The sequence below is a fragment of the Malaclemys terrapin genome, chromosome 6, assembly GCF_027887155.1.
Source record: "Malaclemys terrapin pileata isolate rMalTer1 chromosome 6, rMalTer1.hap1, whole genome shotgun sequence".
NCBI classification, from domain to species: Eukaryota; Metazoa; Chordata; order Testudines; family Emydidae; genus Malaclemys; species Malaclemys terrapin.
This window is the reverse complement of record NC_071510.1, coordinates 49362183-49484078: the sequence shown is the minus strand read 5'-3', so window position 1 is coordinate 49484078 and position 121896 is coordinate 49362183. Positions and strand designations below refer to the sequence as shown.

The window sequence follows — 121896 nt, the reverse complement described above, 5'->3', positions numbered from 1 at the left end:
AGTTTTGGGCTTCCTATCTAGGATGTACCTTTCTATTTCCTCAGGAACACCCTCTAAAAACTGCTCCATTTTTACTAGGGAAAGCAGATCTTCCAGAGATTGAACATTTGCTCCTGATACCCAGGCATCACAATTTTTGTCAATGTGGTAGGCATGACGGGTAAATGACACATCGGGTTTCCACTTTAGGGCTCTGAACCGCCGACGGGCATGCTCGGGTGTTAGCCCCATTCTGAGTCTGGCCTTGTTTTTAAAAAGTTCATAACTGTTCATGTGTTCCTTAGGCATTTCAGCCGCCACCTCTGCTAAGGGTCCACTGAGCTGCGGCCTCAGCTCTACCATGTACTGGTCTGCAGCGATGCTGTATCCAAGGCAGGCCCTTTCAAAATTTTCTAAGAAGGCCTCAGTATCATCGCCTGCCTTGTAGGTGGGGAATTTTCTGGGATGGGATGTGGTACCTGGAGGGGGGTTGTTAGCATTGGCTGGTGCATCCTGCTTAGCCTTTGCTACTTCCAGTTCATGCTTCCTTTCTTTTTCTCTCTCCTCCATCTCTTTTTCTTTCAGCTCCATCTCTTTTTCTTTCAGCTCCATCTCTCTCTTGTGGGCCTCCTCTTTGGCTTTTTCTTCTCTTTCTCTCTGCTCTGTCTCGAGTTTTGTTAATTGAAGCAGTCTCTGATGTTTTCTTTCATTTTCTTCTGCTTCTAGTTTGGCCAGTTCAATATTTTTAGCTACTTCTCAGTCATTTTCCTGTTTTCTTGTGCTGGGTCACCCCCTCTGCAGTTGGCTGAAACTGGGAGGTTCTCAGCTCTGGCTGCTGCTGAGTTAACAGAGACTTTCTAACTAGCTACTCCCGAGGATGTAAAAAGAAAAAAAAACAATTCAGCTTGTAAATTCCTTTTACCAGTCGTTTGCTAATTGAACCCTTCTCTTAACAAAGGACCTGTTAAAAAAACTTAACACCTCTGCCTTCAGGCAAGGAGAGATAAGATATGCATCTATCTACTTCCAGCTCGGCTTTCCAAGCAGCTAGAAGGAAAAAAAAAATCTCACTGGCTTTTGGGTTTAAAATGATCCCACCGCTCTACCACCATGTCAAGGCTGGATCCCCACTTTGAACTTTAGGGTACAAATGTAGGGGCCTGCATGAAAACTTCTAAGCTTAACTACCAGCTTAGCTCTGGTTCTGCTGCCACCATTTCAATGGATTCCATTCCTGGGAAACCTTGAAAAAAACTTCACCAAGTCCCTGGTGAAAACAGATCCAAACCCCTTGGATCTTAAAACAAGGGGAAATTAACCATTCCCCTCCTTCCTCCCACCAACTCCTGGTGAATCAGTTCCAACCCCCCTGGGATCTACAACAGGGAGAAATTAACCATCCCCCCTCCTTCCTCCCACCAACTCCTGGTGAATCAAGATCCAAACCCCTTGGATCTTAAAACAAGGAAAAATCAATCAGGTTCTTAAAAAGAAGGCTTTTAATTAAAGAAAAAGGTAAAAATCATCTCTATAAAATCAGTATGGAAATTAACCTTACAGGGTAATCAAACTTAAAGAGCTCAGAGGACTCCCCTCTAGTCTCAGGTTCAAAGTACAGCAAACAAAGATAAACACTCTAGTAAAAGGTACATTTACAAGTTGAGAAAAACAAAGGAAAACTAACACACCTTGCCTGGCTATTTACTTACAAGTTTGAAATAGGAGAGACTTGTTTAGAAAGATGTGGAGAACCTGGATTGATGTCTGGTCCCTCTCTAAATAAATGTCTTAAGTTTCAAAAGTGATGACTGGCCTGAAGTTTTTGTGGTAATAAACATAAGGGGTGAAATACTGGCACCACTGAAATCAATAGCAAACATACAGTTGACTTCAAGTGGGTCAGGAGATTGCTAAAATTGCATTTATGATTAAAAGAGAAGAAGTTAGTAGAGATGAGCTGGATCTGTAATTGCTGATGTTGTTATTAAAGTCTGATCCCATTACTTAGAACACAACAAAATGAACACACACAAAAGGAGGCAGGAGCGATGGAAGCCTTCCAAAAGTGGGGGGCCACTGGCTCCCACCCCATGGCCCTGCCCACCGCATGCTCTCCCTTGTCCCCGAGGCCCTGTCCCCATGCCGCCCCTTCCCCGAGGCCCCGCCCTCGCACCGCCTCTTCCCCTCCAAGACCCAGCCAGTAAAAAGTGGGCATAGCCATGGCAGTAGTAAGAACTTCTTAGAATGCATTTAATGCTTTCCTAATTACTCAACTTACATTCTTAGCCTATAAAACAAACATTCACTAGTTTCTTGGCAGTAATTTATTTCTTCCTTTTTTAATATGTTGGTTTTTTAAAGTTGCTCAGCAAAATAGCTAAGAGTAAGAGAAGCAATCAGATAAACATGATCAGGTTCATGGCCCTCACCTTCTCTTGAAGAAACAGGGTGGTCCTGAAACAGGACAGAAGGGTGGTAGGAAAAATTTGTGAGAAAAGGCCCATTTCTCTCTCTCACCCACCTCAGGACACACTCTCTTACAGGTTCAGGAAAGGAAAGGAAGAGATGCTGTAGATTCTAAGGGAAGAGAGAGAGCTGAAACACAAGTGGACAGAGAAAGCCATTAGGGGACCCAGAAGGCATGGTGCAGAAAGTCTGTTCAGTATTTTCTTAGGAGACCAGTAATAGAAAGTTACAACATCAAAGCATCATTAACTTGATTGCCCTACAGGTCTGACACAACCTGGGGAGTCCGGATGGATATGTGGCATTGTACAGCAGCTCTCACACTGTCACTTGTTCACATCATGGACCACATTTGAATTAGGGCACCATCCTGTTGACGTCACTAGGCATCACCCTAGGTAACTCGGGAGGGTGGAAGGCCACTGAGTGTCAATGAAGCCTTCCTGCACTAGGCCTAAGTGAACCAAACTCTGTCCTTCCATGTTTAAACTCTAATCAACCTCAAAAGCCAGATGCAATTGGAATATGTAAGCAACCAGTTATCTGTGTGCAACCCCCTGCTCAAGCGGTAATAATGAGGCCTGCATGTTTCTGGCTGAAGGGAAAAAGGACAAGATAACGGTTTAAAGAAGTTACTAACAAGGTAGGCTTATAGCTGCCAAGAATGACTTAACTATTACCAGGGACGGGAGGGGTAGAGGGAGGAATGGGGGGGAGAAAGGGAGGGCTAGAGGGGAAAGGGGGGGGGTGAGGCTTAACTGCAAAATGTATAAAAGAAGAAAAACTGTTCCTGTTAATGTGCTTGATCTGAGACGTGCCTGTCTCCTTGCACCGCTTTGGGATCCCAAATAAACTTTGTTTGCTTCTCCCCCTGGTGTGTTTATTGGCGCGAAGCACACCGGGCAACGGACCCGCTGTTGCTTTGCCTCGGGCACCCCTGTGCTGGCAACAGTTTTGGCGCCCAACGTAGGGCTCGAGGCTAAAATTTAGCCTTGCCCGGACCCCTCTCAGAGGTCGACAGATTGCGGTGACGACCGACGCCCAGCGCGCACCGGTGACTTTACCGGGGGCCTCGGCGAAGACGTGGTTTGGTCGACCCCAGAGGGCACAACGGTGCAACGCGCTCGAGTAGTGGAGAAGCAGCTGCGGGCGACGGTGGGGAACCGGTCCCGTGGATAGGGCGACGGTGCAGAACCGGACCCTTGGATAAAGTAGGAAAAGTCCAGTGGGGACTTTATCTGTCTTGACCTGGGGACGCCCAGTGTCTCCCTATGGGGCAGGGACAGAGTATGGCAGGCAGGGTAAGGTGTACACCCTTGGAATGCATTCTGGTGAACTGGAAAGTGTTTGGATCGGATCCGTTGGTTAAAAGTAAACTGAAAAGATTCTGTACAGTAGACTGGCCTCAATATCAGCTAGAGGACCAGGAAAGGTGGCCACCGGAAGGATCACTTAATTATAATACGATACTTCAATTACTTCTGTTTTGTCAGCAAACGGGTAAATGGAATGAACATATGTATGTACAGTTGTTTATGTTGCTAAGAGATAGGTTAGATATTTTGCAAAAGTGTAATTTGACTCCGACAGGTTCGATAGTAGCTACTGTTAGTTCCCAGAACCCCCCACAGCTGTAATGGCGGGTCCGGTGTCCCCTTCGGCTATCACACCCCCACCATATAAAGACAAGGTGTCTCAGGTCCCAGAGATTGCCCCCTCGGTGGAATTTTTTCCGTTGATCACTGAGACCATGGTGTCCAGACATGGCTCAGATAGGAATCAGGCCACTACTATGCAGGTTTACACCCATGAGCCTTTTAACCCGGTGGACCTAGCAGCCTTTAAGGCACAGGCAGGGGAATTCTCTACGAACCCAAGCAAGTTTATCTCGGTCTTTGAAGGGTGCCTGGCTAGCTGTAAGCTTGACTGGGATGATTGTAATGTCCTTATGCAGACCCTGCTGTCTGAGGTGGAGCGTAATCAGGTTGTGTCTAAAGAAAAGGAAAAGAGGCAAGCGAAAATGATGGTCGCAGCAGTACAGGCTGGTGGCAGGGGAAAATTCCAGGAAGGTGGAAGGGGCCGGGGAATGAAAGGATGTGGGCGTGGGCGCCCTGGCTCACAGGAAAGGCGTCTGGGTCGCAACCAGTGTGCCAGATGCCGGAAGGAGGGACATTGGAAAAATGAGTGCCCCGAAAGAGAAGGTACCCCTATGATGGCAGCGGAGGATCAAGAATAGGAGTGTCAGGGGAGACGGACTATCCTGCCCCTGGAACCCTGAGTAAACATGAGGGTGGGAGATTCGGACATAGACTTTTTAATAGACTCTGGAGCTGCACAAACCGCCATAAACCAACCCCTGCAGCTGCCTGTGTCAGAGTCCCTCACTGTGGTGGGTGCCACAGGGAAAGGAACCAAGTGCCCAGTATATGCCCCAGCGGAATGTGCTTTGGGAAACAGAACTCTATCTCACAAACTGGTTTACCTCCCCGATTGTCCAACACTTCTACTAGGACGGGACCTGCTTTGTTGCTTAGGAGCCACCCTGCATTTCACCCAAGATGAAATAACCCTCACCTTCCCCCAGAGAATACCTGGATAATGACCCTTGCAACTGAGCCCTCAGCCATGCAAGCCCCAGAGTGGAGCCAGTGGGAGGACAAAAGGAGGGTTAAAAAGCAGCTTTGCTGGACAGTGCTGGCCCAGGGATTTAAAAATTCCCCCACCCTTTTCGGCCAGGCCCTGGCCAGAGACTTGGAGGAGTGGGACAATGAGGACAGGGTCCTCCTCCTGCAATATGTGGATGACTTGTTAATTGCTGCTGTTGGTCTCACCCCTTGCCTTAAAGCCACTGTGAGCCTCCTGAACTTTGTTGGACTCCTCAAAAGTGGGTGTGCTCGTCCTGGTTTGTTGCTCCAAAGCTCTGTATAGAAGTTATTTTACTGGAAGAGTTCATAATGGCAATGTGTATGTGTTCATTGTTGGGAAAAGGTGTATGAGTGAAGAATGGAAGTTTCCTTTGTAAGTTAAAAGAAGCCAAGAAGGAGAGAAGGAAAAAGAACAGAACGAGTTAACTGAGGAAAAAAATACAGCTAGCAAGCTCAGTCCAAAGATAAGATGCTGGCACCATCCAAGGACACTGCCCAGAGCTAAGACTTGGCTGACAGCCAAGAAAAGGGGGGGGCCTGAATGTGCCCAAGCAACTATGAGATCTGCAAAACATTGCCAGGCATTAATGAAATGTGTTAGGTTTCTTTTCTCACAGATAAAAGAAGTGCTACCCAAAGACCCCAGCAGCCCTGCCATTCATTGAAACAAGGAGACTGAGTCTACGTAAAGTCCATCAACGAAAAACTGCTTTGGCTCCACACTGGAAAGGCCCTTTCCAAGTCCTGTTAACCACCAACACCGCTGTGAAGTACCAAGGACTGCCCACTGAACCCAGGCTTCTCACTGTAAAAAGACTCCTCCACCTCGGGAGGACTCTCCGACTGATGATAAGCCTATTTAAAGACAGGGTGATGTGCTAGTAACCTCTCCCCTGTATGATGCTGAACCACACTGTTTCAGGAAAAGAGAAGAAGGAACACTTGCTTCATTGAAACCACAAAGTCCAGGAATTCCTGACTACAAAAGACATTAAGAACTGACCCTGGTAAAGAAACAAATAATTATACGCTGGCAGGGAGGCTCTTAGACCCCTGGCCTCCCAGGTACAGGCTGAATGTCTAGTCTGCCAAAAGAACAACCCTCGACCAGGAGTGTCAGTGCCACCAGCCACTCTGGAACCTACCCCAGGCCCGGGGCTGGTTTGGCAAATAGACTTTACTGAGTTCCCCCGGACCCAAGGATTCAAATACCTTTTCGTCTTGGTGGATCGATTCAGCGGATGGCCTGATGCCTTACCCCTTGTTTTGCTCCGCATTCGCGCTCTCCCAAAGGGCAGGTTAGGGCTCAGTCCCTTCGAGATTATGTTTGGAAGGGCATGGCCTATGAACGGTACACCGGTTCTGGCAGGGAAGTGGGAAATGGGGTGTGGCTTTTTATCTCAGTACATGTGCTCTCTGTCTGCTGTTCTCTGTTCTCTCCACAGGTATACCAGAGATTTGCAGCCTCTCCTGCTGGATGCCCCTGTCCATGCCTTGCAGCCAGGCGATTCCGTTCTCGTTTGGACCTGGAAGGACAAGCCTCTCCAAGAGAAGTGGAAGGGACCCCACACCGTCCTGCTGGTCTCCCACACAGCAGCAAAGATCAAGGGACACAAGAACTGGATTCATCACTCCTGTCTGAAGGCAGTGCCCGCTCCTGAATGGTGGACCGTCCAGCCTACGGAAAAAGACTACCAGCGACGACCTGGGACTTAAACTGTTATTCAAAAGACAATAAGACCTTAGCCATAAAAAAACTCAAAGCTATACCAGCTCCGGTTGCTGTCCCTGCAAAACAGACAGGCCTTAGATTATGTTTTAGCCTCCCAGGGCGGGATGTGTGCCCTTATTGGGAATGAATGTTGTACTTATGTCCCGGAAAACTCACAGGACATTAACAAGCACGTCCTGTCGGCCAAACAGGCTTTCAAGCAGTGGAAGGCCCAGGAAAGGGAACCCACAGGTTTCGATTCCCTTTGAAGTTGGTTGCTCAACCTAGGAGGACTGGGGGGGTGGCCTTGTGCGTCTCCTCCTCACAGGTGTGGTACTGTGCCTGGTCACCCTCCTCCTAATTGCTTGTTTTAAAATGCTCCTCCGTAAGCTTTGTGCCCCCCGTTCCTCAAAAATCCCGGCATATCCTCTCATTGAAAACCCCAGCTTCATAGCACTTAATCATATCTTGTCCACAGAATATGAGAAAACTCAGCCAAAAGCTTGTTGAGTATTCTCAAAGGAGGGAGTTGTTGACGTCACTAGGCATCACCCTAGGTAACTCGGGAGGGTGGAAGGCCACTGAGTGTCAATGAAGCCTTCCTGCACTAGGCCTAAGTGAACCAAACTCTGTCCTTCCATGTTTAAACTCTAATCAACCTCAAAAGCCAGGTGCAATTGGAATATGTAAGCAACCAGTTATCTGTGTGCAACCCCCTGCTCAAGCGGTAATAATGAGGCCTGCATGTTTCTGGCTGAAGGGAAAAAGGACAAGATAACGGTTTAAAGAAGTTACTAACAAGCTAGGCTTATAGCTGCCAAGAATGACTTAACTATTACCAGGGACGGGAGGGGTAGAGGGAGGAATGGGGGGGAGAAAGGGAGGGCTAGAGGGGAAAGGGGGGGGGTGAGGTTTAACTGCAAAATGTATAAAAGAAGAAAAACTGTTCCTGTTAATGTGCTTGATCTGAGACGTGCCTGTCTCCTTGCACCGCTTTGGGATCCCAAATAAACTTTCAGAGTAACAGCCGTGTTAGTCTGTATCCGCAAAAAGAAGAACAGGAGTACTTGTGGCACCTTAGAGACTAACAAATTTATTAGAGCATAAGCTTTCGTGGACTACAGCCCAGAAGGAGGAAGGAGAACACTTTAACCTATCTGGTCATTCAGTGACAGACCTGCGGGTGGCTATATTACAACAGAAAAACTTCAAAAACAGACTCCAAAGAGAGACTGCAGAGCTAGAATTGATATGCAAACTAGACACAATCAACTCCGGTTTGAATAAGGACTGGGAATGGCTGAGCCATTACAAACGTTGACTATCTCCCCTTGTAAGTACTCTCACACTTCTTATCACACTGTCTGTACTCGGCTAGCTTGATTATCACTTCAAAAGTTTTTTTTCTCTTAATTAATTGGCCTCTCAGAGTTGGTAAGACAACTCCCACCTGTTTATGCTCTCTGTATGTGTGTATATATATCTCCTCATTATATGTTCCATTCTATATGCATCCGAAGAAGTGGGCTGTAGTCCACGAAAGCTTATGCTCTAATAAATTTGTTAGTCTCTAAGGTGCCACAAGTACTCCTGTTCTTCTTTTTGCAAATAAACTTTGTTTGCTTCTCCCCCTGGTGTGTTTATTGGCGCGAAGCACACCGGGCAACGGACCCGCTGTTGCTTTGCCTCGGGCACCCCTGTGCTGGCAACAATCCCACTAGGGTTGCCAACTCTCCTGGTTTTGCCGGGACTCTCCTGGAATCAGGCTCTATTTCCTGGAGGCTACTGAAGGCAGACCAGGAGATTTTAGGTGTTAACTGTCCGGCGACGCAGCAGGGCTAAGGCAGTCTTCCTCCCAGAAGCACCGAATCTACAGCTCCCATTGGCCCTGCTCCCCACCCCAGGCGCCACTGGGATGTGCGGCTGCTTTCGGGAGCAGTGCGGGGCCAGGGCAGGTAGAGAGCCTGCCTTACCCCCACTGTGCTGCTGACAGGGAGCTGCCTGAGGTAAGTGCTGACCGGCCGGAGTCTGCACCCCGCACTCCCCCCCCCGCCCCTCAGCCCTCTGCCCCAGCCCTGAGCCCCCTCCTGAAGCTTGCACCATGCACTCCCTCTGCACCCCAACCCCCTGCCCCAGGCTCAGCTCGGAGCCCCCTCCCACACTCGAAACACCTCGGCCCTAGCCCAGAGCCCACTCTCCTCCCTGCACCTCAACATGCTGCCCCCCAGCCCGGTGAAAGTGAGTGAAGGTGGGGGGAGCGAGCAACAGGGAGGGGGATGGAGTGGGGCGGAGCCTTGGGAAAGGGGCAGGGCATGGGGCATGGGGCGGGTGTTTGGTTTGTGCGATTTGACAGTTGGCAACTTTATGTCCCGTGAATGTTTGTCTTCTCAGTGGCCATCCCACAGGCCACCCTGCTCTGCCGAGTCACATCCTGGGGTGCAATGCAACAGTCGCCCAGAGGGGCTGGTGACGTCAGGTCTAACACTCATTAACGCAAGGGGTCCTGTGTAATGGCTGGGTGTCCACTGGGCTGGGACTGAGGAGACCTCGGTCCTATTCCTGGTGCGCTGCTGGCTGGGTGACCTTGGGCAATGGATGCTCCCCATCCCCAGGTGCCACTGCGAGCAGGCTGCCTGGCGCTGACCTGGCTGGTCGCCCAGCTCTACGGCAACGCGAGGGTTAAACACTACCCATAAGGCAGGGGTGGGGCGGGAAGAGGAAAAGGCGCGGGCATCACGTGACCGGGCGGCTCTCTCGCGTCGGGGTAGGTCGGTGCTAGGACCCACCCACACGACCCGCTCCGCTGCTCCGGCCCCGCCCTCCTCTGCCGCAGGCCGGGAGCGCTGCGGAGCGGGTCAGTGACGTTATTTCCGGTAGGGGCTTGGAGCGAAGCGGCGGCAATCACGTGGTGGTGGCGGTCACTGTGGCTGGGGAGCGTTGCCCCTCCCCCTCCGCGGCTGCAGATGAAGGTGCCGGTGGGAGCACGCCCCGAGCCTGCCCCGACCCCGCCGCTCTGCCGTCCCGGCTGCACCGGGAGGATGGGAGCGAAATGAGCCCCGAGCCGGAGCCGCCGCCAGCCCCGGCCGGGGAGGCGGAGGCGCCAGCAGCAGCAGCAGCTGGGGAAGGCGGCGAGAAGCGGGGCATCTGCGTCATGCTGGTGAAGAGGATCGGCCTGAAACCGGGCGGCGGCAGCGCGGTGAGTGCGGGGCGGGGGCGCCTGTGGTTGGGGCAGGTGGGTGAGATCCTGCCCGCCGCCTCCCCGGCGGGTGCTGCCCAGCTCGGCGGCGGGTCCGTGTCTCAAAGGCGGGTGAGGGGTGGTGCTCGCTGGCCGGGGGCTCGCACCGCATCTCCGGTGCCCGGGACCGTGAGGCTCCTTGTGCCGATCCGTTCTCCCCCTATGCGGGGCAGCCCTGTAGCGCGGAGGTTTCCAGCCTTACTTTGTTCAGAGTGTTTCCATTGTCTGCAGCCTGGGGGGAATAAATAGCCGGTTCCTACTTAGAGCCAGGGCTGTAGCCTCCTTGTTTCCTCTTCATGAGAACAGCAAATTGTCAGTCGGGGCAACTTTCTATGTCTCTTACTCTTAGAAGTTGACTTTGGGAGGGATACAAAGGCGCTAACCGGAAATAATTTGAATTTACTTCCTAGGATATAGGCACAGAAATTATCTTTGGTAGTCGAATTGGTTAATGGCTCACCGCATGCATAATTAAATAACCCCCTGACGCCCCGTGCATGGGGAAAATCCAGTTTGTATTTAGGGTGTATTGCATACACTCTTCTGAAGTTGGGAGTGTCATTAACAGCGTCCTTTATAGTAGTTTCACTTCACTGTGAATGAACTTCCACATACCAAATGTAGGTTAAAATGTTCAGTTGGTTGGAGTAAAAACTCTGCTTAACTTGCTACTAACTTGCAGTGGGTTTTGCAGCTCCTTTTGTCAAGTGGACCATAATGTTGTAAACAGTTGGTGCTGAGTGAATTTGGTTTCAAACCCAATCTGTTGTACTGGTTGAAAAGTTGTACAGAAGGCTTCTGTAGTTGTCCTGCTGCTCTCCCCTAACTAACCTCGAGTTACAAAACTTTGGTCCGAGTTTCTATTACTCTGTTTCAGATAAAGGAAGTTGCAGTTTGTGTGAGCCCTGGGTAGATGGTATATAAGGAATATTTAATCTCTTCCTGTGATTCTTTCTATCCTTGGCATTTCTAATTTATGTGACTATGTGGTAACTTCTCTCTGCCTCTTCTAGCAAGCTGAAGCCATAGAGCTATTATCTACTTTAAAGGATACTGTCAATTTGAAATCCAGTCTATTTAAAAGTAGCTTCAGGTAATAGATCTGCTCCTGAATCTCCCAGCCCATTTTTGTTTCAGCACTTTCTAGTTGTCTTTCTTTCTCTGTTTCTTTGTGAACCTGATGCAGTCTATTGGCTATGTCTAAATTAGAAACACTACAGAGGCATGTCTGTAGTGTAGACACTTATTACAGGGATGGAAATGTTCTTCTGTTGATGTAATCACTACCACCTCTTGGAGAAGTGGATTTAAGTCATAGAAGAGTACTTCCATTGATCTAGTGGTGTCTGATCTGGTGCTTAGCTCAATTTGACTACGTACATTGTGCAGGGGGTGAAATTTTTCCACAGAACTCATTTGGAATGGGAATGAGGCAGCCTCAGAAACAAAAATAAAGCAAGTACAGTACTGTGTTAAATGTAAACTACTAAAAAAAAGGGAAAGCTTTTTAAAAAAATGACAAAGTAAGGAAACAGTTTCTGTGCTTGTTTCATTTAAATTAAGGTGGTTAAAAGCAGCATTAAGTCAATGTTCATTTGTAAACTTTTGAAAGAACAACCAAAACGTTTTGTTCAGAGTTACAAACATTTCAGAGTTATGAGCAACCTCCGTTTCAGAGGCATTCATAACTCTGAGGTTCTACTGTATTTTGTTATGTCAGTTTAGGTCATCTCAGCTGAAACCCATGTGATTGTCATATTGCTAGACTTCTGTATGATGAGTATTTATTGAATGGGGTTATTCAAGCTAAAATAATAAGGGCCAAGTTTTGTCTTTATGGGTGTGTGCTTGCAAAGCTCCCTTTGAGGTTAGGAGGATTGCAGTGTTGTGATCTGAAGTCAGAAATTTGCCTTTTGGCATTTGATAAAAGAAGAAATACTATGAAATGAATTTTTGGTCAGCTATTTGATCTGGCTTTGTATTTGATCTCTACAGTAGATGCCATGTTTGGCAGGACAGAAGAATTATGACAATGGATTTTAAACTGATTTGTTTTGACAAAGTGGAAGAGTATTTGGAAGTAAGTCTGTCTTGTTGTCCAAATTTCTTCATCTTTTTCAGTTTTGGAAAATAGGTTTTTTATGTCAGGAATTAATTTCCCTATTTAAGTTTTGCTTTGTTGAAGTTTGTTTTAATTGTTCTCTTATATTGTAGAAATAAGACACACAAAACTTTTCAGTGAATGTGACCTTTTCAAAATCAGTTGTATTTTCCTTGAAACTAATATCAGAAGTCTGTAGTCATTTAAGTGAATTCTAATGGTATTAAATACATTTACGCTGGCAATATAAACTTCATAATTTTAGCTTTAATTGTCTTCTAAAATTAAATTTACACTTTGGTTGGACATTGGGTTGGTTTCTACACAAGTGCCTGCTGGCAGTACTATACATTCTGATGGTATGGAGTTAAATTAATTTACCATGGTATTGATTTTAAGTTTTGCAACCATGGAGGAGGTTCATATAATAAACTTTTTACAACTAAAGAAGTTTTTTTTAGTAACACTGATAGCAAAATAACTATTATTCAATACTAACTTATTGTGGTCTATTTTGCAACAAGGTTTTTCCTTTTACAAATTTAAGTGCAGAGGAGGGAATATGCCTGTAACTTTTTCTGAATTAGTAATAATTCAAACATTTGTTTTCTAACACTGAAATTCTACAGCTTCCACATAAACTAGTTTCTTATGACAAAACTATAAATGTATATCCATTTTCACTTACTGATTATTCTTGAGTAATTTTTTTGCTATTAAAAAGCTGAGACTTGAATAACGTTGTTACCATTTTTCATGATAACATTATCTTCAGCGTAACACAAATGGAGCAGTGTTCAAGAAATGCTTGAAGCACCTGGCCTTGAATTTATTCCTCCAGACTGGTTTACACTTGCAGATCAACTAGTAGATTCTGCAAGTGAAGTAGCAGAGGAAATTGTTTTTTAAAATTCAGGGACTTAACACCAACCAACATATTTTTGGATGTTTTTCTACATTTTCAAATATATTGATTGCTATTACAACACAGAATACAAAGTGTACAGTACTCACTTTATATTATTATTTTTGATTACAAATATTTGCACTGTAAACAAAAATATTATTTTTCAGTTCACCTCATACAAGTACTGTAGTGCAAGCTTTGTTGTGAAAGTGTAATTTACAAATGTAAATTTTTGTTTGTTAGTTACATAATTGCACCCAAAAACAAAACAGTGTAAAACTTTAGAGCCTACAAGTCCACTCAGTCCTACTTCTTGTTCAGCCAATCGCTCAGACAAACAAGTTTGGTTACAATGTGCAGGAGATCATGCTGCCCACGTCTTGTTTACAGTGTCACCTGAAAGTGAGAACAGGTGTTCACATGGCACTTTTGTAGCCGGCGTTGCAAGGTATTTACATGCCAGATATGCTAAACATTCATATGCCCCTTCATGCTTTGGCCACCATTCCAGAGGACATGCTTCCATTCTGATGATGCTTGTTTAAAAAAAATGTGTTAACTAAATTTGTGATTGAACTCTTTGGGGGAGAACTGTATGTCTCCTGTTCTGTTTTACCCACATTCTGCCATATATTTCATGTTATAGCAGTCTCAGATGATGACCCAGCACATATTCATGTTAAGAACGCTTTCACAGCAGATTTGACAAAACGCAAAGAAGATACCAATGTGAGATTTCAAAGGATAGATACAGCACTCGACCCAAGGTTTAAGAATCTGAAGTGCCTTCCAAAATCTGAGAGGGACAAGTTGTGGAGAATGCTTTAAAGCAACACTCAGATGCAGAAACTACAGAACCCGAACTACCAAAAAAGAAAATCAACCTTCTGCTGGTGGCATCTGACTCAGATGAAAATGAACATGCATCAGTCCGCTCTGCTTTGGATTGTTATCGAGCAGAACCCATCACCAGCATGGACGCATATATTCTGGAATGGTGGTTGAAGCATCAAGGGAATTATGAATCTTCAGCACATCTGGCACGTAAATATCTTGCGATGCCAGCTACAACAGTGCCTTGCGAATGCCTGTTCTCACTTTCAGATGACACTGTAAACAAGACGTGGGCAGCATTATCTCCTGCAAATTGTAATCAAACTTGTTTGTCTGAGCGATTGGCTGAACAAGAAGTAGGGCTGAGTGGACTTGTAGGTTCTAAAGTTTTACATTGTTTTATTTTTGAATGCAGTTATTTTTTGTACATAATTCTACATTTGTAAGTTCAACTTTCATGATAGAGATTGCATTACAATACTTGTATTAGGTAAATTGAAATATACCATTTCTTTTATTTTTTGCAGTGCAAATATTTGTAATAAAAATATAAAGTGAGCACTGCACACTTTGTATTGTGTTAATTGAAATCAATATATTTAAAAATGTAGAAAACCTCCAAAAATATTTAAATAAATGGTATTCTATTATTGTTTAACAGTGCGATTAATTGCTTGACAGCCCTAATAATTATAGATTGACCTCCAAAGTCCCACACCATTTAGAATTCACTATGTGGGCTCTTTGCAGTCAGTCTTAGTTTGGTTCTTGTTATGGAGATGGTCCCATGAGTATAGGCTAGTCAGTGCTCTTACTGCTTCACTTCTGCAGCTTTCAACACTCAGTCAGAAAGTGCTGTTAACTTGATTTTGTGACCGCATTTGAGTAGATGGCACATCCCTTCAAAGGCTTCAGTCAGTTCTCCCAAACAGGACCCAGAATGTGGTGATTGAGGCTGTTCCCATTCCCCTGAAGGTCCTTGTATATGCAGTCCCACAGGGATCTATTTTGTTGCCATCACCTATTGAATATTTACATGAGGCTGAGTTTGCCAGAATGTGGTGATTGAGGCTGTTCCCATTCCCCTGAAGGTCCTTGTATATGCAGTCCCACAGGGATCTATTTTGTTGCCATCGCCTATTGAATATTTACATGAGGCTGAGTTTGTAAGGCATCCCAGGCTCTTCTGTCAACCATATGCTAAGCAGGGATTTGGAGCAATCAAATTTTTGAATTGCTCCGCTCCGGCTCTGCTCCAGCTCTGGGCAAAAACCCACTGGTCTGCGCTCCAGTTCCGGGCTCCGCTCCAAAGCCCTGATGCTAAGCACACCCTGCTTATATTTTCTGTTCAATAGATGCAATCAACCCTTTTACAAAGATGTCTGCAAGGCTATTGGCAGTTTGTGATCAGACTACATTGGAAACTCTCCCTCTGTCCATTAGTCTCTGATAAAGTTGCACTATGCTAGGTCAATGCAGATGTTGCAATGATGTTTGATGTAATCCTTAGATGTATAAATGGTAGGAGTAGGAGTATGCATCTGTATGCAGCGTTGATGAGATCTTTACAGGAATACTGTGTCCACACTTCAACAAGAATGTTGAAAAATCAAGATCGGATTTAGAGAATAGCTACAAGAATGTGTGAGCCTGTTAAACCTGTCTTCCATTTTCTGCACTAGCTTTGCATAGAATGTCAAGTTCAAGGTCTCAGTCCTTATCTTCAAGGATACAGTCAGTGCTTTGATTTAAATCAGGTATTTAAATAACTGATTTTAATGATTTAAAGCAGAAAGCAGGAAACCTTGATTTAAAATGATTTTAATCTTGTTTTGCTTTTAACTTCTTGGTTGCTATCCTAAAGAGGGGAGGTGCGTTCTCATTGGTTGGTATAACCATTAAAACTTGTTTATTTGCAACCAAATATGGGTTTTAAACTAAATTTGATACTAATATTCGCTAACTAGGACTGTATATTATCTCTCTGCGCATTTATTTAAGCAGTGTTATAACTGAACATATACTTATTCACACTTGTAATTTTCTACATTATTTCTGTTAGAAAACAGTGAATGGTACGTTTCTTACTAATAACTTTTTACTTATGATTTATATCAAGTTGCATGTGGATGGAAATTGAATTCCTGTTAAAAATGCACAAAACTAACCTTTTAAGATTCTTCTTAGTTAAATAAAATTATCTTAAATGTGCTGGATGCATAAGAGTTTTAAGAAAATGTCTTTTGCATTTACAACTGATTTATTAAACAAAGGAAGTATTAAATGCAGTTAGTGAATTGAATTTCTGGTCACCATGGGCTACATTTTCAAAGGTAGTTAGGAGCGTAAAGATGCAGATATACCTAGTGGTATTTTCAAAAGTGCCTAAGCAAGTTAGATGCCTAATTCCCATTGTCATTCATGCTTTCTCATGTGTAGATCTCATCCTCTCCCACCTGTTTTTTATTCATAGACTTCAAGAGGAAAACAAACTTTCCGGCTTTTTCAACAGCTAATTGCTTTCTCAGCTTTGAATGAACTGGTCCAAATTAAGAGTACAAACTGAAAGTACTTACATTGGGAGGAAAGAAGAGAAGACTGAAAATAATATAGATACTTAATGTGTCACTGTGACATACTTGTAAAGCTTGAGTTGACCTCAAAAGTCAGATATTCCCCCCCGATTGTACGTACAGTTAAAAAAGCAGCACCCTGTATTTAAAAAAGCAGCACACATTAAAATTTGAGGGTTCCTTGGTGCAGCATGTTTTCATTCATTTAAATGATTTTAGTGAATTATAGTAAGTTTAGGCCTTAACATAAATTGTCGTAATTTCAAATTTAATTTTAAAAGGGGTTCTTTTTAAAAAGAAACTTATTTAAAGAAATTAATTTAAATAAAAATAATAAATTGACTTTTTTAAAAGTAAAGGTTTCCTCTACTCTGCACTCTAGGGCCTGACCTAGGGTAGATCCGATTGCTTGAAATGCAGGGATGACAATGAAGTTTGACAACTCCACATCTTGGGCCTTGTCTACACTTACAGCAGATCGACGCTGCGATCGATTCAGCAGGGGTCAATTTAGCGGGTCTAGTGAAGACCCACTAAATCGACTGCAGAGTGCTTTCTGGTCGACTTTGGTACTCACCTTAATTTTCTCGTTTCGGTGAAGTCGACGAGAAAGCGTCTCCCGTCAGTGTAGCACAGTGAAGACACAGCAGTGAGTCAACCTAAGCTATGTGGAGTAGCGTAACTTATGTTGACTTACCGCAGTAGTGTAGACAAGGTCTTGGGCAGAATAATACTTTCTACTTAAAAGATAAAGCTAGTCTGCTGAAGGCAGCAGTTTCTAAGGGACTGGAACCAAGTCCAGAGAAAAGAGGCTATCATAAACCTCTCCACCTTCTGCTCTGAGTGCAAGATACCCTTCTTTAAGCTTGCTGTCTCTAATAGAGACATATAGCAGCATGTACATATTTAAAAAATAAACTGACAGCAGCACAAAAAACCTACCAAAATGCTATACTGCTGCACTCACTTCTCCCCTTAGCAAGATGAGAGAACAAACCACATGTGACAGATGTTTGTGGAAGGTGCTTGAATACTATGGAAATGAAGATGGTATAAGAACCCTTCTAGAATAGAGAGCTCTGGAAACCTGCTGTATATTGAGACAATCTAGTTTTTCTTTAACCAGAGGAAAGGTTAAGAGGAGATCAGTTCACTGCATGGGGAGAAGATTTTTTTGGTGGTAGAAGACTCTTTAATGTAGCCGTCAGATATAATGAGATTCAATGGCTGGAAACAGACGTGAGCCAATTACATACAATAAGGTGCATTTCTAAAATAGTGTAATTAACTATTGGAACTCGACAAAGGATCTGGTGGATTCTCCATCACTTGAAATCAGTATTAGATGTATTTCTACAAAATGCTCTTAGTCTATTGTAAGTTTGATTCAGGAATTATGAGATGAAATTCTGTTTGTTAGGCTGGGGTTTAAACTAGATGATTGATCATAATGGTCCCTTCTGGTCTTTTCCTAAGAAAATTCTCTCCTCAGCACTTAAATACTATAGTGACAGACTTTTTAGAAAAATCTTAAATAGGAGAATACCTAAGTTACATGATTGATTGTGAAACAAATAAGTTGAGTAAGAGCTAAATACCTGGAAAAATAATTATTCATTTCAAGAATGTGCATATTTACACCCAATGTAGAAGTTGCTTCTTTAAAGTACGGCATGGTTTCCTGATTTCTTATAGATTAATGCTTAGTGTGTCTATTACACTTTCGATTTTAAATTCAGTTTGGCAAATGAAAAATTAAACTGATCAGGATTTATTATTTGCTGAAGAAATGCTTTTTTACTTAATTCCCATTCCATAAAGCTTAGTGATGACATGTACAAAACTGAAAGTGGGTTTATTTAAATAATTTTTTTATGCTACTCATTTCATTAGTAACTACTGAATTGTGGGAATCTCTACAGTTTTCACCTAGGTTGCTGTTTGTACGAGTGGAAGAACAGCCTTGCAGGTGGTGGTGTACTAAATCTGATCAGAATCATAGGCCAGTGCTGACTAATATACAAGGTGACCAGTAGTGTGTTGACTGTCCCATTATTCCCTGCACATGTAGAATTGAGGATAAAGAAGTCAGGAAGATGGGATTGGGGGAGAAATGAAATGAAGAGCAAAAGGAGATTCTGACTAATCTCTTAAAGACAAAATATATATAGCATTAAAGAGAGCTGAATGTAAGTAAATACTTTTGTAGCATTACTTCCATGTAAGCAACTGCTGTAGTTGCTACAAAAATTGATTGCAAAAGGGTGGGGAATCAGTCCATGCACATGAGGGAAGGTGATCCAAGGCTCATATTTCTGTTAAGATCTAGTTTTTGCTGTGGAAAGTTTGGGAATCTAAGTCCCTTGGAAATTCGATTAAATGTTTTAAAACAGGTGTTAACAAACTATGGAATTAAATTTTCTTTATTTCTAAAGAATGAAACTTGTTACAAAACTTCTATGTGAGTAAACCCAGAAAACTGATTTAACAGTTGTCTTTAATTCTGTCATTTTGTCATTGGTTAAAGATAAACTGTGAAACATAACCAATGTTTTTGTACTGTTTTTGTTTTCTGTATGTTGTATATGTTGTACTTCAAAAATGATCTTTAAGATCAGTCAGTATCTAATCTCTTTAACTTTTGTCTGTTGGTTATAGATTGACAGTTACTATACAGCCTGGCCACCACTTCCTGCAGCTCCCATTGGCCAGGAACGGCAAACCGTGGCCACTGGGAGCTGCGAGTGGCCGTACCTGTGGATGCTCAAGTAAACAAAGCGTCTTGCAGCCTGCCTGGGGCTCACCATGAACAAGCTGTGAACCAAGGTTGGGAACCCCTGCTATATAGTAACTGGGTGTGAATTTTATTATACAACAATCATAAAAATTAACTGAGTACTCTATTTTTTGCCATTCAGCTGTTCGGACTTGAGTTTTCTTTCTTCCCACCTCTCACTGTTCTTCAAAGGCTTTGGTGGAAAGGTAGATTTCATACTGGGCTCTGAAAATGTGCAGATAGGGTCATTTTGAGTTCTTAGTGTTCTACAGTCTAGGACCCAACATCAGAAATGCTGTTCCTCCAGTTCATGAAAGTTTTACTTTGGACACTTTTTCTGTGGCCCCACTCAGTGCAACTGTCTTAATGGGTGGCGTCTGAGGTAGTCTGGTCCAAAATCATTGATTATTAGTACCAGCACCTTGAATTGGACAACAAAGCAAATGGAGAATGTGGACTGCTGTGATGTGCGCTCTGTGGCTTGCTCCACCCTAGACAAACTGCCACATGATGTACAAGCTGGAGTTTGTTTGTGCTGGCTGACCATCCTGTGAATAGACCAAGGTCAAAAAGCAACACTAAGGGACCATCTTTGTTTTGCTCTGCAGTTCTGTCCAAGTTTCTTATGTTGTGCATATTACGATGGTACTCAAGTTACTTTAAATTGCTTTCTGTCCAGTGGGAATGGCTATATCCATATGCCATTTAATTTGCAGTAATGACTACACAGTACTTCACTACTGTTTGTGAGCATTTGATATCTGAAACTTCAGACTTCAGTTGCCACATACCCGCAGTGTTTTGAGGCATGCTGCCTAGGAACTATGTATGCTGAACAAGAGTTCCAGTATTGTATCTGAAGTCATTGGCAAAATAACTTGCGTGGAATAATTGAAACAACTCAGTGCTTGAAAAAGCACTATGGTATGATAGTGTGTAACTATCACTGAATTTGATGCTGAGTACTGTGTGTGGTTTACAAATACACATGAATCTATACCAATATAGAAAATTTACTTTCTAATGATAACACACAATAGATAAGTTCAGTGTAATTTGAAATACTGAATTAAAGGGGACTGGATGTCTTGCAGTTTCAGTAGCAGAACAGAGACTTTGATCTGAGTGGCTGGTAGACTACATGAAATCAGTGCCTCGTTGTCTCATTTGGGTTCTAAAATGCCTAAAGTGAAGAAACTGCCATCACAAGTTTTTCCCTTTCAGACAGTTTTCCAGAGATGTAGAGGATTTGAAGCATGGAAGAGGTACTGTGTGCATCCCTACAGATAGTCCCTGAAGGTTAGGGTTGACGGTTGTTAGTAGGACCACATGGGGAAGCTTGCATAGTTGTTGCCCATACTGTACCTGTTTGTCGCTACGGAGCGTCAGTTCTAGTATCTTTAATCCAGAAAAATTATCAGGATTTGCATTGTTATGATTGTGGTATTATCAGGCCATTGTAATTTATGTATTGTTGAAGACTTTTGACTGGCAGTTTATACATCAGTAAATAAGGAGACTGGAAAACAATGTAATGTCTGTTTTTAGCAGTAGAGAAAATGGCACTTGGGCACGAAAATAGATGTTACTGAAACAAAATATCATTTCATCTCATTTATTGTATTTCCTCTCTGATCATCCTACAAAATGACTTATTGTAAGGCTTAGCTTCTGAGGAAGCAAAAAGACTCAATGCAAATTATCCAATGCACATGTCACCATATATATAGCAAGACAACTTTTTTCCCATCACTCTTTAGCCTGTTCTGTTTCCTTTCTAGGTCACATGTCACTCCTTATAGTAGCTTTCTTTCTCTGTTTAGAAGAAATCTTTTCTAAGGAGAGATGTTGGAGTCATTAAAATATTGGATCTGTATGAGTGGTGCATGCTGTATAGTGTTTGAGAGCGAGGAATCTGTGTTTAATCAGTTGTGAATGTTCAGTGGCAGACCTGAGCATAGGCAATTTTTATTAAACATTTTGCATTTCAGAAGTGTCGAATGGTAGGACATGTACCTCCCTTCCTTAAGGGATATTCTCCCTTCCTTAAAAAGTTTATAGTGTTCTACAAAGAATGGGGAAGAGAAATGCAGTTAATATATATTGAAATAGTATACAGTAACTCCTCACTTAAAGTTGTTTCCGGTTAACATTGTTTCATTATTAGGTTGCTGATCTATTAGAGAACATACTTGTTTAAAGTTGCGCAATGTTCAGTTATAAGGTTGTTTGGCTTGCCCTATTCTGCCTGGGGAGTGGGGTTGGGGCACCGGGGCTTACTCACTCCACCTGCCTGACATTCCAGCCAGGGAGCGGGTAAATCCCCGACCCCTCTCCCTGGCAGGAGTGCTGGGCAGGTGGAATGGGGCAAGCCCCTGCGCCCCGACTCCACTACATCCCTGCCTCAACCAAGCTTCACAATCAGGTTGGGGAGTCCAGTATTAAATTGTTTAAAATTATTTAAAACTTATACTGTATATGTATATAATGTCTTTTGTCTGGCAAAAAAAATTTCCATGGAACCTAGTCCCCCCCCATTTACATTAATTCTTATAGGGAAATTGGATTCGCTTAATATCATTTCACTTAAAATAGCATTTTTCAGGAACCAAACTACAATGTTAAGGGAGGAGTTATTGTATATATTTTTTCTTTTAATAAGCAGATTAAATTATTACCAGCCATCCCCATCCACCCCTCTTCCTAGCTGTAGATAATTGGTTGAATCCGTATAGGTGTTTTAGTAGAAGTGCGCCTTCATCTCGATTTAAATTAGCATATGTTAGTTTCTTTGGAATACCATCCCTTTTCTGATCCACATATAAGGGCACAGTGGAATAAGATAAAATTCTATTAAGCTGAATTACTGAGCTCAGAGAGATGCATTCATTGGTAATTAACTTCACAGCTATTTGGTTAGCTGAATCTACAAGTTCATCTGTTGAAACAGGAAGAAATTGTAAACGGAAGAGACATAATAGCCATGGAGCAAGGGATGGTGGGGTTCGAAAGTGCAGCCAAACTGCTTGGTTCCAGGCTTAAGGAGCTTTTCGCAACTTTGCAGAAGCCTGGACTCCACTGGAGAAGTCTACAGAGGTTGTAAAGAGTACTGGATATTTACTTTATTAAAATAAACTAAAACTAAGGGAATTTCAAGGTGACGCTCCCCTCCCCCCTTCGTTTGTTTCTTGTTAGGGATGCAAAACTAAATATTCAAGAAGTTTTCTTCTGTAGTATACACAGACAAGCTAGAAATGCATCTTCTGTTTTGTTAAATGTAAACTAATGTTGTATATGCTACGAAACAGGAAGTGTAATATGGTAGTTAGCCTGGGAGATCTTGACTTTAGGAATTTTGGTAATAGTGCATTAATTCTAGTTTCTCTTCTGTTTAAAGCAACTGCATATACAACTGTTGGTTCTGTACCAAAATAGGTACAGGGAAGTGTTAATAAAGCTTAGTTAATTGAATAAATTGGATAAAGGCACAAAAAATTAAAATCTTTAAAATGGTAAGATTTAGGTTTAGTGACACAAGCTGGGGCATTTTGATTTGTGTTTAAAAAAAAAAAAAAAGCACCTTGAAACTAAAAATACAGAGTATCAGGGGGTAGCCGTGTTAGTCTGTATCTACAAAAACAACAAGGAGTCTGGTGGCACCTTAAAGACTAACAGATTTATTTGGGCATAAGCTTTCGTGGGTAAAAATCTCACTTCTTCAGATGCATAGAGTGAAAGTTACAGATGCAGGCATTATATACTGACACATGAAGAGCAGGGAGTTACTATGCAAGTGGAGAACCAGTATTGACAGGGCCAATTCAATCAGGGTGGATGTAGTCCACTCCCAATAATAGATGAGGAGGTGTCAATTCCAGGAGAGGAAAAGCTGCTTCTGTAATGAGCCAGCCACTCCCAGTCCCTATTCAAGCCCAGATTAATGGTGTTAAATTTGCAAATGAATTTTAGTTCTGCAGTTTCTCTTTGAAGTCTGTTTCTGAAGTTTTTTTTGTTCAATGATAGTGACTTTTAAATCTGTAATAGAATGACCAGGGAGAGTGAAGTGTTCACTTACTGGCTTATGTATGTTACCATTCCTGATGTCCGATTTGTGTCCATTTATTCTTTTGCGGAGGGACAAATACAGAGTGGGTAAAAATACAGAGTGGGTGATTAGAGTATTTGAAGCAGTGCTGTGAGTTGCTACTCTGTTGATTACAGCAGTATAGATACAGGAGAGGTGAGAGATCATCCATAAAGGTAAAAAGCTACACCTTAAAAAAATCCCTTAACTGTCAAATTCCTCACTTTATTTTCTTAACAGCTCATTATCAGTTCACTTAATATAGACAATGTGTTCTTTTGAAAGACATGACAAATAGTGCATGAATACAATGTCTACATCAGTGGAAATATATAATCACTCTTAGCTGGTACCAAATGTCACAATATGTTATATTATTGTCTGGGAAAGAATTCCCAGGAGAGGGACGAAAAAAACTAAAGTTCCTGCAAATGTCAATTAAGATTCATAGACTAAACTCATTTAATGTTTTTTGTTTGGTTTTTTTTTTGTTTTTTTTAACCATTTAGTAGATGCCCACATTTGAGCAGCCAGTGTGATGAAAATAAAATGGTTCTGGTTGAACTAAAAGCATCCAATCAAATGATGCCATACATGGGGAAGGTGTACTGAAGGGGTACAGCACCTAGTACTCTGGGGCCCTAATCCTGATGGAACCCTTTTGCACTAACATAATACAAATGAAATAACTTTGTAAAGGGACACTGAAGGCTTTTGGCATGGGAAACGTGAGAGGCAGTTCTTTTTTATGGAATAAGCACGTTAGCTAGACAATTCAATTAAGAAGTAAAATGGTTAACAATATTGATACTTAAATTTGCATTATTATATTGCAAAGTTACAATTTAATGTGTGAAAATTGGTTGGAAAAGAGTTAATGGGTAAATGGTTGCTATGAGGCTGTCTGAGGGACAAATGCTGCCAAAAAGGGAGCCTGACACCAGTCTGTAACTTTGATCAGAGGAGTTAGACAGTGAAGCAAATTATCAAACTTATCCTGCTATAGTACTTTTTTAGGGAAATACTAAAAACGTAACCCTCAAAAAGGCTAAAGGTATGGTATTTGAACCACTAATAAAATGAGCTTTCTCTCTTTGTTCTTGAAATTACAAATTATGCTCTTCCTCTTATATTGTAGAAGTCTTAACAAGCTAGATTTATCCTCTGTAAGAGTTCATTGGGAGTCTAGGGAACAAGTTTGTTCATGTTGAACAGCCATGTTCTGGTTGAAAATGTTTTTGATGGCATTCTTGGAATGCAGTACTCAGGTCACAGGCAACACATTAAAATGAATGTTTTGTGAATTTACTGTCCTCTTTCACAGAGAGAAATTTAACTTTGGGGAGGAAAGGGAAAACGGAACATAGAGAGGAAGAGAAGTGTGGTGGAATGGAGCTTTGCTTTTGTTTCTGATATTTTTAACATCTTCGATATGTTAGGATTTTTTAATTTTGCCCAACAATGCTGACTGGCTAATAACAATGAACCAATTACCAAAGTTAGGTATTAATGAGTGAGGGGGATTTTGTGTGATGTACGTGTACTTTTCTTCTTCACTGACTTTGCAGCTGTGTGTTTTGACTAATGCACTTTGTTGAAAGATGGTTTGGTTTATCTTTATCATAGCACTTACCGTAAACTTTCTCACTGCATAAATTCCAATAACTTATATAAGAAATATGAATCATGATATGGCAGGAAAATACTATACCTGAAATTTCTTCATGTCACTAGGAGCATTAAACTTTTATCAGGTTAACTCTTTATTTTCCTTGTCTCCATCACAACATTTTAATGTACTCTCTGGTTCAGGTGATTATCCAGATCACTGATTGTTCCAATGCCACACTTAAGTTCATGTATACTTCCTTATCTGTTGCTATAACACAATGTTCTGGTTTTCCTTTAAGATTTGGAGGTGAGGAGCCTGTCCTTTATCTTCCAGTTTCAAGAATCCTGAAGCTCTGTTACGTTTTGAAGCGCATAACCATTTGTCTTATATCTGTCTCAGCCTACTTCTCATTCTTTAAACTGGGTTACAGAAATTGTCTCATTCTGTTACAAGATACCAGAGCTATACGTTTCACTATTTTGAGTGCTACTATGGTGCTTCCCTTTTCTAGGGAAGTTCTCCTTTTAGAGGTCTTGTTAAACTCAATGTTCGGGGGGGGGGGGGGGGGGGGGAAGAGTTCCTCTAAAGTATTGCAATTTTGAGTCCTGATTGTGGCAAGAAAGAGATGAAAACTTTCTTCCTTTGTGTAATGGATGTGCTTTGTGATGGCATATTCATTTTACCACACTTTAAATATTTAACTTAATGCAGACAACTACTGTGTAAATTTTCAGTATGACCACTTGAAGACCCTGTCCTGCAAACACTTAGGCACATGCTTAACTGTTCTACGATGAGTAGTCCCATTGATTTAAATGGAAATGCTCATGGTGGTAAAGTTTAATCATATGCAGCATCGGTTGCAGGATTGGCATTTGAGACTCTGGCTGCGGGAAGTCTGTGAGTATGAAGTTGTGGATTATGTATATAATTTATCAGTGTACCTTATTTCAAAGCTAGATGTCTGATTTTTGCCTGCATTAACCCGTTTTGACAGATACAGAACTTAATTTGATGTGTTTGTGTGCTTTTGGGAGAAGAGGTATGCAGCAGCAAACAAAAATAATTTAATAACATCTGATGGTCAGGTTAGCAATTACTGTAGATTTATACACTTAGTGTCTACTCTAGGGAATTCTTTTAAAATCCCACCCATGACATGGTTCATCTGAATAGAATGTTTAAGTGAACTAACATGGTAATAAAAATACCTTGTTATAGGCCCTGATTAAAGCACATTTACAATCACACGGTTCCCCTGGTATATCAAAGCCATTGAGCTGAGGAGGAACAGTAAGTCCATAACTATATTATGTGTTTTCATCATAAGTGTTCTATAAACATGAATTAATGAAGCCTTAAAACACCCCCTCTGTGGTAGGTACTTGAACTGTTTTACAGATGTTGTAGTTAAGGCAGAGGGACCACAGAGGGGAAGGAGTGTGTATCAGAGCCAGTAGAGCAACGAGTTCCTGGGTCTCCAGTCCTTTGAGACTCTATTTCTCTTGACAGAGTTTAATCCTTTTTATGATCATATGATTAAAATTGGAGAAAGTCGTCTTTGGAGCTTATTTAAAGATATGAGGTAAATTGTTCCAAGCTGAAAAATATATCGAAATAGTGAGTCAGGAAAAAACTCAAATCACATGTTCAAATCTGTTGAGATTGGGAACTCAAATGCAGTTATTCAACATGGAATATAGTAATCTTTCTAATATGTAGCAAAGCACAGGTTGTAATTTAGTGCCTTTAATACCATGGAGCTAAATATATCAAAAGGAAAACTATATGAGAGAAATTTAAAGGTCTACATACAGCATGTCATGTTGCTGTTTATGATGAAATCAGCTGATTAAGATCCATGTTGCTCATTTCGATGAACATATGCAGGACTTGAAAAATCACCTACTTGGATGGACAGCTCTGCCTGTTTGTTTAGGGTGCTGAAGCCATCAACTTCTGGCAGAACTTAAGCTTGCATTTATTTTTGTCATGTTTCTATCCATTCGGAATGTGATGCTCTGCAGTATTGCCTTTCTGATTCTGAAGATAGACTACTGCCTCTGCTGCTCAAACTTTCCTAAGTAGCTTGTAAGAACGATTAGTTTCACTTGGGCAGAACAAAAACCTCTGGACAGTGGTGAAACTGAAGGGAGAAATTAATTTTGCTGCTGCTTGGTAACCTACAAGCAATAGAAGAGATGGGAGCTGGAGTTATTCACAGGGAAAGACCCTCCAAAAAAGGAGACTGGGGGTGGGATAGAGTAGTATAAACTTTTTTCCTGACACAGAGGAAGGTTAAGAGTGGGGAGATATTTCTCCTAATCCGCTGGAGGTTGGGGAAGCAGGTCTTCAGATATGCAAGAGTAACTCCTGAGGAAGGTTCATGGGCAGTACTCTTAGACCAGTGGTTCTCAAACTATTTACCGTGCGGCCCACAATGTGTTATATGGGCCGCATCCAATACTACCTGTATGGCCCTGAGGATGTCACGTGGGCTGCAGCCATGCCAACAGCAGGTTGAGAACCACTGTCTTAGACAAATTTAAGAAGCTTCCCCCTTCTCTGAGTGCGGAAGCTTGGCTTCTTCCTAGGGCATTGCCCCTGGACCTCATTGTTGGATCTGCTCACTCCCCTCCACAAATGATTCATACTATAGCTGATAGGTTTAGAAAGCTAAAGCAACATATCAAATGGGAAATGGCTGGTGGCTTTAGTGGTCCTTTAGAGTGGTTGGGAGGGAAGGTTTTTTATGTTGATGTGATCAATTTCTCTTACCCTAGTTACTTGGCTCATTCAGATCACCTTTAAAGTGCTTGGGTTTTTTAAATTGTAGGTCACCTTGAAAGCTTATTACTGTTTCAAAATGTTATGTAAATTGAGAAGTCACTTCAAAAGATATCTATTCATATTTAAATACCCCTTTATTTTTAGCAACAAGGTATTGGTCGACCAAGTGTGTACCATGCTGTCGTGGTCATATTCCTGGAATTCTTTGCCTGGGGACTATTGACAACTCCCATGCTAAAAGTAAGTATTGCCAGTACTGTTTCTCTTTCCTATGATAATGTCACAGCTCAGTTTGTTTACTTTGGAGATCCTGTTCATACTGTCTGGGGGATCTGGTTTTAAATGAGTTTTATTTTATTCCCCGGTGTCTTAATAAAGCAGTTTGAGGTCTCTGACTCTTTTTGCTTATATCAAGCCATCTCGATTTGTACAGTTGGTATTCTGCTAAATGGGACCAGAGCTGGACTGTCAGAGGAACTGCAAGTTTGATCTGAAATTCATTGGCAGAGCACTTACAGTGCTGTATCTTAAGTCAGTGTTGTCAGAGCCTCATTTTTATAAGAACAAAAAGTATTTAAAAGAAAAAATTAACTGCAGAGATTTTATATTATAAAACAAAGACTTGAGTGTATGCTTTATTTGCCAGTTATAACAATTTAATTATGGGCAGCGAAGATTATAATTTTTACTGCAATATGGGCTGTTTGTTATATCAACGTAACATTTGTAGTAAAATTTATTAAAGATCTTCATGTTAGAAATAGATTTTACAGCTGCTTAAACCCTTATAGAAGGCAGCTACTCTCCAGATGGCTAGATCATTTAAAGGATTGGCAATAGGATATGGAGTCTTTTATCTTCAGGTTAGAGGTGTAAATTCTTTCCATATCAAGACGGCTTAAGGGCTGGTCTACACTGAGGACTTACATTGGCATAACTACTATCTCTGAGGGGTCTGAAAAATCCACATGCTGAGATATGTGGTGTGGCTATTGTGACTTAACCCCTGCTGTAGACAGTGCTATGTTGATAGAATGTTTCTTCCTGTGACCTAGCTACTGCCCCTCCAGGAGGTGGATTAACTACAGTGATGGGAGAACCCTTTTGTGACTGTAGTGCAGGGGTTCTCAAACTGGGGGTTGGGACCCCTCACAGGGTCACTGGTTATTACATGAGGGGTCGCGAGCTGGCAGCCTCCACCTCAAATCTCGCTTTGCCTCCAGCATTTATAATGGTGTTAAATATATAAAAAAGTGTTCTTAATTTATAAGGGGAGGTTGCACTCAGAGGTTTTTTATGTGCAAGGGGTCACCAGTACAAAAGTTTGAGAACCCTTGCTGTAGTGAGTGTCTACACTAAAGTGCTCCAGCAGGGCAGCTGCAGCTCCGTTGCTGTAGTGTATTAAGTGTAGACATGCTCTGAGTTATCAAACACCCTCTTAGTGATAAAGATATGCTAGTATTTCAGTCTTGTTTCTCATTGAAAAGTGTCCATATAATATCTTGGTCATCTTTCAACAGATTCAGAATTCAAAGAGGCATGAAAACCAAAATTACTTTGTTCCCTAGGAGGGTTCGCCCAGAATAATGGTGGTGTATATTGTCATGACAGTGAAATGAAGCTTTTTATTTGATAACTTTTGCTACATTGGCTCTTTAGATAGAGGGCTTAGGTTTCCAGTCCTGTTACTTTCAGTGTAACTAAATTAACTTTTAACTATATTAACAACAAAAAGCTACCTATGTCTGGACGGGACATCAAGCCCAGCCCCCTGTGCTGAGCCAGGACCGTCAGCTAGACCATCCCTGACACCTATTTGTCCTGACAGTTTTTAAAAACCTCCAATGATGGGGATTCCACAGCCTCCCTTAGAAGCCTATTCCAGAGTTTAACTCGCTTTATAGTTAGTTTTTCCTAATAGCTAACCTAAAATTCCCTTGCTGTGGATAAAGCCCATTACTTCTTGTCCTACCTTCAGTGCACATGGATAGTAATTGATCACAGTCCTCTTTATAACAGCTCTTAACATATTTAAAGCCTCTTATCATTGGCCCCTCTCAGTTTTTTCTTTTCTCAAGGCTACACATGCCCCCCCCCCTTTTTTTTTAACCTCTCCTCATGTTCAGGTTTTCTAAATATTTTCTCATGTTTGTTGTTCTCCCACTGGAGACTCTCCAGTTTGTTCCCATCTTTCCTAAAGTGTGGTGCCCAGAACTGGACTCCAGCTGAGGCCTGATTGAGGCTGAGTAGAGTGGTACAGTTACCTCCTATGGTTTACAACGCTCCTATTAATACATCCCAGAATATTATCCTTTTTCCCAACTGCATTGTTGACTCTCATTGTGATCCACTATAACTCCCAGATCCTTTTTTGCAGTACTACTAACTGGCAATCCCCCATTTTGTAGCTGTGCATTTGATGTTTCTTTCCGAGTTGTAGAGCTTGCATTTGTCTGTATTGAATTTCATTTTGTTAAAGTCAGACCGATTTTTCAATTCCTCAAGGTCAGTTTGAATTCTAATCCTGTACTCCAAAGTGCTTTCAACAGTTTGGGGTCATCTGCAGATTTTATAAGAACATTGTCCACTCCATTATTCAAGTCATTTATAAAAATATTGAAAGTTGCAGACCCCTACTGGATGCCATTAGGTATCCCCTCCCTATGTTGCAGCAAACCATGATAACTGCGTGTTGAGTATGGTCTTTCAACTAGTTGTGCATCCACCTTTTAGTAATTCCATCTAGATCACATTTACTTTCTAGAATGTCATGTGGGACTGTGAGAAGCCTTACTAGAATGAAGATAAATCATGTCTACAGCCTCCCCAGTAGGCCAATAATTCTATCAGTGAAAGAGATTGGTTTGGCATGATTTCTTCCTGACAAATCTGTGCTGGCTATTCTTTATAATCTTCTTATCCTCTAGATATGAATTGATTGTTTTATAATTTGTTCCAGTATCTTTCCAGATATCGAATTTAGGCTGACTGGTTATAATTCTCTGGGTCTTCCCCCCCCCCCCTTTTTTTTTTTTAAGATAGCTACTTTGTACCTCCAGTCCTCTCAGATGTCAACCATCCTCCATGAGTTATGTTAGAAAGAATCCCATAGATTTAGTAAAATCAAAGTTTTTTTTAAACATCTAATTTACTTTCTACAGTTTTCTACCAAAACCAACTAAATATAAGAGAGAAAAGTAGTTGATACAGAAGTCTGGGACTTCATCAGAGTGGTGATGGCTTCATAGGAAAAAAGCTGAGATACTCTGTGTAAAATAATTATTTGATTTCTACTTTTGCTGGGCTTCTTCCTTTTATTTTTATGACAAGAGAGACTTGAAAGAAGTTAGGATCTTTTAAAAAGCTGATCTGCTGTCCCTCTTCTCCACCTGGAGTCCTAATTTTCTTTTTGTGATTTAAAAGATTAATTAAAAGCAGAAGCTGATGAAAAGTTGATTTAAATAGCCGTGGTAATAAAAGAGGAGACGCATGAAAAACATAATCTTATCAGCAGAATTATCTCTAGAAAGAAAGCTATTAATGTTGCATAAACTGTGGCATAATGCTGTTTTTTGGTGTGTCATGTTTCTCATCAGTGGTTTTCAATATACATATAAATAACTTCTATGGATGTTCCCAACCCTGGTATAGAAATATACAGGTGCATTTTATTTGAGATTTTGTGAAGAGCTTGGAAAATTAGGCTGGTTTAAACAAGTAACATCCAGTTCTATTCCTAACACTAATCCATAAAACTTTTATATGCGCTTGTCTCCTTCTAATAGACAAAGCTAAGTTACAGCAATTGATAAAATGCCTCATGGGTAATATTCTAGCAAGTTTCTTCACATCTAATCAGAGTTTACTGGACTAGTTCAAGAGCAGGCATGTGATTATTAATGTGCATTAATCAGGGCCTATAACAAAAATCCACTTGGTATGTAAAGAATGATTGGTTTATGCATAATTGTACTAGTAACCTTAGATTCCTCCCCTCCGCCCCCCCCCGCCCCCCGAGCAACAGCTTCTATCTGCATAACTGTTAGAGACCCAACAGGCTCTGTACTCATTGCAGTATAGTTAGTGATCTTCTTTTTTTCACTAAGTTACTAACTTTTCAACATCCTTTCAAATAGTTTGTCATCCTGCCAATAAGAATAATTATAATCAAATTAGACTGAAAATGGTGTTCACCTAATATAGCAGTGCTTGGGCCAATTATTCGGGTATAATTGCACTACAGTATTTTGGTCTAACTATACTCGTATACTAGTATGAACCCCTATTTGGACACACTTATTCCAGGATAAGAGTGGCCTTTTCCCCCCGGTGTAGTTTAAATCCCTTCCCATACAACATGAGCTAAATAGAAGAAAAACACTTTTATCCTGGAATAGGTGACTGCTCAAGGATTATATCAGTATAAATATATTGGCATAAATTCATATATTATTTTACATCAATTTACTCCTGTAGACAAGTCCTAAGAGTTCTACTGTGAGTCTGATAAACTTTTAACAAGGCTTGGTGAAGTTGTATTTGTCCCCTTCTTATTGGTGAGAGAGGATTACATTTTTGTCATCATTTTTCTTTTCCCTTTTTTTGTTTCTTAATTCAGACACAACCTAAAATTTAACATGTTCTTTCTCTTTAGGTCTTACATGAAACATTTCCTCAGCATACATTTCTAATGAATGGTCTTATTCAGGGTGTTAAGGTAAGATTCTGAAATAAACTGTTCAACATAATCTTTTTGTGCTTATGAGTTACAAAGATGTCCATGTTTCAGTCACTTTTTTCACTTCATTTTTTATTGTAATGTCTAGAATGCTGTGAATTGAAATAGATGTCTAAACCAGTTTTTTTCCTCATCCGTAAGTATTTTTTATAAGCTTATGCATCAGTTCGAAGGTGTTTGTGTTTGTTTTTAATTAACATTTGAAGCATTTTCTGGAAACTTTTAAACACCTTTATTTTGCAAACAGAGGTGGTATGTTGAACAACCTTGACAAGAACCATTTTCATAATATTTACAGTTTTAGTATTTATGCCCTTATTTTTCAAATTCTGAATTAATAAACAGTGCTAGCATGCGACAGATATTCACATTTCTCCCCCCTACTTCTTCCTCTGTCTCAGGTAAACCAGCATCATATAATATATATATATGTGTGTGTGTGTGTGTATACGTGTGTGTGTATACGTACGTGTGTGTGTGTGTGTATATATATATATATATATACGTATACGTGTGTGTATACATTTTTTTTTTTTTTTTTTTTTTTTTTAAGAAATGTACATAAGAATAGCCATACTGGGTCAGACCAATGGTCCATCTATCCCAGTATTCGGTTTTCTGACAGTGGCCAATGCCAGATGATTCAGAAGGAATGAAGAGAACAGGGCAATTACTGAGTGATCTGTCCCTTCTTATATACTCCCAGCTTCTGGTAGTCAGAGGCTTAAGGATACCCAAAGCATGGGGTTGAGTCCCTGGTCATCTTGGCTAATAGCCAGGGCACTACCAAATTCATGGTCCATTTTGGTCAATTTCACAGTCATAGGATTTTTAAAATTGTAATTTTCATGATTTCAGATATTTAAATCTGAAATGTCAGTGTTGTAACTGTAGGGGTCCTGACCCAAAAAGAGGCCATGGGGGGAGGGGGGGGTTGCAAGGTTATTGTACGGGGGGAGGGGGGTGGTACTGTCACCCTTACTTCTGCGCTGCTGCTGGCAGGGGCGCTGCTTTCAGAGCTGGGTAGCCCCCTCCCACACACACACAACCCCTTTTTGGGTTGGGACCCCCAGTTTGAGAAACTCTGGTCTCCCCGCATAAAATCTGTATAGTATAGTGTAAAAGTACACAAAAGACCAGACTTCACGGTCCATGACGTGTTTTTCATGCCCATGAATTTGGTAGGGCCCTACTAATAGCCATTGTTGGACTTGCCTACACCAAGAATTACCATGAATCTAATTCTTGGTGTAGAAGGTGGCTACAGGACTTTCTGTCTCTAGATTTGAGCATGCAATTTTTCGCTTGTTCTTTTAGAAGGCTGAAATGTTTAATTTTTCCATTTGCAAGACTGACTTCTCACATGCCCATAACTCCATTCCATGTTTTTGAATTGTAGACTTACTAAAGCATTATCAGAGTGCATTAGGCTTTCCGCCATTAAGATATAATTAATTGAATCGTGCTTGGACCTAAAAGCATTGACACTCTACCCTTTGTTTAAAAAAGACCCAGAAAAACACAAAACAATTCACAAAGAAAAAACAATACAAACACAAAACATAATTCTGTTAACATTCCACAGAAAACATCAAGTAGCAAAATACAAATTGGCCATGTTTCAAAAAGTAAACCCACCACTGTCATGTGACATCTCAAAGAAACCAAAAGAGGAAATTAGTCCTCTGTGGTTTTTATAGTGAAATTAAACTGTCTTGAATAAGAACTAAATGAAAACTGGTGTTCTTAGTTCCTGTTCTTTCTCTCTACTCCAGGATCTTTTCCCCAAATTAAATAACATTAGAAGAAGAAAATGAACCATTTTAAGTACTGTAGATTTTTTTGTATAACATATCAAGGGTTTATTGATAGTTAGAAAGGTGCTAGTCCTGTGTTTGTATATCTGAAGCCTTTGTCAAGTATTTGATGTTTTACCCAATTGTGGATAAAGTGAAGGAATCATAGCTAGAATATCAGTTAGTTTGAAATAGCTGAGGGGTTTAAGCACATAGCAAATAATAAAGGTTGGTACAAAACCAGGGAAAAGGTTGTTCCGTTGCCTAACCAGTTCCAAGCCAGAGAAAAGGAAACCTAGACCAACCTTGTTATAGTGGCACAAAGAATTGAATAATTGAGTTGGGCAGAAAGTTAGTGGAAGAATATAGTTTTATAAGTGTCTGTAGCTGCAATAAGCTTTATTTTTATGTAGGTTTTTAGTTGAAGGTTTATATCCCTGTCTTATAAATTAAATAAAACTTAAAACACTTGATCATTAGCTCTGAAGTTTCCTACAACAGCTATGAATCAAAGCACACATTAAATCAGTTCCATTTAAATTGTAGTTTTAAAGAGAACCTTTTTATGATTCAAAATGCATGTACAAATCACCTTTTCTTTTCTCTTACAGGGTTTTTTATCCTTTATGAGTGCTCCATTAATAGGTGCTCTATCTGATGTGTGGGGAAGAAAGTCTTTTCTTCTTGTTACAGTTTTCTTCACTTGTGTCCCAATTCCATTAATGAGGATAAGTCCATGGTAAGTGGTACAGCAGGGGGCTGTGGTGAACTCAATTGCAGGCAGATTGGTGTTTGGAAAATAAGGATAATTAGGCAAGAAGAAAATGGTTTACTTCTCAAGATGTGATTAAATCATCCTGGAACTTTTGTTCATGTTCTAAACATTGATTTTGTGTATAGGGGTGTTAAAGAAGCAATGTTTCCTGTAAACTGAGTTAGTGACTGTGCTTACGCACACGCACGTCTAGCAGTAATTGCTAAAAATGCTTAGAATGCATTACATAACTGCACTACACAATTTTCAACACTAAGCTCTACTACATTTTTTCTTTCTGAGACTTTTACGGGGATGCACTAATAACCAATATATTTAATATACTTTACAAGCCAAATGTCTCATGGTAGCAATTCTAAATGGGTGAATAATAGAGTGAAGTATTAAATGCAGAAAATTTTTGACGTTTGATTATAGAGCTCTGGCATTTTAACTGTATTGTCTTGTTTTCCCTTTACCTTTGCTCCCCCAAAATACAGCAAATAAAGATATTAAGAGAACTTTCTACACCTGCTGACTGTCTTAGAGCCTGTAATCATGCTCTCGACTTTGAAAGAGTCTAACTTTAGTACATGGGGATTAACTACCACTAACTCACTCCAGAATAACTTGTTTACAGAAAAACTTTTCCACTTTAAAGCAACTGTGGATTGTTAAGTTTTTACAGTTCTACTTCACAACTGAAATTCATCATAGCCTATATTGCTCTTTTCCTTGATAGTTTGATAATTTTATGGGAATCATTATCCTTCATTAGAGGTCAGTCAGAAATTGGGAGTTTCTTTTCATAATTCTCTAGAAAAAGAAAATGCTGCTGTTTTCATTAGCTCAATATATTTTGATGTTTGACAGCTTCGTTGGCACTTATTTTACAATATATATTAATCTACAGACCGATTAATGTTATGGATACCTGTATTTTAAATTATATATAAAGTTGTTCTAGACTAAATATTAACAAATATTTTCATGGCATAAACTGTGTGTTTTTTGTAGTAGAAGATAAATTGGGGGTATTTTCTAATTCTCTTTTTGACTTTTTAGGTGGTACTTTGCTATGATTTCAGTATCTGGAGTCTTTTCTGTTACCTTCTCTGTAATATTTGCGTATGTAGCTGACATAACACAAGAACATGAAAGAAGTACTGCCTATGGACTGGTAAGATGTATATAAAAATTTTAAATTCTCGTACACTAAAGCATTATTAGTAGAGCTGTTTAGGGCACTGATTTCTAACCTGTGGCCCTTGAGGCTCTAAATTCTGGCCCTTGAGGAAGATTGTATCAAGAAGAAAACTTGTGTTTAATTATATGTAGAAAATTTGTTTCTTGATCCATACCTTGTGATGTTAAAATTCAAATATTTGAATCAGCCCTTTTACTACGGGGAGAAGAGTGGTACAGTGGTTAGACTAGCGTAAACTTGGAAGATCTCTGTTCAAGTCCCTGCAACTTCCTCATTGACTTTGGGCAAGTCAATTAGCCTCTTTGCCCCTTGTGGAAAAGAAGATAATACTCATCTCAACAGGGGTGTTGTGAGGATGAATCTATTAAAGGTTGTGAGGTGCTCAGATATTACAATGTAGGGGGTATGTATGTATATGACTTATAGGTAAATAGTCGATAGGAAGCACTGCTTCTCCTAGGAGTATCTCTAAACAATTGTTGTCCCTTCTCTAATGCTCAGCAACTCACCTGCTAGCTGTCTGCTACACTGTGGGGGCAGGAGGAGTGGTAGTTCTGATTTCCATTGGTTGCTTTATCCGCCAGCAGAAATACCTTATGGAAGAGCAGGATCAGAGCTTTATTGGGTTTGCCTGAATCTTAGGGTTGCCTATAAAAGGATGGCTCCTCACATGGTCCTATTGGAACTGGCAACCCAGGAGAGGGGAGAAAGAGAAGATAACCAACAAAGCTTTGTTCTAGACCAGGTTAGATTAGCTCTCTCTAATCTTAACCTTAAACTGCACTAACTTGCAACAAATAGCTTTGGACCCAGCTCTGTGAAATACTGAGGGCGTGATTGGTCTCCTGTGATTTCAAGTGTATTTAGACATACAGACCACCTAGGTACAGCTCATGAAACCAGAACATCTGAATGGAAAGAGTTTTAAGTCTTACACAAAGTTAATGCTTTAAAAGTTAACATTGACTCTGAATTTCTTGGCAATTGTTTTTACTAAGTACAACATTCTTAGAAGGATTTTTACCCTTTAATTACTGACGTGACTGCTCAATCTTAACTTTGCCTTCATGAAGTTATGGGAACTGAACAAAAATAATATAATGCATGAACTTGCTGCGTAAAAGCTATCTAAGCCGTATGTCTGCAGTGAACTTTGCAGGCTAACATAACCATGGGGTATCTCTATTAATTCTGTAAAATAAGTTGATTTTTCTATGTAAACTTAATTCTTACTGTTTGCATCATGCAGTGACATAATTGTCTTTTCTATTTTTAACCTGGACTAACCATGTTTATCCTCTTCCCTGGTGTAAAGGGAGCTTTGGCATCCAAGTGTAGGCTTCCTCTTATGCATTTAGGCAAGTGCCTATGCCAAGAATCTTCAGCCTGATCCAGCTTTCAGTAGGCCCAATCCTAGTGGCTTGGATAGGAGCATGACCAATTTCTTCCCCTCCATTTCTTTGTGATGCTGCCAGCATCTTTCATTGAGATTCCTAATAAGTAGCTTGCTCAGGATAACATCATGTGCCACTTGAGCCAATGGGTGAGTTTTGCCTTTTTGGGAAGGAAGGAAAGGTGCTTTGATTCAGTCTCCCTTGTGAAATGAGACTGCTTATTTTGGAGTTGGACAAGAGTGTAGATTAAGAGCTTAATGACATTACACTGCTACAGCTGCAGTCAATGGATGGACTCAAGCCAAATCTCCTTTGTTTATTAAAAAAAAAAGAGAGAGAGAGAGTGCTGACCAGGTGATCTTTCTGAGGGTCCTCGAATTCTGGAACTTGCTCCTGCCTTGGTCTTAAATAGTCTGATTACTTTCTTAGAATGCTGTAAAAGCCACTTGTTTGAGGTTTTGTTGAAGGATGGGTGGCTCTTCTAGAGTTTTTCCATTTTTGTCTGCTGAGGTAAATTGTTGCTTCTGTTTGATTTAGTGTTGCTGTCTGGAAAAGCCACAGATTTATCAGGAATGTTCTAGTAATTTCAGCTATTAGCAGAACCTTAATGAGTAAATGAAGAAAATTCCCCTGCCCTCCTCTCATTTGTTCAGGGAAAAACTGTGCATGTATTTAAAAAAAAAAAAAAAATTAGGAATGGAGGTGGTGTGTAGGGTAAGTTCAGAGTCTTTTTTGACTAATTGAACGGGCATGGAATTCAAGAGTATAAGTAGCCACAGAAATGCTGCTACCATAAATTGCATAATTCCCCTCTTCCCCCCCCCCCCCCCCCATCAATTAGCTGCTTTGAGCTATTGAGTCTGTTTTTGCAGGCAACATTGGCCTTTCTCCCAGACAATGCTAGTATGATGATCAGTTAAAAAAATCCACATTCATGTGGTGCAGCAACTTGTAACATGTCTGTCTGTGTTTGTGACCTAATGGAATGGTCTGACTGGGAAACTTCCGTTGCAGCTTATTTTGGGGGATAAAATATATGTTTCCTTAATCTTATTAAATAATTTTCCTATTCTCTTTCTTTTAAAAGGGAACCTCTTCTGAGGGCACATCATCAAACAATCACTCTCTTGTCTGGCTAACAGTGTGTAACTTTCAATTTAAAAAAAAAAAGTGAACATTAGCTGCTGCTTAATTCTTTGGCAACAGTAACTCATTGGAGCAGAGATGTACAGGTGCTAATCACCTATTTCCTGTTACTTTATTAATGCATTGACATTAGGAAATCCTTTAATAATAATAATAATAATAATAATAATAATAGTATACTTCTGCTTCTGAAAAACAGTAACTTCCTTAAAAATGTCACAAGGTATCTTCTCAGTACTTTGGCATATAGTTCGAAGAAAGTAGGAATCATAGCAAAAGAAGTTCTGTTCAGTAGTTTGGACATTAGGTCAGAGTGAATGGCTTGAGCAGGAAATTCAACTGTATAGATGAATTGTGTTTGTTTACTGAATTGAATGCAAACAGTTGGAGCTTGATATATTTGGCAGGTAGACACCTCTTTTCAATTATTTGCATCTCTGCATCATGATATATGCTCTTAAAGATGGGTTTAGGTCGTGTAGCTGTTGGCCAAAAGTGTTGTCGTCATCTTTCTCAAATAACAAGAACCTCTTCTAGTACTTCATTTGCAATAGCCTTTTCTGGTCAGCTAGAATTTGAACTATTTTAGCTACTTGGAAGCAGCTACTTTGTACCAGTTGAATCTGAGTGGAGAAAATTTGTCTGATTTCCTTCAAAGCGACCAATGTAGGTAGATACTTGCATAGCTCAAGATTGGAGGTGTGTAGTAATGGGCCTTCAAACTTAATCATTTCTCCCTTCATCCCTACACTAAAATAATCTGTTTTAAGGTTAATATTAGTTCAGGACTCTAGTCCCTGGCATGTTGTACCATATTCTCTTACTTTTCAGCTGTTAAAAGATCAGCTAGAAAGACCAAACGGGAAGTCCCAGGAATAAAAATGCTCAAGTGTCCACCTGGCAGTGAAGGGAAGAGGAGACTTAGCTGTAAAGTCAGCACAGATGTAGTGAAAGAGAGAAAATAATAGATTAGAAAGTTGATGGTTCTTTCCTGATTAATAAAATGAGCCATAGTTGAAAAGGACTACTACTATTAAATTGTGCAAATATATATGATTATAGCTATAAGTCAGGGATCATTTCCCTTTCTTGGGTCTTCAAAAAAACAAAATAAAATAAAACCCTCTTAGAATTCCTCAATACAAATTTCTAGAAAGGAATAGAATCTAAGATGAGATAAATTGTTCCAGTAAGGATCATGCCTTTTTCTAATCAATCTTATTACTGTACATAAGTGTGGTAAGTTTTTTTTTTTTTTTTTTTTTTGGTTCTGTGGCCTCAGAATATGTAAAATTAAGTTTCTGGCCCTCATGGTTATAACTGTAACAATTCTAAACATAACGACTATGCATTGTCTTCCTGAGTGCCCAGCTCTCAAAACTTCCAGCTCTTCATCTTCCCCCTCCACCAGCTTCTACAGTTACGTTAAATTCAGTTATACAATGCTTCATTTTCAGTATGTTCCAGGATTTGTATTAACACAACAGAAGGTATTGGTTGTATTCATTTTCATATTTTATTGAAGGAAAACTTCAATTTTTGAGCGTTCTTGTGCCTGCCAAAGAACTACCAGTTTGCCACAGAAATAAAGGGGTTTTGCTGTGGGTTCAGCTTGCCACAGAGTAAGCAGCATGGTATTAAATACCGTAACTGGTAACTTTTAATCAGGAAAAATCCCTTAATTGGCATAAGAAAAACACTACTTTTACTGTAAACATACTGTAAGCCTAAAATCATGAACTTCGTTAATTTAGGATTTGAATCAGATATATACACTACTGTATTTATAAGTTAGGATGTGCCTGCACTAGAGAAATTGGTACCAATCTTTTAGTGCTGGTGCATCTGCACCATTAAGTGCTATCAGCCATGAACAGATTTTCATAAAACGATGAAAGTACCTGGGCCCTGTTTGTACTAGTGCTTACAGTGATGCACTTGTAGTCCTGCTGCACAAAGCGCACAAGTTTTGAGTGTAGACAAAGCCTTGCATAACACATTCTGATATCACAATTATCCCAAAATGTGGGTGCTTGATTTAAAAAAGTTTAAAGCCGCTTAAATTGTGCATATTGACTAGGGCTGGCTGAATTTTTTTCCATTGGGAAATTGGGTTTTCAATTAAATTAGAACTTTTGTGTAAAGTGTCTACCTTCCTTGAGAACTTTTGATTTGTTTTTTCCATTGGAAAACTGAATTTTTGGATGAAAATCAAAGTTTTTCAACTAGAAACTTTCCAGGTTTTGGTTGTAGAAAATGGAGATTTTCATTCTTTTTTTTTTTTTCCCTACCCATTTTCTGGCCAGCTGTATTTTTTTTTAAATGAAGTACCTGTATTTTAAAAACCATTTAAAATTCCTTTATTAATCTGAATTGTATGCTGTAGTAATGAAACCAATTTAACTTGTTTTTATGCTTAGGTTTCTGCCACCTTTGCAGCAAGTTTGGTAACTAGTCCTGCCATTGGAGCATACCTGTCTGCCAGCAAAGGAGATAACCTTGTAGTACTAGTGGCCACAGTGGTGGCTGTCCTGGATATCTGTTTCATCCTATTAGCTGTACCAGAATCTCTACCTGAAAAAATGAGACCTGCTTCATGGGGAGCCCCTATATCCTGGGAACAAGCAGATCCCTTTGCAGTAAGATATACATTTTTATAAATATTTGGCTGAGCCATTACAAACATTGAATCTATCTCCCCTTGTAAGTATTCTCACACTTGCTTCTTATCAAACTGTCTGTACTAAGCTATCTTAATTATCACTTCAAAAGTTCTTTTTTCCTCTTACTTAATTGGCCTCTCAGAGTTGGTAAGACAACTCCCACCTGTTCATGCTCTCTGTATGTCTGTATATATATCTCCTCAATATATGTTTCATTCTATATGCATCCGAAGAAGTGGGTTGTAGCCCACGAAAGCTTATGCTCTAATAAATTTGTTAGTCTCTAAGGTGCCACAAGTACTCCTGTTCTTTATTTTAAAATAGTTATTACATCTTTTTAATCAACAGAAATAATTTAATTTTATTGGTAAATTAGTCATTAAACTAATATACATTAATCTGCAAAAGAGGTGTAAACTATAATGAAAATAATCATGTTGGATATTCATGCATTTGGAAGCTGTTACATATACTGGTAGTATGGGGGAGGTCTGGAGGCAGAAAATCTTAAGGAAACACTCCACCCTCTGGACTCATTTAACACGTTGTTGTGGAAAGGAAAGTGTTTGATTTCTTATGTTGCTGTGTACTCACTTTAAAAAATAAATTGACGTAAGCTTTTTACACTACTTGTATGCTTTTTGCTTTCATAAGGGTGCTGACCTATCGGTGAATTCATACACTGATGTTTTAAAAAGTGAATTATTCTTAATGAAATCACCCTGCTGGGAGTTGCTCTAAAGAAACTGCATTATAAATGTTGGGAGATGAGTGATATGCTTGGAAAAACTGCAGCAAGGGGACTTGATTTCCACAATTTATTAATAGTTTTTCAAAATATGATACAGTATTAGAAATGAGCAAGTATAAGAAATATACAAGAAATAAGAATACTTTTGTGCTATGGCAAGCTGAACCTACAGAATAGTAAGTAGGATCTGTGCTGATCACTAGCGGTAGTCCCTTTAATAGGGTTCATGTGGTAAATGCTTAAACTTTGAGTAATTCATAAAGGCAGTAATAATGTGTATGTAGGTTTAACTAGCTTTAAGGTTTGATAGTCTCACTCTCCGTGTCGAAAATTAATGGGCAACATGGATGGATAAGACACAAAATTTATATTAGGCTATATGAAAAGCTAATAATGGAAATATTTTCATATTTTAATTTAAGGAAAATCTTTTTAGTTTACATTAACTGTTTCCTTGCCGGTCCCTTCCCCAGCCATTGCAATATTATACTAGTGCAGGAGGACAAAGTGACTCTAACTAGCCTGTTTTTGTTGTCCATGGTGAATAAAGTGTAAAGTAAGCAAACAAATAATGAGAATCAAGTTAAAATTCTTTCGTGAGATGTTAGACAAGTAAGGAAACGTGCTTTTAAATAACTTTTACTGTAATAGTGACCCTTTAACTGTTCCATATAATTTCATTCACTTGGGATTAGTAATGGAAAATTTAATGGAACTGTTGTGTTTATCCCTTTTTATAAGGAGCTTTCACGGTAGTTCAGTTTGGCTCATGTTTCCCTCTCTTCTCTTTGTAATAGTCCTTGAAGAAAGTTGGGAAAGATTCTACAGTCCTCCTGATCTGTATCACAGTATTTCTGTCCTACCTGCCTGAGGCTGGCCAGTATTCTAGCTTTTTTCTCTATTTGCGACAGGTGAGTAACTGTTGATCACTGAAGAATGCATGTCATGTTTTCAGAGTCTGTCAAGCTACACTTCAATCAGGATTGCCAGAGTTCTATTTCTAGATTTATATTCCATTTGGGGAACTATGTCTTTAAAGCACCATATGTACATAAAGTATGAAACCATTGTACTTTGTATACAACAATTACAAGGTTTCCTTGAGGGAAAGTATTCTTGCTATTATTGTAAAACTATTGCTAAAACTTTTTGTAGGTTTTAATGATCTAAAGACTTTTTTCTAAACTTCTCAAGTGCATGGCTTCATTCTGAAGTAGTGCTGGAAAGGTCTTACTGAAGTCTAGTTTTAATTTAATATTGAACCAATGCTTACTGTATTTGTTTCTAGAATAGCACTGTTTTTAATGAAAACAAGCTAAATTTGTGCTAGAATTGCTCCTTCTTTGTTGCTTTTCCCCTCCTCTTTGAGTAATAAAAGATCCTATTCTTAAAGTGCATTTATGTTCCTAGTGTTGTGCATAGCTGCTTGGGGATGGCTGAATATTCTAGCCTGCCTCTCAGTAGAAGTTTACTTTTCAGTAGAGAAACAGCAAGAACAGCGGGTTGGTGTACTCGCTTCATGAACTGTCATGGTCTCTGTCTTCGTCAGCAAACAAAGATGGCGCAAAAGCTGCCTAGAGATTTGGAAGAAAAAAATCGAATCTTTCCAAAGGTTTATTATAAAATATCAAAAGGAATATGCATTTGAACTGTCACAAATAGGAAATATGGACGAAACACCAATGATATTCGATCTCCCGAGCAACAGAATGGTAACTGGTGTTGGTGAAAAAACAGTTTTAATTAAAACCACTGGCCATGAAAAAATCCACTTTACGGTGAATTTATCATGTTTGGCAAATGGATCAAAGCTCCCTCCTGTTGTTGTTGTTTTTAAAAGAAAAACCTTGCGTAAGAACATGAAATTTCCTGCTGGTGTCATCGTACGTGCACACGAAAAGGGATGGATGGATGAAAGTGGGACTATTGAATGGCTGGAAAAAGTGTGGAATAAGAGACCAGGAGCACTTTTCAAGAAACCTGCTATGCTCGTTTGAGACCTGTTCAGGTCACACAAGATGGATGAGGTGAAAAATGTGGCCAAAAATATGAAAACTACTTTGGCTGTAATACCTGGAGGCTTAACTTCAGTTCTACAACCGCTTGGTGTCTGCCTGAACAAACCCTTTAAAGACAGGCTACGCAAAATGTGATCTGAATGGATGTGCTCAGGCATGGTGAAGTTGACAAAAGGCGGGAATCTTATGAAGCCCGCAATCAATCTGGTCGCCCAGTAGATTGAGGACGCGTGGGTGTCCATTCTCTCGGAAATGGTAGAAAAATCATTTAGGAAATGCTGTATCAGCAATGCACTCGACGAGTCAGAATATGGTGCCATATTTGATGATGACACAACAGAGGCTGATGATGAGACGGAATCTGACTCTGAAGACGACACTCCTGACCTCTACGATGACAATGCAGGTGCAGCTGTGACTGAAGCTGAGTTTAATGAACTATTTGGTGAATCAGAGACTGATTCAGACTTTGAAGGATTTTAAGACTTTTTAAAGTCTCATATTGTTCTAAGTTACTTGTTTTAAATATCCATTTACTGATTTTAAATATTGACGGTAATTTTGAAGGTGAATACATATTTGTTATAACAGGTTTTTCGTTAGATTACATAAAAGTTTTGCTAGAATTATTTTAGAGTGTTTCTCATGATGCCAGCTTTTAAAATATAGCAGGGGTCGGCAAACTTTGGCTCCTGGCCTGTCAGGGTAAGCTGCTGGCGGGTCGGGACGTTTTGTTTACTTGGAGCATCTGCAGGCACTTCCCGCAGCTCCTATTGGCTGGGAACGGCAAACCGCGGACACTGGGAGCTGAGGGGCTCCATGCCTGCAGATGCTCCAAGTAAACAAAACGTCCTGACCCACCAGTGGCTTACCCTGACGGGCTGGGAGCCAAAGTTTTCCAACCCCTGAAATATAGGGTCGGTTTATGAAAGGGTCCTACAGTTTTTGCTATTTTTACCTAACCGTCTTGGGGGGTCAGCTTACAAACAAATGGGCAAATGAACGAGTATATACGGTAGTTCTTACTGAAGTAGTTGTGTTCCAATGTTTATAAATGCCATCTTTATATGGAACCGCTTTAACTAATTATCTGTAACTAGCATTTTTTACTATATTATATTATAAATTAATATTATCTTCTTTCAGATTATAGGTTTTGGTCCTGCTACCATAGCAGCATTCATAGCTGTGGTAGGAATTCTGTCTATAATAGCTCAGGTAAGTGTTATCCTAATAGCTTTTTTAGAAATTCTGTTGACCCTTTGGATATACAAAAGAAAAATTAAGGGATTTCAGTGTGCATATATAATCACTGTTAAAGTTGTGATAATGAAATTCCTCTACAAATTAAATGAGTCCAGCCTAATACAGTACATTTCTTGAACATATTTCCCCAAAGTTGTAGGAGTATAACCAATCAGATGAATGTTACTGATGTGTCATTTTTGACATGTTGCAATTATGTATAGGTAAGCTCCTTTCTACCTTTTAAAGCCTCAGAATAGATTTTGTTCAGTAAAGGAACATTTGTTCATTCAGATTCCTCCTGAGAGATTGCCTCTCTCCATGACCTCCGGTAACGACTGTGTACCTTAGGAGCAATGGACCTGAGTTTCAGAAGTGTGAGATGTGCAAGCTCATTAAAATGGGATTCTTTCAACAGCTGGACCAAGATTTTGGCCCTTATTTCAGCAAGAGATTAAAATGGCAACTACCTTAACTGCTTTCAAAACACAATACAAAACTGATTTCTTGACTGCTTTCCCACAATTTAACAAAAAAAAAAAAAAAAAAAAAAAATCAAATAATGAGGGAATATAGAAATGGATTCCTTTTAACTTTTATATTTGTAAAATACACATCAGCTCAATATAAATGGGTAAATTTAGCCCCTTAAAATGTTGAGCTCCATCAGGAAGTACCTGTCTCCTGGTTTGGATTAGTGGGCTTCCCTTCCCACAGGGACCACCACTGGGCCTTCACTGGCTGTGGCCTCTGAGGCTCCTGTGCCCCCACAGTTGACTCCTGCTCCATAGGGTGCCCCTCACAGTGGAAGTGAGGAAGAGAGTGTGTGGAACTGAGGTAGGACAGGAGAAGGCACAGAGTGAAATGCAGTCCTTCCTGCTGCATACAGGAGAAAAAATGGGATTTAACATTGGATTTGAGTGAACAAAGCAGCCATCTTTGATTCTTGAAAACCATCTAGAAATAAGCATCTGCTCTAAGGTCAACTTGTTCTCAAATTCCCTGGGATGGCTGGCTAATCCTTTTGTGAGACTTACTAAAACTGAACTCTAATTTGAGGAAATGACAGGAAAAAACTCTGTGTGCTAGATATCTGTGTATTCCAGAAAACCAAAGAATCACTGTTCTGTGTTCAATACTTAACATTTTAAATTTTGTAATAAACTCAGTTAATAACACGAAGGGAAATTTCTACCTTTTTTGAAAAGGTATTTAAAAATGTTTCTGGTTATGCTTTTAGTAATAGCTATGCATCAAATTGTGGATCAAATCAGGTGTCTGTTTGGGTTATTAAATACAAAAATGTCATAACAGTCAGAGTTCAGTTAATTGAATGTAAACAGCAATAGTGGAGCTTCTCTTGGATAGTTTCCTGTAAAAGTGGAAGCTGTATTAAAGGTGTCAAGTTTAAAATGCTTCTCGCTGAGTTCATTCCTTATTTTTACAGACCGTGTTCCTCAGTATCCTGATGAGGTCAATAGGGAACAAGAATACAGTCCTCCTTGGCCTTGGCTTCCAAATGCTCCAGCTGACCTGGTATGGTTTTGGATCTCAACCTTGGTAAGCACATGTCTCCTGAGCTGCACAAATTTCATGGGGCTTTAAAGTATTTTTTTCCAAAATCTCCCACTACTTTGAACATTAACATCATTTTCTTTCAGAACATGATACACTTGTCCTTCAAGTACATTGATTAGTTGTATAACTTGACTCCTAATTTTTAAGTTGCACTTGGCTTTTTCCTAGAGTTATGGCTTACTGTGCTTTAAAGCACCTTTTTTTTTTCCTGAGGCTAGCTGTATTGCTTAACAGTTAAGACAAAAGCAAATGCATCTAAAAAAGCGCAAAAAAAAAAAAAAAAAAAAATTTGGTGATCATATTTTATATTTATTTATTCTGAAATTAATCTTTAGAGTAGCTTTCATAATCTGTCTCTCTCCAAAGCAAGCAACAAGAGATAACAGATGACTAGTCTGATAGATAGGCAATCACTGCACTTATTCCTTTAAGTGTTTCAGATGCTTGTAGCAACTAACCATGTACGGCAAGGACTTGAATTTATTAATCCTTTTGATTATTAATTTGCCTCTTACTCTTCCACAAACATCCAGGATGTGCTAGTCATCCTAATAGTTAATTTTCTTACCATATCAGCCCATTTAAGGTGTTCTTATAATTTAGTCCTTCGATTCCTGTTAACAGTTTTGGACATTTGCAGATGTGGGCTGCCAGCTTAATCTCTGTCCATCTTTCCCTTTTATAGACAGTATTGAGCATTTTTGGCGTATCATTTCAGGAAAAGTTTGGTCTGTTTTACTTTGATAAACTTGCTGTTGAAGTTGGATACCAGCAAGACTGTTCAGTCTGGATTGCTCAACTAATCTGTTTCAGCACTCAAACTTACTATGGAGCACCGGCTGTTTGCTATTCTCATTAGGTTGCTTTTGTCTACCAGTTATTGGCCGTCTCCTACCATGTCAGATGCATGCAGTGACAGAGGGGTTTTGTTTTTAAAAGCTTTAGGTGCTGCGTAGAGCCCCTTCATAACTTATTTCCAAACAGCTCTACCAGTGAGGGCCACTGAGACAAAAGCTCTTTCCTTTTTAGAGTACCAACCCCTTCTGTGCTATAGTGAAGAATGCCTCTCAAACTTTTTCACCATAGCTCTTCGTAGCAAATGAGATGAACTAGAGAGCAGCTTTACCTAGAGTAGTAGCAGCTAAACAGAGATTTTAGGCTCTGTACAAAAAACATGGGGTGAATTCTGGAACTGGATTTGATGGTGAAGTAGAAGAACAGGAAGACAAGCCGTTCAAAAGCCACACTAGAAAATGCATATTCCCCTATTAATATGTGCTCTGCCCTGTATAGTGAATATTATCTCAGACCCTATTCAGTTAACTTGGGGGATATTAAATAAAATCAATCAGGATGGGATTTAATAAAACCTAGCTATTTCGAAGGAGCCTGGCAGAACCTGGCATGCACCTATCCATGCAGTAGACTTACTGAAATTGCTCCTTGGTGTGACGTTTTCTAACCGAGGACAAGGCAGCATCAATAATATTGTGCTCACCTCATCTTAGCTTGGGTTGAATCAAATCAATTAATTTCAATGAGCTCAGTGTAACTCAGAAAAACATAAATAGGAGAGGTTCTGAGGTTGTTTGACAAATTGTAAGAGAAGAAAATAACTAACTAAATTGTAAATGCATAGCCATTACAAAAAATACATCTTTGGATACTTAATGGTGAATGGTTTAGTGACCGTTTTAAGAACAGACCCTAATTGAGGAACCTGAAAATATTTGTTGTATTCTTGCTTATTTGGGGAAATCCTTTGGTACCTAAAAGTATTGCTGCTTTATATTTTGAACAAAATATGTATTTCAATCAACACAGGATGATGTGGGCAGCAGGAGCTGTAGCAGCCATGTCAAGTATTACGTTTCCAGCAATCAGTGCTTTGGTTTCACGAAATGCAGAGCCAGATCAACAAGGTAAGTTCAATAAATTCATCTTGGTGCTCCTGAAAAATTCTCTTCCTTGGACCAATTTTCTTTCTTAAAAACCATAATACCTATCTAGCTGTGCTCTTCAAATAAGATGACAAAGGAGGTAATTAGTTTTTGTCAGTAGGAATGAAAGTTTGTCTCTGGGTATTGTGGAGAGACATGGATGCACATCAGGCATACTTGCCTTTCATTATTTCCTGAAAAGCATTGCTCTCATCAGTGCAGTCATCTCTTTACATAATTGCCTTTAAAGATGCTAGAAAATAAAAGTAAGTTGCTACAGTAACTTTCATGGTTTTTCTTCTCCACTTGTTTTTAAAAGCATTCTATAACTCTGAACAACCAGCACTAGTGTAGCAGTGCCATCTTTCTCTTAACAGCTGAGTCCCCATTTTCCTATTGTCTGATTTATTACCTTATATACATAAGAAACATTTTCTTTTTGTTCCTTGCCAGGGAAAGAGGTGGCCCAATTTGCTCTAAGCTTCTTTCAAAACTATAAAAGAAAAACTTCATAACCTCTCTCTCTAGGGAAGCAGGAGTAATGAAGACATGGTAGAATGGGTGGGTTGTGTGCATGCATGTTTTATTCCAAAGTTGGAGAAAGAGGTAAAACCTACACTTACTTTAAAGTGAAAAAGTCAGCAGTTAATACTGGTAAAATATGAGCTACATTCTATAGTGCCATGGTGCTTTAAAGGCAAATGTAACAATCAAATCCCTACCCTGATGGGTTTACAGTCTCAAGTTAGAACAAACAAATGAGGACCGCAAGATAGAATGGGCAAGACAGAAAGTAAAGAGAGGATACAGCCTAGGAGGCAGTCTTCTGTTGGGAAAGGTGGTATTTGTACACGTTTGATGGTAGTTTTCTGTAAGCTTAACGCAGTTTACTGGGATTACATTCTAAAAGTGAACTAAGGGTATGTCTACACTACCCGCCAGATCGGCGGGTGGTGATGGATCTATCGGGGGAGTGTAGACGCAATAAAATCGATCCCTGATAGCTCTGCCGTCGACTCCGGAACTCCATTGCGGCGAGAGGCAGAAGCGGAGTCGACGGGGGAGCGGCAGCGGTCAACTCACCGCTGTCCTCACGGCCAGGTAAATCGACCTAAAATATGCTGACTTCAGCTATGCTATTCACGTAGCTGAAATTGCGTATCTTAGGTCAACACCCCCTCCCCATCCCCCTAAAAGTAGCAGGGAAGAAGTCTGGAGGGTGACCAGACAGCAAGTGTGAAAAATCAGGATGGGGGTGGGGGTAATAGGAGCCTATATAAGAAAAAGATCCAAAAATCGGGACTCTCCCTATAAAATCGGGACATCTGGTCACCCTAGAGTTCCGTGGAAGTTAGGGGAAAGTACAGCTGTGCACTGTTCATTCAAAGCCACCTAGAAAGCTGTATATGAAAGGATTTATAGAATTCCAGAGTGAAGTTATGCCATCTAGTGGAGAGGAAACAGCCATTGTAATTACACATAGCTCTCCCAAAACTGAACAGAAATTAAACAAAACTAAGTGACTTTCACTCACTAAAGCCGAAAGGATTCTTCCTTACTTTCGTTTTGTTCCAGCGACTCATGGGAATCACGCTTTCCCTAATTTTATACTACCTGTGTCAGTAAAAATGGTCTCCACGTAATTTAAAAATAGTTCACACCAAGCTGAAGATCTGTTTTGTTCATGTCTGTCTCTTTAGTTTGTAAGCTCGTCAAGATAGAGTGGCTTCTTTTGTCTTATACAGCATCACCTTGTACACAGGCAGTGCTTAATAATGGCACTTGTTAAAGTAATAATACATAAGTTAGTATCCGTCAGAAACTGCTACAATGTGGACAAACCTTTATTTATTCAGTACTTTGAACTTCAGCTACCCCTGAGTTGGAGCAAAAATAAGATTTATCTGAGGAGGATCAGACAAGAGCAGGATGTTACTGATGGAGAACAAAATGTTAGTCCATAGCTTGACAGGGAGTATTTTGCAGGTAGAAATTTACTTGTTTGTTTATAACCAAGGCTAACTATCTTTTAGCTTAGGCAAATATCATCTTAAGCCTCTCTTGTTCAGTATAAGTATGGAGAGAAGTTGAGTTAGGGAGAGCATGGAGGTTGAGCTCACCCATTATAGCTGGGAAATTTTGATAACTTCTAATTCAGACCCATCAATTTCAAAATTGAAAATGTTGCTAGCAGCACATTAATATATTGAGCAAACTGTGCCCATGTGGAAGCTAACTAAAATCCAGCTAACCTTCCTTGAAGGCATTTATTAAAACCCTCTCATGTGGAAGGTAAGGTTAATCTATTACATGATAGAATTAAACAGTAATTAGAGAAGTTTTGGGCTCTTGTACCATACATAAAATAAGGGATGGCTAATGAAAAGGCTGCCTTCTTCATTACCGTTACTTTTCCTTTCACAGGTGTTGTCCAGGGAATAATAACTGGAATCAGAGGTCTGTGTAACGGCCTTGGACCAGCTCTCTATGGCTTTATATTCTTTCTCTTCCATGTGGAGCTCAATGAATTGGCACCTGTCCAGAGTTCTGATAAGAACACCATGCAGGATCCTAGTGATGAGGTAAATCCATGGCCACCTTCCATTGCTTTTCAGTCACAAATATCAAATTTGCATGACTAAAATATCTTTATCTTGAACTCCTGGTATTTGTTCCTATGCTTTAAAGTGTCTCTTACGTAATTAAGAATAAAACTAAAGAGAGAAGTAAATAACAGATGTTAGAGCCAAAGCAATAGCTTTGGTTTTTAGTTACTATAGTGGCGTTAATAAACTTCTTTTGACATAAGAATAAACTTTGTGTGCAGCTATGATTTTCAATGCAATAATATGTCTGATTTATTGTTGGGGAGGTTAAAAGAATTCAATTTATTTAATTACAGCCAGTTTCCTCATGAACATGATAGTACAGGTCTGATTATGCAAATATGAAAAGGCTTTGGCATATAGTTTTTATAGTGATCATAACAAGAGAAGCATACTCTACACAACCATTTTTAAATGTAGACATTCTAGAAAAAATATGCTTCAATAGACTTGCACCTTCTCTTTGACATTTTGCATGAATACCTTGTGACCCCTTTTTGATTCCCTCCAGTAATACTAAGTGGTTGCTTTTGAAATGCCTTTGCTGTCTTTCCCCTTGTCCATCTTGTAAAGTTTAAGCTTTTTGTTCTTGCCTATGTCCCAGCCTACCTCATCTTTTTATTGCCCCTTCGCTCTTTTATCAAAGCTTTGTTTAGCTTGTCTTTTACTGCTCTCTTGGCTGTCTATGCTATCTTTTACCCTGACCCATTCAGCCCTCACTCTTTCTTTCGAGACTTGCCTGAAAATCCTGTTTTTCCAAGAGGCCTAATGATCTCTGTGCACTTGAAATCAAATATTTAACAGTAGATTGATGTATTAAGTTCTTACATTAGTAAGAATTCATTTCGTTTATAGAAGATTCCACATTCTATTCACTAATGTATGATACATAAAACTAAGCTACACTTGCCAGAATAAATTTTAAAAGTGCACTTTGTTGTAGAATTTTCAATATTTTAAAATCATGTTTGCCTCCAATCATTAGTGATAATGAGCAAGGTTCTAGTTAAGAGGAGCTTCTTTCATTCTGAATATTTCACTAAGCAGAATAGAATTTTAGGATCCTGTCTGTGTGCCACTGGTCTCAGTGACCATTTCCTCTCATTGTACTGAGAAACCTGTAACATTTTTCTATGTGTAAAAAGGATTTTATGTGGTGTCTAATTCCAGTAAAAAGTTGCCTTTTTAGTAACAATCAAAAAGATTTGTGGTTGCTTTCTCTACTGGGACCCAAATATACTGTCATTCTGTGACAAATTTGGTTTTCCAATATCATTTGTGTTTTTTCCATCCAAGACAGAATTGCTCTTGTGTTAAAATACTGTCTTCCCAGTGCTTAAACTTTTCTTTACCATCTGTATGTGTGTGGTATGATGTTTATTAATCCTAGAAGTTAAGAATTCTTTTCCAGGGAAGTCAGCTGAAGCCTGTGAACAGTCTTATTGTGCAAATGTAAGCTTCTCCTTAAAATATATCTGCAACTCTTTGGAGGCCTTGGAAACTTGCAAAGATGATGCCAGTCTGAGAGAACCCACTGAAACTTGGTTGACAGCAGTGGTTCTTAGCCTCCCACTTTACTGATAAAGAATAGAAAGAAGATAATTTGGATCAACATATCCCCACAGTAGTGAACTTGTCTTCAGTTTGCACTGCTGATAGGGTTAATCATGGCAAAAATGTGTGCCTGCTATTCAAATTCGTATTAATTCTTAAAACTGATTTATGATGTGAAACTTGGTGCTCTTCATTCTTTATCCTGCCCCATAAAATTTAGTTGCACTGAAATAGATTTGGAACCCTAAGAGGACCTTCCCCAAGGGGCAGATATAGACTGCTGAACATGGCGATGCCTGCACCTGGTAGATCAAAGACTAACATGATCAAATGGGGCTACTCAAATGACATGAATACATGCGAGCACGGTGAAGTGCAGACCATGCAGCACATGCTCGTTGCTGACTCTTTGGTCGACAAGACAGAGTAGTTTGAAGATTTCTTTCCTTTGCAGTTTTTTTAAGGGTAAACTAAGAAAGAAAAACAAAAATGTGCCCCCTTGAAATCTATATGGTGTTTTTTTTCCCTTCTTTACTTGAGCTTAAAATCACATCCTCATTTCCCTGTCTTTGCTGGAAGACCTGGTCAGGATCTTTGGAGGGCCCCCTTTGTTGGAGGCGAGAGAGCTGAAGCTCAGGTGACGTCTTAATGTGACACTGTTCAGGTTGAGAGAGAGTTCTGACACTTCTATTAATTACAAAAATAAAAAAAGGTGGGCTTAATCTAGTATTTTTACAATAGCTTTAGCATCTTTATATATCATAAAGAAACAATAAAATCAAAAACATGTTTTAATCTTGTTTTTAATTCAACTGCTTCAGGGGAATGCTTTCAGTCATAGCTATTTGGTGAACTTGACATGAATTCACAAATAGTTTTCAGTTGAATGAAACTTTTTATTCAGAGGGTGAAGTGTCCACTGAAAATTTTAGCCAGCTCTAGTTGTAATGCACATACAAATTCAGCATGTAGTTTGATATACGTTTAGTAAACAGCTTTTTGAAATTATTGTCCTTTTGGCTCCTGATTCAGTGATGTAATATTTTAATCAAGTAGATATTTCAGTTTCATATTTTTCTGATTTGCCTGTTTTGTTGCAGAGAGCTATCATCCCTGGCCCACCTTTCCTGTTTGGAGCATGTGCAGTTCTTCTAGCTTTTCTGGTTGCCTTATTCATTCCTGAGCACAGTAAAGCCAGCTGTACCAGGAAGCACAGCATCAGCAGTGCCCAGAGCAACAACCCAGATCGTGGCAGTGATGAGGACATTGAACCATTGCTGCAAGACAGCAGTGTCTGAGGGCTAGCTTTGAAAAAGGAGGCTGCAAATCAAAATTCATGCACTGATCTGTGAACCCAGAAAACAGGACAGAATGCAGTGAGCTTCTGGTCTCTTAAGGGAGGATGGAGCCATGTGCAAGTGAAGATCACATGTTGTGGATATTGGTGTCCACTTTGGGTTCATACTATCAAACATTTACTGTGGTATTTTGTTTTGTGTACTAGGGCAAGGTAAGGTTTGAATCCTTGTTTCCCCTGTACCTGATATGTAACTGCAAATACCATCTCAAGCCCTGATGTTGGATTGAAAACCTAAATACACAGACCATGCAGAGAATAAACTTTAATAAAATATTTTGAACATTCAGTTCCCTATAGTCACTATAAACAAAATAAGCAGGTTTGAGGCAGACTACAGTTCCTGCCAAAATAGTTAAAGGTTAAGTTTTGCATTTTAAGCCTTTTCTTTTCATGTATGGCCCTGTGTAACCCTCCTAGGTTTGGGAGGGACCAATCTACAGAGTTTTAGTATCTGAAATATTGCAGATGATTAAAGGTCATATTAAAATTCCTGAACCCATATTCTCAAATATTTATGTATCATACTAATAAAAAATCCAGTGGACTCCTTAGGGCATTGATAAAACTAAACAATTACTTTTTACAGATGAGGGATCACGTATGACAACTTGCCTAGGAGTGAAGGACATATTCAAGTCTTAAACCCACATTCCAGAACAGTGTCTGATCTGAAGTGGCTAAAAAGAAAATCCAGTTGGCACCTGTGAGCATTGATAGTGTCAGTGCTCTGCTAGTAGAAAATGATTTTAATGATTGATTGTACAGCACCACAAATGTAGATGTTCTTCGTTTGTGTGAGGGCTAGTTAACTGGATGCTGTGGCAACTTACATCAAGACTTGTGTGTATTTATTGCATTTTGTCACTGATCTGCCGTATAAAATAACTCTTCCCACTAATTTCACCCCTGCCTTAATTGCTACTTAGTGTGCATTTATTCTCATCTAGCCTTCATATCAATGTGTCTCACCTGCTGAATCTCAAGGAAATATGCATATTAAGTTCTTTTCTAAAAGATGGTTTAAAGAAGTTCAGTGTCTACAAAGTGTTATGCTAATTTTTAGACATTTTATGAAAAATTATACAGATTTATATGTATTTTGTTGCAGTGTAAATGAACCATTAAACAAAACCTGACTTTAACAAAGTACTCCTATGAATGTTTTGTACGTATGAAATATATGTAGATATTTGTAAGGAGTTTTAATTTTTTCCAGATGGAAGTGCTGTGTAAATCTTGTATTTATAAATGCAATGAGGGTACTGACAGATATACAGTTTTTATAAAGGATTGTGTATTGACTGAACAAATTTTAAAAAATTATATATTTTGAAACTTGTTCCATCTTGAGCAGAGATAACAGACCTTTTGTACTATGCAGTTTGGTTTTTAAGTTAAGCTTCCATAATAAATCTGCAACTTATACTTTCTAGGTTTCATGTGTTAAGTGTGTGTTCTTGCAGTTATTTATTACTTCCATTTCATTTTCCCTACTTCAAATTGAAGATGATTTACCATTCAAAATTATATTATATTAGTGGCTCAGTACCCCAATAAAGTTTCAGGGCCCCATAGTGTTGTCTTTGTACATACAAATAATAAGACACTCTGTGTATCGGAAAGCTCACCATATAGGTTTGACAAGGTGTGATTGGGTGCAGCAGAGATATGGGAAGAGTAGGTAGGGGAAGACTGATAACAGGGAAATATTAATCTGTTGGGTTTGAGTTGTCAAATACTGAGGACTTGATTTATGTTTTTTAGTTGGATCCTAACTGCTATTCCTTAAGTCTTCAAATTTTCGATGGGGATAACTGTTCCATTTCATTTTTATGCCCTCCTAGTTTATTCGACATTTTAGCTTGAGTGTTTAATTTCTACACCAGGTGTCTTTGAATTCCAAACTTGTATTTTGAGAGGAAGCTTGATTGCAGTGGTTGGATGCAGTCTGACTACATGTCCCAATGGTGCATGAAGTATATGTAGATCTAATGAGCATAATCCTTTTGTTTTGCCAGTATCTTCTGAGAGTTTGGGGATCCTATTCAGCAAGCTGGATTTAGGGAAGCTTGTGTTAGGTTATGGATGTAAAGGCTTTCTGTGAGGTACTCAGTTTACAGTAATGTATACCCCATTTATATAGGCTGAAGGAACAGACAGCATTTGGCCATCTTCACAGATGGAGCTTGATGAACCAAGAAATAGAAATTAGGTCTTCTGATGACCAGTGCTAAAGCCTGTATCAGGATTGTCATTCCTTTTCCTAGGTTATGTCTGGCCAGGAAGCTATGGGAGATCATTCTTGCAACACCTGGGACTTCTATCCTATCTTAGTATTTGCTGGATTACAATGAAAGGCAGCTAATTGAACAAAATTATATGGGCATCTTCATGTCCTACATGCTATTAATATGAAACACAAGACTAAACAGATTTGGACTGTGATTACATTGGCAAGCCAAACACGTGCTGTGGTCTGTAGGCACGATCTGCAACTGTCTACATTCTCTTGCACTGTAACAACATCCTTACTGCAGAGATTATGCTGCTCCCCTTTGGTTCTTTGTTGAGCTATGATCCCCCTGTTAAACATTGCCTCAGAGGGTTGTTTTTTCTTTTCCTATTTTAAGACTCTTTTCCCATGAAAAATTCTGTCAAGGGCATGCTCAAAAATCATGAATAAAAAGGCACTGGGCATATGGAATGTTTCTTGCACCTGTTCATTTTTTATTCATGTACCTGAACATTTTAAGTTTGGGAATACCAACATTCTCTTTATTTTAGAGCATTGTAAATAGTTAATAGCGTTATAATACCCGAAGCAGATATGTGAAATTCCCTTCTGCCAAGAATATGGAGTTTAACAAAGTCTGACGGTCTTGATAAGGAAATTCACATGACAAGATTTCCTTGTTGTGATCCTTGGATACTCCACAAGATTAAGGTCTAATACTACTTAACATAAGGATAGAAGTACCTGTACTGAGCAAGACCCACTCAAGTGTCTGTGGATCTCAATCTTACTGTAAGGAACCTAAGTGCCAATGCCATCCTCAACCACCTAGGTCAGCTTAATTCTAACCCTGTAGGGGCTTAAACTCGTTCCCTAAATTTTTGCTTTAAAAGGCCCCTAGGCACCTTTGTTTCTGCCTCTTGGCATGTGCATGGCTGCCTCCAGCTGCCTCTCACCTCTAAGCCTCAGGCTCAAATGAGGTAGAGATTGGCATTCTTACTGGATTAGGTGCTAACTTCACACAAAACAGCCACAGAGGGGGGAGAATTTCCATGCAACTTCTAGCCCAATGGTTAGAGAACTCACCCAGGAGCAGGGAGATCTGTGGGGCTAAAGCTGGCCTTACCCAGAGTGGGACAATCTTGGGGGAAACTCTATATCCTCTTCCCCACCTGGCCAGGTTGGAGGTGGGAAGCTGGAGCCAGGCAATGGGAGGGGGTGGGTGCTGCTCTGACTGGTGCCATGGACCGGACTGCCGTGGAGCTCCCCTGTCTCCTCCTGCTGATGTCCAGGATTATGGCTGCTTCTCAGCTCCCAGCCCCCTTTGACTGCTCGGGCAGCCGTAAGACCTGCTTGGGCAGGGGGACCCGGCTCCTGGGTGGCAGAGACCCTGGGGAGCAGTGACCATAGGATGGGGGGGCCCTCCTGGGCTCCTGGTCCACAGGCTCTAGCTATCAGTCTACCTGCAGCCTGAGCTATGCCCTTGCCTGCACTCTGAGATACATACTTCACTGCACACAGCTCTGAGCTACCCCCTCCCTGAGCCATAGGTGCCATCTCTCTCCTTTCCCTGGGGGTACTCAACCCCTGACCAGGCCCTGCCCCCATTCCATCCCTTTCCCTAAGACCCCTACCTCTGTCGTGCTTCTTCCCATCCCCATTCTGCCTCTTCCCCTGAGTATGCCCCATCCCCACTCCTCCCCTTCCCCCCAGTGCCTCCTACAGCAGAACAGCTGATCGCAGCAGGCAGGAGGTGCTGGGGAGGAGTTGGCTGCTGGAGGGTGCTAAGCACCCCCTAATTTTTTTCTGTGGGTGCTCCAGCCCAAAAGCACCCATCGAGTCAGTGCCAATGCCCCAAGCTACCTCCCCTGCCTGTGCCCTAAGCAGTTTTCAAACTTTTTGAGCTGAGCCCCTCACTTTGAATTATAATTTTTGGTTGCATTCCCTCTCACAACCCAGACAGGCTGGGTGGTGAGGTGGGGGTGGAGGTGGTGGTCCTTTGCCAAACCCCACCACTCCCTGCCCCCCACTCAATAGAAGTCAAACTATGTCTATGCCAGAGGGTCCCCCCCCTGCAACCTGCTGGGCCCTGGAGTTTTTATAGCATATTGGGGAGGCTCAGAAAGAAGAAGGTTGAGAACCCTTGGGTTAGGGCACTGTCCTGAAGCATGAAGCCCCTGTTCAAATTCCCTCTCTGCATCAGGCAGAGCGAGGAATCAAAATGGGGCTTCCCACATGCTGGGCTAAAAGTTATAAGGGAGTCTGCTGCCTCTTGCCTACCCTCCCCCCCATGGAATTAAGTGTGTGCTGTTGCTGTTCTAAGTCCCTTCTTGCAAGGTGCCTAAGACTACTCACTCTAGAAGAGGATTCTTGTGGATCCCAAGTAGGAATAGGCACCTTCTTCTAGCCCAGACTTAAGCTCCTAATTCCCTAAGGAGGTCAGGGCTTAGTCCACACCACTTCAGTAGTATCTGCTACGGTAGCTTAAGTGGCTCCCCGTCTAGTATGTTGGCTTTTACAGATCTCATTCTCAAGTGCGTAACTCTCCCCATGCATTGTATGAGGAATTTAGCTACCTAATGCAGGGTTTGTGGATTCTGGTGATTTTTCAAGGCAACTGAAAGACATTGCAACACCTAAATCCTTTTGTGGATCTGGGCTTAAAGTACTTCACAATGTAAGGACAGCCAAATCAGGCCCTTAATATTTATTTGTATTGGAATAAAAGTTTTAGAAATAGCCTTTGATTTTTGTGCCTGTAGCGAACTGTGGAAAAGAACTTTTCATGCACGTTAAGTAGGTACAGCACTTCGAGTGCAACTTAATTTGTACCTATTCTGAGACTATAGTGTATCAGAACCACTCATGAGAACCAATGAGCTAATAAGCTGGATTGGATCTTTCAGGAGTAAAATTTTATCTAAGTATAAAATGTGAGAAGTGACAGATTTGCAATAGAGCAATTATATGAAACAAACCAGTCTATGAATCTCTATCTATGTTCCTTGTTGTCAAAGAAAAGTAATTTTTCTTCTTAACCATATGTATTTGTTTTATATACATTCATTGTGTTCATCTTTATCATTTTCTAATTTACAGAAATGTATTTTGTAATTACCTTTAAATTCATCAATATGTAATTAAGAAATATAGTGAAGCTTATGGCTAAATTCAGCCCCTATTCTTGAAACACACATATATGTACGTGATTAATTATACTACTATGGCTTCAGTGGGACTCATGGTAGTAAAGTTAAGGATGTGTGTAAGTGTATGCAGGATAGAGGCCTAAAATAAGTCACCTCATTCATTTCTACAATTGTTTGGTGGTCAACAGAAAAATGTAAAACAAATACTGTGGTTGAATGATGAAAAATATTTACTATGGTAAACAACCTAAGCGCAACTTTTGTATGAGGATTCTTATCTGATTAATGTTTTTTGGCCTCTTTGAAGCCAATGTTCTTAGTGAAGCCACTACTATCACAACTGGTGCTAATTTGCAGTCTTGGTAGAGTGGGCAAGGATTTAATTGGCACTGAGCCTGACTTTTCCTTTTGCCTCCAGCAGTGATCTTTCCCAATGATTGTATACAGGTGTTGCATCATGAGGAAGCTTGCATTGCTCCAATCCAATGTCAAGTCTGTACCTAAATGGAAGACTTCAGTTTCCAGTGTTGATAGTAAGCACTAAACTATATATATGTACATATAGCAGTTCAACACAATTATAGTCAGATTTCAAGGAAGGTGAAGGAAAGAAGAACGGGTGTCTATGGTAATGGATCAAGCCAAGCCTTACAGAGAATGTCAGTAAGCAGATCAATGAAAAGATTTTCACAGGCAGGATAAAGTGCTCACCAAAGAATAAACTAATTGGTGCCACCCTGACAACAAGTGAAGGTAATAAAACAACCCCTTTTGCCTTATTTATCCCATTGCTAGTGGAAATAAGTCAAACTCCCTTGTACTGATGTTATCAAAAAGTGCTGTAGGTGTTGTGAGTAATGTTGGCTGAGGTCTTGTTCTTTCATTTAAGTAAGAAATTCACAAAGATAAAAACTCAATCTCTGAGCTACGTGGAAAGAGTTGTGAAGGCCAAAAAGTATCTAACTCAAAGAGCTCTAAATTTTCTTGCTTTTATTCAGTTTGGACTGTAAAAGTTCCCCTTTGAAAGGGGATGGCAAAAATGGCCTTGTGGGGTACTATGTTTGTCTTTCTGGCTCTAGATCAAACATGCAAATTTTTCAAGTAAAAAGATTTTTTCCCCCTAACGGCTAACTTTACAAACTCAACCTGAGGTTTGCAAGTCATTCTTGTGTTCTGTTTTGAGCTTGCACATAATTACCAGACCCGCTGATCCACCTGAGGTGTAGGGTTACTTGAGAGACCAGGCAAGAGCACATCTTGACTTTCATATCCCACCATGAGTTTTCAGGATTGGGGGTAAAAAAGTTGAGCAAATTTCATCTAGAAGTTACTGAGAGACAAGCTGGTTGCAAAGTGGTGGTTTTCTTTTTGTTTTTCAGACTCTCTGAAACGTCCTGATGGTTTGCAGAGTTGAACTACATGTTGATCTTGATTCTCCATTGCCCTGCTGCCTGTATAGTCATTTACATCAGTGCAAAGCAGATTAAATGTTCTGAACAGATAGCATTTTACTCTTACTTGGGACTGGCATAAATGACTACACAAGTTGCAGAATGCTGGAAAAATCACACCTTTTAAATGCAAATTCATTTCTAGAGAAGGGATTTATTATTCACCAGATTAATTTACACACATATAGTTTACTTTTAAAGAATACAGGCACTTTTGGCAGATATTTGAAGTACAATGAAGCAGTGGTAAACTTCAACTAAGCTCAAAACATGTCTAGATGTTTTTTTATAGTAACACATCAAAAGAAAATAATGTAACTATCCCAAACACACCAAGCTTCAGCTTTGAAAACCTTCCATCCCATATCTTAACTCTCAAAAAAGAGAGAATCCAGCCCCTTTGTCCACAGTGACTTTTCCTGTAATTGGTTGCTTTCCACTGTCCTTTCTAGTTTCGATTCACCCTCTGACAGGAACCTTTTGCAGCATATTCTTTGGTAGCTGATTCTTTAAATCTAGGAAAGCCAATCCACTGCAATCCTAGTGTGGCCATTTTGCATCTGACTGCTGCAGGATGCACCTTCCTTCCTTCCATCTGGGGTAAGGTTTTTATTTATTAGTCTGGCTCTTGATATATTTTCCCCTGGGTTCCCTTTTTGCTTATTCCTGAGAAGGTGGCACATTCTTGGTGAGGTTTTGACAAGAACTCTAGGGTGCATATAATGTTCATCTCCACAAATGAGAGTAAGTTCTGGTTGGTAGTGCCAAAATTTTGCCGTCTATTTAGTCAGGTAAGCAAGTTCAATGGTATTTGCTTATTGTCATAGGGACATTGATGTAATGCTTTCCATCTTTCTTCATGCCATATAAAAAGAGCTAAATATCTGGGGAAAACGCTATAGTCATAATGTTTAAAGCAGTGTGTAAAAACGCTGTTGACATTTCAACCTCGACTGTCCTTTTTAACTAGTCAAGGTTTAGGTGATCAGTCCCCTTGACAGCAGCCCTGTGGAAAACCTGCATTAACAATTAAAATAATAGGAAATCCTGACTTCTGCTACCATAGTGTTAAAGCTGCACAGCACAGTCTCAGAAATACTTCAAGGCATCAGTATCTCTCTCAAAAGATTGTAGCACTCATTACTAAGCACAATTGGTCAGAGGAGAAAATCCTAGCAGAGGAATTGGTACATCCATCTGCAAAACCTAGTTTGCCAATTTTGGTTGGACCCATTCCTGGAGGTTTCATCACATGACATAATCTTTAATTAAAGATTAATCTTTTAATTCCTGGAGACTCAAGGACAATCCTGGAAGGCTGGCAACCCTAACAAAACCCAGCATGGTATTAGAGTTAGACCAGGGATTCTCAAACTTCATTGTCCTGCAACTCTCTTCTGACAACAAAAATTACTACATGACCCCAGGAGGGGAGACCGAAGCCTCAGCCCGCCCGAGCCCAGTGGGCCAGGATGGGGGGCCAAAACCACACCGCCCTGTGGCGTGGTGGTGGGGGGGCACAAAACTGAAGCGCAAGGGCTTTAGCCCCAGGCAGGGGGCCTGTAACCCAAGCCCTGCCACCCAGAGCTGAAGCCCACAGGCTTTGGCACCAGGTGGAGGGGCTCAGGCTTTAGCTTTGGCCCATGGTCCCAGCAAGTCTAAGCCAGTCCTGGCAACCCTGCTAAAACGGGGTCATGACCCACTTCGGGGTCCCAACCCACAGTTTGAGAACCACTGAGTTAGACTATGCCTTGATGCACTGACCTTCAAATCTTGTTAGAACGTCACACAAATTTCTTTGGACATTAAAGTCTGGAATTTTCTTCCTTTTTCTGTGAGGAGGGACTATGCCCTTGTTGTGCTACAACGCTGTAAACTTCCTTTGTCTCAATCATATTCTGCGCTTGTGCGCGCGCGCGCACACATACACACACACATGTTGAAAGGCAGCCTTCAAGAGAGGGAACTTTAGGGAGCAATAATGGTGCATTTATGTTTAAGTCTTTGAAGGTTCTAGTTGCAAAATCTGAAATGAGTTAGTTTCATTAAATCATGCATCTAGTCAAAGGAAACTATTAGCTCAGTAGGGCCCACAGACTGCAATAAATTCTATATCATCAGTATCTCTCACTTAATAGCCTTATTAAGCTTGTATTGTTTCCTATCTGCATGAGCATGGGTGAAATTTACATTTCATTGAACAAAACAAATGATGGTTGTGTTTGCAGTATGAATATATTTTCCATGGAAGATTATAACTAGCACAGAACGTCTTTCTTTTTATAATAAGAAAGACCCACCCACTTTAACAGAGTAACATTTGTAGGGCTACGTCTACACTACCTGGTAGGAGTGTGATTCCCAGCTTGCACAAACATACTTGTGTTAGCTCTCAAGCAACACCCTTAAAACAGTGTAGTCACTGTAGCATGAGCAGCGGCAGCATGTGTGAGCAGCCCTCAGTGTGTACCAACAGGGTTTGCATGAGTTTGTACTCAGGACGCTAGCCCATGCTGCTGCTGCTGCAGTTGCCCTTCCTACCACAGCTACACTGCTGTTTTTAGCACACTAGCTCAGATAAGAGTTAGCATGAATATGTCTATGTGAGCTGGGAATGACACCCCTGGACCCTACCTCTTAGTATAGAGGTAGCCTAGGTGTAAATTGGAATTTGCCCTTAAAAAAAAAAAAAAAAGTCCTATGACCAAGTTAGGACTTCTGTCACATTATAGGCAAGCTTTTTCGACATTTTGTGTGAATTGTAGGTTGGTCTCTGATAATTTATTTCTTTATATTAATTTAGGCCCTGAACTGGCAAAGACTGATGAAGGTGCTTAACTTTACTATAGCAAGAAGTCCCATTGTAATCAATAGGGCTACTCTCAATAGTAAAGTTAAGCATGTGCATAAGCATTTGTAGGATCTGAGCATTAGCTTGTAATGAATTCTTTGGAAACTCTCCTGTGCCTCCCCGACTCCCTAACGCCCATCTGTACTTTATACTATTCAGTGTTGATATACTTACTTGCCCCATTTGATAAAACAATATTTACACACACAGCTAGGAGGAAAGAATTATCTGTCTTTACTACTTTCTGAAGTGAGTACTTTCATTCTTCTCCCAGTTCCTTTTAGTATCCTTTCCACATTTGTGTTATGTTGCAGAGTTTGGAATGTGTTCACTGAAGTGAATTTTTTCATTGCATTCAATATTTTTCCAGTAATTATAGTCATAAAAATACATATTAAAATCACATGAGTAAGAATTTATGGCCCAGTAATGGGACCGGTAGTGAAATAATTGATGTTAATCAAACAATAACAAATGTTGATGCATTCTATAAATTTGATGGTTTTATGTTTTTGAAATACACCAGTGTTCTTGAATTGGAAAACTGAAAAAGAAGTGCAAAGTTCAGGATAACAAACTATTGTCACATTTAATGGACATGTTGTTACACTATATAGATTTTAGCTCATGGTAAATGTGCTGCAGAATTATGCTTATAATTTCTTTTACTGTCACCTTAAATGACAAAGTCAAAGCTTTTATTACGTTTCAAAAATATTGAAACTGCTAGATTTGAATTGTGTTTTGAAGTCAACTGACCACTAGCTGGCAATGTTATACAGTTCTTTTTGTTACAGATTCATTGCATAATATATAATGGTTTGACTCAAGACCTTTAATTTTAAAAATAGAAAAAAATTAGATTTCTGTGGGGCTGGGCACTTTTGAATATTTTCACTGTTAAGGCTCTTGTGTAGCTTAACAAGTAAATGAAAGTGCTGTGAATAGAAATACAGCATTCCAAAACAACACTTTTTTATGGTATTATTTTTATGGTTTTCTTTTTTGTCTGTGCTTGGTTTTTAACATATGTTTTATGTATCGTCGATCTACATCACCACCCTCTAATCCATTCAAAATGAAGCTGCTCTAGCTATAAACATTTTATTTGCCTGTCATCTCGATCATATCAAGCACCTTTTTGGAATCCTTGCTCTAGTTTCTTCCTCTCCACTGCATCAACTTCAAGTTTCTTGTCTTCATCTGCAAGGCTTTTAACAACTGCCCCTTCCTCCCTATGCATTATTGTTTATGATTTCCAATTACATACCCTCTCATTTCTTTTTGCTTGCAATCAGATAACAACCAAAGGGTTGGAGAGTGTGGATTTCTGACATTTAATTCTTTTAAAAATGAAATGGTTTTGTACTGAGTATTGGAAATACGCACAAGCGATGATCATATACTGTAACTCTTATCCTCCAGATACTCTTCACCTCCCATTGTTTATAGTGTTCTCTTGTTACATGTTGTCTTAAATCAGGCCCCCATCTTGTGACTGGGTGGAGTCTGTGTCTGTATGAGCTTCACTGAAATGATTAGAATATATTATTTTTAACTATGGAGAAAAGTGTTTTAAGTTGCATGAGAATGACGAATCAACCTAAACATTTTGGACTAAAATTTTGCCTGTGTTGTCCTGAAAAAATCCCAATATTTCAGAAAGTCAGGTTTATGTGAAAACAAAAGGTTTTAATAATAATTGTTCTACAACATTAAAGATTCCTATAACTTTTTTTTAACAAAAGTATTTCCCCCATTTATTTACATCACACCTTTGACAGCACTTTGTTTAGTCAGTTTCACTATTTCCCCTCCCCTCTTTAGACAAGGATCTTCCACACAATAACATTACAAGAAAAACAGGAAAACGTGATTGTAAAACCAACAAAATTTTCAGGGGCCAGGTACAGTACCTGAGACTACTTTCCACTCGTTTTTTAAATTGATTATGTTTCAAGTTAACAGTGACCCTTTAATTATAACAAGTTCTGGGAGGTACTTATCATATTGTATTTGTATGCATGCCCTCAGCAATGTCAGGAGAAACTAAAAGCAGCTCTGGATATGGCTAAAGCAAGCTATTCCTCTGTGGATGGATCTCTAGTTGAAAAAATTGCCATCTGTTGAAATGAATGGGTATGTGAATACCCACAACTTTTGTTTAGCTGTCTCATGCTTTTATCTAACAAAAAATAAAAATAGCATTCAGTCAATAGTTTACTTACTGGAGTTGGACCATCAGTCCAAGGCTAACAAAATGTGGAGTGTTGGAAAGTAAATTGGATAAATGTATACCACAGTCCCTACTAGGTTTTCTGTGGTATTACTATATGCATGCTAGTCTTAAATATGAAAGATCTCTTCATTATGTGGTATGTTTTGAGATTAATTTGATGTTTCTGTTCTTTTATCTGAAACATACTTTTTCCTGGGTGAGTTGGATTGTTTGTTTTTAGAAAGATTAATGTGTTGCAGGATATTGTTTTGTGTATTTGTGTGCTGGATCAAGTTCTAGCCAATGGCCATGATAAACAAAGAGGACAAGCTGGAACTCGAGATGTGTGGAAGCCTGTTTGTGTCTGTAGTTATTTTCTTTAACAAAAGCCTTCTGTTTAAAATGGTCTGTGAGTCCATATGTCAAAGTAGAAAAGCATGTTCGTTGAGGAAACGTGTGTGCAGAAATGGACGTAATCATTGTAACTGCAAGACATTATTCTGACAAAATATCCAGCTCATCATAGAATCATAGAATATCAGCGTTGAAGGGACCTCAGGAGGTCATCTAGTCCAACCCCCTGCTCAAAGCAGGACCAATTCACAACTAAATCATTCCAGCCAGGGCTTTGTCAAGCCTGACCTTAAAAACCCCTGTAACCCTTCTGCCAGGCCGAGTTGATAGCAGCAAGGGCCGGGTTCAGTACATAGGGGTCCCCCCCCAACAGCGTAACACAAAACCAGCTCGAGCCCCCACCCAGTGACCTGGGAAAAACTTACACACACCCCTGGGCGCCTTGAAGAGGCAATACTTCCCCTCTCGCAAGCACAGAGTCTCGGTGTAGCAGAAAATGTTTAATAACACAAGGTAAATGACATAGTATTAAATTGGGAAAACACCACAACTAGAGTTCATAGACCAAACCATGAGCGAAGACCCACCCCAGCAAACTGGGCTGTGTCCTTTCCCATTGGTTCTTGAAACCAGCAACCCAAAAATCACCCAAAGTCTCTGTCCCTGGTCAGTGTAGCCCCAGACTTTAAAGTGGGGGCGCACAGGGTGTTAAGGGGTACCTTACGTGATCTGAGACCGATCGGCCACCTCTCCGTGGGGTTCGGCTGCAGCCTTCACCACGAGCCAGTCCACTTCCACCAGCCATCCCCACAAACGTCTCGGCTCCGTTCCAACCGTCCCCGCAAGCCTCCGCTCTGCTAGCTGCTCCTCCAGCCATCCCCACAAACTGCTCCACCAGCCGCTTAGCAATATAGCTTCAGCCTCCCCCACTAGTTAATACAGCACTCAGTGATCTCAGCTCTTAGTAACTTTAGCTCTTTTGTGATTTCAGCTAGTAGTAGGGGAGCCCCAGTGCTGGTGCACTATTGGCCCAAAGTGAATTCAGCTCAGCAGCCTACAACTAGACTCCTAATGGAATCAAAAAGTTAGCTCTGACATTCAACAGTGGATAGAGGAGGAGGTGGAGGTACAATTGGTGTTTCAGGCTCACAAAAGGGGGCCCACACCACCAGATACAAACATCTGCCCCCTAACCTCTCTCAATTCACTAGGTTTTGTAACCCATGCCCCTTGTCAAGCGAGGGCTATTTAGTTAATGGTGAGTCCTTCTGTCATACAACAGTTCCACTGGCCTTGATTCACAGAATCAGGGTAACAAAACTTTCTTCCTGCCCCAATAACAGAGAAACTGGGGATCCCACACCAGCCAAAGTAACCACTTTCAGTTGCTGTTGTCTCATGCCAGGCAGGTGGGTGTGCCTATGCAAACAAGATCAGCCCCTGGAGTTCTTTTCCACACTCGCCATAATTCACCAGCAGATGTCAGGGTAGAGCTCATCGTGACTCTGCTTACACCTCTAAGGAAGGAGATTCCACCACCTCCCTAGGTAACCCATTCCAGTGCTTTACCACCCTCCTAGTGAAAAAGTTTTTCCTAATATCCAACCTAAACCTCCCACACTGCAACTTGAGACCATTACTCCTTATTCTGTCATCTGGTACCACTGAGAACAGTCTAAATCCATCCTCTTTGGAACCCCCTTTCAGGTAGTTGAAAGCAGCTATCAAATCCCCCCCTCATTCTTCTCTTCTGCAGACTAAACAATCCCAGTTCCCTCAGCCTCTCCTCATAAGTCATGTGCTCCAGCCCCCTAATCATTTTTGTTGCCCTCTGCTGGACTCTTTGCAATTTTTTCACATCCTCCTTGTAGTGTGGGGCTCAAAACTAGACACAGTACTCCAGATGAGGCCTCACCAATGTCAAATAGAGGGGAATGATCACGTCCCTCGATCTGCTGGCAATGCCCCTACTTATACAGCCCAAAATGCCGTTAGCCTTCTTGGCAACAAGGGCACACTGTTGACTCTCATCCAGCTTCTCGTCCACTGTAACTCCTAGGTCCTTTTCTGCAGATCTGCTTCCTAGCCATTTGGTCCCTACTCTGTAAAAGTGAATGGGATCCTTCCATCCTAAGTGCAGGACTCTGCACTTGTCCTTGTTTAACCTCATCAGATTTCTTTTGGCCCAATCCTCTAATTTGTCTAGGTCCCTCTGTATCCTATCCCTACCCTCCAGTGTATCTACCACTCCTCCCAGTTTAGTGTCATCTTCAAACTTGCTGCGAGTGCAGTCCATGCCATCCTCCAGATCATTAATGAAGATATTGAACAAAACCGGCCCCAGGACCGACCCCTGGGGCACTCCGATGAAACCGGCTGCCAACTAGGCATGGAGCCATTGATCACTACCTGTTGAGCCCGACAATCTAGCCAGCTTTCTATCCACTTTATAGTCCGTTCATCCAGACCATACTTCTTTAACTTGCCAGCAAGAATACTGTGGGAGACAGTATCGAAAGCTTTGCTAAAGTCAAGGAATAACACATCCATTGCTTTCCCCTCATCCACAGACCCAGTTATCGCCTCATAGAAGGCACCTTGGTTAGTCAGGCATGACTTGCCCTTGGTGAATCCATGCTGACTATTCCTGATCGCTTTCCTCTCTTCTAAGTGCTTCAGAATTGATTCCTTGAGGACCTGCTCCATGATTTTTCCAGGCACTGAGGTGAGGCTGACTGGCCTGTAGTTCCCCGGATCCCCCTTCCCTTTTTTAAAGATGGGCACTACATTAGCCTTTTTCCAGTCCACGATCACCATGAGTTTTCAAAGATAATAGGCTCTGCAATCACATCCGCCAACTCCTTTAGCACCCTCAGATGCAGTGCACCCGGCCCCAGAACAGTACTTCAGAATAGTACTAAAGTAAAGAAAAGCCATCTATGGCCTGGTCCCCACTAAGTCCCTACTTCGGACTAAGGTACGCAAATTCAGCTACGTTAATAACGTAGCTGAATTCGAAGTACCTTAGTCCGAACTTACCGCGGTCCAGACGTGGCAGGAAGGCTCCCCCCGACGATGCCGCGTACTCCTCTCGGCGAGCTGGAGTACCGGCGCCGACTGCGAGCACTTCCGGGATCGATCCGGGATCGATTTATCGGGTCTTAACCAGACGCGATAAATCGATCCCAGAACATCGATTGCGTGCCGCCGGACCCTCCGGTAAGTGAAGACAAGGCCTATGTCTAACAGCTGTATCCTGACTTCCATGGAGGTCTTGTCAGCATTTTAAGGGAAATTATACTGTAGTGTAGATCAAAACCTGAGGATTCCCCGCCCCCTCCAAACACGAATAACTCATTTCATTGTCCTAAAAAAATTTAAATGTAAAATACTCTTTTGCTGAAGGTGAGAAAAGCTCAAATTTCCATCCTGATGAACACAGATCAAGCCAAACAATGTTGTGGCAGCTTATGTTCTCAAAGTGCTGAGCTGGGTGAAGCTGGAGACAAAATTTATATAACTAGAAAATGGCAGGTTTATCCCTCTTCCGATTGCCACATTGTAATTTATGGCTTCAAATTGACTCAATTTCTAGCCACTGCAACCAGCAATGAAGATAATTGAGTCATAAACTATAGCAGATAAGATTTTGACCACTGCCTTATCCCAAAGGTCCCTCTTTCACTGATATGGTGGCTTGTAGGACTAAGAGGGGAAGGGTTTCCTAAGAATCGCTGTGCTTTGACATGTTGCTATTGGAATGAACTGCTCATGCAATAGATTTTAGCAGGATCTACATGGTCACCTTTGCTGCTTGTATTTTCACGGTATCTTCCGTCTCCAGCACTCTACTTGTAATCATTTGTACTAACCAAGTTTGTTAAAGGTGTGTTGATTATTTCTGTCCAGAAACCCTTTAAAATTCCAGAATTTGTAATTATTTTTAAATATTATAAAGTCTTTCAATCTACAGAAAATGCAGTTGCTTCTTTAGAGTAAAAAAGCACATTTGGTGTGTATACAAACACACATACACAGATGGAGGAGTTTACACAGATGTGAGAGGAACACTAAAATCCAGCATGCAAGCACCTTCAGTGTTGTGTTCCTCTAGAAATGATAGAAGGAATATTTCATAAATAGTAGCTGTGGCACTTTTATGTTTGCTATGTACTGATGTAGAGTACAGAACTAGTCATGTGTGCTATTCAGGTGGTCTTGTCAATCCTGTACTATGCCTGACTACACTTGATCAAGCTGCTGGGTTTTTTCTTTATCTTTCTTTCTTTCTTTTTCTTTTTTTTAAATCCTGGCTGGACTTAAAACGTATTTACATATGGCAAAAGGGAAAAGAGTCTTCTTTTAATTTCCTGTTCTGAATCTGAAAATGCAAGCCTTGGAGTTGGAAAATATAATTCTCTTGGCCTCAGGTTAGCAACCTACCAGCTACTAAATTATTGAATTTTTTTATTACTTTTCTTCAAATCTGCCTGGTATGTAATTTTATTTTATTTTTACAGCATCCCAAGAGCTGTGCATTATTTCTTTAGTTTGTATTCCTGGGTACTGTACATTGCTTTCTGGATCACACCTGCAGTTTAACATTCCAAGCAGCAAGACTAATCCTTTTTTCTTTACTCTTCATACAATGCCTCAGATTATAGGTCAAGGTTTGCATAATGTTAATGACGGAGGTGTTTTGAGTATAGCTGATTCATTCTGTTCTTAGTAAGTGTGTTGGCACAAACCCTCATTTCCTAAATGCTGAGCCTATTTTTAACCTTAAATTATTAGAGGGTTATAGTGTAAAACACTATTTTAATAGACATAGAGTTATAGACTTTAAGGTCAGAAGAGACCAATATGATCATCTAGTCTGACCTCCTGCATAACGCAGGCTGCAGAATCTCACCCACCCTCTCCCGCAACAAACCCCTAACCTATGTCTGAGCCATTGAAGTCCTCAGATCATGGTTTAAAGACTTCAAGATGCAGAGAATCCTCCAGCAAGTGACCTGTGCCCCAAGCTGCAGAGGAAGGTGAAAACCCCCAGGGCCTCTGCCAATCTGCCCTGGAGGAAAATTCCTTCCTGACCCCAAATATGGCAATCAGCTAAACCCTGAGCATGTGGGCAAGACTTACCAGCCAGACACCCAGGAAAGAATTCTCTGTAGTAACTCAGATCCCACCCCATCCCATCACAGGCCATTGGGCATATTTACTGCTAATAGTCAAAGATCAATTAAATGCCAAAATTAGGCTATCCCATCATATCATCCCCTCCATAAACTTATCAAGCTTAGTCTTAAAGCCAGATATGTCTTTTGCCCCCACTACTCCCCTTGGAAGGCTGTTCCAGAACTTCACTCCTCTGATGGTTAGAAACCTTTGTCTAATTTCAAGTCTAAACTTCCTGATGGCCAGTTTATATCCATTTGTGCTTGTGTTCACATTGATACTGAGCTTAAATAATTCCTCTCTCTCCCTGGTATTTATCCCTCTGATATATTTATAGAGAGCAATCATATCTCCCCTCAGCCTCCTTTTGGTTAGGCTAAACAAGCCGAGCTCTTTGAGTCTCCTTTCATAAAACAATGTTTTCCATTCCTCGGATCATCCTAGTAATCCTTCTCTGTACTTGTTCCAGTCTGAATTCATCCTTAAACATGGGAGACCAGAATTGCACACAGTATTCCAGATGAGATTTCACCAGTGCCTTGTATAACAGTACTAACACCTCCTTATCTCTACTGGAAATACCTTGCCTGATGCATCCCAAGACCGCATTAGCTTTTTTCATGGCCATATCACATTGGTGGCTCATAGTCATCCTGTGATCAACTAATACTCCTAGGTCCTTTCTCTCCTCTTTTACTTCCAACTGATGAGTCCCCAGCTTATAACAAAAATTCTTGTTATTAATCCCTACATGCATGACCTTGCACTTTTCACTATTAAATTTCATCTTATTACTATTACTCCAATTTACAAGGTCATCTAGATCTTCCTGTATGATATCCTGGTCTTTCTCTGTATTGGCAATACCAATTAAATCTAGTTCGTTTTGATGCTGCATCAAAGTTATATTTAGGCCTTCTAAATATATTTCCCTAATTCATCTAGACCAGGGGTAGGCAACCTATGGTACGCATGCCGAAGGCGGCACGCGAGCTGATTTTCAGTGGCACTCACACTGCCTGGATCCTGGCCACCGATCCGGGGGCTCTGCATTTTAATTTAATTTTAAATGAAGCTTCTTAAACATTTTAAAAACCTTATTTACTTTACATACAACAATAGTTTAGTTATATACTAAAGACTTAGACTTTCTAAAAACGTTAAAATGTATTACTGGCACGCGAAACCTTAAATTAGAGTGAATAAATGAAGACTCGGCACAGCATTTCTGAAAGGTTGCCGACCCCTGATCTAGACTAAAAATTGAGTGTATTGAGGAATACCAAGTATGTCCTGGGGTAGGATCTTGAAAGGGCAGGGATCAGGGGCTTTTCTACTGAGAGCTTGCAACTTTGGGACTGCGATACATTCTAAGCTGTAGCACATCCATGGCATCCCTTGGGACAGGACGGGAGACCTTGCTGTTATGGTGCTTTCATTATCTTTTTAATTTAGTTTTTTTTTTAATTGGATTAAAATAGCCAGTGAACTTTAGAATTGTGGTTTTAAAAAAATGTGCTGCTATTATTATTATTATTTATTTATTATTATCTTTAAAACCATTTAAAGCTTGCTTCTGAGCACAGTGAGGCAAATTGTTCTTGGCTGATACCTTGTGTCACCCCAGTGCTGTTAGTCTGCTGTGAATGCGAGACATTCACTACAGTTAAAGGCTGTTGCTAGTGTAAGTGAGATTTTCAAAGTGCTCAGCTTCTCCTATTGAAGTAAATGGTAAAATGACCATTAACTTTGGCCAATCCTCTGTGCTTCTGAAAATTCCACTGTTAGTGTTTGTACACATGTGATTTTTGTTTTTAAGCCTGGAACACTTCATGGCTAATTTTTTTTCAAAAGTTGGGTCCTAAATTGGCCTGGGATAGATGCAGGCATATATTCATTGATAACTATGCACAGAAGAGCCATATCAATTATTCAGATTACTCACACAAATGTAAGTTTGGTGTAAACAATTATGTTGGTGGGTGTAATTTGGTATCTGTGGTTCCAAAATATGGTCCCATTTGTATAGAAGATTATTATAATAATAATACTTAGCACTTATATAGTTTTTTTTCATCCAAGGATCTCAAGTGCTGTACAAAGGAAGGAAAATATCAACATCTCTATTCGAGAGCTCAAGAAAATGAAGCACAGAGAGGTGAAATGACTTGCCAAGGTCACACAGCAGGTGAGTGACAGAGCCAGGAATAGAACCTAGATGGCTTGACTCCCAGTTGAGTGACCTTTTCATTGAACCATACTGCTACCCAGGCTGGAGTGTAAACAAAGGTAGTGTCTTGCTACGAAGATAATTGGTGGTGATGGTAGTGTAGGGAAAACTTTTTCCTCATGTTAATGGACCTCAGATTTCCAGAGTTATTTCTTGGTGTGGGAATTATGAGCATTTTAGAACATTTGCCCCACAAAATGTATCTTTCTTTATCTCATGCACATGTGGGCCACACAATGAACTCACTAATGCTAGCAAAGCCTTAAAAAGGAACAAGGTAAACTTCAGCTTGAAATACAGCTTTAAGTAGCTTTGCTGATTTCTCTGTACGTAGCATTTTGTTTCTGGAATACAAGAAATGTAATCTTCTGCATTTTGTATTTTGTTTTAACAGTAACTGCTTATTGTGCATCCAGCAGTTATTCTTTTGATCCTGCTGTAGGAATTTGTGATAGTTTGGGGCAAAATGAATGCTTTGCAGTATTGTCACATCTATTTGTGCCAGTTTGGAATGAAGATGACTACAAAACAAAGCCCTATATAGGGATCAAATTCATCCCTTGTATCACTTCACTGAAGTCAGGGATGAATTTGTCTCACTGTGCTGCAAAGTTTTAAAGGTAAGCACGCTCCTAAAAGCATGTCCCTTTTCCTTAGTGAGTTGATGTTGTGACCTTTATGTAGTGAAAAGGGTATTCGAGACATCTTCAGTAAAGAAGGCTCTTTTGTCAGTATTTCCAAGAATTGCAGTGCTGCTTCTGCAGAGTGGATTTTGTGCTCGCATTGGCGTGGTATTGCTGAAGGAATACCGACCTTTAGGGACAGAGATGCTGGAAGGAACTCAGTTTGCCTACATTTAGGTAAACTCTATTAAACCAGGGTATCGGAAAAGTTTTGGAAAAGCAGTTATTCCTAGAGGTTTTTGGTCTGTCTGGGATCCCTGCAGGGACCCAAGGTAAGTCTGACTGAAGTAACAATGCATCAGAAGAAAAAATTTTCAGCTCTCTAATAACAAAAGTAAAGTTAAATTGTATTGAACATTATAAGGGAAATATCTACCAAATGTTCTTGAGCTGAATTTTAATACAATGAGCCACTGAAATTTGCAGAAGGTATTTGTTTCCTTCAGGCTGCCAGACTAGAATTTTCTATGAACTTATTCTGTGTACCATCACAGATACAGGCTATAGAATATCAGGAAGTAGAAAGAGCTAGTTTTATTTCCTTCATGTATCAGAGAAAATGGTATCTTGGTATCTAGACTGACAGAGAGACAGTTGGGTTTATGTCAGGTACAATGTGACCTTCTTCCTCACTGATTGGCTCCACACATAATCGTCCATAAAGGCATCAACTGTGTTTCACTCTTTCTTATTCCTGAACAATATAATGTTCATATATATATATATATGACTAAATCTTACACTGAACCGCCAATCTGCTCTGTCCGTACCATCTTCCAGAATTGCAGTGTATTTCTTCTTGATCACTTTTGTCTGACTTCTAGTGCAATAGGCTTACAGTAGCTAACGCACACACCAAAAGCAGTGCAGGAAAATATGTTGCTTTGGATGGCTGTGATGTCTTTAGTTCATGCAGGGGACCCATAGAAATCTAAGGTGAGATTCATTGGGTGGCTCTGGGGGCACAAAGTAGCCAGAAACACAGTTTAACTGGAATGTACTGGTGAATCTTGTCCATAAATTTATATCCTTGAAGGTAAATCAGAGCACTATCCTGTGAAGTGCTTAACACACTTAATTCCTTTGGAAGTGCTGCTTTTACTGAAGTCAATGAAAATTTTGCAATTGACATAAAGAGTAGTGAGACAAGCCCAGAAGTCTTTGGGAGTTAATAACTCTGAACAGACTGTCATATTGAGTCCATATTTATTACTTTGGAAATCTTGCAGGTTTATTAGTAATAATAAAGCCAGTTAGATATGTAATGTTAGGGCCATGCAACATTTTTACATATTTTCTTTCAACTAAGGCTAGGGAATGCTTCTGTATTACAGATGGGTGATTTTTTTTCCCCACAGCAAATAGTTTATTCCCCACCCAAAATGCATTTTTTTGGTTGAATGAAACTATTTGCGTAATAAGGTCAAAGGGTGGGGGGTGGCAAATAGTTTTGGTGGGGAAAAAAAGGAACTTTTTTTTTTTAAATTTCAAAACAGTTTGTTTCAATGTTTTCAACTTTTTTATTTTGAAGTGACATTTCATTTAGGGAATTTAGCTAGATTAAGAAAAAATATAAAAAAGGTAAACAACCAGAAATATAACAAAATGAAATAGAAAAAAAATGTTTTTGGTTGAACAAAAAATTGTTTTGTTTGAACCAAAATATTTTTTTCAGTTGTTTTTAGTTAGGCCACCAAACCGAAAAATCAATTATTTGAATCATTGGTTCTCTTGGATCTCACATCACTCTCATTGATGAGGGTAGTAACCAGGCCAAAACTTTAGAGGAAGGGAAGAGGAGCAATCATTCCACTGCAACAAATACTGAAAATATGAAAGCAAACAGACATGCAGGGGTTTCATTTTCTTTCTGTAATTAGACACATCCTTTCTGACATCCTGGCAGCATACCACCCTTGAATTTGACCAAACTACAACATATGACACAATGAAAAATGTATTATTTACCCTTTGTTTTCAATTTGATCTATATTTTATCATTACTCCTTTCCTTTTCCTTTTTTGGAAAGATCAGATGTCTTATGGACGTGAACGTCTCTCAGCTGAAATAGCCTTCCTAAGATATAAGTTGAACACAAATTTCCTGAAAAGACTATCTGGCCTGAAAAATAAACACCACTAATTTGAATCTGATCCTGCAAATAAAGATGCAAAAAGTTTCCTTGCACAGGTTTTCTGGAGTGCTTTTTTGAGTACTGTCTGCTACATATTATAGCATGGCTAGTGGAAACTTACCAATCCATCAAGACTCCTATATAACAAGGAATGAGTTCTTGGCTCTTTATTATACAAATTTCAGTAGAATAACATAATTTTCTAGCCAATGGACTGTGTTTCTTCTGACACTTGCTAAAGTTCCCCCTCTATTTTTCAAAACTTGTAAGAACTTTTCAATTAATTTGATTTGTAACTGAATTTAGTGCTTTGCCTAAATTACTGAATTAGGAGCTCTGAAGAGTAAAGTCCTCACTCCACAGAGCAAGAATGAGTGATGGCACAAGAGGAGAACATTTTTCATGAAGTTACTCACATTTTAGGGGTTTTGATAAGAGACTTAGGTATAGAATCATAGAACTGGAAGGGACCTCGAGAGGACATCTAGTCCAGTCCCCGGTACTCAAGGCAGGACTAACTATTATCTAGAGCATCCCTGACAGTTGTTTGTCCAATCTGCTCTTAAAAATTCCCAATGATGGAGATTCCATAACCTTCCCTAAGCAATTTATTCCAGTGCTTAACTACTCTGACAGTTAGGAAGTTTTTCCTAATGTCCAACCTAAACTGCCCTTGCTGCAATTTAAACCCATCGCTTCTTGTCCTATCCTCAGAGGTTAAGAACAACAATTTTTCTCCCTCCTCCTTGTAACAACCTTTTATGTACGTACTTGAAAACTGTTATCATGTCCCCTCTCAATTATCCCTCATAGGTCATGTTTTCTAGACCTTTAATCATTTTTGTTGCTCTTCTCTGGACTTTCTCCAATTTGTCCAAATCTTTCCTGAAATGTGGCATCCAGAACTGGACACAATACTCCAGTTGAGGCCTAATCAGTGTGGAGTAGAGCGGAAGAATTACTTCTCATGTCTTGCTTACAATACTCCTGCTAATACATCCCAAAATGATGTTTGCTTTTTTTGCAACAGCGTTACACTGTTGACTCATATTTAGCTTGTGATCCACTATGACCCCCAGATCCCTTTCTGCAGTACTTCTTCCTAGGAGTAATTTCCCATTTTGTATGTGCAACTGATAGTTCCTTCCTAAGTGGAGTACTTGCATTTGTCCTTATTAGTTAGAGTAGTTAGGAATTTCATCCTATTTACTTCAAACCATTTTTCCAGTTTGTCAGATCATTTTTAATTTTAATTCTATCCTCCAAAGCACTTGCAATCCCTCTAAGCTTGGTATCATCCGCAAACTTTATAAGTGTACTCTCTATGCCATTGTCTGAATAATTGATTGAAGATATTGAACAGAACCAGACCCAGAACTGATCCCTGTGGGACCCCACTTATTATGCCCTTTCAGCATGACTGTGAATCACTGATGATTACTCTCTGGGAATGATTTTCCAACCAGTTTTGCAATCACCTTATAGTAGCTCCATCCAGGTTGTATTTCCATAGTTTGTTTATGAGAAGGTCATGTGAGACAGTATCAAAAGCCTTACTAAAGTCAAGATATACCACATCTACCACTTCCCCACTATCCACAAGACTTGTTACCCTGTCAAAGAAAGCTATCAGGTTGGTTTGACATGATTTGTTCTTGACAAATCCATGGTGACTGTTATTTATCCCCTTATTATCTTCTAGGTGTTTGCAAATTTATTGCTTAATTATTTGCTCCATTATCTTTCTGGGTACAGGCATTAAGCTGACTGGTCTGTAATTCCCTGGGTTGTCCTTATTTCCCTTATTTCCCTTTTTATAGATGGGTACTATATTTGCCCTTTTCCAGTCTTCTGGAATGTCTCCCGTCTTCCATGACTTTTCAAAGATAATTGCTAATGACTCAGATATCTCCTCAGTCAGCTCCTTGAGTATTCTAGGATGCATTTCATCAGACCCTGGTGATTTGAAGACATTTAACTTGTCTAAGTAATTTTTGACTTGTTCTTTCCCTATTTTAGACTCTGATCCTACCTCATTTTCACTGGCATTCACTATGTTAGACATCCAATCGGCACCAACCGAAACAAAGAAGTCATTAAGCACCTCCGCTATTTCCACATTTTCTGTTATTGTCTTTCTCCCCTCATTGAGTAATGGGCCTGTTCTGTCCTTAGTCTTCCTCTTGCTTCTAATGTATTTGTAGAATGTTTTCTTGTTTCCTTTTATGTCCCTAGCTAGTTTGATCTCGTTTTGTGCCTTGGCTTTTCTAATTTTGTCCCTAGATACTTGTGTTGTTTGTTTATATTTATCCTTTGTAATTTGACTGAGTTTCCACTTTTTGTAGGACTCTTTTTTTTTTAAATTTTAGATCATTGAAGATCTCCAGGTTAAGCCAGTGTGGTCTTTTGCCATATTTCCTATCTTTCCTATGCAATGGGATAGTTTGCTCTTGTGCCCTTAATAATGTCTCTGAAAAACTGACAAGTGTCTTCAGTTGTTTTTCCCCTTAGACTTGCTTCCCATGGTATTTTACCTACCAACTCCCTGAGTTTGCTGAAGTCTGCCTCCTTGAAATCCATTGTCTTTATTGTGCTGTTCTCCCTCCTACCATTCCTTAGAATCATGAACTCTACCATTTCATGATCACTTTCACCCAAGTTGCCTTTCACTTTCAAATTCTCAACCAGTTCTTCCCTTTTTTTCAAAATCAAATATAGAACAGCCTCCCCCCATTAGCTTTCTCCACTTTCTGAAATAAAAAATTGTCTCCAGTACATTCCAAAAACTTGTTCAATAATCTGTGCCCTGCTGTGTTATTTTCCCAACAGATGTCTGAGTAGTTGAAGTACCCCATCACCACCAAGTCCTGTGCTTTGGATGATTTTGTTAGTTTAAAAAAAGCCTCACCCCCCTCTTCTTCCTGGTTTGGTGGTCTGTAGTAGACCCCTACCATAACATCCTTACCCAGAGACTTTCAACAAGTCTCTGTCTCTTATTTCTATTTCAACCTCAGTCCAAGTGTATACACTTTTAATATATAAGGCAACACCTCCTCCCTTTTTTCCTGTCTGTCCTTGCTGAGCAAGCTATATCCTTCTATACCAATATTCCAGTCATGCGTATTATCCCACCAACTCTCCGTGATGCCAGCTATGTCATAGTTGTGTTTATTTACTAGCATTTTGAGTTCTTCCTGCTTATTCCCCATATTTCTCGCATTAGTATACAGACATCTAAGATACTGATTTGATTTCCCTCCTCAGTTCTCTGTCTTGTCTCTCCCTTATTTCTACTATAATAGCCCATGCTTCCCTCAGATTCTGACCCTTCTCCCAGGTCTCCATGTTTTTGACTTACCTGTGGGCTTTGGTCACCTGCCCCTGTTGAACCTAGTTTAAAGCCCTCCTCACTAGGTTAGCCAGTCCGTAGCTAAATATGCTCTTCCCCTTCCTCGATAGGTGGACCCCATCTCTGTTTAGCAGTCCTTCCTCCTGGAACAGCATCCCATGGTCAAGGAAGCCGAAGCCCTTCTGGTGACACCATCGTCGCAGCCAGGCTTTTACCTCCAGCATGCATCTGTCTCTGCCAAGGCCTCTACCCTTGATTGGAAGGACTACCACTACCCTACGTTTCCTTCTGGGGGTGGTGGCTGTGATCATCCCAGCCTTGGGAGTACATGGCTTCTCCTCTTCAACCTTTGAGGTCAATTCCCCATCTCTTGTTGCCAGAGTAGCATAACGGTTTTCCATCACCATGGTGGGTGGGTTGGGAGAAGCGATGGAGCACTGCCTGCTGCCAGAAATAACCAGCAGCCAGTGTCCTCCCTGTACCAGATCCTTTCCCTCCTCCCAGGTGGCATGACAGCAGTCTTCTCTAGCTGGATAGCATCCTCAGCCTTGGAAGTCTCCATATGAATACTGTCAATGAATTCCTTATGTGCCTGGATGCTCCTCAGCCTAGCTACCTCCTCTTGAAGCACTTTAACCTGGTTTCTGAGAGATTCCACCAGCAGGCACCTCTCGCACTAGATGGTCCCACCCCCCCACCCCAGCCTGGTTTTCTGTGAGTAGGAAAGGCAGGCCACAATATCTGAAAATCCACCCTGGGATCTGGGTAGAGCCATCCATGGTTAGGTTCTCTGTCTGGATACAAGCACAGGTAGAGGAGACCGGAGCAGTGTTGGCACTGGCGATACGGCCCTTCCTAACCATAATGATTTTATTACATCTCCCTCCTACAAACTCCCTCTCTCAAATCCCCTGTTTGTGTTCCCCTGTTTGCTAACAGATAACATCAAGAAGGCTTAAGGGTTTAAGTCTTGTTTTGCTTTAGTCTTCACTAAATAGATTAATGGTGACACACAATTCATATTCATATTAACAACAAAGGGAAAGGAACATAAACCAAAGTAGGGAAAGAACAGGTTAAAGAATATTTAGATGAGTTAGATGGATTCAAGTCAGCAAGGCCTGATTAATTTCATCCTAGGGTACTAAAGGAACTAGAAGAATCAATTTTTGAACCATTAGAGATTATTTCTGAAAATTAATGGAGGACAGGAGAAAGGTACTATGTTTGTTCTCCTTTTTAAAGATAAGCAAAGAGGACCTCCGGAATTATAAACTAGTCAGTCTAACTTTGATACCTAGAAAGATACTGAGATAAATTATTAAATAATTAATCTGTAAGCACCTAGAGAATAATAGGGTGATGATAAATCTATGTTGGCTATTACTTAAGAACAAATCATGCCAAACAAAACTAATTTGCTTCTTTGGCAGAGTTACTGGCCTAGTGGATGGGGGAAGCAGTAGACATGATATATAGTATCTTGATTTTTAGTAAGGCTTTTGACACAGACCCACTGTGGGGTGAAGCAGGGGTCTGTCTTGGGCATTAATGACCAGTTGAGGGCCACCTTTGTTTTTTGGAGTGACTGGAATGTCGGACCCCTGCCCTCCTCCAATTCAATAGACACCCTGAAACTTTCTGCCTATTAGTTTATCCTATTTTACAGGACAAAGAAAAATGTAATTGAGAACTCAATATCTTGAAATACATGCAATATCTGGGGTGAGTTATTGTTGTGTGATGGTGTCAATGCTGAGCTTTCTCAATGCAATGGGTTATACTATGGTGATCACACTAGTGTTGCTTATAATCACTTTTCATGGTTCTTTTTTGTCTTCACTGAAAAGTACATATGAAAAAAACCTACAGGACAGCTACAGATGTTGTCCATCTTTTTTCAACAGTTTGGGTGTGAAACCTCTGGTCTTCCTTCCTTTGGCAGATTGTGTGAATATTCAAACCCCTTCTACATGTCATGTTTGATGCATGAATGTGAATGCTCTTCAGTTTGTATCTCCTTTTGTGACTTCAGTCATAGTCTGCCAGACTTCCAGGATATTCCAGATTCCCAGCCAAGTCTTTGATATGCACCAAATTACATTTCCCACACGTTATATTATAATACACAGGATGATCACTACACAGCTGACAGTTATAGCTCTCCAGTCTCATCTCAGTAAATCCAGTTATCACACCTGGAGTTCTCTAGCTCCACTTTGATTTCTTCTGCTTCGTTGACACTTTAGCAGAAATGTGCACTGCAGAATATGTTGCCACGGTCCACCACAAAGGCAATTTTTCTATGCTTGTGATTTTCTTCATATACAGTGCTCATGAATTGAGATAACAGCTTATCATTTTCCCTGTGAAGCACTGTTTATGACCAAAGCTCACAATAACTATTACTGGCAGATGAGATTAGAAGTACTTCTGGTATGCATCCTATTCTTTTCTTACAGGTGGAACTGTGATAGCATAAGGACGTACAAAAGCAAGTTTCCTTTCTCTTCATCCACATGACATACTCAAGAGGGGGATGCACATATATGGTAAGAAGCTATAGTATTAAATATGGGCTGATTCAACTTTTCACACTAGCTCAAACTTTCAGAATTGTGCACAATTAGTGTAATCATATCCTCCTCAATTGTGCTAAATGTGCACATTTTTGCTAGGGCTGTTGATTAATTGCAGTCAACTCACACAATTAACTCAAAAAAATTAACTGTGACTAAAAAAATTAATCCTGATTAATTGCACTGTTAAACAATAGAATACCAATTGAAATTTATTAAATATTTTTGGATGTTTTTTCTACATTTTCAAATATATTGATTTCTATTACAAAACAGAATACAAAGTGTACAGTGCTCACTTTATATTATTATTTTTGACTACAAATATTTGCACTGTAAAAATCATAAACAAGAAATAGTATTATTATTATTTCATATAAGTACTGTGGAGAAAAACAAAGTCCTCACTCTGAGTTTGAAGCAACAAGCCAGAAGCAGCTTTATTTTGAGCAATTGCAATATGCACAGGAGAGTACACACGGGCAGGTCTCCCCTTTCCAAGGCAGGTCTCTCTTAGATAAACAATTAGGGCAAGTATTTATACCTTTTGTTACAGACAATAATGATCAACAACAACATCTTGTTTATACATATTCCTTCTGATATCTTACTTTTCTCAGCAGTTCCTGCTACAGTCTGTATTCCATTCTTATCTAACATAAGGTCGAAAAACAGTATCTCTTACAGTTTTTTTTTCTACTCGCTTTCCACTTGCCCAGGCCCTGCCTTGAAATCTTGTATTATTAGAGCTAGTTTTAGCCTGCCTCTTGCTCTGTTCCTAGAAACTAAGATATCTGCGTTCAAATTCCCTTTATCCTTTTCTCTACTTCCACACTCCCCTCTTTTGTGCTTCCAGCACAACTATCAATCTTAAACCTCCATGTTCATCAAACCTTGTATTTCTGATTCTAGATCAAATGGTTCAGCCCCATGGGTTTTGGTTGGATGCAACGACAATGCATGGTTAGTATGAACATAGAAGGTGGTGTTATTATTGCATCCTTTACAACAACAATATCCTAAACTAAACAACAATAATAAAACATTAACACTCCTATTACAATAATATGATGGGGTTGTTATATAACCTTAGTCACAAAACACAATACATCATAATTAATACATGAAGTAGACACTCTATAGGCTGTATGGAAAGCATACTTTTCAATTTGATATATATTTTGGAGCATATGAATTTGCCCTTGTAAGTCAGAGATTTTTCTGGACCTCTGGTAGGAGTAAAAGCAAATTTCGGAATTGATCAGGTGCTAAGGCAGTCCCATTAAAGGGTATCTGGAACCTAAGGGCTGATTGTAAAATTCTATCCACAGGCTAATAAATAATATAATTGCCTGCAGCAGTGATGAAATTAAAATGTATGTCTTGCAAAGTGGTGGCCTTAACGTACTGTCAGAGAAAAACAGAGTTCTCACTCTCTTTGGTTGGGTGCTACTTCCACAGTATACACAGCTGTCATTAGCTTGGAAAAGCAGGTGTCCAGTCAGAGTAGTTCCTTGTCACCTACCCTCCCAACAAACATTGTCATAAACAGTGACAACTTCCCCAGGCTTCATATTATGTACACACTGAAGCTGTGGGGATTCTAACGGCCAAAGTGTCCATTGACTCCCTATCCCTATCCAAATGTCAGGTGTTATTCCAGGAGCACTGCCTATAAATTGGTTAGGCATACTGGGTAGTTTAATTTCCCAAATATCACAGTGAATTATCCAATCCCACATGCATCCTCCCCACGGACCCGGAGGGATTCAGTATGTGGGAGCCCACACCACTCCAACCAGCCCATATGCTTGGAAAGAGCACTGTGAGCATCTGCATTTCCACCCTGAAAATCTCCAAGTATGTCTCCATGGCCACAGATCAGATGGCATTCCTGAAGCACTAGTAAGGGCAGTGGGCCAAGCCTGATGCTCAAGATCACTCCGAATGGCCATGAGCTGGTCATTCAGAAAATCCTGAATTTCTGAACATGCCAGATCCCACTGTAATTCCTTTCCTGCCTCAGTGATATTCAATGCCATCTCTGTCAACAGCTTCTGGGTCATTGAACCAAGGGCAGAAATAACACGTAATTCACCAACTCCAGCCTGCACCTGGGTTAACTGTGCTCCAGTAATAAGGCCTGTGGCCTTTTCCAATTGGCCTAATTTCTCTTCATGCTGTTGGCCTTTATAAATATTCCAAATCGCAGCTGCTCTATTGGTACCATCCCATATGTGTCCGGCCACATCCCTCTTCTTTCTAGAGGAAACCCAGGCCCTTTGGTGTGCTAACCTAATGGCAGCCCCTCTTGAGCAATTAGGGTATGTGGAGGTGACTTGGAAGCTGGATAAGGGCAGTGTGAATTTTATAGTTCCTAGAGTAGTATTAATCAAAGTCCATTGATATCCTAACACATCTCTCTTTGGTGAAGTACTATACCACATCTGTTGGCTAAATAGTTTTAGGCATTAGCATTAATAGCATAGGAGGGGGTATATTGCAATATGGTGCTGGTGAAATTATTAGTTACTGGAATTATTTCAGTACAGGTAAAATTTCCAGTGGCAGACAAACTCTTTGGGTATACGTTTGATTATTGACTAATTGGGTGACCAAATAACAATAAGGGCCTCTTTCATCTAACAAACTGCAAATTCCAGGAATGGCCATCATGTCTGCCCCATCATAGAATCCATCAGTCTCAATTTATGATTCCTGGGGCTCATTTGTAGTGATATCCTATGTTTCTATTTCCACTGACTCATTTGTTCTCCACTCAATTGTTCGCTCATATGAACTATTCTGAACTTTGAAAAATAAATTTTCTGGACAAAATTTTAGTAAATCACTAAAATGTGAAGGTCTGGGCCATTGGGTTTCATTAGAATATACAGTATTATCTGTATTCCGGTAAATTTCAGGGGTGGTGGCAGAGGTGGAGGGGATGATGGGGCTAATGTTTGTGGTAGCAAGGTGTTTTTGGTATTCATCCTCTGGAAGCCAATTAGGGAGGGCAGTGCATCCTAATGGTACTTGTCTGTAAGCACAGAACCCCTCCCCTGGAAGAAATCCAAACCACCATTCAACCCTACATTCCCAGGCGCGGTCCCCGCAAGTCCCTCCCTGCCAATTTACAAGTCCCTCCCTTCTCCACCAGGGCCAATTCTTAATGTCTTTTGTAGTCAGGAACTTCTGGACCTTGGTGGTTTTGGCAGAGCGAGTGTTTCTTCTTCTCTCTTGGAACAATTGGGGTTTAGCATTATACAGGGGAGAGGTTACTAGCACTTCACCCTGTAGTGACTTGGGTCTTCCAGCAAAATCCAAATACGTGGTAGTTTTGTCAGTGGACAAGGGAGAGGTTACTAGCACTTCACCTTGTTCTTTTCTCCTGCTGTCCAGAAGGAACAGCAGCACCAGAAGGAGAGAGAGTCCACTCATCAGTCGGAGAGCCATCTCGTGATGGAGAATTATTTTTGCAGTGCAAAGCATAGGTCCAGGCAGTCAGTCCTTGGCACTTCACAGCGGTGTTGGTAGTTAACAGGACTTGGTATGGGCCTTTCCAGCACGGGGCCAGGGCGGTCTTTCGCTGATGGACCTTTAGGTAGACCCAGACTCCTGGTTCCAGCGAATGGCAGGGTTGCTCAGGATCCTTGGGTAGTGCTTCTTTCACCTGTGTGTAAAGAGACCTGACACATTTCATTAGTGTCTGGCAATAATTAAGCATTGTGTCATCCATTAAATGAATGTCTATCTGGGCAAGGGTCAGCGGAGGTGCCACTGGAAGCTGCATTGGGTGTCCTGTTAGAATCTCATGAGGGCTGAGTCCAGTCTTTCGATTAGGAGTGGCCCTCATATTCATCAATGCTAATAGGAGGGCATCTGGCCACTTTAAGTTCGTCTCAGCACAAATCTTGGCCAGTTTATTTTTCAAAATCCCATTTTGACGTTCCACTGTCCTGGCAGACTGTATTATGTCTTATGTGTGCATTGTACACTTTGTATTCTGTGTTGTAATTAAAATCAATATATTTGGAAATGTAAAAAACATCCAAAAATATTTAAATAAATGGTATTCTGTTATTGTTTAACAATGAAATAAATCGCAATTAATTTTTTTAATCGCTTGACAGCCCTAATTTTTACACATGCAGTTGTCTATACCCAGTTCAGAACATCTGGGCGTGTCTAATCTATGCAATGATTTTTGCCTCAAATAAAGCAGATTTTAGATGAGCATGTTTCATTAATTTTATTTCCAGAGAGTGAACAATTGTATAGTTCCCTGTGAGATTTGCAAACTTGAAAAGGAGTGTAAAAATGTTCTATTAAAATCTATTCATGGGACAAAGCAGCAAAAGGCATTCGCTCATCAGTGTGGAAGAAACTCAATCCAATAAATACCAAGGATCTTCTATCCAGTACAAAACAATAAAGAAAAATGTTCCAAAACTTCTCCTAGACTCTGTGTGCCCAACCCACACACTGCTCTACACTTAGTTTACCATCTTCAGATACTTTTAACTGCCATGCTTTAATCCCCGCTTCAGCAAAGTGCTTAAACATGTACATAACCTTAAGCATGTTAGAACACCCAGTGGGATGCCTTTAAAGTTACCAAAATAAATATCCTGTTCAATTGGGCCTTGCTTACAAAAGTTCTAAAATACCAGGAAGTAATTTGCTGAGCTGGCACAGTGAGGTGGCAACTGTTATTTGTCAACATCACATGTTTAGGGCTTTGGTTTTAATATTTTCATGGGGGCTTGTCTGCCAAGGGGTGGACAGATAAGGGGAGTAGGGTTGTCCAATTAGTAGTCTGCCATCCAAAGGCTAAATTTGCTGGATGTACATCCTATACCAGTTTGTGGTTGTTCATGACCATGGACTGCAGTAAATGAGTTTTTTAAAAAAGGACTTGGCTTTATAGTGGAGAGGGGGAGAGGGTAGATTTTTGGACTGTTTGGTTGTTTGTCTGTACTGATGGCTCTTCTGAAGTGAACAACGAGAATCCAAATTGAAAGAAGCATTTGTGATGTCCAACATGGTGGTGTTTTGAGGTAACACTGTGTAAAAACAATGTGTGCTGGGCTGGGTCACGTTGACTAACAGGAGGTGACACAGAAAATTGCCATACATGGAAGAATATCAGCTAGTTGGCTGCTATCAATATTACAGCAACGAAGTCAAGTTTAATTGTTAATTGGGACAAATCATCTCGACAAGTTGTCATGATTGTATTAGCTTTGGATAATTTGTCAAAGAACGACTTTGGGTGGTATATGGTCCAAATTAAGCCTTGGTGTAAGCAGGCACAACACCAAAGGAGCACTGACTACTTATGCTAGGCTTCGCTTCAACCGTCCATCTATATCTCAAAAGTATCTATTTATATATTTTAAGTTTAATACAGAGAAAACAGTTTTTGAGTTAAACATACTGTATATAAAATCTATGTAAAATATCTTGTTATATAAAAAGACATTATGCTGGAGATAAGAATGAAAAACTTCTTTGTGATGCAAAACAGTATAGTGAAGACAGAAAATTTTGTTTGGCAAAATTGCTGCCTTTCTCTGTTGATTTGGCGTCATCAGATATGAAGAACAATCAAGTGCAACCCTCCCCTGCTGCTGTATGAGATCCTTTCTATAGAGAGATGTCTTCTGCTTATTTAAGACAGGCAGGATTTGTGAAATGGAAGAAAATTAAGTACAAAAGAAAGATGTGAAAACGTAAAGAGCAGTTCTACTTTGAAAAGAGACTGTAAAAGTGACGTTGGGGCCCCATATTTAATGTCTTAGTGATTTTTTCCATATCAAATACTCTCAATTTACAAATATAAACATTTCGCCCCCCCCCTCCCAACTCCTAGCCCTGAACTTTCATCCTGGGTTCTGAGAGACAAGCTTGTTTCTTTCTGCCTTGCACATTGCCACCATTAATATAGGTTCTCCATACACTCTTCAGGTTATACCCCCAGTGACATCTGAGCAACCCTCTGGTATTTAATGGGGTGTACAGGTGTAATTAATTGAATTTAGTGAACACAGCTATTGATGGTGCTCCAAAAATTTTAAGAACCTAGCTCTCTTGCAGTTAAGTTTGACTCTAACAGGAGTATAGTGTTTGTCACCAAAGTCCGTAGGTATGACTATATAACCACAGGGTCAGATCCAATGAGGTGTCATTTTTTATTGATTTATTGTTTTATTTTTTTTACACAGGCACTTTTTGAAGTAAATGTTTGACATGGGGATTTTTTTTTTTTTTTTTTTTTTTTTTACATAGGCACCTCTGAGAGTTGTCTGAAATGTAGATCAGATCTGTTCTGGGAGATTTGTTTTGAAAGAACAGTGTTACAGTTTAAATCATTTTCACATTCAAATTTAGTTTTGTTACTAACAAGCCCTGGAAGGCTTACACCCACAGTTGGTTTGCATATCAAAGTGTGTCTGTCTGTATGGAGCTTGTTACTGTGTGGTGCAGCTTTCACAATGGGTGCCATTTCTTTACTTCCTCATTTCCATGTACAGCTGATGCTGCTATCATGCTATCGGTGCATTGATGTCTGTACTCTTTTCCTTACATAAAGGAACAAAGTCCAACAGTCGAACTTCTACTACAGTGTTCTTGTTTGACTGTCTTGCATTTGTGATGGATAGAAATTGAACAGAGTCATTTAAACTGCTTGCATGTTTTTTCTTATTTTTGTCTTAAATTTTCTCTCTCCCCAAATTTCCCTCCTCAATAAATGCTTTTTTGAACTCTCCAATACCATGCCTCATTTCTGATCCCCTATACTCTCACTCACATGCTCAACTCTCTGAGGGTCTAGGCCCAAACCCATCTCCAATTTGCTCCTTCCTACCACCAATATCCACTCTACAACCAAGAAAAATGGCGTAGGTCAAAAATTTCATGTACTTCAAATTTCCATCTGGCCATTGATACCTGATGGTACTACAGATTTCTCTGAGAGCATGTTGCACGAGATGACTTCTGGGTTTTATTCTTCAATTTAAATTTGTTTTTATTGATTACTCCTGATAGTGAGCAGACCCTAAGTTTGTATGCACCTCCTTACAGCATTTCCTGGTTTGTTCATTGATCAGAACCAAAGGCACTAAAAAACCATGAGGCACAGTATGTATGCATGGGGCAAAACCTGGAAATTAGAGCTAGTTGGGAATTTTTAGAAGAATCCTTTTTGTCATTGAAACTGAAACGGTTTCCAAAACAGGGTTGGGTTTGATGAATTCTCAGACTCAAAAAATTTTGTTAGAAAAAATGTCAACATTTTCAAAATGAAAAATATCAGTTTTTTGATTGAAAAACAACCCTGTTTAACAAATTAAGCTAATCAGACTGAAACAAAGGTTTAAAAAATGGTCAAAATTGACATGAAATATTTTGATAGACCCAAAGTGGGGGAGAAATTAATTTTTTGGTTTGCAAATATTTGCAAGCTTTCTCTTTTGTTCTAGTCTGAAATGGGAAAATATTTTGAACTCTTGGAAATATTCACAGAACAGAAAAACCATTTCCCACTCAGCTCTATTGGAAATCTTTTGAGAGTGTCTAACCTTGTGAAATTTCTGTTCACGTTTTGGAAGCTGAGTTGCTCATCTGACATTTTCCATGGTAGCGTGAACTGTAGTTCTAACCCATATTTGATTTGTTCATCTTTACCTCTAATGCATTATAGTCTAAAATGACACGTACTTCTGCTCTAGATGTTGCTGAATAAGTCAGATTCTAAATGTCTCGAATCCTGAAGGATTCTTAATCACTATTGTTGCACAATATTTTGCATATGAACTGTTAAATAACTGAAACGATCTCCTTTATTAAATTTGGATTAGTGGTTAATTAATGCTAATGTAGGGAGATACTGAATGTAATTGCCTGATCTGGGCAGGACTGTAATGAAATAAATGTCTGCAGTTATATTTACTCTTTGTTACTTGGATTCTAGCTCGAGTTCTCATGTACTGTAGTAAAACTCACTTGATATACATATTTCTTCTAAGAAGAATAGTTTGTGATATGTACTTGGCATGAACTGAACTATCTGAGAAATTAAAACAGTGACATAAAAGGCCTTAAACTTGTACTCTCCATATATAGGCATAACTCAGATTTTCTGAAGTACCTCAGTGATTTTCAATGGACTTGTGCTCCAAAGTGAGTTAGGACTTTTGAAAATCCCACCCTGGGTCTTTTATGTCAACATTTTCAGGAAATGATGGTTTAAAGTCAATGGGAGTTTTCTGTGTGGGGGGCCAGATTCTACCTAAGGGTTGGAAGATTCTTTGAATATGGTAAAATACTCCACTCTTTGAATCTCTTCCCCTTGAACACCCTTTCTCAGCCTTGTGCTTCAAGTTCAAACTGCGTAGCATCCTCTTTGACGCCCTGTTCCTGTTCATATATCTGCTTCCTCTCATTCCTTCTAAACTTCTGTCCTAATCACTATTTTTGTATCCTTCTCTGAATCCAGTCATCAGTCTTCTTCCAGGTGTCTTTTATCCATTAACAATATGCCTCTTTTCATATGCCAAATGTCCACTCTCACCAACTTTTAAATCCTTTCTTAAAATACTCTTTTGCATAGTATTCCAGCAACAATCTCTGCAAGGTTCACATGTCCCTCAATCTTCTACCAGCACCTGATGTACTTACTATGGTCTGAATTCAGCAAAGCACATAAGTATGTTCTTAACTTTACCAAGTAATCCCATCTCTTTTCAGGAAAGCACTTCAACACATCCAGAGCAAAGTATGAAGGGGGCTAAAAATAGGGACAAAAATCCCTACAGTCATTATTATCTGATGTTCATGAAGGGCAGACAAAACCTTGAATTTTAGGGTAGCATCTGAAATACATCTCCACAGTCAGCTACATTTATTACAGTATTTCCTTTTATTGCTCTTCTCAAGGGATTTCAGCAAAAAGGCTACTGTGAAGCTATATACGAAATTTTACCTGAGATACAGTATCTCAGGGCCAGATTTTTAAAGATAGATTTAAATGATTTTGCTTATAAAAATCCCACTGGGTGTCTATCTGCATCTTTAGGTGCCTAAATATCTTTAAAAATCTGTCCTTCAATCCTTAGGTATGGTTAAATAATGAAATATATGCTGCTTCAGATTCACATTTACTTCCTTTCCTACCTCAAACAGATCTTGTGTTTTATCACCCTTTATTACTATGAATTCTGTGCACTGAAAGTGTTACGTCATTTTGCACAGTGGGGCCCTGATCTTGTTTGGGATTGTTAGTGTTACAATTTGTAATACAAATAAATAATAATAATAAATAACCTACAAATGTTTATTTGCAGTTCAACAATCTTTTGCAGTTCAACAATGTTTTGTACTTGTTTTTTCTGACATTTTAGTATGAAAGGGGTGAAAACCCATGGTATATTCATTTCTTGGTCTACGGTACATTGTTTCTTGTTTTCTGTGGCCCTGAGCTGAGTGTTTTAATAACCTCTCTGAAACAGACAATATTTCTGTATCTCTCAACATTGCTCCTGAAGGTGAAAGATTCTGACAAGTTAAAATTACAATTTTGTATCAATATTTCCTATGTTGATTCAAAATATCCAACTGCCAGGACAGTAAAGTAAGTAGATTGGCAGGTAGAATGAATTAGTTTATTGGTAGGCTTTAAAATGAGATATTTAACTCTCTGATTACCACTGTTGATATTGCACTTCATGGTATTTGGAAATTCTTTTAAACTACCTTTAAAGGCTGGAGGATATTTGAAGCTACAATGATTTTCAGGATTCTTTCTCAGCCATTTCCTCTTTCGCTGATCTGGCCTGCTGCTTCCCAGGATTGAATGGCATTTGAGTAAAATGCTAAAGTGAAAGCTTTCACAGACACTGGACACATCACAGAATGTGATCCCTTGTTACAGAGTGGTGGCTGCTGCATAGTCTTTCCTTTTGATTATCATCACAGATGTGTCAAGCCATCCAGAGATAATTTAGATGGCTGGCAATCTCTTCTCTTCTTCTGTATTCAAACAATGCAGAGAACAGAGTTTAGTCTTTGCGTCCCAGCTTCTGAAAATTTAAAATAAATGCTGACTGTATGCATCTGCTCTACTAGCTTTTAGCAACTGTAGAGGTCAATACATTATTTCACACTGGAAGTGATAGGCTAGTGTCTTGATGTAACCCAACAGAACATCATGTCCCCCAAAGTAAAGAGCACCACTCTTTCATTTAGAGATTTGAAGCTGGTACTGACCTAGACTGTGCATATGCCCAGATTGTTTGATGTTGGTTCGCGACGTGACTATCTCTAGAAAGCAGGTTTTAGAGTGGTAGCCGTGTTAGTCTGTATCAGCAAAAACAACGAGGAGTCCTTGTGGCACCTTAGAGACTAACAAATTTATTTGAGTGTAAGCTTTCGTGGGCTAGAACCCACTTCATCAAATGCATGGAGTGGAAAAAACAGGAGCAGGTATAAATACATGAAAAGATGTGATTTGTCTTACCAAGTATGAGGTCAGTCTAACGAGACAATTCAATTGACAGCAGGATACCAAGGGAGGAAAAATAACTTTTGAAGTGGTAATGAGAGTGGCCCATTTCACAAACCTTGGGAGATAGGCCAGTCCTCGCTTACATACAGCCCCCCAACCCGAAACAAATACTCACCAGCAACCACACAACAAAAACACCAAACCAGGAACCAAACCATGCAACAAACCCCGATGCCAACTCTGTCCACATATCTATTCAAGGGCCACCATCCTAGGACCTAACCACATCAGCCACACCATCAGGGTCTTGTTCACCTGCACATCTACCAATGTGAAATAAACTGTCATGTGCCAGCAATGCCCCTCTGCCATGTACATTGGCCAAACCGGACAGTCTCTATGCAAAAGAATAAATGGACACACATCTGATATTAGGAATCATTACATTAAAAAAACAGTAGGAGAACACTTCAGTTTCCCTGGTCACTCAATAACAGACCTGAAAGTGGCAATTCTTCAACAAAAAAAAATCTTCAAAAACAGACTCCAATGTGAAACTGCAGAACTGGAATTAATTTGTAAACTGGACACCATCAGATTAGGCCTGAATAAAGACTGGGAGTGGTTGGGTCATTACAAAACCTAAACCTAATTTCCTCAATACTAATTTCCCCCTACTGTTACTCACACCTTCTTGTCAACTGTCTGAAATGGGCCACTCTCATTACCACTTCAAAAGTTATTTTTCCTCCCTTGGTATCCTGCTGTCAATTGAATTGTCTCGTTAGACTGACCTCACACTTGGTAAGGCAAATCACATCTTTTCATGTATTTTGCTCCTGTATTTTCCACTCCATGCATCTGATGAAGTGGGTTCTAGCCCACGAAAGCTTATGCTCAAATAAATTTGTTAGGCTCTAAGGTGCCACAAAGACTCCTCGTTGTTCTTTCTAGAAAGCAGGTAGTTTTTGATATGTGAGCATTGACTTTAGATGCTTTGCTCTATTAAGTGCACATCTCCATTTATCACATCAGTACTCTTATCTATATATGTTCAAGATTGTTTTCTATACAAAGAGAGAAAACAATGTGTTGGGTACAAAGTTCACAGCATATATATATATATATAGTTTTCTCTCTTTGTATAGAAAGTCAGCATTTTGTAGGTCTTTGTTTTAAAAGACCTGAGGGACCATTTCCTGCTTGCACTCCAGTGCAATGGAATATATTACCTGTGAATGTGAAACCATCCTTAAACTTAATTTTGTCTCAAGTAAACAGTAGAAATATCAGAAGAAAAATGATGGCCACCTTTTGATATCTCTCTATAATAAATCTACACTTTGAGTGAGTAATACAGGAATAGTTCACTCCTTTAATTAGCAACAAATATTATAAAACATACATTGCATTGGGTCTTGTCTGAGCAAGGTGATGTATGCATAATGTCTACTGCTACAGATTCTATCAGTAGAGGGTGCTAAAGATTTTCACAGATGATTCTTCTGCTTATGTGAATGTTGATATATTAAACACAGACATTTGCATTGGAAAACAGCAACACACAAGGGGGTATTTGTCCAGCTTCAATCAACAAACAGATCCACAAGTAAATGTTGAGGTGAGCTTGCCATTTGGTTCTTATCTCACTCTCTCCACTTGGGCAGACATCTCAGAATAGCGTGCGCTATATAGCATGAGATTTTCATAAGGCTTAGATGAACAATTTACCTTGACTGAATGTGCAATTTGGGAAATTGCACATTAAAATATCCAGAATTGGTTATCTGTATGTGTAATTTCATGTGACAATTAGGAGTGATGTTGTATATGCATTTTTGCATGCACAATTGCAGACTTAATACTTTTCAAAAACTGGCCCCATGTGTACTGCAATCCTGATTATATTATACATCAAGCAAAACTTTGTAAAACACACACAAAAACCAAAAACTCGAGAGGACCCCAAATCTATTTAACATCCTCACAACTATTCACAGTTTTTCTTTTGCTGAGCTTCTTTTGCCTCTCCTTGTAATTCCCAACTTGTTACTAAAAGAGAAGCTAGAAAGAGAGTGACAGATGAGCAATTGTTTAAGTGCAGGTGATCATACCACTACAAAAAAAACTTACTCAGAAGTACATGTTTGCTCAAGTTCTTCCCAGGATACATGTAGCACAAATCCTGAGAACCACCATCCTATCTCTCACAATCACTGAGCTTCTGATAATATTTATGTGTAGAAGGAAGTTTAAGGAGTAGAAGGAAGATTCTGCATCTCAGTTGACTTCACTGATGACACTTACAGAAGAAGGCTGGCTCAGTGGTTCACCTGGGAGTTTTGGAGACCTACGTTCACTCCCCTGTTCTGTCACAGATTTCCTGTGTGTCATTTGATCTCTCTGTGCCTCAGTTTCCCATCTGTAAAGTGGGGATAACACTTCCCTACCTCACAGGAGTGTTGTGAGGATACATACATTGAAGATTGAGAGATGCTCAGATACTACAGTAATGGGAGAAGGGGGGCATATAAATACTTTTGATAAAATAGATGATATGGATTTAAACCAGTATAAATGAGATTAGAATCTGGCTATTGAGCTCTGCTGATGGAGACACCTTTTAGAATTAAGAGGCAGGTACGTATTATGGGCACTGGGATGGGTGCCTAGGCCCACTTTCTCAACTGAGGGGGGAGGAACAACTGAGCCCAGCTGACAAATGAGAAAACGGACAGGAATGAGGGTCACAAGGCCAAAAGAATGGATCTAGGGGAGATTAAGAGGCATGTAGTGGTCAGATGCATGGTTCTATAGAACCCTACTTTCTTGGCTCCCATGCTCATGGATTGGGTTAAATATTTCTACCTTGTCCTCAGGGATTAGATACCATGGTGAACATGAGAAATAATTCTGTCATCCATTCCCAGATGCACAGACAAAACAGGATCCTGAGCCTGTTCTGTGTGAGGACAGAAGGAGACCGTTATTAAAATAAAGAGAACTTCAGTAAGGAAGTGGACAGGAGCCCACCTTTTTATAGGGCCTCTCAGCATAAAAATAATACAAGATCCTTATATTGTATAGTAGGTCATGTGTTTTGGTTCAAAAATTTAAAAACAATAAAAAAAAAAAATAGCTGGCAGCCAATCCAGCATGCAGTATTCATCTGGTTACTGAGTACTTGTGAATTTTATATGCTAATGTCGTAGATGTGCTAGATTTAATTAGCTGCTGCTTTTGTGGTTTGTTTTTTTGTGCTGCCACCTAAGTGTAGTACCGTATGCTTTAACTTGCAAAATCTGGACTGATATTCAACACTGACTGACGTGCTAAGATGCTGACCAAAAATTAAGAGACGCAAATGGAACTGTTTCCCTCCTCCACCTCTGTGAGGGACCCCAAGTGCTGCTGAGTTTATTTTCTAGTATCATGGCTGCCAGGAGGGTCTAGATGCAGTTTGTTTAACTCTCTCCTGGCTTTTTTTTTTTGCTAGAACTTTGTGGGATGTAGCACATCTGCATACCAGCCAAAGGCTACTGAATGCTTTGTCCTGTCTTGGTAGCACAGAGCAATACTTGGAATAGATTGCAGGATGACTTCTTTCAAAACTCCTGATGGCCGCTATGGAAACAATTAGCAAATTTAGGAAAACCAGAGCTCAAACTGAGGATTTCAGCTATAGTTTTTAAAAAAATGCTGAGCATTTAATTAAGCTGCTAAATCCTTATTTAGGTGCCTAAGGATGGATTTGAAAACTGAATTTTGGGCACCCATTTTTGAAAATCTTAGCCTACATTTCCTAATAGGCATTAGTAGTATAAGTATCTAGCAACATCCCATAAAGCCACTTCAGTAGCAAAGTGAGTGAGGTATTTCTACTAAACCCCGTTTTAGCCATTGCATCCGAAAGTAAATTAAGATACAGATACTCAACTTGCATAATCCAGGAAGCAGGTTAGGGCTTTGCACGTATACTTGTGCACAGAAATAAACATTTTTTTCTGAGTGCTCCTGAGCATTTGCACTTTGGATCCAAGAAGAAGTTTTATAGTTTCTTCAAATGAACATAGTTTTTTAGTAGGAAATGGAAAAACTCTCCTCCCACTGAGGCAAAATGGTATATTTTTTTTGTATGTTTTCACAGAGAAATGTCACCCATTTTTACAGCAAAAAAGATTTTGCAAAAAAATTGAGATTTTCTACCTTGCTAACTGGCTTTTAGATATGCAAAATAATCACAGGTGAGGAGGAGGAGAATATGTTGCACTTTATTGTTGCCTCACAAAAATACAATTTATTATATATAATACAATAACCCAAAAAGTTAGGGTTTTGTTTTGTTTTTTAAAACATAGCATTAAGTTTAGTGCTTATTTTTCATTTCAACTGCATTTGTTTGCTGTCCTGACATTATAACCTGCCCTGGGTCATGTGATGGGATGGACTAGGCCCAGAGGCCACCAGCTGGAGGCCTCACAGTATTGCCACACTTGTCCCAGGAAAGGAGCAGTAGAGAGATCCTCCAAGTGGGCTAGAATGGCTGCAGAGGGCATCCAATCAGGGCCCAGCAGGCCCTATAAAAGGAGCTGCAGGGCTAGTGTGAGATTAGTCTGCTGTCAGAGACTGGGGAAGCAAGAGGTGTTCTTGGCTGTCTGCAGGGACTGCAAGGGCAAAAGCGGGTAGTTACTGGCAGGGACTGGGGCGTGAAGAAGGAGCTTTTGGCTGGCTGCTGGGACTCAACTAAGATGGGCTATGGGAAAGCAGCCCAGGGAAACATAAGCAGCAATTAGTAAAGGGATGCAGCACAAGGTTGCTATACTTCAAGGATCTCTGGGTTGGGATCTGTGGCAGTGGGTGGGACCTGGGACCCAGCCCCACCAGCCACTGGGGGTAAGTGGCCATGCCCTAAGGAAGGGAATTAGAACTGTGGCACCCCAGGGAAGGGGCTGCACTGGGACTGACTCAGTAGGGAGCTATAGTCAGCAAACTCAGTCCAAGAGCGGTGACTCAGCAGGAAGTCTGGGATCACTGAGGACTCAAGTAGAGGCAAGGAGTTTCCAGGGAAGAAGCTCTTGGTGCATTGCTCAGTTGCAGAGCAGGAGCCTTGCAACCTAGCCAGACCAAGAGAGGGTACAAAACAGGCCCTGTTGGACTGGTTAAAGACTGAGCCCAGGGAGGGCTGCAGGACATTGGGAACACTTAGGATTGTGTACCCTGGAAGGGATTTGTTTGTTTTGCATATGGACAGAGTGTGACTTGGCAGGAGGGCTGAGTCACCAAAGACCTGCCTGATGAGCACAGCAGCTGATGGGTGGGGGTGGGGAGGGACACTGTAAGTGGAGGAAGTTAAGAAAAAACTACAGGTATGCACACATGTGACCAGGGGGCACTCATGAATGTGAGCACACTCCATTACAGGGCAATTTTTCTATATTACTAAATGTTAAGTTGTACTGTAAAAAAGATATATTTATTAGACTCTAGTAAAGAGCTAGACTCTCAGCCTCTGTTGCAGAGAGGTGCAGATAGCTAACCCCCCCCCCACCACCACTGTTGCTTGCTTTGGGGCTGCAGTGGCCTATCCTTTGCCATAAAAACTTCTCCACCTGGTGGACTTTCCACTGGTGTGACCATGCTCTAGGATATGTACTTGTGGAACTTAGTGCAGACTCTGTACTAAACCTAGTCCCATGTCTCTGAAGAAGTGATTCTGGATTACAATGTACAAAAATGTGCATTTGTAAAATTGTCTCAAGGGTATTTATCCAAGATGTTGGTTTCAGGTGATGTGAGAGATCATATTGGTTCCATGAACATTTGTTGTCACATTTCTCATGTACTCACATAGTAATAATCAAGGGGGGAGGGATAGCTCAGTGGTTTGAGCATTGGCCTGTTAAACCCAGGGTTGTGAGTTCAATCCTTGAGGGGGCCACTTAGGAATCTGGTGCAAAATCAGTACTTGGTCCTTATAGTGAAGGCAGGGGGCTGGACTCAATGACCTTTCAAGGTCCCTTCCAGTTCTGGGAGATGGGATATCTTTATTTGTTTATTTATTTAAATCATTTCTACAATGTGATCAATTGTGGCAGCTAAATTAATTTCAGTATCAGAAAAAAGATTGTTCCTAACATACATAATGCAGCACTTAGAGGCCACACGTTTATGGCCCTAGGATATATTTAAATAGATTCATGATAATATGAAGGCTAACGTGTGAATGTTTATGCAGGTGTACATATACGTGTGTGTATAATATTTCTTTATATGGTTTCTGGTTTTAGATTTAATCTGATAAAATTCAGGATAACTATATGGAAGCAAAATATTGAGACTAGATTTAAAAAAAAAAAAACCCTGTAAATACTAAATACCAGAAATTTGACATGTTGAAAATTGTTTGCAGGAATAGTGGACCCTAAAGCTCTCCTAAATTCTCACTTATCCCAGAAGAGTGAAACTTGAGAGAAGGCAGTATAGTTAAAGGAAAACAATATTTTAAGCACTGATAACAATTTTGACTTGAAATATATTCCTTGACCAAGGTTTTCAGAAATAGATGTCTATACTTATGCTCTTAAATTCATATTTAGGCACCTAAATAAAGTAGCCTGATTTTTCAAATATTCTGAGCTCCTTGAAGCGCCTATTAATTTCACGGCAAGTTGCTGGTAGTCAGAAAATAAGCCCACATACTGGATTCCAGTAACCAATGTATTAAGCATAATCAGAATATATATAGTTTAAAGCAGTGGTCTCAAACTTTGACTAGTGGCCCACTTGCTGATGGTCCATATAGATCTTGATGCTGGATCTCCTCTTTGCTTCCATTTGCTAATTCTCATCAGAAGCTAAAAATACATGAAAAGTTCCTGATATTACATTTCCATCTAAGCACTTGTTGTAGTTACTCCAGAGATGTTGATTGCTAATGAGAGAAAAGATGGTACAGTCAGTGGTGAATGGTAGAGGAGGCGGTCCCTGCAACACTCTATTAAGATATGTTCCACACCAGGGATCGGCAACCTTTGGCATGCGGCCTGCCAGGGTAAGCACCCTGGCAGGCCGGGCCAGTTTGTTTACCTGCCGCGTCTGCAGGTTCGGCCACTGACAGCTCCCACTGGCCACGGTTCGCTGCTCCAGGCCAATGGGGGCTCGAAAGTGGTGCAGGCCGAGTGATGTGCAGGCCACACCATGAAAAGTTTGAGAGAATGAATTAAACATGGAGCCACACACAAATTCTGGTGAAAGGAAAATTAAGGGCTCCACACTCCCCTATATATCCTAGGCAGAAGGCAGCCTGTGCCCACGGGAGGGAGATGGAGTTCCATCTCTGTGGCTTGCCCCTCTTACCCTAACCCCTTTATAGGAGCTCTATGCGGTTCTAGCTTCAAAAACCTGGAGGTTGCAGGCTGGGCAGCTTGGCTGGATTTCTCTAGCTTCTTTGTTTTCCCAGACTGTGGGGCAATGTTAATACAGTCGAAGTGCTCCCTCTTCTTTGCTGTGGAATCTCCTTTTAGGGATTGCAGGAGCAGCTATTCTGGTGAAGACTCTGGCAGCATGGCTTCTCCAAGAGTTTTACTTATAACGCTGGGCAGGAACCAATGGGTCTGGACTTGCAGTGTGGAGGCAAACAATATCCATGCTAATGCTCCTTGACTCCTATGGATCCTGGGAGATCCACAAGTTAAGGAGCAGGGTTGGGGCAAAGAGGTTATTACCGTATTAGTGCATACGAGGCCCTAAGTGCTTTCTCCACAGTTCCAAGATAATCCTCAGTCAGCTTCCTCCAAACTAAATGTTTCTACTCTGTGAGCAAATCCTTCCTTGAACCCTGTCAGGGTCTGATTTAAACAATGGGCAGTTGGCACTAGCAATTGCAGGACATCTTATAACATTTCCCTTGTGGAGACAAACCTAGTGAGAGCTGCAGGTGCTCCTCACATCCCAGGATCAGGACCAAACCTAACTAAATATAAAATGGATAAATTACAAGATGTTAAAACATGTTTGCAAGCCAGAGCCTTAAAAAAACATGGAATAAGCACTAGAGATTTTACCTGTTATTATTAGTAAAGATTTCTACACCAAACAAATTTATCTTCGTTATAAAGGATTGTACCTCACAGGAGGGTAGTTATCACCAAAAATATGAATCTTGTGATTACAAATGTTACCCTTCTTTATCTTGTAGTATGGTTGTTGAACAATCTTAACCCGGTAGGAAATATGCCATGGAGGACAATGATGTAAATTAAAATAACCTAACAGAAAACATGTAAAATGAAAACAACTGCAAAATTGACATCTAAAAGGAAACAGACTTGTATTGTTCTTGCCACACATAGCATTCAACATATAAAGATATAATTACTACTTGAAGTTATAAGGATCTTACATGCACTGAGTATGTTCAATGCAAAACTAAAGAACATTTCAGTCTAGGATTATGTTATTACAGGTCCCCAGTTCCATTTCCCAGATGCACACGTTGCAATGTAAAATCAGAATAATGCTAAAACTTTAAGGGCTTTTGGCCACAACTTGTGCAAGGATGGTGCATAGCTACCCCACTCCAGGACAAGTGTAGAAGAAATTGTGACTCAGTTGTGACTTCCCCCCATGGGGGAATAATTTGCTACAACTCCTACTTGGTATAACATACCTCTCCCTCTTTTGCCAGTGCACCATGGGGGGGATGAGGCGGTGGAGCCAGGCTCAGCCTACTTTCTTCTCCTCTCAGCCAGGATCCTGTTCTCCCCCCATACCTGAAGTGTGGAGAGAGCTGCTCCCAGATGATGTAAAAGGCAGGGAGAAGGCAGCCCAGAGCCTAGCTCCACCACACCAACTCTCACTACCTCTGCTTGAGCTTGCTCACTAAAGATAGCAGTGTTGCCACTGTGGCATGGGTGGTAGCTCGGGCTAGCCACTGAACTCAGACCCAGGGTAGGGGAAGATTAGACTTAGGTGGCTATCCTTAGCTGCTGCCCATGCCACAGTGTCCACACTGATGGTTTTAGTACTCTGGCTTGAGCAGAGCTAGCATGTCTGTCTACACTGCAAGCGCAGGTAGATATATCCACAATAGCATCAACTTCATAATCCGCTTCAACAACGGAACCCTACAAACAACAATATACAGAAACTCATGGCTTACCACACGTATCTTCAGAGATCCAGTAACCACTCCAAACACACCAAGAAATCTGTTAGCTACAGCCATCCACTCGGATACCATAGAATATGTGCTGAGGAGAAAGTCTGGGATATACGCCTTAACACACTGAAAACCGCCTTCACCAAACAAGGACACTCTACCAAAAAAGACCGCCTCTTATACCTCCTGTTCTGCCCTTGTGCTTCTTGCATGGGGGGGCGAGCCTAGCCTGGCTCCACCCTCTGGGGGTGGAGAGTGGTTCCTCCCTGTCAGCATTGGAGGAAGGCCACTCCGACTCACTACAGTAAATATCCAAATGAATTTTTTTTTGACCTGACCTGATTTTTTTTCAGCTTATCAGTCTGTGAAAACTTTGAAGATTTCAACTTTTTGTCCGAGTTCATGAACAAAATTCAGAATTTTGCACAGGGCAGGGAAAATGTTTCCTGCACTCAGTTCTACTTGTTAGTTCCTATACAGCCTATACATAAGCAAGCAGTACACAGAAGACAGGCCTTTCAATGGGAATAAAGCCAATAAGATACCTGTGTAGCAATGCTTCGTTAAAATTTGTGCTGAGCAATTCTTGGGAAAGGATTTTCTTTTTCTTGATCATTGATTCCAACTGTGTATTTTTTTTCAAATGTAATTCAAAGTCAGTTCCATGAAGTAGTTGTGCCCTGTCCACCCTTCTCTTCTTTGTAACCCTGTCCTTGCTTCTATTTTTTTGTGTTCCCAGAAAAACGTGGACTCTTACATCATATATTACTGCAATTATAACTGCCTTCTGGTTCAGAAGAGTTCCTTTTCAGTTCAATAGGGCAGCAATTATTTCTTTGCTAAAAATTCTTCCCTTTGTATATGAAGTCTATTAATCATTGGCCTCTGGCCAATCTCCCCTTCTTGGCAAAAGTGTATTTAAAAGATCATGGCTGAAGAGCTGTAATTTTATTTTTGAAAAATAAAACCTCTTGTATGAGAAATTTCAGTCAAGCCCTAGGCTGAGTCACAATCCTTACAATGGCAGTGGTTGAATCTTGACTGGGATCTATTTTAGTTTGTATAGAGTAAATGGTGCTTTTGATTGGGTGTGTGTGGGAGTAGTTACTCTAACCCACCTACAATTTTAAGTAAGTAGTCTCTGGCACTGCATCATCCTTGCTTTTCATCCTGTTCATTAAATCTCGTTTCATGGGCTCTGGATTCTTTTAGGGTGGAGGAGGAAGGATGGAAAGAAAATACTTTTCTCGATGTGGCCTCTCCAACTAGAGCAGGGTATTGGGGTTCTTGCAGGTTAGCCTAACCCACTCAGGAGCATACATTAATGCCAAAGCTTCACTGCCTGAACCCTAGTTTCATTAAGCTGCGTTGATTCCTTCTTTACTCTGTTCACCCCAATCTCATAGATGATTACTTCTCATTGCCTTGGTGTGATAGGGTGTATTACTCGTTTGGGTCCTGTGAGATTCCTGGGTGGCTGAGGCTTGAAAACTCCAGAGTGGCTCCAGCCCAACCCTCTCTTTCTATCTTGGCTCTTCAGGGATATAGAAACAAACAAGGAAGGGTGTGGAAGCACATGCAGCTGCTCTCAATAACCTATTATCCCCAGCTGTTGGGTGTAAAAGGAGAAGGGAGCAAGAAGTGGTAAGCTGGTAGCCCAGGCTCAAGGTAAGGTTGGCTTCTTTAATTCCAGAAGGAGAGAAATTTTCTTTTGAGAGCCGTGGATAAACCCGTCAGAGGGCAGGGCAGTTATTGGTACTGATATTGCATTGTGGGAAAGAGAAGGATGTGTATGTAAATGCCTGCTTTTATACCTCCCAAGGAGAGACTTTATTTGATGATTGGGTGTGGGCTACTCACACTATTGGGGGTAGGATGTTCCCCAATATGACACAGGATAATGTTGACTGGAACAGCTTGGGCTAATGGAAGAAACCTATCTGCCCCACTTCCAGACTGAGACCTATGTCCTTGGAGCCCATCCCAACAAATACAGAATGTTTCTATTCACTAGTGAACACGAAAATCCATGGACATGACTGTGGTTCAGTATTTCCCCCAGAATGTCCAGAAGTGGACACATCACTCTGGCCAGCCACTTTAAATGGTGCTGTGAAAAGGGCAGAGGCTTCCTTAAGGTGGTGAGTGTAGAGAAAGTTGGCCATTCAAGTCTGAAAACAGGGGTGTGAAGTACTGGGAGAAAGGAAGAGAGCTGTCTTGAAGCATAGAGAAGGAATTGTGGAGTTCCAGGGATGAACAACTCCTCTGGCAGACAAAGGAATTTTAGTGGGGCCAAGGATTTGACCACTAGTCTTTCGTAGCCAAGCCCATTCAGGGCTTTGAAACTAATCTGAGAGATTAACTTTTACTGTGATTCGCTTTGTTGCAGCTACATTGAAGTTTGAATTCAGTGGTGTCAGGGTATTTTCAAAGGAGGGACCCGACGGTGGAAATTACAACTAATGCTTGAGGTTAAGTTGATCCCAATTCTTACCTCTTTTAGGACAGAGCAAGAGGAGTTGAGAAATGGCCTTGGCTGCATGCTGTAGGAAATAAACTAGTTAGATTTGATTCTCTTTTAAAGTAAACTGATTTAATCTATGTATGTAAGGCGGGAGAGGTATTGATCCTCTTCAATATACTTCTACGTTTACATAATGCACCAGATGCTACAGCAGTGGTCCCCAAACTTTTGAGGGTTGTACCCCCTCTACCCTATCTGTGCACTGCCCTCTCCCACCCCTGGAGCTGGGAGCAGGGCCATAGCTGGGGGAGGGGCTGCAGACAGAGGTAAGGGGGTCAAGGCTGGGACCACGGCTGGGAGCGGGAGTGGAGCTGCAGCTGGGCTGCAGTGGGGGCCAGCAGCTGGGCCCATGGCCAGGCGGGGAACAGAGCTGCAGCCAAGGCTGGGGATGAGGCCGGGAGCAGAGCCACAGCGAAGCTGGGGATGCGGCCAGGTGTGAGGTTGGGGATGCAGCTGCTGGCGGGAGCAGAGCTGGGGGTGGGGAGGGATTGGGTGGTGCCCGTAGGGGCTGTCCTGGGCCCCACTGTGCCCCTGAAGGTTCCTCTGCATCCCCTTAGGGGGGCATGCCTCACAGTTTGGGGATCACTGTGCTACAGGAATCGGCATTTCAGAAATGTGTATAATAGTAATAATGAAAATGCTGCTACACTTGTTAAACATGTTATCTGCAGTGTCAAAATAATTGTACATCATAATTCTTCACACCTAACAACAAAAACCTACCACTTTCTAGCTGGTTTTAATGAGTCTAAAGTGAAGATAGAAACTCTTTGCTTATTTATCAAGTTCTGTCAGTAAGTTTCTGGGCATCAAAGGATATGCACTCATCTTTCATATGACTCTCTAGCTGAAAAGATAATAGAAGGATTTTCATTTAATTGTGTTTTACATCCACAATCCAGAAGGACCTTACAGCTTAATGCTAGGGTTCATAAATTCTGATTGATGTTAATACTGAGACCCCAGATGCCCATGCTAAAAATAATAATGGAGATAACTTTTTGATAATTCTCTTAAGCGGAAAGAATATCAACCTTCAAGAGCCAGTTTAGAACAAAATCAATATCATACAAGGCATTAAACCTGGTTGTTACTAGTTTAATCAAAGGAATAACGTTTAGATTTTGCATTTAGATTCTCCAAATCTTGGTAATGTAACAAGTTATTATCTCTTAACTTTCAGCTCTTATAACTGTTCATAACCAACTACTATGGTTACCTCATTAGTCAGGGACAATATAATGAATGCTTCTGATCTGTAGAAGGAATGTTAAAATGTTTGTGGTTTTTTTTTTAAATTTATTTATTTATTTAATCCATATCTTCAGGGACTTTGAAAATGTTTCCAAGAGTCCTAGCTGAAAGTTATAAGAGGAATTTCTGAAGTTGAAATATCCTGTCAAGAACAATCTACTATTAAAATTCTACTTAGCAAGATAGTTTAAAATGTTTCCAACAAAATGTTTTTCTATTGGAAATTGTCAATTCATCAAAATTGAAATGTTTCACAGGAAAGTGTTGATTTCAACATTTTGTTGAGGAAAAAATTGAAATGAACCATTTTAATATGACATGTTTTAACCTTATTGGAACTGAATTTTTCATTTTGAAATGGCTGTGAAATTTGATTTTATATTATACCAATTACACTACCAATTATGAATTAGAATACCAATTACCAAACCAATTAAAGTACCAATTATGAAACTAATTACCAGTTAGAATACCAATTTTAATTATTATTACCAATGACTGGCTAGAGTACCAATTCCCTAGATAACAGAAAGTGTTTGCTTCTCTGATCAGCCTGGTTGTCAGACAGATACAATAAAAGTCAATATAGACATAAGGTAAATAAAACTATCAAGCGGGGGAGAAGACAGCATGGCATCTACATTCCAGGAGGAGTTAGAAACTTTATCTGGGCTATAAAGTCTGGGGGATCTGTGCCTCAAATGATAAGTAATATAATATTGTATAAAGTTGATTAAATGATAGACTTTTTTCTAACACAATTGATGCCTTTTCTGTAAGCTAATGACACTGGTGATTTTTATCATTGTGAAAAATGTGTTTACACTATGAGGAAATATGGATACTTAATGATATTATGCTTTAAAGTCTGACCAAACACAGAGAGAAACAGGTTCCCTCGCAGACAGGAGGGAAGGCAGTTATCTACGTATCTCCAATGAAGTTAAGCAAGGTGATGAAAATCAATGGAAACTCCATTTATATACAAATCAGCAGGAGGGTGGGAAGTCCACAGGAAGGGAAGGACAGCATGAGGTCATCTGGAGTCTGGGGCCAAAACGGTAATTTTGGGAAAATATAAGGAAAGCTTTCATGGTATCCAACACTGGACAGACACAAGGGACCAGAGTTCTTCAATCAAAGTCTCTGGGAATGGAAGGTTGGTAAAGAACCTACAACGAACAAAAACTGTGCTTGTTTATGTTAGGTCTTAGCCATTGGCAAGTATATTTTACCTTTGTCTGTAACTCTTTCTAACTTTTTAATTTTATTTTAATTGTATAAATATTTTATAAATTAATATTTACTTGCAGGGTACATACTTTGTTGCTTCTTCAGGCCAAGCTCAGTGTACACAGCAGGGGCTCCTTGATTTCCTCCCCCCCCCTTTAACCCCGCACTCCCACAAGCTCCTTATATGGCACCCTCCCATCTCCGTCTATTTCAGGGACTCCCTGAACCCTTAATATCTTCCCTTGGATGCAGTATTGAAAAGTTATCCTGTTACATCGGAACAAACAAAAAAATGCCATCAAGTTGAGGGTTAGGTCCTTGCTTGGCTAATTAATTATTGCAACTCCCGCCCCTCAAAACTAAGTAAGTAGTAAAAGGAAATAATAAATAGCTATGACCAGTGAGGGGGGAAATAACCTCTTTAGAATAAGGTACAATCAACCCCATCTGTGTAATCTGAAAACTAACGTCAATGTCCACTTTCTAACTGAAGTCACTGGCTGAATCTGATTTGCCTTCTGTACTGTTGTTTTGCCAGGATTCTCACTGAAACAAGACAGCTATATCTCATTGAGATTTTCTTGGCTGATATAAGTGAATAATAAAGAAAAGGAAGACTATTTTCCTATCCACTATTGATTTTGCAGAATTCAGAATATGCTGAGAGTTGTCACAGAAATTCCACCTAAGGGGGGTTAACCCAGATTGAATGGCGTACCCAAAAATGTGAGCTAAAGATATTAGGTATTTTCTTTAATAAAAGAAGAATCTGAAATCTATTCCTACCTGAAAGTTATAAAGTGATCTATGTGAAAGAAGTCTCAGTTCAATTACTAATGGAAATGTGTCCTCAACACAAGTCATCCCCACACAAATTCGTTGCACTTTTAACATAGGCCAAGAATTGAATGGGGATAAAATTTGAACCATTCTTTTAGTCATGGAAGTAATTCTTTTAGGTCTGAGCTGAGGCAATGTGGCTAAACTTGGTTGGTGTCTATTTTGTGAATCGGTACAGGAATTCAATCTTTCACATTTCAGGGGCATGGTATATTCACTTGAACCAATTTTTAAGCAGAAAAAAAGTAAGTTTCTAACCCTTTTAGGGGGAATTTGTAACTTGGCTGCTTGCTTAGTCCTTGTATTTCTGTATTGGGGAATTGGAGACCCCAACTATGTCAACATGGGGGGGGGGGAAGGCCTGGGGTGCATTTAAAACTGACTTTATTATAACCCATGAACTATGAACTAGTTAAAACCTTCCTAGATTCAGAAGCACAGTACTTGTGTCGGGGTTTAACTGACCCCATGTTTATACAACGAAAATAGATTGCCACAGCAACAATATAAAATACACAAACAGCAAAGTGGCAGTAAATGGTCTACTACTGTGAACAAATGGAGCAAATAGATGACATGTTCTGAACCTACTAAGTTTTTACACGTCCCACATTTTTGATGCTTTTTTCTGTCTTGTTCTCTGGAGCAGATATAACATCTTTCCTGTTTCTTAGGCTTTGGATAAGTACTCGGCACACTAGATACTGCTTCCCTAGAAGGCTGAGACAAGGCTGCAATATTCCTCTTCTGTACTAGTGGTTTCACCATTTCTGTACCCAGATCCCTGAGAAACACCCGTCTCTTAGGCAAAGTTTTATTATGCCATGTACAGTTCAACAAAAGCCAAACGGCGTATGAATTCAGACATGCAATGTGCATGTTCAATGCAACAGTGAGTCTTTGCCACAACAACCGCATCTGTCAAACATGCATCTGTCAGTTGTCTTGTCCAGAAACTCTTCCTACCAAGTGTAGACTTCCCAGCAAATCAGTTTGACAGTGTTATCTACAAGGACACTGAATTTGCTGGACAATTGTGATGATACATGAGGCAAATGTTATCTGGCGTCTCACAGGACCCTCTCCCAGGCCTATTTTGTGCATTTTTTTTTTAAAACAAAACCCACTGAAACTATGATGCTAGAAACAATGCTGAAAGATTCATATAATCCTATATTTGTCTCAAAATAAAAACAATCTGATGCTGGAATACCTGCATAATTGATTTGAGGTCTAACTGACCCCATTACCTTTAGAGTGACTTGTGGTTTTTGTGTAGCAAAAAAAAAAAAAAACAGTAGTATGATAAAACAATGTGGAAAGAATGACCTCGTCCTAGTCTGAGAATACTTAATGTATGAAGAGGCACGTATTTGGCATGAAAATTTTAATTGACGTTTTTGTGCACATTGGGGTCAGTTAGATCCCAAAACATTAGGAGAATTAGGAAACAGTGATTGTATCCTGGCCATACAAGTCACAAGTTGTAGGAAAAGTTTGGATTTTTATGTATACTTTGAGTTTTTAAAATATTTTTTAAAGGAAAGATGTGCAAAGGAATGGGAAACAGCAGCACAGGTTCATTACCACTATTATTCTCTCTATTGGATCGCTGTACGGTATAGCTGTAATACAAAAGATTACTCATGTCATATATGATTGAAGTTATGATGACTCACGTATATAAATATAATTTTAAAAAGTTTACCCTTAGCACAAGAAATGATTGAGTTAGATATAGTATGTTAGGATAAGCCCTTTTGAACTACAACTGCAGGCGGCTTTTAGGATTGTGTTCTGAACCATTAGGCAGAAACAGCTGGATTTGTTTCAGGCTTGGCAAATCTATTTCGAACAGAGATAAGGGGCTAATATAAATCTGAGTGGCCGTTGGAACTTCAACAAAGAGTTTGACCTGAATTTTAATTGTCATAACATTGGATGCTTATGTCAAAGGTTTGATAAGCTTACTTAGTTTTATAGGCAATCCTGTATAAAGAAAACTGAGTTTTGCAGATAGTCATTTCAGGGTAAGGTACTGACTATTTGTGAACCTCATTTTCATTTTAACATTTACACATTAAATCTAGCCTGGACTTGGCAATAAATGCATCAAAACAGGCAGAAAGGTTAGAAATTGTAGGATTGTCTGAGATGTTCTTAAGGCAGCTATTATTTTTGGTCAACACAGACAGCGAATGTGTGTATGTGATGGATATGGGGGAGAGGAGGGGAGAGTGTGTGTGATGGGAGGCAGGAAAGCATAAATAGTATGTGTGAGAGAGAACATGACTGGATTGGCTGGAGATAGAGATCCTGAACTAAACTCTCTTTGAATGCATTCATAGTTTAAGACTGGGATTTTTCAAAAGTGCTCAGTGGGTGCAGAGTTAGGTCAACACTGGAGTCAACCGTAAAACTCACACTTTCTTCACTGGGAGCCGAGTTAGAGCAATACTGGATGGTTTTGAAAATATATTGTAAATGTTCCAAAAGAACTCCCCCACCCCCTTTCTTCATATCAATCAGGAACCTTAAATCTGTTATGTTTCCACACAAATATATATTCATACATGAGGGAGACAGCTTAGACTTTCCCTTGCTTGTGACATAGCAACAGACCCTCTTTAATGTCACACATTTTCCTGGAGAATACTATTGCACCCATAAAGATCAGAATCTGCAGTAGGCCATGCTCCCCTTGGCTGTAAAGAATCTAAAGGAACTTCAATGTTCTCTAGTTTGCACTTCAGTTGGTTGAGAGTCAGATTCTTTTCTGTTTTTACAAAATTATTTACCAAGTTCATTTTAAACTAGATTGAAAATGAATTGTTTAGGCAAAGGTCAACTGGTATTAAGACTATAGAGTTAATAACTTTGGCGCATAGTATAAGGTTACATCAGGTAATAATAGTTTCTTCAGTTATTTGTAGGATTTTTCCCCTGAAAGTTTAGTCTATTTCCAATCATACTGAGTATTACTGATAGTGAGGTCATGAGTCTGCTACTTCATAGTACTTATCTGAAAGAAAGAGAATTTTTGATGACCTCTTATGCTTAAATGCATGAAAAACACTTCAAAAATTCTACAATTCTTTCCTTTAATTACACTAATATTCTTGTTTCTTTTAGTTAGTTCCCATGAATGACTCATCTGGCCAGCGCTTCCCAATTTCTGGGAGATTGGATGAATAATATGGATGTCTTTCTGAGACCAGGTTGAATTACTGGAACAAGTACAATATATAGTTTATAAGAAAACTTTCTACTTCTCTAGTGTTCTTCACTAGAGGACTTACTAAGGGAGGGCAAACTAGACAGTTCAAATTAGATTGCCAAGATTAAAAACAAATGAATCACTTGTATGAATAAGAATGGCATCTGCAATTATGCTCATTAGAGTAAAATAGGAACTATCCATTCTTTTACCACTGATTTGTTTCTGTGGGGTGGAAATAATTTCTCTCATTTATAACTTTGCAAAATTAGTTGCAGTGTTGGCGTTTATACATTCCTATAACTATCTGGCACTGGCTGTGGATGGAGACAGGATACTGGACTAAATGAATGAGGAAAACATTCTTAGGCCAAGACTTTCATAAATGGGTGCCCAAAGATAAACTTAAATCCATGTTTAGACACCTAAATGAATGGTCTGATTTTCAAAGATGCTGAATATCCCGCAACTCTCACAGACTTCATGTTTCAGTGAGAGTTGCTGGATGATCAACACTCTGGAAAATCAGGCTACATCTTTAGGTATGTAAACATACACTCAAGTTACAAATGGGAAAGAACTGGAGCTTCTTAGTTTTGGATAAGCCTATGAATTTTTAGATGCAAATTCCAAATGAACCTTCAATCCACTCTTTAGAAGCTTGCCCATCTCCAGAAAGCCTCTTACACAAGTTGGGGTGGGGTGACTATGAATGAAGAGAGAAGAAGAGTTAGAGAGAATGCTGGCTCATTAATATTCAAGGAGAGTAGACAAGTATCTGGTGAGACTAAAATATCTAGGCAACAGAATTGCTCTTTTAAAATCGGTTTTAACAAGAGGAATAAAGGAGACGTGTGTGGCTGATTAGGAAGCAATGAAGATCTTGTCGATGTATTGATAAAATGCTGGTAAGGGAATACTTGGAAAAATTACATTTATACAAATCAGCAGGACTGAAATGATGTATGTCCTAGAGAGGGAGTTAGATAATGATCTTACTGAGCCACTGGCAATTATTTTTGAAAAGTCATGGAGATTGGGGAGGTATCAAAGGCCTGGAAAAATAGCACATATAGTATTGATCTTTAAGGGGGGAAAAAAGTGCTCCTGGCAGTTATCAACTGACAAGTCTAACTTCTGTCAATAAATAAATTAAATAATAAGGAATAACAGATTCATTAACAATAAAAAGCATTGCTTTTTTTTTTTGAAGATCAAATTAAGCCAGATAAACTTGATTTCTTTTTTTGATCAAATTGTAGAAATAGTGGATGAGGAAAATGAAGTAAATGTAAGATGTTTAACTTTAGTAAAGCATTTGGTTCAGTGTCTGTCTTATTTGAATCATTAATTCCAGTTGCGTTGGAAAGGAGCACTGTCATGTGGACTGAAAATTAGTGGAAGAACTGCAGAAAAATCAAGATGTATATTGAACATGGCTAGAAGTATATATGTCTGATACTGTTCTGCAGAGATTGGTGTTAAGTGTGGTTTTAGTCAACATACCATATCTTTTGGGAAGGGGTGGGTAAAGAACACACTAAATATGCTTATGACACTAAATTGACAAGTAAATTATGACAGCATAAATCTAACAAGTCCCCATAAGGTTGTAACAAAGATTTCACAACCTGGGGTTCACCCCACCCTCAGCATCTAGTTATGGAACCCTACCTTCTTACAGCCACACTCTTGTAACTCTTCCCCTAAGCAAGCAGAAGGGATATTGAAACTGGAGATAACCCTTGTGCACTGGGGACCTGGCAGTACCCCTGCACCTTATCATAGCTGCATCTTTGAAGACAGGAAAATAATTGAAAGAGGCTAACCCTCTGCTTTGCCGGCCTAAGGAATGAGTTGGGGGACTATGGTTTGCTCCAGACCCAGTAGGTCAATGGCAGCCTTTTCATTCACTGCAAATAGGTGTTGTATCAGGCCTTTGATAATGGTGATCACCTCGATTTCAAGGACTATGTCAACAATCGTAATTTGTATTAATGGGTCTTCATGTGACTCCATAGACAAATTCAGGAAGAACTATGTTTACTGCTCTGGCCACAGAGCCATTTGCCTATTTGTGTTGTTTGACCTGCACGTTGTTTTTATGCCTGGCACTGTGCTTCCAGCTATACCATGCGATTCTTCTCAAAGTCGTGGTGCTGACCCTTATGGCACTGCAGCATGGAATCACTCAAAGAAATGTTCATTTTGTGCTGATTTTGTTTGTGTCTTGAAGTGTTTCTTCTGCCCGCCATGCTTATGATTACTGAGCTTAATACAGAATATAAGACTTGTCTTGATAGATGAGTCTCAGGCATTTGAATTACATGGCCAGTCCATCTCAGTTGGGCATAGATCAAATGAGCCTCAAAGCTGACCAAATTAGCTTTCACCAGGACTTGAGTGCTGGTAACCCTGTCCTACCATCTGATGCCCAGCAATTGTCATAGGTGTCACGAATGTAAATAGTCAAGCACATCAGGCCCTTAGTTGCAACCTGGACTATGTAGTTTTTATAAATGGTTCTATCGCATTTGGGCCGTTTCTACACTGGCTAGCTAAATAGCATAAGAAACCATTTAAACTATCTAACCATGTTTAAGCACTGTTCATTAATTTGACTTCCGAATCGGGCAAAGTCGAGGAGAGATTAGAGATCAGTGATGGGCTGAGATGTCTGCTTTGAATGAGCACCCAAAAGTTTGCATGATTATTCAGTGTTATATGAACATCCCAAGTCTTTTGAATATCAAAACTGGATTAGAATATATGTGAGGAGGACAGGGGGAAAATGATGTGGCAGTACAAAGTACTAGAACTCTTCTGCACCCAAAGATTTTTTTTTCTTGTTTGGGGGTGAATATTTGGGTTGGTTCTTATCTCATCTTTTTCACTTACTTGTATTAGAGAGATGTGCAGGAAACAGAACTGGGTGGGACATAGTTTTCCTGCCCTGTGAAAATTTGTGAGATTTCAACAACTTTTCTTATTCTCCATTGGGCTGAAACTGACAAATTCCACTCTATTTTTTGGATGTGGGGAAAGAGACACAAAAAACAGCCAAAAGTCTGGTGATTAGGACACTTACCTGAGGGGTGAGATTCAGGTTCAAGTTCCTACTCCGCCTGGTTTGGACCATTGACTTGAACCTGGGTCTCCCACATCTCTGGTGAAGGCCCTAACTACCGCACTGTTGGCTATTCCAGGGTAGGTCTTTCTCAATGTCTTTTGCTGAAATTTTTCCACTTTATATATAGATAATTAAATATTGTCTGGGAAAGAGACAGACTGACTCTATAGCTCAGTAGCGAGGGTACTCATGTAGGAGGTAGGAAACTCATCTTCAAGTCCTTGCCCCAATACACATTTAATTATGCATACGAAGTGGAACATTTCCAACAGGAGAGGCTGAGAGGAATTCACGCTCTCTGGTTTTGTGGTGGGGCTCGTGAATAAGCCTTCCTCTCACTATGCAACACATATATAGGTTGTCCAGACTTGCAGCTCTTGAGCTTGAAGTGCATGGCTGCTTCCAATGTGCTGCCAATGGGGAATATGGCACCCCAAAAGAATAAGGAATGGTTGCTGTAAAATCTCGCACTCTCACCAGCTCTCCACTGGGGTGGGGGTCTAGGACCTACTGTGCTGGTAGATTTGCCCACCCTAGGGAAACTCTGAAATGGATGTTTAAGCCAGTCTTACAGTCCCTTTGTGCCTCACCAAAGTGGAGCAAAGGGTACAGGATCTAGCCTCTCATGATGGATCTCTTCTCCTAACTTTTATGATTTGGTAATATCAGGAAGTGTGTCAATCAAAGGAAAAAAAGACAAAGCCACAGTAGAGAAGCAAAGAAGTGAAGAGTAACATAAAAGAAAGTCTCAAGGTATGTAGAAAAGAAGCTGATTAGGGAAATGAGCCTGGAAAATAAGACAAGCAAGAAACATAAATGACAGAGAGAGCACACAGAAAAAAGTGTGGTCTTAAAAAGGAATTGAGGACAAAGATCAGGGGAAAAGAAGAAAAGATTAGAGAACTGCTGAGGAATAAAATTAGAAATAATAGCAGACTCAAATGAATTTAATGTTCCAGACACAAGTATACATGTGCTTAAATAAAAAAAAGGAGAGACATTCTACAAAATAACGAAAATCTTTTGAAGAAGCTAAATTGTTCAGAGTTTTTAACTAGTAAATCTATTAAACTCACTGATAGGTAGAATTTATTGCTTATAACAAACAGGATCAGAGCGCACACAGTTACAAAATCATATTTGGTAACATACATGTTATTGTATTTCATATACATGCAAGCAAGAAGAACTCATTTCAAAATGCATGCAATCCCGGAGAGATGTTTGAGTTTGTCTCATCCAAGGGCAGAGGCTTAACACAAATATATCCCAAACAATTTGGATTAGAAACCTGGCTAGAAATCTTGTGAGAACTGATACTTACAGAGGAGGCTTTTGGTTATCACAGTGATGAGGGCCACATAGGAACCTAGACAAATAGAGCAGACAGGCTTTTGAAGATATTAAAAAACAAAAACAAAAACAAAAAAAACCTGATTCCCTCCCCATGTATTTTTCTCTCTCAGGAGCTGTGATATGGTAGCCGTGTGTGTGTGTGTGTGTATATATATATATATATGTGTATATATATGTGTGTGTATATATATTTTTTTAAAGTATGTGGTCATATAATGAAAGTCTGCATTATGGTGCATGCATACAGGCAACATTAATTCTGCCATTTTACTAACTTTTGAGTGCTTGATTTTGCAACCTAAATATTTTAATGTTTTGTGTATGTATCACATACTGTATCTGCCCAGTTATATTCAAATTGGTTTGTGCTGTAAAAGAGAGACGCATAATTACATTGTTTATGAACTAATGATACAGGCAAAAGCCATCAGAGAGAAGTTAATAATCATAATAGTCAAATCTGGTTATGTCATCATGTTTAGAGTTGGTGATCCAAATAATTTTTATTTATATTTGTGTGTCCCTTGCCATGAAGTCTGGCATTATAAATTAAAAACAAACAACATGATTGGCTGAATGGTCAGGATCAAATAATCTTCTCTTTACTACTCTAAGCCAATCCATTTCAAGAAAAACCTCACCAATGGTGATCAAAGTCAAACAAGTGCTTGTGCTCTGAACGTCAGCACACACGAGTTATGTAAACTTATTCCAGAGAGAATGAGAGATTATTACTAAAATGTATCTCTCAGTAGAGGTAATAGTAATAAAATCTTTTCCCCAAATTCTTGCAAATTTGCAACTGATTCATAAGCGTTTAAGACAGTCACAATATGTAGTGAAAGGAATCTGTCTCCACAAGTTGGGGTGAGGTCGAATGGAAAACATGGTGCAGCCCTAGACTCTAGTATCTTTTGTTTAACTAGGTTCTCACCCTCCCAGCCACCCATTTATCACTCCAGCCAGCCCAATATCATCTACCATTTCCTAAGCACTACCCTCTGCAAGCTCCATGCACACAACTAGACATTATCTATCCCAATGTGCATTGTTCCTGGCTTGGAATGACCGGAAGGGACCATTGTGATCATCTAATCTGACCTCCTGATTAACTTGGGCCATAGAACTTCTCCAAAATAATTCCTAGGGCATATTTTGATTTAAAAATTCAGTGATGCAGAATCTGTTATAAACATTGCTAAATTGTTCCAATCATTAATTACCTCACTGCCAAAAATGTATTCCTTATTTCCAGTCTGAATTTGTATTGCTTCAACTTCCAGCCATTGACTCATGTTAGACCTTTCTCTGCTAGAGAAGTGAATCGGGACTATCAGAGATTGGCTCAAGCTGCCAGACTCGGAAACAGATTCAGCTTTTTATATGAATTTTGGGATATTCAAAATCTGGATCTGCATTTTGTGGCATGTTTTAATTCAGGGTAGAGGTTCTTCCCCCGCCCCCATTTTTAGTTGGGTCCTTCAGTCTTCTTCATCTCTTGATTCATTTGGTTGTGCAGAGGAGAAAAGGAGATGGGAATCTTTAATAAATAAAAATAATTATTAAAAAGAAACCAAAGAAAATGAGTTTGGTTTGAGTTTTGGGCAAAGTTCAGGTTAATTACAATAACTCCTCACTTAAAGTTGTCCCGGTTAATATTGTTACATTGCTGATCAATTAGAGAACATGCTCATTTAAAGTTCTGCAATGCTCCCTTATAACATTGTTGGCAGCCGCCTGCTTTGTTCACTGCTTGCAGGAAGAGCAGCCCGTTGCAGCTAGCTAGTGGGGGCTTGGAACCAGGGTGGACCAGCAGTTCCCCTATCAGCTCCCCGCTTCCCTAAGTTCCCTGTACAGCAGCCGCCCAGCAGTTCAGCTGTCCCTCCCCGCATTGAGACATGACAGGGCTCAGGACGGAGGGAACTTGCTGGCCGCAGCTGCTGTCTCAATTTCCTGATATACTTAAAAAGGCAATGTACTTAGAGTGCGGTCAGCGTACTTAAAGGGGCAATGTCTCTCTCTCACACTCACACACACACACAGGGTGTGTGTCTCTATCTGCCATGCTGCTCCCCTCCCTCCATTTGTGCTGCCTTGTAGAGTGTGAGGCTACATTAACAACAATGTGTTAACCCTTGAGGGCTCAGCTGAATGCTAGTTCATCATTTAGCAGTAAGGCATTCCCTGGGAAATATCCCACCCTCTTCCACCCTCTAACTTCACCACCTCAACCAAGCTTCACAATCATTGCCGTGTACAGTATTAAATTGTTTAAAACTTATACCCTGTGTGTGTGTATACTATATATATATATATATATATATATATATAGTATACAAACAGCTATAAGAATACAGTAACTCCTCGCTTAAAGTTGTAGTTATGTTCCTGAAAAATGTGACTTTAAACTAATCCAATTTCCCCATTAGAATTAACGTAAATGGGGGGGCAGGGGGAAAGGTTAGGTATATAAATATTTGTCTGGTGAAAACAATTTCCCTGGAACCTAACCCCCCCCCCCCATTTATATTAATTCTTATAGGGAAATTGGATTCACTTAACATTGTTTCACTTAAAGTCACATTTTTCAGGAACATAACTACAACTTTAAGCGAGGAGTTACTGTATTCTTATAGCTGTTACTAGTTCACAGGTGCCTAAAAGGAATGCTTCATGACTGGTTAATTAAAAACTATGCATTCTCTTTAACTACATGTTGCCTTTGTGTAAACTAAACAACTAACTGACCCACTGTAGCAGTTCTTTGTTAGGTGTAATAAATCAGCAACTATTGAAAAGAGCTGCCAAGTTCATGGCAGAAACTGTAAATTATTCAAGTCTTCCCAATAGCAGCTTAAAATGAAAATTTCCGAATAACCCAGAGATCAATCAAACTGCCTCACTCTGCCAAAGGAAATTAGGTGAGACACAGTCTCACAGCCTTGTCAAAATGCCTTTCTCAAAGGCAATACCAAAGAAGAGAGTATACATGAAAACTCCTACATGCAGGGCACTGTGTTTGTGTCTGCTCTTTTAATGGAACCTATCAGTTTATCACCTTGTCTTTCTATCCAACATAGTAAATTACCCTAAATAACACTGTCAGAACACTTAGTGTTTGATACTGACTGCAATAATCTTTTTTGCTCAATATCAAATTAATATCAAAAAGTGCTATCATTTTGGTGGGTGTATCTGGGTCAGTTCCTAGTTTAAAAATATCCTGTGCTAGTTCCCAATCTTACTATGTTCACTGCATGGTGATTACACTCATTCAAATGAAAGATGGGGGAACAAAAGAACCCCCAAACCAAACAAAAAAGCCCAGTCTGTTTTTGTGTGAATGTGTTTTTTTTCTTTAAAACAAAACAAACTTTATGAAAAGAAATTTTTGCACAGTTACAATTTGACAAATGAGAGAAACCATCAAAAACAAAGGAAAAACAGCTTACCTCATACTTAAACTTTCCCTAAGAGTGCAATAAATGAGGTCTATGCTCAAGTCAAGCCCAAAGAGGTATCAGCAGTGGTATTCTCACTTGGTGGACCATTTTTGTAAGAGATTTTTCCCATAGTCCCACCCCCTTCCAAATTCAAACCCACCATTTGTTGGCTTTCAAAATGTTTCACTCTTTGCAGCACCAGAAAGGGCTTCACAGATCACTGAGGATCAACAGATCATAGATTGACAAACACTGCTCTAGGGAAAGCAGTGACCACACCATAGAAATTTTCTCTCTCTGTTTGTCTGTCTCTGGCATATGGCATCTGCAGAGCAACATTCTATAGATGCAAATGTAGGTGCATAATCCATTTGTGGATATCCTCCATTTCACCTTTGAATCTATATTTGGGGCACTGGGTTATGATGTGTTAGATGGTCTGGATGTTCTCACCACAGTCACACAAAGGGGGATCTTTGATTTTTTTTTTTCCCACTATTGTATCAAGTCGCTTCATCTTCCATGGTTTGTTCAAACGTGGTTCAGTGTGGTCCAGAGTCTGTATGGTAGGTTGAAACTGCGAGGGCAGCTTGTTGGGTCAATGATAATGTGCTTGTTTGGAATGGTAGATGAAGTCCAGACACTTTGCCATTCCCTGGATGGATCCAAAGACATGAGGTGATCGCATGTGGTCCATGGTGGTTTTCGTGATTTCACACCTTCCACACGTTCATGCCACCGTTTCCACCGTGGTGCGTCTAGTGATGTAAATTTCTCGGTCTCTGCACTGATCATATTTGCGGAATAGCTCTTGGCTTTCTGTACTCCGGCAAGAAGTGTAAGACAACCTGTGCACTTGCAATGGAGATTAGGAGCTCCTAATAGAAATGATAGGACATTGCTAATTTAATGTAAGATTATGGTGGAAAATTACTCTATAAATGTCTCCTTCCTTATTCCACACATTTTACTGGCTCTCCTGGAGCTGTAAATAATTGGTTTCATTTTCATTATTGATTTAAGCTTGACCATCTGATGTCTTGTCAATCAGTTTATTAATCCGAGATTAGGCATCTAAGATTAAACAGCCCAAACAGAAAAGTTATGCATACCGATCCAGAGTAACAGTCTGTTATTCACCCCGTTATCCAATCAGGTGGCTACCCAATCATTAACAAATGTCAATTTGTCAGCTTCTTACAAATTCCACTATGCCTCAAATTTCCAGCCAAAAAAGATCCTAACAACTTGACCTCTATTTAACAATAGCGCTAGAACATCTTCAAAACAAGAGTCTCAACCAATCATTTCGTTTTGAACATTTTACATTACGCTGATGTCACATCTGTGGTCAACATTCCTTTGAGACCTGCAAGACTTCAGTTATGTTCCCCTCATGCTCTTTTCTTGTGATGTTAGTTACAACTCATAGCCAATTACATTTTACCTGGCAAGCAAATCTTGCAGTTAAAACACACTTTAATATTTTGCTCTTGTAAGCAATATACTTCTACTTAGTAAATTTTCATCATCTCCACTTAGCATAGATTCACAAAGTTCTATGGGTACTCAGTATATTTGCCAAATGATTCTTTTAACTTAACCACACGGGACAATGAGAATGCTAGGCCTAACAGAGCAGTTTCTGAACTCTCACTGGCATAGCTTCATTGACTTGAGTAGAATTTTTCATAATTTAAATTGGTGTGAGGGAATCTGGCTCCATATATCCGCTTACTTTATTGATACAAACAACAAACTATTTCACTGCTAATCATTTTTGTAGAAGCACCAAATTAGTGTTTCTCCATTACTGTTGGATGTAATGGGAGATATTAGGACAGGATACAGTGGAACAAATGATTGCTGGAGTGGAGAGTGAGGAATTCAAACCCTTCCGAAGCTTATAGTCTCCTCTGCCATGTAACAAAACCAAACAACTTCCAACAACTAAAATTGTATCCACCTCTTCCCCAGTATCAAAAGTCCCAACTACCTCTTCTGAGCTGCCAAAGGTTCTTGCTTTGCTCTTTGATAATGTCTACAATTCAAATATTCATTTTATTATGAAAGTCTGAATGTTTCATTACAAAAACTGATGATTTGAGAACAGTGTAAAGTAAATTTAATATAATATAAAATAAGAATATGATCCTGACAGGACTGGAGAAAGAGAGGGACCATGCAATATAATACTGAGTTTTCTGTGCATATTTTACCTTTAATGTGCCACCAAAACTGAGTCCTTGACTATAGCTACTAAGTAATACATGTTGTTCAACAACTATAACAGTGTTAACTCTAATGGAAACCACGGTAATTACACTGTCAATTTCATAACCCATATGACTGCTCT

General features: G+C 39.9%; 1 protein-coding gene across 1 annotated transcript; it reads left to right on the top strand.

The window, feature by feature from the left end:
- The first annotated feature begins 9660 nt into the window (after nucleotides 1-9660).
- Nucleotides 9661-55895, top strand: LOC128839128 (hippocampus abundant transcript-like protein 1). The gene is made up of 12 exons (XM_054031832.1): nucleotides 9661-9997; nucleotides 27858-27953; nucleotides 32368-32430; nucleotides 34859-34986; nucleotides 36067-36181; nucleotides 41169-41387; nucleotides 42960-43073; nucleotides 45327-45398; nucleotides 46873-46985; nucleotides 48828-48925; nucleotides 51368-51525; nucleotides 54204-55895. The coding sequence occupies exons 1-12, from the start codon at nucleotides 9851-9853 to the stop codon at nucleotides 54399-54401; spliced, it is 1521 nt and encodes a 506-aa protein (XP_053887807.1). The 5' UTR covers nucleotides 9661-9850; the 3' UTR covers nucleotides 54402-55895.
- The last annotated feature ends 66001 nt before the right edge of the window (nucleotides 55896-121896 follow it).

What these genes read in the sequence shown, in the direction of transcription:
- LOC128839128 (XM_054031832.1), top strand. Translation starts at nt 9,851, where the DNA reads ATGAGCCCCGAGCCGGAGCCGCCGCCAGCCCCGGCCGGGGAGGCGGAG. An exon ending in GGTTTTGGATCTCAACCTTG is followed by an intron (nt 46,986 to 48,827) that starts GTAAGCACATGT and finishes CAATCAACACAG; the next exon opens with GATGATGTGGGCAGCAGGAG. An exon ending in TGCAGAGCCAGATCAACAAG is followed by an intron (nt 48,926 to 51,367) that starts GTAAGTTCAATA and finishes TTCCTTTCACAG; the next exon opens with GTGTTGTCCAGGGAATAATA.